Below are 144,179 nucleotides of genomic sequence, written 5' to 3'. Positions count from 1 at the left end.
ATATTGCTGTGTATATAATTAACAACATAAACAATGCGCTAGTTGGACAAATATGATTGGAGATGGAGATGGAGATGGAAATGGAATTTTACGTAAACATGGATATGCATGTCTATGTCTATGTGTGTGTGCGCGACGACTCTCGCGACCTGGAAGCGAGGGCGTGTTTTTGATCGAGTTTTCTTTCTTGGTACGTTAGAAAATCAGTTTGTCTAATTCACATCTAGATGTTATTTAAGGAAATCACATCTAAGCTCCCACAGGTATATAATGTAGCAACAAGAAACAAAAAAACTAGGAAAAGACCACAAACAGAGTGGACATCAACTTATATGTGACATAACTATGTCACATCTAGATGTGTCCTAGACAGACCCTTAAAAAATTGTCCGCCAGTTTTCGTTTCTTTTTTCCGGGAACGCGCGTATTCTATTTAAAACCACTGCTATGGAGAGATTTTTTTACTCCATTATAGCCTCTTGTTTGATAGAGTTTCTCGCGTCTCGCTCTCTCACCCTCTGCATATCAAAACAAGATGACAGTGTCCACTCTATCTCTCTCCTCACCGGTGGTCACATATCCGGCCGAATCCCGTCCGCTGCGTGAGGTGAGGAGGTGCAGCGTTGATGTTGTCGCTGTCGGCGATGGAGGAAGCCGATGCGCACTGTCCTCTCGGAGCCAGTGCTGGCGCGGACGAAGATCCTCCGCACCCTTGTTCGCTGCCGTCGTGTGGGCAGATCCCGCCCGCCCGCCTAAAAGACATCTCGCCCACCTGAGGTATAACTTCTTGTACTGGTCCAGCTCCCCAGGTCACTGCGTGCGGGTTTTCTTCTATGCGACTACTCCCCAGCTCCCCATGCATAGTAGCTAGGGTTCGTCGGCTGGTCCAACATCACCTACTAGTACTTTTATAGAGGAAATGCCACTCAAAAAGTTGTCCTGATTTATGCCTCGATGGAGGTATACATGTTGTTTCGACAAAAAGTACATGGTGGTTGTGCGGTCATTATCCATACGGTGGTAGTACTATCACTGATTAAATGAAGAAATGCTTTTTTTCTCGGGTATCCTAGTTTAGTTCCCATCAAGATAATTATGATGCTTCTGTTTGTTGGTGTACTTTTCATTAATTCTTATTGACAATTGAGATGTCGTTGCTAACCCTTTTTTATATTTTTGGAAACAGCGATGCATGTCTCCATACCCGGGCATGTCTTCCTCAATTTTAGTGGAACTGCACAAAATTGGATGGCCATTGTTGTTCCGCCTCACTGTCCTCTGCCACGTGGTTCTTCCTTCCTCGAGCTTGATTACTGAGAAGAAACAGACCATAGTGAGGATTTGTCGAACTTCTTAGGTGCCTCACCCAAACTTGATGCCAAATGGATGATGCATCACCACGATGACCTATCGATGCTCATGGTTGCGCCTCATGGTTGCGTCGGCTGGTGAAGCTGATCGATTTTCGACGAAAAACAAGCTGTCTTCCATTAGTGCTCTTTGCTTGTTAAGCACAAAGATGATATCCTTTGTCAGTTCACCTTGGTTGCGTTGGAGACACAGTCGTCTTTCACGTTGGTGCAATTTTTGCTAGGGTTTTATGACAGGTGGGCCCAAAATGTGGCTGGCTCACCTGTCATACAGCCAAAAGCAGGTGCAATGAAGGCACCGGAGCTCAGTCCGTACTACAATAGTATATATATAAGCGGGAGCCTCAGCGCTTGTTCGCTAGGGTTTGCCCTCTCCACACGCTCGCCGCACTACATATATGTTACACGCTGGAGGCTCAGCGTTCATTTGCTAGGGTTTGCTATATTCACAGTCTCTCATTCTCTATTCACCAGATCTAAACAAGACTGTGTTGGCCTCTTGTCTCTCTCTCCCTCCTCACAGCTGGTGAAGGAGGCGTCCGTATCCCATCGCATCGGGAAGGGGAGGAGGTGCAGCGTTAACTCTATCGCCTTCGGCGAAGGAGACAATCCACTGCCGGCTGCGCTGTTCTCTTTCACCCAGCGCCTGTGCGGGAGGGCCACCGACCCCTTCTTCCTCGCTTCCGTACGTAGTGTGGGCAGATCCGGCCTCCCGCCGCACGCCTTGCCACATCCCGACGAGAAAGGACTTAGTCGTGGAGCCATCGCGACGGGTTAGCTTGAAGGGGTTAAAGCGGACACAGGGACGCAAGAGAGTTTATAATAGTTCAGCCCCTTCGATGAAGGTAAAATCCTACGTCTAGTTGTGATGGAATTGATGGGGTTTCAATGACTAGGGAGCAAAAAAGCTTCGCCTATGTCTCAAGTTGTTGTCTGTTGTCCTTGAACCGCCGCCGGGTCGTCCCCTTATATACACGGGTGACGCCCGTCGGTTCAGAGAGTCCCAACACCGGTCGATATTCGTATCCGGGTTGGTCTCTCCTTATTCCTAACTTACAATACAAGTTTATATACAAATACCGGTTTACAGCTACAAATATTAAACCAACTATGGGCCTTAGGCCCTCTTATGCCTTCTTGGGCTTTTATCACTCTTGAGCTACTGATGAAGTTGACCCGGCCCAGATAGGCCGGTTTACGCCCAGCAGTAATATCCCCAACATTAGGCCCTAGATTGATTTGAACGGGTTCATGTCAATCCTTTAAAAAAAACTTCATCTTCAACATCTTCTCATAAAATGGTAAACCGCCATGATGTCATCTTCTCTGGTTGCTGTAAACCGGAATGACGTCACCTGTCATAACAAAGCTATCCATTATGCTTCCTTGTTTAATAGATCTGCGGAAATCGAGGCGACAGCTCCGTTTCGTGGCCCCTTGATTGTCGCGCCTGACACATGTCCTTTTGACTTATAAGTAGGACCGAAGGGTCATTTCTTTTCTCCCCTTCGTTCCTTTCTTCTTCGTCTTCCTCGCGTCGCCAGCCTCGGAGCTCCGCCGCCGCCGTCAACTTCTGCACCAACTTTGGCCACTGCATCAACCTGAACGCACCAGAGCGCCGCGGCAACCTTCTGCTCTTCTCAACACAGATCTGTTCTAGGGTTTCATGTTCTTGCAGTGTTCATCACCTGTTCGTGTTCATACACTAACCCTGGATGCATCTGTGAACCCCTTCTCTGTATAACGGTAGCCTTTAGTATCCGCCTTTAGTTTCATGCCCTAGACCATAGATCTCACATATATTTCTGCCCATTGATTCAATAATGTTCTGCCTTGAGCCTTTGAATATTTTTCTTATTTTCTGAACTTGCTTCAGATCCAACGCTGTAGAGAAATCTTGTGAAATCTGTTTCTGCACACTTATCCATCTACCATCTCAGCTGTCTCCATGCTTAGATCAGGCGGTTTAACCTTGTAGAAAAAATTGCCAAAACGGTATATACCATTAGTCCCCTAGTTGAACCGCCAGATGTTGTTGCTTCATAAACTCCGTTTTAGATAGATATGTCTCCGGTTTAACATTGCACATACCAATGTACCTTGATCAATGCATTTTTGAACCGGGATCTTCTACCTTGTAGATTTCCTCATGGCCAAGCAAGTATACGAGTGCAATTGGGTTCCTTCTCGCGTCACAGAGGCTCAACTAGACGATCTAGTCCTGATTGGCGCTTTAGGCAGCAAAGATACCATCCATTGGAGGGCTCCTGGCAAAGAATGCCCTCCCACACCTCAAGGAGAGGTCGTTGTCTTCGTAGATCACTTAGCCCGGGGCTTTAAGCCGTCCGGTTCTAAATTTTACCGGGATGTTTTAGCCGATTTCCAACTCCATCCGAAAGACACTGGCCCCAACTCTGTTACAAATATGTGTCACTTCCAAGTGCTCTGTGAGGTGTTCTTTCAAGAGGAGCCCACAGTGGAATTGTTCAGAGACCTTTTCCATCTAAACCGCTGTACTGAGTTTACTGATGGCTCTAATACGGAGTTGGGTGGCGTGGCGATCCAGAAAAGGAAAGAGGTCACATACCCTCACGCCAAACTGCACAGCCACCCCAAAGAGCGGAATCAGACATGGTTCTATTGCAAAGACACTTCCCCTGCTGGTGAGAATCCCTTGCCTGGCTTTCGTCCAGAGCGGCTTAGCAATACACACCCTTTTCCGCAAAGATTGACTGCCCAGGAGAGAAGAAAATATGCTCCTCAACTGTCAAAGCTCAGAGCCTTTATGGCCAACGGTTTAACAGGGGTTGATCTCGCTCGCTGTTGGATATCATGGAGCATACTGCCTCTTAGTCAGCGCTCCGGTTTGATGTGCGAGTATACTGACAGTGTTGATGACCCACTGCGACATTCCAAAATCCAGCTCTCCGATGAAGAAATCACAGAGGCTGTGAATAAGATGTTGAATGAATTGGAACACGTCTGCGCTAGAATCGGCCTGCTTCCCTTCTGTGCCACCAACAAACCGCCAGCTGTAAGACTTTGATTTTTCTTTTTGCTGAATCTGTTATTGATATATCTGGTCATTGTTTAATATCAGTGTCTGTGTAACCAGGGCAATGATCCATTTTGGAGCAAGAAACTGCCGCAGGAGAAACCAGAAAAACCAGACAAACCAGAAAGATCAACTCGGCAAAAGACTAAAGCTGTGAAGAAGACTGCCCATAGGAAAAGAACCACTGCATCCCCTAATCCGACCCCTGATGATGATGTGGATAATCCGGACCTTGAGGTAGAGCTTGACTCACTTGGTTTATTTTTCATGCGTCTTATTGATGATGATATTTGTCAGGATGATGCCGAGGCCAGCCACGCGGATGCTGCAGAGGTAATTATTCTCTCTTTCGATTTAGAACCTTTGCCTTCACAAAAAATCCGTGAGGCAAACCGGAAAGTTAAATTTTCTCATCCTCTTGCTTATTTGGATCCTAAATTTCTTATGAAGACCCAACAACACGAAGCTCGTCGCACAACCCGGCACACGGCCAGGTAGTTACCTCCACCGGTTTACCGAATAGTCCGGTTCGGAAACGCCGTTCGGAGGTCTCTAATTTGCTTGTCAGTGCTTGTCCTAAAGCAGGCTGCTTTCGTCAACCTCTTAATCCGTCTGACTCCGATTACCAGGTTACTTCCTACTCATCTTCTGGCGAGTCATTGGCTACTCAGCTGGCACCGCTTAAGATGGTGCTTGGGTAAGCTATTCTTATCATAATATTTACAGCACATCGCCTTGGAACATATGCTGTATTTGATTTTGTTATTCCTTTTCAGGGCCAAACCTAGGCCAAGCAAGAAGGCTCGCCTGGACAAAGCGGCCGAAGAAGATGCCTTCCTTGAACCGGGAAATACGCCAGATCTTGAAGCGACTATTCCTGATGATATACCCAACGATCCACCGCAGCAAGACGACGATCTTATTACTGAAGAAATACCTATTGATACCTCAAATCCTGTCAATCAGCCCACAAGCTCCATCCGGATTGAGAAATCCACCGGTCCAACAAAGCTTACTGACAAGCCAACAGCCCCAGTGCAAACCAGCGGTACCAAGGATGATGAGGTTGTCATTACTGGCACTGGCCATACTGAGCCAAGAAATCATGTCGCTTTGTCCAAACATTTTGCCAAGGAAGAATTTGCTGCCTTTGGCAAAGGCAAGTGGAACGCTGATCTGACGACTTACGCTGCTCTGAACGCCCAAGATATCCATTCCGGCTACCTGAACCGGTTGTATACCAGTCATGACTATGAAGCCGGTCTGGTTAATATGATGAAAGATAAATATGAGGTAACTTCCATATGCTCTTTCCTGCTTGTATGCTTCAATTCATGCTGACTCTCCTAGCCCCCAAGGGCCGGTTTGTAATCTTCGTTCAAACTGGGACTTACTAATATAAATCTTGATGCTTTGAAATTCGCTGATGTATCCCCCAAGGGCCGGTTCAACTTAGCATAGTTAAACCGGTACTTTAAGTAATTAAGATTGCCGCATCAGAATATATACGAGCAAATAGCCATTAGCCCCCAAGTGCCAAGTTGAATACTTGTATTGATCTTGGGACTTTGTAAGCAATTGAAAGATGAAGATCGAATATGCATTAGCCCCCAAGTACCAAGTGCATAACTTGTTATGTGGTTGGTACTTCAATCCTTGTACTGTTTTGTTGAAGCATATAACTGTCTGCATGCAGGCTGAGCTGAAGACGAAAGAAAACCAAGTCGCCGATATCCAAGAAAATCTGAAAACCCAACAAGCTGAAACCTATAAAGCAAAAGAGGAATTAGCCAGCGCTTTAAGCGCCATGGAACAGCTTAAGGAGAGCTTCAAGAAGAAGCAGGCGGATTGGGCCACTGAAAAGTCCACTTTAATCAAACGAGCAGAGGATGCCGAAGCTGCACTAAAACCGGTGACGGATGAACTGACCAGTATAAAGCGGCACGTGCATGCCATGACCACTGCTATCTTTGGTAAGCTAGTTTGACTTCTGAATTGACTCGGCCTTCTTAAAGAGCTGCAGGTTTAACCCTTTATGATATTTCAGGGACACGCATTGGTCACTTGGGGTCAGATGTGCGGAAGAAATTGAAGGCTGCCTACACGTTGGTCGAACAACTGTACACTGGTGCACAGCGAATCATCTGTACCGCATCCCACAACAAACCGGCGCCCACTTTGATTTAAGACACTCTGATGAAACTGTCGGTGCTTCCTGCCCGGGTTGAAGAGCTCAAGAAATCTGCTGCTCGAACCGGTGCGATCAATACTTTAATCCGGGCAAAAGCCTGGGTGCCGGGTTTTGATCTTGTTGAAGCGGCTCAGGGCTATCCCAGCTTGAAGGAAGACGGGTCAGAGTTTGGTGAAGCGGATCTGCGAGCCATAAACCGGGAGGTGCGTCTGCTAGCTTGTCAATTGGCTGAAGAAGTAGACTTGTCTCATTATCAAGCCCGATATGACAATGAGAACAAGCGAATAGCTGCACCAATTCATGAATTGGAAAATCTTATCCCTCCAATCCGTAAGCACACTTACGCTCCCGATATTGACCCGTCATTGCTGATCCATGATGAAGCTGTTTTTCGAGCATTAATGGGAATCGACTGGACAACTGTTGATTTCCAGCTGCTGGGTAAAGAAACTGAAGCTGAAGCGGCGCAGGATGACCCACAACCATCAGGCCAGGCTGGTGACCAAGCTTGAACCGGAAGCCGGTTTAAAACTGCTTGTCCTTTGCAAAAAATAATGATCTTATTGTGGGCACCGTGTTGCCTTGTAATAAGTTAGCTGATACTTTTGATGTTGATATGCCTTCGTGCATAATTTGCTCTTCCTTCAGGTGGTGAACTTTCCAAAGTACTTTCTGCAATAAAAAATCTTCAAGTGCCACCGCGGTTGTACCGTCAGGCGGAATATGATGTCTGCATACATGAAAGCAAAACATCCGAATTTTTTTAAGTATATGACCAAATTTTTGAGATACATAATACCTGCCATCGTTGAGCGTGAAGTTGGCTTGGCCAATCTTGAAGCGGAGTTTTATAAACCCACCCTGTTGGAGGAGATAGAAGCTCCCATATATATTATGCCGGTTTACTATGTAAACCGTGCCGGATTATAATAAACACCGTGTTACTCCATAAAAGGATGTTAACAACAAGGATCAAACCGGGAAAATAGTCTCCGGATTGACGTGAACTGTGTTCCGTCAATTGATTGGCTGAAAAACTTTGTCGGTTTAGAAAACGCAATAAAAAGCAAAAAACCCCTTCAAAGAAAAGTGTGAATCAAATGCACTGACAAAACTATTTGCAAAAAAGGTTTATTTGAGCTGATCAAATGGCGTTACCATGGCCGAACACGACCAAGCTCCCGTTAGGTGTAACTATGGTTCTAGTCATCCAGGTCCCCAAATGAAACCGTGGCATTTATGCCGACCGAGTGGCATGGCAATGGTTCGGGTTCGACCAAGCCCCCAAGTGATTCTGTGGCCTTAGGCCGACCAAGAGGCATGACTGGTTCAGACGTGACCAAGTCCCCAAGTGATCTGGTGGCTCTCGCCTATCAAGAGGTATGGTATTGGTTCGGATACGACCAATCCTCCAAGTGATATAACATGATGTTTTAAAAAAAAGTGAACTCAAGGGGTAAACCGGAGGCCGCTTTAGAGCAACTCCGTGTAACCACACATGATGTAAAAGAAAAGATACCCCGCTTTAGCTGAGGTTCCGGTTTATTATATTTAATCATAATATATACATCACCGTAATATGTACATAAATATAGCCAATGGCTCAGGTATAGTAAGGCCGAAGATGAGCTATGTTCCATGGCCTGTTGGTCTCCTCCTCTGATGTACGTGAGTCCTTATGCCCTCGAATATCGATCAGATAGTATGACCCGTTGTGCAGATTCTTGCTGACCGCGAAAGGCCCCTCCCAAGGTGGGGATAGCTTATGCATATCAGTCTGATCTTGGATGAGCCGAAGCACCAAATCTCCTTCCTGAAAGGTTCTAGTTCTGACTCGGCGACTGTGATAACGACGAAGATCCTGTTGGTAAATCGCCGATCGGGCGACTGCTATGTCACGCTCTTCATCCAACCGGTCCAAGGCATCTTGCCGTGCTGTCTCGTTGTCCGCTTCAATATAAGCCGTCACACGAGGCGAGTCATGACGGATATCACTGGGGAGAACCGCCTCCGCTCCATAAACCATGAAGAACGGTGTGTATCCTGTTGACCTGTTGGGTGTTGTATTGATGCTCCATAACACAGATGGCAATTCTTCTACCCAACAACCCGGCATTCTCTGCAAAGGAACCATGAGCCGGGGCTTGATGCCTCTCAAGATCTCTTGATTAGCTCTTTCTGCTTGACCATTGGACTGTGGGTGTGCCACTGATGAAACGTCGAGCCGGATGTGCTCCCGTTCGCAGAACTCCTTCATGGCACCTTTGGACAAATTGGTACCATTATCTGTGATGATACTATGTGGAAAGCCAAACCGGAAAATCACTTTTTTAATGAACTGAACCGCCGTGGCCGCATCACACTTGCTAACAGGTTCTGCCTCCACCCACTTTGTAAACTTGTCAACCGCCACTAGGAGGTGGGTCTTCTTATCTTTGGACCTTTTAAAAGGCCCAACCATATCCAGCCCCCAAGTCGCAAACGGCCAAGTAATTGGGATCATTCTCAATTCTTGAGCCGGTACATGAGCACGTCTTGAAAATCTCTGGCAACCATCACATCGTCTGACCAGATCCTCTGCATCAGCATGAGCAGTTAACCAATAGAAGCCATGGCGAAACGCTTTAGCCACCAGAGACTTTGAACCGGCGTGGTGACCACAATCTCCTTCATGGATCTCACGCAAAATTTCACGACCTTCTTCAGGAGACACACAGCGTTGAAATGCTCCTGACACACTGCAATGATGCAACTCGCCGTTGATAATAGCCATGGACTTGGATCTCCGGATTATCTACTGGGCCAGAGTCTCATCCTCTGGTAACTCGCCCCGGTTCTTGTATGCCAGGTAAGGAAGCGTCCAATCCGGAATAACATGAAGAGCTGCCACCAATTGAGCCTCCGGATCAGGAATAGCCAAATCCGCTTCGCTAGGGATCTTAACCGACGGGTTGTGCAGCACATCCAGAAAAACATTGGGCGGGACCGTTTTGCGCTAAGAACCTAGCCGGCTTAAGGCGTCCGCCGCTTCATTTTTCCGCTGGTCCACGTGGTCCACCTGATAGCCTTTGAAATGACCTGCAACAATATCCACCTCACAACGATATGCTGCCATGAGTGGGTCCTTGGAGTCCCAAGTGCCAGACACTTGCTGAGCCACAAGGTCCGAGTCACCGAAGCACTTAACTCGACTTAGATTCATCTCCTTAGCCATCCGGAGACCATGGAGCAAAGCTTCATACTCAGCTGCATTGTAAGTACAAGGGAACATTAAGCGGAGAACATAACAAAACTTATCACCTCATGGGGAAGTTAATACAACTCCAGCCCCCGAGCCATCCAATTGCCTGGATCCGTCAAAATGGATGGTCCAATACGTGTGATCCGGCTTTTCTTCAGGTACTTGCATTTCCGTCCAATCATTGATGAAATCAACAAGTGCTTGAGACTTAACCGCCGTCCGAGGCACATATTTCAGACCGTGCGGCCCAAGCTCTATAGCCCACTTGGCAATCCGGCCAGTTGCTTCCCGGTTCTGGATGATATCTCCCAAAGGAGCGGAACTGACAACCGTAATTGGATGCCCTTGGAAGTATTGTTTAAGCTTCCGTCTTGCCATAAAAACTCCATACACCAGCTTCTGCCAATGCGGATACCTTTGCTTGGACTCGATTAGTACCTCGCTGATATAATAGACCGGACGTGGAACCGGATACTCCTTACCTGCCTCCTTTCGCTCCACCATAATAGCCACGCTGACCGCCCGAGCATTAGCAACAACATATAGCAGTAATGACTCCTTGTCAATGGGAGCGGCGAGCACATGCGGATTTGCCAATTGCCGCTTTAAATCCTCAAATGCTTCATCAGCGGCGGAGCTCCAAACAAACTGATCCAGTTTTTTCAACATCTGATACAAAGGGATTGCCTTCTCGCCGAGACGACTGATAAACCGGCTTAACGCGGCAATCCGGCCGGCCAGTCGTTGAACATCATTGATACACTTCGGTTTAGCCAGGGAGGTGATGGCCGTGATCTTCCCCGGATTAGCCTCAATTCCACTGTTGGACACCAGAAAACCCAATAGCTTGCCCGCCGGTACACCAAAGACACACTTGTCCAGATTAAGCATCATCTTGTATGTCCTCAGGTTATCAAAGGTTTCCTTCAAATCATCAATCAAAGTCTCTTTCTCCCTGGACTTAACCACGATATCATCCACATAGGCATGTACATCATGGCCAATCTGCTTGTGAAGACAATTTTGTACACACCGTTGATAAGTTGCCTGGGCACTCTTGAGCCCGAAGGGTATAGACACATAGCAGAAGGCTCCAAAGGGAGTTATAAATGCAATCTTCTCCTGGTCCTTAACTGCCATTTTGATCTGATGATAGCCAGAATATGCATCCAAAAAACTTAAACGCTCACAACCCGCCGTAGCATCAATAATTTGATCAATACGGGGGAGGGCAAAAGGATCTGCCAGACAAGCTTTATTAAGATCTGTGTAATCCACACACATGCGCCAGGTGCCGTTTTTCTTGAGGACCAGCACCGGATTGGCAAGCCACTCAGGGTGAAAAACTTCAACAATAAAACCAGCTGCTAAGAGCCTGGCTACCTCTTCTCCAATCGCCTTGCGTCTTTCTTCGTTAAACCAGCGGAGGAACTATTTCACCGGTTTGTACTTAGGATCCACATTAAGGGTGTGCTCAGCGAGTTTCCTCGGTACACCTGGCATGTCAGAGGGCTTCCATGCAAAAATGTCCCGATTCTCATGGATGAACTCGATGAGCGCGCTTTCCTATTTTGGATCCAAATTAGCACTGATGTTGAACTGCTTGGATGAATCACCAGGTACAAAGTCAACAAGCTTAGATTCTGCTGCCGATTTGAACTTTAGGGCCGGATCATGCTCCATAGTTGGCTTCTTTAATGGAGTCATGTCCGCCGGATCAACATTGTCCTTATAATACTTCAGCTCCTCGGTGGCACAAACCGACTCTGCATAGGCTGCATCACCTTCCTCGCACTCCAAAGCGATTTTGCGGCTTCCGTGAACCGTTATTGTCCCCTTGTGACCCGGCATCTTGAGCTGCAAATACACATAACAGGGCCGTGCCATAAACTTGGCGTAGGCCGGTCGCCCAAATAGGGCGTGATATGGACTTTGGATTTTCACCACTTCAAACATCAATGTCTCCGACCTGGAATCATAATCATCCCCAAAGGCCACTTCCAGAGCTATCTTACCAACAGGATATGCTGATATGCCAGGTACTACACCGTGGAACACCGTATTAGACGGTTTAAGATTTTTATCCGTCAGTCCCATACGACGGAAGGTCTCATAGTACAAGATATTAATGCTGCTACCTCCATCCATGAGAACCTTGGTGAACTTGTAACCTCCCACCTGAGGCGCCACCACCAGAGCCAACTGACCCGGATTATCGACCTGGGGAGGGTGATCCTCTCTGCTCCATATGATTGGCTGTTCAAACCAACGTAGATAACGGGGTATGGCCGGTTCAACAGAGTTGACCACCCGCCTCTAAACCTTCCGGTCTCGCTTGTCCAAGCTAGTGGTGAAGACATGGTACTGCCCATTACTCAACTGCTTTGGGTTGCTCTAGTAACCTGACTGTTGCTGCTCTTGGTTGTAACCACCCTGGTTGTTCTGACTATTTTGACCATTATGTCCGCCCAGATTACCATTAAATCCTGAACCGGAACTTCCTCCACCGTAACCCGGCCCGGATCCTGAGCCCCCGCCAGATTCGCGATCATACCGAAAATTATTAGAATTCTTGAACTCCTGCATAATAAAGCAATCCTTCCAAAGGTGGTTTGCTGGCGCCTCCTTCGTCCCATGTCTTGGACAGGGCTGGCTCAGTAGATAATTTAGGCGGTCCGGGTTAGGGTTGGGTGCCCCATTGCGGTTTTTCGGTCTACCCTTGCGTCACTGGCCATTGTCCTGCGTGTTGGTATTAGCCACAAAGTCCATGTTACCATCCGCTTTACGCTTGCCTCCACCGCCGTTACCTGCCCAGTCATGCTGCTGACCTTTGGAGTTGCTGTTCCTCTTTCCCTTCCCTGCCTTGTCATCATCAGATTCGGGATCCTTGGTACTATCAGAATCAGCATACTTCACCAAAGCGGCCATGAGGGTCCCCATATCCGTGCAATGACGCTTCATCCGTCCCAACTTCAGCTTTAGGGGCCTAAACCGGCAGTTGCCTTCTAGGGTTAATACTGCGGTGTCAGCGTTGATACGGTCTGATGAGTGTAACACTTGTGAAACCCGGCGCACCCAATGAGTCGTTGACTCTCCTTCCTCCTGAACGCAGGCAGCTAAGTCCACTATCGACATAGGCTGTTTACATGTATCCTTGAAATTGCTGATAAACCGGGCTCGTAATTGGGCCCATGAACTAATAGAATTAGCCGGCAAACTTTTTAACCAAGTACGGGCCGTTCCCTCAAGCATCATGGTGAAGTATTTCGCACACGCCGCGTCATCCACATCAAGCATCTCCATGGCCATCTCATAGCTCTCCACCCATGACTCCGGAGGTTGATCCGCCGTGTAATTTGGTACCTTGCGCGGGCCTTTGAAATCCTTGGGCAGGCGCACGTTGCGTAAAGTGGGGATAAGGCAAGGCACCCCCAAGGAACTAGAAGTAACACCAGGTTCGATCGAGATAGTTGGACGAACCAGCGTGAGCTGCCGAGCCTGATGCTGTGCGGCCAACTCGGCCTCCCTGCGCACGCGGGCCCGGTCCACCACTCCCTGAGCGTTATCAGCACCACCCACTGGGTTGTTGCCACGGGGTGCTCCACGTCGTTCATTACTCGATACTGCTAGTTCATCCATATGTCTGCTGTAGCTCCGGCTTGGACGGGGGGTCGAGTGGATCCGGTCGCGGTTGTACGAGTACGCCTCCTATTGAACCAAAGCTGTCCTGAGAAGTTCCTTGACCCGTGCGTCTATACTGCCTGCGGCGAGTCACCTTCGATTGGAATGGCCTCCAGCCGTGCAGCAGCGGCAACAAGATTGTCCATTGGGTTGGAGTAGTGACCTGGAGGTGTTAAAGCAGCCTGAGGTATAACGGTGTTTTGACGAGGCTGAACCGGTGCACCAGTCCCCAGAGCTTCTGCCTGGTTTCCCTCCAGCGGATTGCCGGTTCCTGCCCCTGGAGTGTTGAAAAGGTCTCTGGCCTCGAAAACCGGAGGTAAACAGGATCCGTGCTTCCTCCTTATGACTTCATGCGACGCGTTCTGGTCCAACATAAGCATATAGGCTTGTGCGTCTAAAGCGGCCCGCTCTGTGGCCATCCTGGTGTCCTCAGCTGCCAGATCCGCCTTGGCCTGGGTGATCTGTTCCTTTACCTTTGCAATCTCCGCGTTGTGAACGCCCTGATCTGGTGGATTAGCTTCCGCCATAAGCACAGCCAATGCATCAAATAGCTCTGATAGAACCTGAGCCGGCGGGCGCACAGGGCCTCCTGCCCCGGCAGCCGTTGCCGCTGCTGAACCGGAGATTGTTGCCCTCTGATAGAACCTGAGCCGGCGGGCGCACAAGGCCTCCTGCCCCGGCAGCCGTTGCCGCAGCTGTCGAAGAATAAAGCGTTGCTTGTGTTCCGGCCATGAATATTCCAACTCGGTTGGGCAGATCGGAGGGGTCCGGAATACTATCGCCATCGGAACAACCCCCAATCCGGCCATCTTGTAACTGATAAAGAGACTCGGTTTCTCCGGTCGAAGACTCGTCATTGGAGCAAACAACAGTCTCGCTGCGAGATTCCGATCCGTCCTCATAACTTCCTCTATGGATGACTCCCACGAAGGCACGCTTCATGGTTGGTTTAACCCGGGCAGATCACGCACGCTGAGCCGTCTCGACGAGGTCGGTGCAGATGTCCAGCTCAGGGCCCGGTTCACCGATCTTGCCAATGAAAACGTGAATGCCACCAAAGGGGACCCGGTACCCGTACTTAACTGAGCCGGCCTCGGGGCCCTAGCCTGCGTCATTGATGTAGAGCTTGCCGCGACGACTCTTAGTCATCCGGCCTACAGCGTAGCCCTCGAGTCCTTCAAAGCGGCCCTCCAAGAACCTGAAACCATCGTGCGATAGCCCCACGGTGGGCGCCAACTGTCGTGGTTTTGTCACGACAGATGTCCTAGAGAAAGGACTTAGTCGTGGAGCCATCGCGACGGGTTAGCTTGAAGGGGTTAAAGCGGACACAGGGACGCAAGAGAGTTTATACTAGTTCGGCCCCTTCGATGAAGGTAAAAGCCTATGTCTAGTTGTGATGGAATTGATGGGGTTTCGATGACTAGGGAGCAAACAAGCTTCGCCTATGTCTTGAGTTGTTGTCTGTTGTCCTTGAACCGCCGCCAGGTCGTCCCCTTATATACACGGGTGACGCCCGTCGGTTCACAGAGTCCCAACACCGGTCGATATTTGTATCCGGGTTGGTCTCTCCTTATTCCTAACTTACAATACAAGTTTATATACAAATACCGGTTTACAACTACAAATCTTAAACCGACTACGGGCCTTAGGCCCTCTTCTGCCTTCTTGGGCTTTTATCACTCTTGAGCTACTGATGAAGTTGACCCGGCCCAGATAGGCCGGTTTATGCCCAGCAGTAATATCCCCAACATATGTCTTGGTTCAAAGAGGAAAGAAGGGTGCGGTGGGCTGGAGCAAGAATCTAGGACGTGGTTCAATGAGGAAAGGAGGGGCGGAAAGTAGTATAGACTGGCTATCCAGCCGCTTTGTAGGTCGAAAAGGGAAAAAGGGGGTAACCCAGTACACACATCTGTAAGGAACCGATCTCTTTGTTGAAAAGGGAAAGAAATTGGGGGGTCGGGTAGTTTGTGCATGACTAGATTTGTTGCCCTCACATTGGAAGAAGGTTCAAAGAGAACAAATATGGGACCAGCACATATATGTTGCTGGGCTACATACTCTGCATCACCCATTTATACGTGTGGACGCACATGGTGCTGGTATGTCCCGTGCAGCTATTTTGCTGTTGTTAATCTCAGAATTAACTACTGATCTGTTTTAAAAGAATTTCTCTGTCAATATGAATCAATGCAACCGTTTTAGAAATGCTACTGTCCTATACTTTGTTTTCCATCAAGATAATGTAGATGCTTCTTTTTGTGGCCGCATGTTTCATCCTCCTTTATTGGCCAGTAATTGTTTTCTTTTTTGCCTCTTAAAACAGGGATATCTATTCGACTTGTTGCTATAGAAAACTTAAATGTCACACCGGCAACTTTGCTTGATTTCAGTGCAACTGCACAAAACTTGATTGGATTTCCTATTCGTGTTGGTAGATTCGTATTTTATGTTGGTCGTCTCATGAAAGGTCAGTACAGGCCTTCATCCACATGATTGTGCAGTGTGCTTTGAGATGCTGTGCTACTTGTATTGGTACTGTTTTAAATAAATTATGAATTGAAGCTATTGTACTGCTGTCTTTTCCCATTAAGTAGTGAACAAAAATGGGACCAACCCAGACATGATGCTTGCTGCTTTGTTACAACAAATTCAGAATCACCCCCTTTATAAGCCAGTAATTGATGCCACTCTCAGAATTAACTACTGAATCTTATTTCAAAACCGCAACACTGGTTAGGGATTGGTGGGATTACCATTTTTGTGGCTGCATGTTTCATCCTCCTTTATTAGCCAGTAATTGATTCCTTTTTTGCCTCTGTTTATACAGGGATATCTATTCAACTTGTTGCTATTGTGACATTTTGCTTCGCTACGCGAAACACTTTGCTTGATTTTAGTGCAACTGCAAAAAACGAGATTGGATTTCCTATTCGTGTTGGCAGATTCGTACGTGATCTTGTGTGCGTCATGATAGGTTGGTACTTGCCTTCATCCACATGATCATGCAGTGTGTTTTGAGATGTTGTGCTACTTGTATTGGTAATGATTTAAATAAATGATGAATTGAAGCCATTGTATTGTTGTATTTTCCCATTAAGTAGTGAACAAAAATGGGACCAACCCAGACATGATGCTTGTTGCTTTGTTACAACAAATTCAGCATCACCCCCTTTATAAGCTTTGTCGTTCTTTATACAGGTTGAAACAAGGCATTGTTAAGATAATGTCTCAATCAATATGAATGAATCACACTGATGGAGAATTGCTACTCTCCTGCTTTGTTTCCCATTAATATAGAGTAGATCAGTAGATGCTTTTCTTCTAGGAGTACAAGTCATCAACCGTTATTTCTTAGTAATTGTTTCCCTTATACCTATTGTTTCTTACAGGGATATCAAAATTAAAGCTCGGTTTTATTCCGACTTCGATTTTAGTTAAACTGCACAAATGGAGCCAATGTGTAAGGCAAACTGCTGCATTACTGGGTCTAGTTGGTCGTTCCGCTTTGTAGAAAGAAGCAGTCACTGTTTGCGTTACATTACAGAAGGAATGACCGAGAAGCTTTACAGAGTATTATTAGACACCGGTGACATGACTAGTCTGCAGAGACCATTGGCAATTTAACAAAACATGGAGTGCCCTGGGCAAAAAGTGCCTAAACAAGTACAAAAGCTACGACAGGACTCCATGATCATAAGCATTACATATTTTGAATGGGAAAAGCTTGTCAAAGTTTAATCATTGATGTTAGCAAGAAGACGTTAGTTTAATATATTGGAATTGGAAAACCTTGTCAAAATTTGCTCATTGATGTTAACCAGAAGACATGCATTTGATATTTTTGAGTGGGACGCCCTTGCTGTGAGCAGCGTCGAGTGTTTTTCCTATTCCTGTGTTCAGTTTAGAAGTAACTAGTTACTCTGCTGAGATTCCTGTGTTAAGAGTTTGTTCTGAATATTGTCTATGTAATGCCAGGCCTTGTGTTTGATTGCAAAGTTAAGCTTGGAATGTTGTGGCATGCGGCATCACGAGCTGTTCACCGTGCCTCCTGAGAATAATGCTTTGTATTGTTTTGCATGTCGGTCTAATGCTAGTGATTTGCTTGTTAAGAAGATCATCCTCTTCTGTTGTTTCCGTGCTTAAGAAGTTTATCGTCTGATGTTTCATTCATAGCCTATACGACAAGTCGGGTAGGTTAGACGTGAAACCATATGATCTTCTGACCAACTCATGATATTAGGCCGTGATTGGATCGTCGTTTTCCAACCAAAACCGCTTGTAAAACTGACGCTTGTAAATTAAAGAAGATGGTCTCGGGCGAAGGCGCTTGGTTGGTCGATTTCGACTAGTAAAATATCGGAAGTACTTGACACACGATAAAAATGCTGAACGACACTCGAACGATTGCTAATCCAGCCGTTAGCTGCTATTTCAGCCTTGCCCATGGATGGCATGATACGCACGTCGTGCATGTATCGTCTGGTAATGTCGTCCATATAGTAGTGCTCATAAAATATACATTGGTCTCTCAAATTACACGCGTAACGCGCCGGTTTTACTTACAGACCTCGGGCCCTCGGTTTCATTACGCCTGTATTTTATGCGTTGTTTTCGATGACGAGTAAATTACACTTGTATGTTAATACATGTTTGAAATAAACCAGAGCTCCCAAGCGCGGCCTTACCGTTTCATGCCGTCTCAGTTTCTCGAAGGTGCTCACAGGTGTACGATGATCCTGGCTTCCTGAATGAGTAGCGGGCGCTGTATCAGACCATTCGTAGGGCCCACGAGGCCCTCTCCATTGTCCTTCGAGTTGTTGCGTTCACCGTGGCGCCGAGCATTGTTAACATTGTCAACGAACATGAGGATTCAGGAGATGACTTTATTTTGACTGGATGACACTAGGGACCCACTAGGGCCATAGCCGTACGTACGCAAGTGCCTCCTTATTATGTACAACTATATTTTTTGCTTTCTCCTGGTTTCCTGACATCACAGTCCCACACCATCGTCAACCTATGTAGTCAATATAAACGAGAGAATTGCACAAGGTGCGGTCGATAGCTGGGACCAAGCAGCTCGAGCAGTATTTGTGTTTTTGAGGCGTGAGCACTGTAGAGTTTTTCTTGGCGATGATTTCATGGTTGTTCAGAGGAGAGCAGGGTATTAATTGGGCGGGCTGTGGCCCATCTAGCCCAGGCCAGATATCTAGCCCAGATACTAATTTTTTCAAGATGAAAATGGCTAGCCCAGCTATACGTCTTTTTGAGGAATACCCAGGCAAGGTCAACTTGTTATTCTCCGCCCCGCTGGGCTGCACATCTTTCCTAGGAGGGATGCATTAGGCTTAACAGGAAAATGGGCTTTAAAAAATAATAAATGGGATGTAATTATAAAAACTGGGCAGTAACTATAAAAAAATGCACCAAACATGAAATTAGTTTATAAAATATTATTTATGGATTTTGAAAAATCTTAAACTTTCATTGTTGCACGCGCAATGTTTCGTTGGATTTTTACGTAATACAAATTTATATTTAATCTGACTAGAAATTTCAGGATAAAAATATTTCGGAGCCCATCAAAATGTGGGAAATTTTATTGAATTCTGTCTTCAACGGTTGGTTGAAATTATTAATCGTTATCCTAGCTAGAAAATGGGTTGTACTTTTAACAAACTGTAAATGGGCTGTTGTAAATTCCATTAGAATTCCAAAATGGGCTGTACATTCTTACAAAATGCACATGGGCTATACGTTCTCTGCCACACACTTGTGGGCCTACTAAGTGACGCGTCCCCTAAAAAAATAAGTTGACGCGTATGCAAGGCTTTGCCAACTTATTATAGTCAACACACGGTTCTAGCAGCAGTGGCCGTTGGACGTCTATCCAAGGGATGTCGTGCTTCTTCTTCAATCTCGGATATTCTTAGCTTCGGCCGCCCAAAAAATGATTACTCCCCCTGACATCTGGGGCTCACCATTTCGGAGGCTGACCTGTGCGCCTACTAAGTTGGAGCGTACCAAGGGCTTTGTCAACTTAGTCAATAATAAACGTTTCTAGCTTCAGTGACCGTACGATGTCCATCCAACGGCCGTAGTGCTTCTTCAACCTCTGGTCTTCTTGCTCCAGCCGCCCAAAGCAGCGCCGGTCGTGCCGCCCGCTCCTACCTACTGTGGCCGGCTGTGCTGCCGCGGAGGCCTCACCACCCCCATGCTACTCCCATCGCTGGCCAGGCCATCCCTCCACTCACCCACACCCCCTGCTATTCTGCTGCGACGGCAACCTCACACCGCAGCCGAACCAGTGTACCCTCGTACTCTACTCCGCGCGGGCTTCCACTGCTGCGTCTTCCCCGGCTCCGCGTCGTCCCCTTCCTAGGCCTCGCCGTCGTCTAGACCACCGCCCTGGTGCTCTTGGCACAGCGTGGTCAACGTGGTCAACGACCGACATCCATCGGGAGAGTACTATACATGGAGAGGCTGACAGCTGGGTCCAGGCGGCCGCAAGGAAGTGCCTCCTTATTACGCGCAAAATAATTATTCCTCCACCTTACAACAGGGACCCACCGGACGGGCCGCCCTATTTCACGAAAAAACGTTTCCCCCCTGACTGCTCAGACCCACCGGACGGGCCAGCGTATTTCGTGAAAAAAACATTCCCCCCGCTGTCAGCTCGGACCCACCGGAAGTGCCTCCTTATTACGCACAAAAAAATGAATACTCCCCCTGCTAGCTGGGACCCACCATGGTGGGAGGCTGACTTGTGGGCCTACTAAGTTGACTAGGACGGGGGCCTTTGTCAACTTTAGTCAATATGAACGATTCTAGCTCTAGTGACCGTACGATGTCCATCCAACGGCCGTAGTGCTTCTTCAACCTCTGGTCTTCTTGCTCCAGCCGCCCAAAGCAGCGCCGGTCGTGCCGCATGCTCCTGCCTCCCGTGGCCGGCTGTGCTGCCGCGGAGGCCTCACCGCCCCCTACTATTCCCACCGCTGGCCAGGCCTTGCGGCGACAGCAGCCTCACACCGCAGCTAAACCAGTGAACCCTCGTACTCCTCTCCGCGCGGGCTTCCACTGCTGTGTCTTCCCCGGCTCCCCGTCGTCCCCTTCCTAGGCCTCGCCGTCGTCCACCGCGCTGGTGCTCTCGGCGAGGCGTGGTCAACGTGGTCAAGGAACAACTTCCATCGGACGTGGACTGTACGTGGAGAGGCTGACAGCTGGGTCCACGGCCACAGCAAGGAAGTGCCTCCTTATTACATGCAAAATAATTATTCCTCCACTTGACAGCGGGGACCCATCGGACGGGCCACCATATTTCGCGAAAAAAACGTTTCCCCCTAACTGCTGGGACCCTCCAGATACACCTTCGCACGCAAGGAAGTGCCTCCGGGCAAAAAAAAACAAAATGATTCGCCCCCCTGACTGCTGGGACTCACCAGCTACATCTTCGCACGCAAGGAAGTGCCTGACAGTCGGGACCCACCTGGTCGAAGCGTACGTAGTGTTGTCATTCTGGTCACGAACGTGTACGTACATATATACTGGTCGATGTAGAGGCGCACACGTGTCGTAGTAGAGGCGCGCACGTAGCATGTACACGTACGTACAGCGGTCAGGGTGCAAGAAAGAAAATACGGCCACGTATGTGTTCATACGGGCGGGGTCTCAAACGCCTACTCGCGCATACGTACGGCGAGGGCTCGTGTACATGGCTGGGTCGGAATGGAGAAACAACATCATCGTCGTGTTCATGGGGAGGCAATGGAATGCGTCGTGTTCATGAGGAGGCAAAAGTATGAGTCGTGTTCATCGGGAGGGCTTGGACGGAATAGGCGATGGAAACGAGGCCTGGCGTACCGCAGAACGGAGGAAACGGCCTTGTGTTCGACCGGCCACGTTCGAAACGGGATCCTGTTCATCGGGAGGGGTGTGGCATACCGCAAAACGGAGGAAACGGACCTCCTACGGTCAAAACGGGGGTCCTGTTGATCGGGAGGGGTGTGGCGTACCGCAAAACGGAGGAAACAGACCTCCTACGGTCGAAACGGGCGTCCTGTTGATCGGGAGGGGTGTGGCGTACCGCAAAACGGAGGAAACGGACTTGTGTTGGAGTGCTACGGTCGAAACGGGGGTCCTATTCATCGGGAGGGGTGTGGCGTACTGCAAAACGAGACTCCACGGGATACTGTTCATCTCCACCGTCGACCTCCTCCAGCCTCCACGGGCTCCTGTTCATCCAGCCTCCACCACGCGCTATTCCATCGGCTACTGTTCAACCACCCCCCCACCGTCTACTGTTCATCCAGCCCTCCACACCACGGGGTCCTATTCAACCACCCCTCCACGGGCACCCCTCCACCGTCTACTATTCATCCAGCCCCCCACACCACGGGGTCCTGTTCAACCACCCCTCCACCGTCTACTGTTCATCCAACCCTCCACACCACGGGGTCTTGTTCATCCACCCCTCGACGGGCACCCCTCCACCGTCTACTGTTCATCCAGCCCTCCACCACACCACGGGGTCCTGTTCATCCAGAGGCAACGCCACCGCTCACTGTTCATCCAACCCCCCCCCCCCCCCCCCCCCCGCAACGCTCACTGTTCATCCCATCGATCGGCTTCAGTTAGCAGCAGTAGCGAAGGAATCGCTCGATCGGGTTCAGTTAACAGCCATCGATCGATCGCTCGGGTTCAGTAACGCGTAGCCTGCAGTGCAATCGCTCGGGTTCAGTTAGAGCCCAACGCCTCGCTCGGGTTCAGTTAGAGCCAACGCCTCGCACACACGCGCGTACGTGTACGAGAGAAACGCGCATCGCTCGGCCCCCGACCTCCCATCGTAACCAGGAACTCCCCGAAATTTTCCTCCCCCTCGCTTCTACCACGGTTTTTTCTGTCATGGACGGCCCAAAGAATGTCATGCAGCTGCGTCTCCGGCCCGCCTAGGACGAAAAGCCCATTTTCTGTCATGATTTTTTGTCATAGAAGTAGGAGCCCACCACATCTATGATGATGCCGGGTTTTGTCACAATTATCGTCATAGAAGTGTCATATGTATGACAGAATTTTTTTTCGTTCAGCCCAAAATGTCACGGATGTGTCTTCTTTTTGTAGTGTTTGTAGTGGGTTCGATCTTACAGTGCTTGATCCTAGTGATAGAAAGGGAAACGACACATATGTATGGTTGCTACTAAGGATAAAACGATGGGGTCTATCTATACATAGATAGATCTTGTCTACATCATGTCATCATTCTTATTGCATTACTCCGTTTCTCCATGAACTTAATACACTAAATGCATGCTGGATAGCGGTCGATGTGTGGAGTAATAGTAGTAGATGCAGGTAGCAGTCGGTCTACTAATCTTGGATGTGATGCCTATATAATGATCATTGCCTGGATGTCATTATAATTATTTGAAGTTCTGTCAATTGCCCAACAGTAATTTGTTCACCCACCGTTTGCTATTTTTCTCGAGAGAAGCCACTAGTGAAACCTACGGCCCCCGGGTCTTTCCTCTCATATATTTGCCTTTGTGATATACTTTTCTCTTATATTTATTTTCAGATCTATTAAACCAAAAATACAAAATACCTTGCTGCGTTTTATTTCTATTTATTTTATTTGTGATCTATCTTTCAATCTACTACAAATTTATCTCACGGCCGTTTGCCTATCTTGAGGTGTCATACCCTGAAAAGGATTGACAACCCCTTTAACACGTCGGGTTGCGAGGATTTGTTATCTATGTGCAGGTGCTGTTTACGTTGTGTTTCTTGGTTCTCCTACTGGTTCAATAACCTTGGTTTCATATTCGGGCAAAATACCTACTGCCGCTGTGCTGCATCACCCCTTCCTCTTTGGGGAAATACCTATGTAGCTTCAAGCGACATCAAAAGGAATTTCTGGCGCCGTTGCCGGGGAGGATCTTCAACATATACCAGGTTCCTAATCACAAATCTCATCTCATTTCAATTTACATTATTTGCCATTTGCCTCTCGTTTTCCTCTCCCCAACTTCACAATTGCCGTTTTATTCGCCCCTCTTTTTCGTTCATTGTTTTCTTGCCAGATCTGTTTTTGAGTGCAATCTTGTTGTGTGGTCATCATGACTCAAGAGAACACCAAGTTATGTGATTTCTCAAATACCAACAACAATGATTTTATTGGCACTCCACTTGCTCCTCCCGCCACTAGTGCAGAGTCTTATGATATTAATACTGCTTTGCTGAATCTTGTTATGAAAGATCAATTTTCTGGTACTCCTAATGAGGATGCTGCGTCCCATCTTAACACCTTCGTGGAATTATGAGATATGCAAAAGAAAAAATATGTGTACAATGATGTGGTCAAAATGAAATTATTTCCATTTTCCTTGTGCGATTCTGCAAAAAATTGGTTCTCTTATTTGGCTCGCAATAGTATCAATTCTTGGAATAAGTGCAAAGATGCTTTTATCACTAAGTATTTTCCTCTCGTAAAAATTATTTCCCTTAGAACCCAGATCATGAATTTCAAGAAACTTGAACATAAGAATGTTGCACAATCTTGGGAAAGGATGAAAATGATGCTAAGGAATTGCCCAACTCATGGGTTAAATCTTTGGATTATCATACAAAATTTTTATGCGGGTTTGGATTTTGCTTCTCGTAATCTTTTAGATTCCGCCGCGGGTGGTACTTTTATGGAAATTACTTTGGGTGGAGCCACCAAATTGCTTGATAATATCATGGCAAATTACTCACAATGGCATACTGAAAGAGGTCCTACTAGTAAAAAGTTTAATTCGGTGAAGAAATTTCTTCTTTGAGTGAAAAAGTTGATGCTCTTGTGAAATTGGTTGCTAGTAGAAGTGCTCCTATTGATTTTAATGATATGCATTTGTCTACTTAGATTGAGCAAAATAGTGATGCCATAGATGTGAATATTATCTCTCGAAATAATTTCAACAACAATGCTTGTAGAGGTAATTTTAATCCTAGGCCTTTTCCTAGTAATTCCTCTAATAATTATGGAAATTCCTATGGAAATCAATCTTATAATAATAATAGGAACACCTTTGATCTTGAGAATAATATTAAAGAATTCATCAATACACAAAAAGTTTTCAACACTTCTATAGAAGAAAACTTGAGTAAGATTGATGATTTGTCTAGAAGTGTTGATAGAATTGATCATGATGTGGAAAATCTCAAGATGATTTTTTCCTAAAGTAGATGAATCAATTAATGCTATTTATGTTTCTATGGATGAAAGTAAGAAAATAACCGCTATGCTTAGAGCTAAAACAGAATTTTTAGAAAAAGCATTTTCTAGTGATTTCTTTCGTAAAAGTGATGAAGATCTTAAAATGATTGGTGTCTCTTCTATGGATTCCTTGTTTAGGAAAGTTAATATTGATGAAAAAGGGACTGGAGAAAATTCAATTTTAGGTAGAAGGCGTCCCAATATTTCGGAGGGTGAAAATCTTGTTGAGAAAATTGATGAAAGTGGGTTTGGAGAGGTCAAAACTTTATCTAGTGATGTGCCCAGTCTTTTGGATTACAAAGAATTTAATTGTAATAGTTGCGCTTTGATTGATTGTATTTCTTTGTTGCAATCCATGATAAATTCACCCCATGATTATGAACAAGATAAAGCTTTTACTAAACATATTGTTGATGCTATGATGAAAGCTTTTGAAGAAAAATGGAATTAGAAGTTTCAATTCCTAGAAATTGCATGATGAATGGGAACCTACTATCGGTGTACAAAAGTAGGGGCCCTTCTGTACCCCTTTACTTGTGCACGGGTAGTCGTAGCCACGCCTGCGGCCGGTCCCGGCAGGGAAGAGGAAGCGAAGATACAAAGCTGCCGAGGCAGCGTCCAAGCGAGAAGCATAAAGAGCAAAGGGACAAGATGGGCTTCCCCGGGCAAGAGCCTTGCCGAGACAACTTGCCCAACACCAGCAAGACCACCACCCTTGAGCCTGAGAGTCATGACGCCATCGACAACGTCAAGACCGAGGCTTGGGAGCGCATGAATGGTGGCATGCAGATCTTTGTGGAAACCAAAGGCCAACAAGCCTAGATGAGAACCAGAAGACGAAAGCCCCCGGCAAGATATTTCCGGGGACGACTGAAGACCCTTGGCAAGACCCTTGCCAAGGACGCTCGCAAGCCCCCGGCAAGACCCTTGCCGGGGACGCCCATGAGATCCCGACAAGGGCCTTGCCAGGGGCATCTACGGAGCCAAAAGCCAGGCCCGCACTTACCAAAGCTTCACAGCCCCGTGACCGTTCCGACGTGACGACCAGCCTACCAACTAGGCACACGCTTGCGTGGCAGCATGCAGCTTCTAGGCCAACCAGCCAAGCACGTACGTGGTGGCATGCAAATCTTCGTGAAGACCCTACCACCACACCAGCTCAGCAGCCAGCCAGCCAGCGTGCCGCTGCATGCCTCGTCACTAGGGACACGCGTCGAAGCAAGGCGAGGCGGCGATGGATGGGACGGGCCTCTTTACCGTCCCCGATAAAGCAAGAGGACTCATAGGCGGCGCATTAAATGCGTTTGTCCTAGGATGTTAGGAGATAAACTTATACACTGTACATAACTTTCCACCTCCTGTGTGCCACTGTGGCAACCCCTTTGATATATAAGGGGCAGCAAGGCACGTATTGTATCGTTGCCATCGAGGATAACAAGATGGGTTTTTTTATCTTATTGCATGAAACTATCCCTCTACATCATCTCATCTTGCTTAAGGCGTTACTCTGTTTTTAAGTTAATACTCTAGATGCATGCTGGATAGCGGTTGATGGGTGGAGTAATAGTAGTAGATGCAGGCAGGAGTCGGTCTACTTGTCTCGGACGTGATGCCTATATACATGATCATACCTAGATATTCTCATAACTATGCTCAATTCTGTCAATTGCTCAACAGTAATTTGTTCACCCACCGTAGAATACTTATGCTCTTGAGAGAAGCCACTAGTGAAACCTATGGCCCCCGGGTCTCTTTCTCATCATATCAATCTCCATCACTTTATTATTGCTTTGTTTTTACTTTGCCTTTTACTTTTCACTTTGCATCTCTATACCAAAAATACCAAAAATATTATTTATCATCTCTATCAGATCTCACTTTCGTAAGTGACCGTGAAGGGATTGACAACCCCTAAGCGTGTTGGTTGCGTTGAGCTATTGTTTTTGTGTAGGTACGAGGGACTCTCGCGTAGCCTCCTACTGGATTGATACCTTGGTTCTCAAAAACTGAGGGAAATACTTACGCTACTTTGCTGCATCATCCTCTCCACTTCGGGGAAATCCAACGCAGTGCTCAAGAGGTACCAAGAAGAATTTCAGGCGCCATTGCCGGGGAGGTTCGCGCAAGTCAAGATTTGACTCCCGACAACGAGCCATTTCTGGCGCCGTTGCCGGGGAGTCTGCGCAAAAGTCAACATACCAAGTACCCATCACAATCCCTATCTCCCGCATTACATTATTTGCCACTTGCCTCTCGTTTTCCTCTCCCCCCAATTCACCCTTGTCTTTTTATTCGCCCTCTCTCTCTATCCTCCCTCTCTTTCTCTATTTGCCTCTTTTGCCCGTTTGCCTTTTGTTTGCTTGTGTGTTAGTTTGCTTGCTTGTTGCGATGGCTCAAGATAATACTAAATTGTGTGACTTCACCAATACCAACAACAATGATTTCCTTAGCACTCTGATTGCTCCTCTTACCGATGCTGAATCTTGTGAAATTAATAATGCTTTGCTGAATCTTGTCATGAAAGATCCATTCTCCGGCCTTCCTAGTGAAGATGCAGCTACCCATCTTAATAGCTTCGTTGATTTGTGTGACATGCAAAAGAAGAAAGATGTCGATAATGATATTGTTAAATTGAAGCTATTTCCTTTTTCTCTTAGAGATCATGCTAAAGCTTGGTTTTCATCTTTGCCTAAAAATAGTATTGATTCATGGAACAAGTGCAAAGATGCTTTTATCTCTAAGTATTTTCCTCCCGCTAAGATCATCTCTCTTAGAAGCGATATTATGAAATTTAAGCAACTTGATCATGAACATGTTGCACAAGCTTGGGAGAGAATAAAATTAATGATACGTAATTGCCCTACTCATGGTTTAAATTTGTGGATGATTATACAAAATGTTTATGGTGGATTGAATTTTGCTTCTAGAAATCTTTTAGATTCGGACACGGGAGGCACTTTTATGGAAATCACTTTAGGAGAAGCTACTAAACTCCTAGATAATATTATGGTTAATTATTCTCAATGGCACACTGAAAGATCTACTAATAAAAAGGTGCATGTGATAGAAGAAATTAATGCTTTGAGTGGAAATATGGATGAACTTATGAAATTATTTGCTAATAAGAGTGTTTCTTCTGATCCTAATGATGTGCCCTTGTCTACTTTGATTGAGAATAATAATGAATCTATGGATGTGAATTTTGTTGGTAGGAACAATTTTGGTAACAACGCGTATAGAGGAAATTTCAACCCTAGGCCTTATCCTAGTAATCCCTCTTATAATTATGGTAATTACTACAACATTTCTTATGTAAATTATAATAATATGCCCTCTGATTTTGAATCTAATTTTAAAGAATTTATTTCTTCGCAAAAGAATTTTAATGCTATGATTGAAGAAAAATTGCTTAAGATTGATGATTTGGCTAGGAACGTTGATAGAATTGCTCTTGATGTTGATTCTTTGAAACTTAGATCTATTCCACCTAAGCATGATATCAATGAGTCTCTCAAAGCCATGAGAATTTCCATTGACGAGTGCAAATAAAGAACCGCTAGGACACGTGCTATGAAAGATGCCTTTATTAAAGCGTGTTCTTCTAGTTCCTATGAAAATAATGATGAAGATCTAAAAGTTATTGATGTGTCCCCTATTAAATATTTGTTTTGCAATATTAATCTTGATAATGATGGGACTGAATATGATCGACCTTCACCTAGAAGGCGTTCTGAGAATTTGGAATTTTTTGATCTTGATGCTAAATTTGATAAAAGTGGGATTGAAGAAATTAAAACTCTAGATGTTGCTAAACCCACAATTATGGATTTCAAGGAATTTAAATATGAAAATTGCTCTTTGATTGATTGTATTTCCTTGTTGCAATCCGTGCTAAATTCTCCTCACGCTTATAGTCAAAATAAAGCATTTACTAAACATATCATTGATGCCTTGATGCAATCTTATGAAGAAAAACTTGAATTGGAAGTTTCTATCCCTAGAAAACTTTATGATGAGTGGGAACATACCATTAAAATTAAAATCAAAGATCATGAGTTTTATGCTTTGTGTGATTTGGGTGCTAGTGTCTCTACTATTCCCGAAACATTGTGTAATTTGCTAGATTTCCGTAATTTTGATGATTGCTCTCTAAACTTGCATCTTGCGGATTCCACTATTAAGAAAACTATGGGAAGAATTAATGATGTTCTTATTGTTGCAAATAGGAATTATGTGCCCGTAGATTATATCGTTCTTGATATGGATTGCAATCCTTCTTGCCCTATTATTCTCGGTAGACCTTTCCTTAGAACGGTTGGTGCAATTATTGATATGAAGGAAGGGAATATTAGATTCCAATTTCCATTAAAAAAGGGAATGGGAAACTTCCCTAGAAAGAAAATAAAATTACCATATGAATCTATCATGAGAGCCACTTATGGATTGCCTACCAAAGATGGCAATACCTAGATCTATTCTTGCTTGTTATGCCTAGCTAGGGGCGTTAAACGATAGCGCTTGTTGGGACGCAACCCAATTTTATTTTTATTCCTTGATTTTTGCTCCTGTTTAGTAATTAATAAATTATTTAACCTCTGTTTTGGATGTGTTTTTTTGTGTTTAATTAGTGTTTGTGCCAAGTAGAACCGTTGGGAAGACTTGGGGAAAGTCTTGTTGAACTTGCTGTAAAAAACAGAAACTTTAGCTCTCACAAGAACTGCTGTCATTTTTATTTGGATAGTGCTATATAGTTTATTCTTTTTGAAGATGATTAATAGATAAAGTCCTCACGTCCATCAATTTATTTTAGAATTTTTGGGGTTCCAGATCTTGCGCTAGCTACAGATTACTACAGACTGTTCTGTTTTTGACAGATTCTGTTTTTTCGTGTGTTGTTTGCTTATTTTGATGAATCTATGGCTAATAAAATAGTTTATAAACCATAGAGAATTTGGAATACAGTAGGTATAACACCCATATAAATAAATAATGAGTTCATTACAGTACCTTGAAGTGGTATTTTGTTTTCTTTTGCTAACGGAGCTCACGAAATTTTCTACTTTAAGTTTTGTGTTGTGAAGTTTTCAAGTTTTGGGTAAAGATTTGATGGATTATGGAACAAGGAGTGGAAAGAGCCTAAGCTTGGGATGCCCATGGCACCCCCAATACTATCGAAGGACACGTAAAAGCCAAAGCTTGGGGATGCCCCGGAAGGCATCCCCTCTTTCGTCTACTTCTATCGGTAACTTTACTTGGAGCTATATTTTTATTCACCACATGATATGTGTTTTGCTTGGAGCGTCTTTTATGATTTGAGTTTCTGCTTGTTAGTCTACCACAATCATCCTTTATGTACACACCTTTTGAGAGAGCCATGCGTAATTTGGAATTTGATAGAATACTCTATGTGCTTCACTTATATCTTTTGAGTTATATAAATTTGCTCTAGTACTTCACTTATATCTTTTAGAGCACGGTGGTGGATTTGTTTTATAGAAACTATTGATCTCTCATGCTTCACTTAGATTATTTTGAGAGTCTTAATAGCATGGTAATTTGCTTAATAATAATATGCTTGGTATTCAAGATTTGTAAAACTTTCTTTTGAGTGTGTTGAATACTAAGAAAAAATTGATGCTTGATAATTGTTTTGAGATATGAGGATGGTGATATTAGAGTCATGCTAGTTGAGTAGTTGTGAATTTGAGAAATGCTTGTGTTAAAGTTTGTGATTCCCGTAGCATGCACGTATGGTGAACCGTTATGTGATGGAGTCGGAGCATGATTTATTTATTGATTGTCTTCCTTATGAGTGGCGGTCGAGGACGAGCGATGGTCTTTTCCTACCAATCTATCCCCCTAGGAGCATGCGCGTAATACTTTGCTTTGATAACTTCTAGATTTTTGCAATAAGTATATGAGTTCTCTATGACTAATGTTGAGTCCATGGATTATACGCACTTTCCTTCCTTCCACCATTGCTAGCATCTCTAATACCGCACACTTTTCGCCGGTATCATACACCCACCAAATATCTTCCTCAAAACAGCCACCATACCTACCTATCATGGCATTTCCATAGCCATTCCGAGATATATTGCCATGCAACTTTCCACCATTCCGTTCATTATGACATGCTCCATCATTGTAATATTGCTAGCATGATCATGTAGTTGACATCGTATTTGTGGCAAAGCCACCGTTCATAATTCTTTCATACATGTCACTCTTGATTCATTGCATATCCCGGTACACCACCGGAGGCATTCATATAGAGTCATATTTTGTTCTAAGTTTTGAGTTGTAATTGTTGAGTTGTAAGAAAAATGAAAAGTGTGATGATCATAATTTTTAGAGAATTGTCCCAAGTGAGGAAAGGATGATGGAGACAATGATTCCCCCACAAGTCGGGATGAGACTCCGGACAAAAAAAAGAGGCCATAAAAAAAAGAAGGCCCAAAAAAAGAGAGAAAAAGAGAGAAGGGACAATGTTACTATCCTTTTACCACACTTGTGCTTCTAAGTAGCACCATGATCTTCATGATAGAGAGTCTCTCATTCTGTCACTTTCATATACTAGTGGGACATTATAGAACTTAGCTTGTATATTCCAATGATGGGCTTCCTCAAAATGCCCTAGGTCTTCGTGAGCAAGCGAGTTGGATGCACACCCACTTAGTTTCTTTTGTTGAGCTTTCATATACTTATAGCTCTAGTGCATCCGTTGCATGGCAATCCCTACTCACTCACATTGATATCTATTGATGGGCATCTCCATAGCTCATTGATACGCCTAGTTGATGTGAGACTATCTTCTCCCTTTTTGTCTTCTCCACAACCACCATTCTATTCAACCTATAGTGCTATATCCATGGCTCACGCTCATGTATTGCGTGAAGATCGAAAAAGTTTTGAAAATTTCAAAAGTATGAAAAAATTGCTTGGCTTGTCATCGGGGTTGTGCATGATTTAAATACTTTGTCTGGTGAAGATAGAGCATAGCCAGACTATATGATTTTGTAGGGATAGCTTTCTTTGGTCATGTTATTTTGAGAAGACATAATTGCTTTGTTAGTATGCTTGAAGTATTATTATTTTTATGTCAACATGAAATTTTGTCTTGAATCTTTTGAATCTGAATATTCATACCACAATTAAGAAGATTTACATTGAAATTATGCCAAGTAGCACTCCGCATCAAAAATTCTGTTTTTATCATTTACCTACTCGAGGACGAGCAGGAATTAAGCTTGGGGATGCTTGATACGTATCCAACGTATCTATAATTTTTGATTGCTCCATGCTATATTATCTACTATTTTGGACATTATTGGGCTTTATTATCCACTTTTATATTATTTTTGGGACTAACCTATTAACCGGAGGCCCAACCCAGAATTGCTGTTTTTGCCTGTTTTAGGGTTTCAAAGAAAAGGAATACCAAACGGAGTCCAAATGGAATGAAACCTTCAGGAACGTGATTTTCTCACCGAATACAACTCAGGAGACTTGGACCCTACGTCAAGCCAATTAACAGGAGGCCACGAGGTAGGGGGTGCGCCTGCCCCCCCAAGCGCGCCCTCCACCCTCGTGGCCCCCCTGTTTCTCCACCGACGTACTTATTCCTCCTATATATATCCACGTACCCCCAAACGATTAGATACGGAGCCAAAAACCTAATTCCACCGCCGCAACTTTCTGTATCCACGAGATCCTATCTTGGGGCCTGTTCCGGAGCTCTTCCGGAGGGGCATCGATCACGGAGGGCTTCTACATCATCATCCAAGCCCCTCCGATGAAGTGTGAGTAGTTTACTTCAGACCTACGGGTCCATAGTTAGTAGCTAGATGGCTTCTTCTCTCTTTTTGGATCTCAATACAATGTTCTCCCCCTCTCTCGTGGAGATCTATTCGATGTAATCTTCTTTTTGCGGTGTGTTTGTTGGGACCGATGAATTGTGGGTTTATGATCCAGTCTATCTGTGAATAATATTTGAATCTTCTCTGAATTCTTTTTTGTATGATTGGTTATCTTTGCAATTCTCTTCGAATTATCAGTTTGGTTTGGCCTACTAGATTGGTTGTTCTTGCCATGGGACAAGTGCTTAGCTTTGGGTTTGATCTTGCGGTGTCCTTTCCCTGTGACAGAAGGGGCAGCAAGGCACGTATTGTATCGTTGCCATCGAGGATAACAAGATGGGTTTTTTATCATATTGCATGAAACTATCCCTCTACATCATGTCATCTTGCTTAAGGCGTTACTCTGTTTTTAACTTAATACTCTAGATGAATGCTGGATAGCGGTCGATGGGTGGAGTAATAGTAGTAGATGTAGGCAGGACTCGGTCTACTTGTCTCGGACGTGATGCCTATATACATGATCATACCTAGATATTCTTATAACTATGCTCAATTCTGTCAATTGCTCAACAGTAATTTGTTCACCCACCGTAGAATACTTATGCTCTTGAGAGAAGCCACTAGTGAAACCTATGGCCCCCGGGTCTCTTTCTCATCATATCAATCTCCATCACTTTATTATTGCTTTGTTTTTACTTTGCCTTTTACTTTTCACTTTGCATCTCTATACCAAAAATACCAAAAATATTATTTATCATCTCTATCAGATCTCACTTTCGTAAGTGACCGTGAAGGGATTGACAACCCCTAAGCGTGTTGGTTGCGTTGAGCTATTGTTTTTGTGTAGGTACGAGGGACTCTCGCGTAGCCTCCTACTGGATTGATACCTTGGTTCTCAAAAACTGAGGGAAATACTTACGCTACTTTGCTGCATCATCCTCTCCACTTCGGGGAAATCCAACGCAGTGCTCAAGAGGTACCAAGAAGAATTTCAGGCGCCATTGCCGGGGAGGTTCGCGCAAGTCAAGATTTGACTCCCGACAACGAGCCATTTCTGGCGCCGTTGCCGGGGAGTCTGCGCAAAAGTCAACATACCAAGTACCCATCACAATCCCTATCTCCCGCATTACATTATTTGCCACTTGCCTCTCGTTTTCCTCTCCCCCCAATTCACCCTTGTCTTTTTATTCGCCCTCTCTCTCTATCCTCCCTCTCTTTCTCTATTTGCCTCTTTTGCCCGTTTGCCTTTTGTTTGCTTGTGTGTTAGTTTGCTTGCTTGTTGCGATGGCTCAAGATAATACTAAATTGTGTGACTTCACCAATACCAACAACAATGATTTCCTTAGCACTCTGATTGCTCCTCTTACCGATGCTGAATCTTGTGAAATTAATAATGCTTTGCTGAATCTTGTCATGAAAGATCCATTCTCCGGCCTTCCTAGTGAAGATGCAGCTACCCATCTTAATAGCTTCGTTGATTTGTGTGACATGCAAAAGAAGAAAGATGTCGATAATGATATTGTTAAATTGAAGCTATTTCCTTTTTCTCTTAGAGATCATGCTAAAGCTTGGTTTTCATCTTTGCCTAAAAATAGTATTGATTCATGGAACAAGTGCAAAGATGCTTTTATCTCTAAGTATTTTCCTCCCGCTAAGATCATCTCTCTTAGAAGCGATATTATGAAATTTAAGCAACTTGATCATGAACATGTTGCACAAGCTTGGGAGAGAATAAAATTAATGATACGTAATTGCCCTACTCATGGTTTAAATTTGTGGATGATTATACAAAATTTTTATGGTGGATTGAATTTTGCTTCTAGAAATCTTTTAGATTCGGACACGGGAGGCACTTTTATGGAAATCACTTTAGGAGAAGCTACTAAACTCCTAGATAATATTATGGTTAATTATTCTCAATGGCACACTGAAAGATCTACTAATAAAAAGGTGCATGTGATAGAAGAAATTAATGCTTTGTTTTTACTTTGCCTTTTACTTTTCACTTTGCATCTCTATACCAAAAATACCAAAAATATTATTTATCATCTCTATCAGATCTCACTTTTGTAAGTGACCGTGATGGGATTGACAACCCCTAAGCGCGTTGGTTGCGTTGAGCTATTGTTTTTGTGTAGGTACGAGGGACTCTCGCGTAGCCTCCTACTGGATTGATGTTGGGGAATGTAGTAATTTCAAAAAAATTCCTACGCACACGCAAGATCATGGTGATGCATAGCAACGAGAGGGGAGAGTGTGATCTACGTACCCTTGTAGACCGACAGCGGAAGCGTTAGCACAACGCGGTTGATGTAGTCGTACGTCTTCACGGCCCGACCGATCAAGCACCGAAACTACAGCACCTCTGAGTTTTAGCACACGTTCAGCTCAATGATGATCCCCGGACTCCGATCCAGCAAAGTGTCGGGGAAGAGTTCTGTCAGCACGACGGCGTGGTGACGATCTTGATGTTCTACCGTCGCAGGGCTTCGCCTAAGCACCACTACAATATTATCGAGGATTATGGTGGAAGGGGGCACCGCACACAGCTAAGAAAACGATCACGTGGATCAACTTGTGTGTCTAGGGGTGCCCCCTACCCCCGTATATAAAGGAGCAAGGGGAGGAGGCCGGCCGGCCCTATAGGTGGGCCAAGGAGGAGTCCTCCTCCTAGTAGGAGTAGGACTCCTACTAGGAGGGGGGAAAGGAAGTGGGGAGGGAGAAGGAAAAGGGGGGCACCGCCCCCCTCTCCTAGTCCAATTCGGACCAGGGGGAGGAGGCACGTGGCCCACCCTGGCTGCCCTTCTCTCTCTCCACTAAGGCCCATATGGCCCATTACTTCTCCCGGGGGGGGGGGGGGGGGGGGTTCCGGTAACCCTCCGGTACTCCAGTTTTCTCCGAAATCACCCGGAACACTTCCGGTGTCCGAATATAGCCGTCCAATATATCAATCTTTATGTCTCGACCATTTCGAGACTCCTCGTTATGTCCGTGATGACATCCGGGACTCTGAACTAACTTCGGTACATCAAAACTCAGAAACTCATAATATAACTGTCATCGAAACCTTAAGCGTGCGGACCCTACGGGTTCGAGAACAATGTAGACATGACCGAGACATGTCTCTGGTCAATAACCAATAGCGGAACCTGGATGCTCATATTGGCTCCCACATATTCTACGAAGATCTTTATCGGTCAGACCGCATAACAACATATGTTGTTCCCTTTGTCATCAGTATGTTACTTGCCTGAGATTTGATCGTCAGTATCTCAATACCTAGTTCAATCTCGTTACCGGCAAGTCTCTTTACTCGTTTCGTAATACATCATCTCGCAACTAACTCATTAGTTGCAATGCTTGCAAGGCTTATGTGATGTGCATTACCGAGAGGGCCCAGAGATACCTCTCCGACAATCGGAGTGACAAATCCTAATCTCGAAATACGCCAACCCAACATTTACCTTTGGAGACACCTGTAGAGCTCCTTTATAATCACCCAGTTACGTTGTGACGTTTGGTAGCACACAAAGTGTTCCTCTGGCAAACGGGAGTTGCTTTGTCTCATAGTCATAGGAACATGTATAAGTCATGAAGAAAGCAATAGCAACATACTAAACGATCGGGTGCTAAGCTAATGGAATGGGTCATGTCAATCACATCATTCTCCTAATAATGTGATCCCGTTAATAAAATGACAATACATGTCTATGGTTAAGAAACATAACCATCTTTGATTAACGAGCTAGTCAAGTAGAGGCATACTAGTGACGTTTAGTTTGTCTATGTATTCACACAAGTATTATGTTTCCGGATAATACAATTCTAGCATGAATAATAAACATTTATCATGATATAAGGAAATAAAATAATAACATTATTATTGCCTCTAGGGCATATTTCCTTCAGTCTCCCACTTGCACTAGAGTCAATAATCTAGATTACACGGTAATGATTCTAACACCCATGGAGCTTTGGTGCTGATCATGTTTGGCTCGTGGAAGAGGCTTAGTCAACGGGTCTGGAACATTCAGATCCGTATGTATCTTGCAAATCTCTATGTCTCCCACCTGGACTAGATCCCGGATGGAATTGAAGCGTCTCTTGATGTGCTTGGTTCTCTTGTGAAATCTGGATTCCTTTGCCAAGGCAATTGCACCAGTATTGTCACAAAAGATTTTCATTGGACCCGATGCACTAGGCATGACACCTAGATCGGATATGAACTCCTTCATCCAGACTCCTTCGTTTGCTGCTTCCGAAGCAGCTATGTACTCCGCTTCACATGTAGATCCCGCCACAATGCTTTGTTTAGAACTGCACCAACTGACAGCTCCACCGTTTAATGTAAACACGTATCCGGTTTGCGATTTAGAATCGTCCGGATCAGTGTCAAAGCTTGCATCAACGTAACCATTTACGATGAGCTCTTTGTCACCTCCATATATGAGAAACATATCCTTAGTCCTTTTTAGGTATTTCAGGATGTTCTTGACCGTTGTCCAGTGATCCACTCCTGGATTACTTTGGTACCTCCCTGCCAGACTTATAGCAAGACACACATCAGGTCTAGTACACAGCATTGCATACATGATAGATCCTATGGCTGAAGCATAGGGAACATCTTTCATTTTCTCTCTATCTTCTGCATTGGTCGGGCATTGAGTCTTACTCAATTTCACACCTTGTAACACAGGCAAGAATCCTTTCTTTGCTTGATCCATTTTGAACTTCTTCAAAATTTTGTCAAGGTATGTGCTTTGTGAAAGTCCAATTAAGCGTCTTGATCTATCTCTATAGATCTTAATGCCCAATATGTAAGCAGCTTCACCGAGATCTTTCATTGAAAAACTCTTATTCAAGTATCCCTTTATGCTATCCAGAAATTCTATATCATTTCCGATTAGTAATATGTCATCTACATATAATATCAGAAATGCTACAGAGCTCCCACTCACTTTCTTGTAAATATAGGCTTCTCCAAAATTCTGTACAAAAGCAAATGCTTTGATCACACTATCAAAGCGTTTATTCCAACTCTGAGAAGCTTGCACCAGTCCATAAATGGATCGCTGGAGCTTGCACACTTTGTTAGCTCCCTTTGGATCGACAAAACCTTCCAGTTGCATCATATACAACTCTTCTTCCAGAAATCCATTCAGGAATGCAGTTTTTACATTCATCTGCCAAATTTCATAATCATAAAATGCGGCAATTGCTAACATGATTCGGACAGACTTAAGCATCACTACGGGTGAGAAGGTCTCATCATAGTCAATCCCTTGAACTTGTCGAAAACCTTTTGCGACAAGTCAAGCTTTGTAGACAGTAACATTACCATCAGCATCAGTCTTCTTCTTGAAAATCCATTTATTCTCAATTGCTTGCCGGTCATTGGGCAAGTCAACCAAAGTCCATACTTTGTTCTCATACATGGATCCCATCTCAGATTTCATGGCTTCATGCCATTATGCGGATTCTGGGCTCACCATCGCTTCTCATAGTTCGTAGGTTCATCATGATCTAGTAGCATGACTTCCAGAACAGGATTACCGTACCACTCTAGTGCGGATCTTACTCTGGTTGATCTACGAGGTTCAGTAGTATCTTGTTCTGAAGTTTGATGATCATCATCATTAGCTTCCTCACTAATTGGTGTAGGTGTCACAAACTAATTTCTGTGATGTACTACTTTCCAATAAGGGAGCAGGTACATTTACCTCATCAAGTTCTACTTTCCTCCCACTCACTTATTTCGAGAGAAACTCCTTCTCTAGAAAGATTCCGAATTTAGCAACAAAAGTTTTGCCTTCGGATCTGTGATAGAAGGTGTATCCAATAGTTTCCTTTGGATATCCTATGAAGACACATTTCTCTGATTTAGGTTCGAGCTTATCAGGTTGAAGCTTTTTCACATAAGCATCGCAGCCCCAAACTTTCAGAAACGACAACTTTGGTTTCTTGCCAAACCACAGTTCATAAGGCATCGTCTCAACGGATTTTGATGATGCCCTATTTAACGTGAATGCGGCCATCTCTAGAGCATAACCCCAAAATGATAGCGGTAAATCAGTAAGAGACATCATAGATCACACCGTATCAAGTAAAGTACGATTACGACGTTCGGACACACCATTACGCTATGGTGTTCCGGGTGGCGTGAGTTGCGAAACTATTCCGCATTGTTTCAAATGTACACCAAACTCGTAACTCAAATATTCTCCTCCATGATCAGATCATAGGAATTTTATTTTCTTGTTACGATGATTTTCAACTTCACTATGAAATTCTTTGAACTTTTCAAACGTTTCAGACTTATGTTTCATTAAGTAGATATACCCATATCTGCTTAAGTAGACTGTGAAGGTGAGAAAATAACGATATCCGCCATGAGCCTCAACATTCATCGGACCACATACATCTGTATGTATGATTTCCAACAAATCTGTTGCTCTCTCCATAGTACCGGAGAACGGTGTTTTTGTCATCTTACCCATAAGGCACGGTTCGCAAGTACCAAGCGATTCATAATCAAGTGGTTCCAAAAGTCCATCGGTATGGAGTTTCTTCATGCACTTTACACCAATACGATCCAAACGGCAGTGCCACAAATAAGTTGCACTATCATTATCAACTCTGCATCTTTTGGCTTCAACATTATGAATATGTGTGTCACTACTATCGAGATTTAATAAGAATAGACCACTCTTTAAGGGTGCATGACCATAAAAGATATTACTCATATAAATAGAACAACCATTATTCTCTGATTTAAATGAATAACCGTCTCGCATCAAACAAGATCCAGATATAATGTTCATGCTTAACGCTGGCACCAAATAACAATTATTTAGGTCTAATACTAATCCCGAAGGTAGATGTAGAGGTAGCGCGCCGACCGCGATCACATCGACTTTGGAACCATTTCCCACGCGCATCGTCACCTCGTCCTTAGCCAATCTTCGCTTAATCCGTAGTCCCTGTTTCGAGTTGCAAATGTTAGCAACATAACCAGTATCAAATACCCAGGTGCTACTGCGAGCATTAGTAAGGTACACATCAATAACATGTATATCACATATACCTTTGTTCACCTTGCCATCCTTCTTATCCGCCAAATACTTGGGACAGTTCCGCTTCCAGTGACCAGTCTGCTTGCAGTAGAAGCACTTAGTTTCATCCTTAGGTCCAGGTTTGGGTTTCTTCTCTTGAGTAGCAACTTGCTTGCTGTTCTTTTTGAAGTTCCCCTTTTTCTTGCCTTTGCCCTTTTTCTAGAAACTAGTGGTCTTGTTGACCATCAACACTTGATGCTCCTTCTTGATTTCTACCTCCGCAGTTTTCAGCATTGCGAAGAGCTCGGGAATAGTCTTATTCATCCCTTGCATATTATAGTTCATCACGAAGCTCTTGTAGCTTGGTGGCAGTGATTGGAGAATTCTGTCAATGACGCAATCATCTGGAAGATTAACTCCCAATTGAATCAAGTGATTATTATACCCAGACATTTTGAGTATATGCTCACTGACAGAACTGTTCTCCTCCATCTTGCAGCTATAGAACTTATTGGAGACTTCATATCTCTCAATCTGGGCATTTGCTTGAAATATTAACTTCAACTCCTAGAACATCTCATATGCTCCATGACGTTCAAAACGTCGTTGAAGTCCCGATTCTAAGCCGTAAAGCATGGCACACTGAACTATCGAGTAGTCATCAGCTTTGGTCTGCTAGACGTTCATAACATCTGGTGTTGCTCCAGCAGCAGGCCTGGCACCCAACGGTGCTTTTAGGACGTAATTCTTCTGTGCAGCAATGAGGATAATCCTCAAGTTACGGACCCAGTCCGTGTAATTGCTACCATCATCTTTCAACCTTGCTTTCTCAAGGAACACATTAAAATTCAACGGAACAACAACACGGGCCATCTATCTACAATCAAACATAAACAAGCAAGATACTATCAGGTACTAAGTTCATGATAAATTTACGTTCAATTAATCATATTACTAAAGAACTCCCACTTAGATAGACATCCCTCTAATCCTCTAAGTGATTACGTGATCCAAATCAACTAAACCATGTCCGACCATCACGTGAGATGGAGTAGTTTCATTGGTGAACATCACTATGTTGATCATATCTACTATATGATTCATGCTCGACCTTTCGGTCTCCGTGTTCCGAGGCCATATCTGTATATGCTTGGCTTGTCGAGTATAACCCGAGTATTTCGCGTGTGCAACTGTTTTGCACCCGTTGTATTTGAACATAGAGCCTATCACACCCGATCATCACGTGGTGTCTCAGCACGAAGAACTTTCGCAACGGTGCATACTCAGGGAGAACACTTCTTGATAATTAGTGAGAGATCATCTTAAAATGCTACCGTCAAACAAAGCAAGATAAGATGCATAAAAGATAAACATCACATGCAATCAATATAAGTGATATGATATGGCCATCATCATCTTGTGCTTGTGATCTCCATCTTCGAAGCACCGCCATGATCACCATCGTCACCGGCGCGACACCTTGATCACCATCATAGCATCGTTGTCATCTCGCCAATCTTATGCTTCCACGACTATCACTACCGCTTAGTGATAAAGTAAAGCATCACAACGCAATTGCATTGCATACAATAAAGCGACAACCATATGGCTCCTGCCAGTTGCCGATAATTTGGTTACAAAACATGATCATCTCATACAATAAAATTTAGCATCATGTCTTGACCATATCACATCACAACATGCCCTGCAAAAACAAGTTAGACGTCCTCTACTTTGTTGTTGCTAGTTTTACGTGGCTGCTACGGGCTTAAGTAAGAACCAATCTTACCTACGCATCAAAACCACAACGATAGTTTGTCAAGTTGGTGCTGTTTTAACCTTCGCAAGGACCGGGCGTAGCCACACTCGGTTCAACTAAAGTTGGAGAAACTGACACCCGCTAGCCACCTTTGTGCAAAGCACATCGGGAGAACCGGTCTCTCGTAACCGTATGCGTAATGTCGGTCCGGGCCGCTTCGTCCAACAATACCTCCGAACCAAAGTATGACATGCTGGTAAGTAGTATGACTTATATCGCCCACAACTCACTTGTGTTCTACTCGTGCATATAACATCAACACATAAAACCTAGGCTCTGATACCACTGTTGGGGAACGTAGTAATTTCAAAAAAAATTCCTACACACACGCAAGATCATGGTGATGCATAGCAACGAGAGGGGAGAGTGTGATCTACGTACCCTTGTAGACCGACAGCGGAAGCGTTAGCACAACGCGGTTGATGTACTCGTACGTCTTCACGGCCCGACCGATCAAGCACCGAAACTACGGCACCTCCGAGTTTTAGCACACGTTCAGCTCGATGACGATCCCCGGACTCCGATCCAGCAAAGTGTCGGGGAAGAGTTCCGTCAGCACGACGGCGTGGTGATGATCTTGATGTTCTACCGTCACAGGGCTTCGCCTAAGCACCGCTACAATATTATCGAGGATTATGGTGGAAGGGGGCACCGCACACGGCTAAGAAAACGATCACGTGGATCAACTTGTGTGTCTAGGGGTGCCCCTGCCCCCGTATATAAAGGAGGAAGGGGAGGAGGCCGGCCGGCCCTATAGGCGCGCCAAGGAGGAGTCCTCCTCCTAGTAGGAGTAGGACTCCTACTAGGAGGGGGGGAAAGGAAGTGGGGAGGGAGAAGGAAAAGGGGGGCGCCGCCCCCCTCTCCTAGTCCAATTCGGACCAGGGGGGAGGAGGCGCGCGGCCCACCCTGGCTGCCCTTCTCTCTCTCCACTAAGGCCCATATGGCCCATTACTTCTCCGGGGGGGGGGTTCCGGTAACCCTCCGGTACTCCAGTTTTCTCCGAAATCACCCGGAACACTTCTGGTGTCCGAATATAGCCGTCCAATATATCAATCTTTATGTCTCGACCATTTCGAGACTCCTCGTTATGTCCATGATCACATCCGGGACTCCGAACTAACTTCGGTACATCAAAACTCATAAACTCATAATATAACTGTCATCGAAACCTTAAGTGTGCGGACCCTACGGGTTCGAGAACAATGTAGACATGACCGAGACATGTCTCTGGTCAATAACCAATAGCGGAACCTGGATGCTCATATTGGCTCCCACATATTCTACGAAGATCTTTATCGGTCAGACCGCATAACAACATATGTTGTTCCCTTTGTCATCGGTATGTTACTTGCCCGAGATTCGATCGTCAGTATCTCAATACCTAGTTTAATCTCATTACCGGCAAGTCTCTTTACTCGTTTCGTAATACATCATCTCGCAACTAACTCATTAGTTGCAATGCTTGCAAGGCTTATGTGATGTGCATTACCGAGAGGGCCCAGAGATACCTCTCCGACAATCGGAGTGACAAATCCTAATCTCGAAATACCCCAACCCAACATTTACCTTTGGAGACACCTGTGGAGCTCCTTTATAATCACCCAGTTACGTTGTGACGTTTGGTAGCACACAAAGTGTTCCTCTGGCAAACGGGAGTTGCATAATCTCATAGTCATAGGAACATGTATAAGTCATGAAGAAAGCAATAACAACATACTAAACGATCGGGTGCTAAGCTAATGGAATGGGTCATGTCAATCACATCATTCTCCTAATAATGTGATCCCGTTAATCAAATGACAACACATGTCTATGGTTAGGAAACATAACCATCTTTGATTAACGAGCTAGTCAAGTAGAGGCATACTAGTGACATTTAGTTTGTCTATGTATTCACACAAGTATTATGTTTCTGGATAATACAATTCTAGCATGAATAATAAACATTTATCATGATATAAGGAAATAAAATAATAACATTATTATTGCCTCTAGGGCATATTTCCTTCAATTGATACCTTGGTTCTCAAAAACTAAGGGAAATACTTGCGCTACTTTGCTGCATCATCCTCTCCTCTTCGGGGAATTCCAACGCACTGCTCAAGAGGTAGCAGTTCCATAACCCCGACATCTTCGGCGCACCAGGCAGGGGCGCTGAGGCTATGGAAATCCATTTTTTGAAGCCAACTCATCGACTCCCTCGTCGCGATGGCTCCCAAGAAGAAGGCGATCACGGTGATCGGCTCGTCTGGGGCCGAACCACCCATCTCGGCGCGGGTGGGCGATAGAGCGGTCGCGGATGGTGGCAGACACGTGTCCCGTGAGCATCCACGACACTCTGGCAATCGGAGCCAGGCGAGCAGTGTCGTGCGTGCCCGAGACGACGAGCCACGCGCCGCTGGGCCCGGGGGCAGGGCCGTGCGGCCCACGGGCGGCACGGCGACCTCCTGGACGCCCTAGCCGGCGCCCGCGCAGTGACCTTCCTAGGCCGCGCGTGACAAGCAACACCGCGATGTCGGTGACTCCGGACACCGCCGCGGGAAGATCCCTTTGTGTCACTCTCAAGACGCACCGGGCCAGCATGCGCGCCCAGACGCTCGCGAAAACGGCGCGCGACAGCGAGACCGTGATAGAGCTCCTTCTAACGTGGTTAGAAGTCGGAGCGCGTCATGGTCCACGCAGCTTTCGCCGCCACCCACGCCAGCAGAAGCGCTGGCACTTGTGAAACTACTCCTCGACTTCCCTCCAGCAGCGGAGAAGCTTGACGAGTGGAGGGCCACCATTCGAAGCCTCGTCAGCTTCACCAACAAAGATGAGCCGCACCCAGCAGGACCCTCGTGCCGGTGTTCTGTCGAGCCGGTGCATGCTGGCGGTGGGAGGACCGGGGATGCTGCGACCATGGTGCACTCTCCTCCCCCACGGCCGCGACAAGAGCTGCCGGCTCGCCATGCCGACGCCCGCGACAATGTTTCTACGGCGTCGTCTGACCCGCGAGCCCGCCGCGACCAACATCAAGTCCTTTAGGAGCAAGCTCAGGAATACGCTCGGACCACTATCGAGCGGCAGCGAGACACGCGCCATCAGTCAGATCGGCGCGCGGGACCCACTGTGGACCGCCCAGCACCGGGGGCTGCCGGTGACCTACCTTATGAGGTGGGTTGTCCAGCCTTCACCCGTGAGCTGTGGCAGTTCCAGTGGCCCATTGTAGGATCTAAAGTATGTCTAGAGGGGGGTGATTAGACTGCTTGACCAAATAAAAATCTAGCCTTTTCCCAATTTGAAGTCGTGGTAGATTTTAGCAACTTACCACAAGTCAAGCAATCAACTTACACATGCATGTCTAAGAGTATAGCAGCAGAATGTAAAACATTTGCATATGAAGGTAAAGGGAGGATTTTGGAGGGAGCAAACACAATGTAGGCACGGAGATTTTTGGCGTGCTTCCGATAGGTGGTGCTATCGTACATCCACGTTGATGGAGACTTCAACCCATGAAGGGTAACAGTTGTGCAAGTCCACAGAGGGCTCCACCCACGAAGGGTCCACGAAGAAGCAACCTTGTCTATCCCACCATGGCCATCACCCACGAAGGACTTGCCTCATTAGGGTATATCTTCATGAAGTAGGCAATCTCCTTGCCCGTACAAACTCCTTGGTTCAACTCCAAAATCTTGATGGAGGCTCCCAAGTGACACCTAACCAATCTAGGAGACACCACTCTCCAAAAGGTAATAGATGGTGTGTTGATGATGAACTCCTTGCTCTTATGCTTCAAATGATAGTATTCCCAACACTCAACTCTCTCTCACCGATTTGGATTTGGTGGAAAGATGATTTGAGTGGAAAGCAACTTGGGGAAGGCTAGAGATCAAGATTCATATGGTTGCAATGGAATATCTTGGTCTCAACACATGAGTAGGTGATTCTCTCTCAGAAAATGAATGCTCAAGTGTAGGAACGGTCTGATGGATCTCATTACTAATGAAGGAAGGGTGGATGGGTGTTGGTGGGAACGACACCTATGGGATCACTGGGTCCCTTCTACGGTCGGCAGGCGTGGGGTCGTGAGAAGAGCAGGTTTAAGGGCTAGCACATGGATCGTTAACCCAGGTTCGGGCCGCGAGGATGCGTAAAACCCTGGTCCTGCTTTGGTGGATGTATTGAGTGTTCTTGAGCTTTTTGAACTAGCTATGGTGGCTGTGCCGTTCCAAAAAGCCCAATCCCTCTCCTGGTCGCCTCGGGCTCCTTTTATAGGAAAAAGGGGTTGCCACAGTGGCACACAGGAGGTGGAAAGGCCTACAGTGCGCGAGCTTATCGCACGGCATTACGAGACAAAGTGCATTAAATGCACTACCTAGCTGTCCATTAGCTTTATTGGGGACAAGAACAAGGCCCTTCCCGTCCGTCGCCGCTCCGCCTCGCTTCGACACATGCCCAGGCTAGCGATGCATGCAGCGCCATGTAGGCAGACAAGCAGCTGAGGTGGCGCGGTGGTAGGGCCTTCATGAAGATCTGCATGCCACCACGTGGGTGCTTGCTGATTTGGCCTGGAAGGAGCATGTTGCCACGCAGGTGCCTGCCCAGCTGGTTGGGCTGGCAGCTAAATGCGAACAACGGCGGAGTCTTGGCTGGCGCAGGCCTGGCAGCGGCCCTGCTGATGCCCTCCGCAAGGGTCTTGCCGTGGCGTCACTGTCACCCCCGGCAAGAGTCTTGCCGGGGGTCTTGTGGATTTCCTCGGCTAGGATCCTGCCGAGGGTCGCCATCTTCTGGTCCTCATCTGAACTCATATGTTTATGATCTTGATGAAGATTTGCATGCCACCACAGAGGCGACTCCCGAGCCTTGGCACCAATGTAGTTGATTGGGTCGGAGCCTATGGGCTCAAGGGTTGCTCGCCCTGCTGGTGTTGGGCAAGTTGCCCCGGCAAGGCTCTTGCCGGGGCTGCGGGGGGCCGCCTCGGCAAGGATCTTGCCGAGGGAGTCCACCTCGCCCTCTTGCCCTCCTGCGCTTCTGGTCTTGACGTTGCCTTGGTTGCCTCGTGTTTTGGCTTCCCTCCGGATTCCCTCCTCTGCGTTGCTAAGTGTGGCCATGGCGCATGGCTCTGAATGCCCGTACACAAGTAAAGGGGTCAAAAGGAGAGCCCCTACTTTTGTACACTGACAGGAGCCCCCGAGACTGGGCCACACATAAGCGCACCGCGTAGTTGGGCTAGGCCCAGAACGGTGCGCGGGCAGGTGGTGCGGATTTTACCACAGTAACTCCTCGCCCGCTGCGCTTCCGCATGACCCGTGTGGAACGCGCGACGTGGAGGGTCGTGCGTGACGTGGGGGTCATGCGTGGGGCGGTTCCCGCACACATGCGTCACATCGTGGTAAAGAGGCGGCTCGCGCCTTCCCCGTAAAAAGGAAACGGCCGCGGGCATGCTGCTCATTTACCCCTTGTGTCTTCTCCAATCTTAGAGCCGTCATTCCTTCCATCTTCCTCCTCAAGCCCCTGCTCGCCGCTGCTGCACTTTCGCTTCCCTTTCCCTCCCACCGTTCGCAGCCGCCATGGCACCCAAGACTGGCGAGGGCAAGGGAGCGGCCAAGAGCGCCGGAGGGGTGGAGCCGCCGGAGAACGAGTTGGCGGCGCGGCGGATGGAGCTCGCCTACTTTCCCTCGACGGTCGACGCGGCCCACCTTCGGGACAACTTCAGGCCGCTGTGGGGGGTCAAGACGGGGGGAGAGACGACGGGGCATCCTGCCACATGCGTCATCCCCGCCAACTGCGGCAAAGCCGCCCCGAATCGGTATCCGTTCTTCGTCAATTACTTCTCATGCGGCCTCTACCCCCCTTCTCTGATTTCTTCAATGACATCATGCATACCTTTAGCTTCCACCTCCTGGATTTCATCCCAAATGTCGTGACGTGCATGGCTCTTTTCGCCCATCTCTACGAGGGCTTCGCCGGAGTGCACCCCAACACGGCGCTCTTCCACCACTACTTCTTCCCTTGGATCCAGCGGGGAGGCGCCATCTCCGGTTGTGTCACCTGGATCCCAAGGTCCAAGGGGACATATCCGGAGGGCGCTGATAACCCACAAGTATAGGGGATCGCAACAGTTTTTGAGGGTAAAGTATTCAACCCAAATTTATTGATTCGACAAAAGGGGAGCCAAAGAATATTCTCAAGTATTAGCAGCTGAGTTGTCAATTCAACCACACCTGGAAACTTAGTATCTGCAGCAAAGTATTTAGTAGCAAAGTAATATGATAGTAGTGGTAACGGTAGCAAAAGGTAACAATAGTAAAAGTAATGTTTTTGGTATTTTGTAGTGATGATAGAAATAGCAACGGGAAATTAAATAAGCGAAGAACAATATATGGAAAGCTCGTAGGCAATGGATCGGTGATGGAGAATTATGCCGGATAGGATTCATCGTGTAACAGTCATAACCTAGGGTGACACAAAACTAGCTCCAGTTCATCAATGTAATGTAGGCATGCATTCCGAATATAGTCATACATGCTTATGGAAAAGAACTTGCATGACATCTTTTGTCCTACCCTCCCGTGGCAGCTGGGTCCTTATGGAAACTAAGGGATATTAAGGCCTCCTTTTAATAGAGTACCGGAACAAAGCATTAACACATAGTGAATACATGAACTCCTCAAACTATGGTCATCACCGGTAAGTATCCCGATTATTGTCACTTCGGGGTTAACAGATCATAACACATAATAGGTGACTATAGACTTGCAAGATAGGATCAAGAACTCTCATATATTGATGAAAACATAATAGGTTCAGATCTGAAATCATGGCACTCGGGCCCTAGTGACAAGCATTAAGCATAGCAAAGTTATAGCAACATCAATCTCAGAACATAGTGGATACTAGGGATCAAACCCTAACAAAACTAACTCGATTACATGATAGATCTCATCCAACCCATCACCGTCCAGCAAGCCTACAATGGAATTACTCACGCACGGCGGTGAGCATCATGAAATTGGTGATGGAGGATGGTTGATGATGACGATGGCGATGGATTCCCCTCGCCGGAGCCACGAACGGACTCCAGATCAGCCCTCCCGAGAGGTTTTAGGGCTTGGCGGCGGCTCCGTATCGTAAAACGCAATGAATTCTTCTCTCTGATTTTTTCTCCCCAAAACACAATATATAGAGTTGGAGTTGGAGTCGGAGGAGCTCCAGGGAGCCCACGAGGTAGGGGGCGCGCCCTAGGGGGCAGGCGCGCCCCCACCCTCGTGGACAGGTGGTGCGCCCCCTGGCCTTCATCTTTTGCAGGTATTTTATATATTTTCCAAAAAGTTGCTCCGTGAAGTTTAAGGTCATTCCGAGAACGTTTGTTTCTGCACATAAATAACACCATGGTAATTCTGTTGAAAACAGCGTCAGTCCGGGTTAGTTCCATTCAAATCATGCAAGTTAGAGTCCAAAACAAGGGCAAAAGTGTTTGGAAAAGTAGATATGACGGAGACGTATCAGGCACTCAGAAGGAGAGGTTGGAGGAGTGGCGGGGTCGGTGGTGCTGGATTGAAGAGGAGGATCCACAAGAGTTCTGCCGGGTGCGCCAGGCGCCGCTGGTTCGCGGAAATGACTGGAGCAGTGTCGATGCCGACGACGCGAAGCTCACGGTCGCCACCACTAGAATTCTTTGCCTCACCGAGGCCGGGCTCACCCTTGAGATGATCGGGGCGGATTTCATCAGTCGTCGAATCACTCCGCTGCATAACAAGGGGAGGCCGCCCTGGCTCTTCATGAACGCGGCGGACATCATGCGACTCCGCCCTGGCCTCGACCACAACTTCACCGTGCTGGCGCATGCTCAATTCTGCCAGCGGTTCTTACAACTCGACGTGGACCGCGACGGCAAGGCCGAGAGGTCCGGCAAGGCTGCGAAGGCCGGCAAGGTCGCCAAGGGGGCCTTGTTTGGGTTAGCGGCGGGGGTGGTCCCACTGAGCAATAACTCGGGCCGAAGCGACATCATCGCCATGATGCCAGAGTTCAACGCGCACGGCCTCGTCCTGAATTGGGCCGACCTACCGGAGGATCCAGTGCAGGAGTTTTTTGACACCCTGGACGAGAAGTACATCTGCGAGGAGCCGCGGCTCGTCCAGGACACCACCCAGGGCGGCGGAGGCGGAGCTTGCCAGGGAGGCCGGCAGCACCGGCGGCGTGGAGGACAAAGCCGCGGCGGCCGCAGAGGAGAAGGAGCTCGCCAAGTGGGCGGAGTCCGCTGGGGAGGCCAGCAGCGCCGACACCAGGGCTCCTCTTATTGGAGACGATGATGATGAGCCATCCGAGGAGGAGGCTGAAGCTATTGAACCCCCAGCTGCGGCGAAAGGGCGAGTCCTGCGACGGGCCAGCTCCGGCGAGCCGGTTCGGCCCGGCAGGTCCATGCCACCCCGGCAAGCCCAGGAGACATCTGTGCGCCAAACGAGGGCCACGGCGGAGAATAAGTTGGTGAAGGCCGCGGTGGCGAAGAATAAAGCATCTGCTTCTTCTTCATCTAAGCGTTCTCCAACTCCACCTGCTTCCCCTCCTCCAGCAGGTGACGACAGAGAGGTCTTCTTCGACCTCGGGTCTCTTAGCCCGAGGAGGAAGAGGAAGGCAGCGGAAGAAGAAACGGAGGACGAGTAAGTGATTCAACTCTTGTCATCTCTGTCCCTCTGGGCCGTATCTCTTTTCTTGACTTGGCTTCATCTTGGCAGGGATACGGAGACACTAGCCCAAAGCGTGAAGAGGGCCAGGTCTTTGGTGGGCGGCCAGCCCCCGGCGGGCACCTCTAAGGTGCCACTGGTGGTGGTGAGCAGCCCGGTCAGCAGCCCCCGGCACAGCCCCCAGCGTAAGCTCATCACCCGCCCCTCGTCAACGTGTGTCGTGGGTACGATTCTTGGTACTGACCTTGCCGTGATTGCAGGAGGGGGACATCAGTAGGAGGAGCCACTGAGGGCTACCCCCAACACGCCGCTTCCGTCAACCACGCCGCCCTAAGGGGTGTCCCCGGCAAGAGCGCCAAGCACAGAGCCCATGCACACGAAGGAGGAGGAGGAGAAGAACTTGGGCGCCGGCGGCTCCACCTTGGCGCCAAATGTTGGCGAGGAAGGGGCTACTTCTTCCCATCCTAGAATGGGTACATCATTTGCCTCTCATCCCTGCCCTTTCTTCTTTTTTCTGAATCTTTATCTTGGCTTTGCTTCATCCCCTTATCGATGTCTAGATCCTCCGTCGACGGACCAGGAGGACATAGACACAGTCATCGAGGACATCGCCAAGGCTGCCGAGGCGGAGGCCGAGAAGATCACCGCCGGGGAGGCCGCCAAGGGCGCGACTGAGGACGCCACCAAGGGGCCTGCCGGGAAGCCCGACAAGGCTACTGCCGAGGAGGCCGGCAAGGGGCCTGCCAGGGAGGCCGGGAAGCCCGCTGCCGAGGAGGAGGTGGCTGATGACCAGCCTTCCTCCTCCGCTGCCTCTGGCTCCGGCAGGTACCTGAGGGTGAGCGACGACATTTTCGTCCACCTTCCAGGGGTGTCGAGCTCCAGGGTGCCCATCAAGGGAGAGGTGCTCGCCGCAGCCGGGCTCAAGGTCGTCGACGAGCCAAGCACCGGTGGTGATGGTTCTCAGGAGGAGCGGCTTCTCCAGGCCATGGGTGCAAGCTTTCGGAAGCTCCAGGCGCTCCACCGCGCCCGCCTGGACAAGGCCAAGTCTAGGATGGCAGTGGTGGACAAGGCAGAGGCGGACCTCAAGGGACGCGTCGCCGAGGCACAGACTTGGTACCGCCAAGCCTGTGAGGAGCTGAAGGCCGCCCAGGGCGAGCTGACCAGACATGAGGTGGAGCTCACCATGGAGCGGGCCGACATCGAGAAGGCCCAGGAGACGGCGAAGAACCTGGCCGCCACAGCCGAGGCCGATCAAGCCTAGCATCGGGCCGCGTTGAACTCCCAGGAGGAGGACCTTGCCGCGCGTGAGGAGAAGATGGACGCAACACTCCACAGCAAGGACGAGGAGGTGGAAAAGGTTTTCGTGCGGCGGACCCAAGAGTTGGAGCAGAGGCATAAGGAGGCACTCGATGCCCAGGCTCTGGTTCACGCCGACATGGTGAAGGAGCTGGAGGTGGAGCGGTACAGGCTCAAGGATTAGGTTCTGAAGTTGTCCGAGGAGAAGGACATGCTCAATGGTGCCCTGGTTGAGGCACATGGCGCAGTCCTCGACAAGGCCGGGCAGCTCTCCGAAGCCAACAACTCCCTCAAAGACCTCAATCTGAAGCTGGAGGATCTCGAGGGGATGCTGTCAGAGGGCAAGGCCCGGGAGGAGGCCCTGGCCAAGGACCTAGAGACCAAGAAGCAGCTGCGGAAGAATGAAGCCGCTAAGCACAAGGATTTTGTGGAAGGTGAGAACTACTGGATCGGGCGCCTCGAAGGCGTCGCCGGCAGGATCACCACACAACTGGCTACCATGGGGATGCCAAATGTGAGGTATACCCCAGAGCGCAACGCGAGTCCCAACGCCAAGCTGACCATCCTCTTCGAGGGCGTCCTCGGGGCCCTGGAGTAGTTCCACTCCAATCGGGCGGCCTCCCTGGCCAATGAGTCCCGGAGGCTTTGCTTGGGTGCCATGACCAAGGTTCTCACCAAGATGGCATACTGGAACCCCAACCTCGACTTCGACGCCATGCTGGATAGCTTGCCGGCGGGTGTGGACCTCACGGCGCTCAAGGATCGTATCAAGCCCATCATCAGCCGCATCGATAAAATCGAGAGGATAGAGGGCCAGCGCCGAGATTAGGCACCCCGTCTCCCACTGCCGCTGCAGGTTCATGACCAAGATAGTGTTTATCTTTAGTTAGAACCGCAGCAACAATTGATGTAATATAACTCTGCAACACTTTTAGTACAATGCATGTTATCTTCCTGTTCGATCTTCCCTTTGTATGTTTACCCTACGTTAAATGGGTAGGCTTGCCGGCGCGTAAAACCAGGGCGGCACCTTGAGGACAGATCCCCAATGGCCTGCTGGGTGTGCTTGCTACCGAGCAAACCACCTTAGCGCTCTCAACGCGGCCGCTCGAATTGTCGAGCTTGACTCGAGTCAGAATCGAGAGCGTTGCCAATTGCGGAAGGCTACACTACCACTCTCGATGCGGCCGCTTGAGCTATTGAGCGGACTTGAAACAGAACAAGGGCGTTGCCAATTGTAGAAGGGCCCCTTTGCGTGCATGCTTTCATACATAGGGCAGGACCTTCGAGGATAATAACCTCATATATAAAAAGGAAATTGCCTAAGGTTTCGTATGACTTAGCTTTCCTGTCGCCGCACCAGCGTCCTTCGCGCTTGCAGACAGTGTCGTTCTCTTGGCTGTCTTCTTCTCTGGAAGCTGTGGCCACGAGAAACTGCTGAGCCGGCCGCTAAACCAGATTCTCACAACTGCGCACCCCCTACCTGGCGCGCCAAAGATGTCGGTGGAAACGACACCTATGGGATCACTGGGGTCCCTTCTATGGTCAGCACGCGCGGGGTCGTGAGAAGAGCAGGTTTAGGAGCTAGCACACGGATCATTTACCCAAGTTCGGGCCGCGAGGATGCGTAAAACCCTAGTCTTGTTTTGGTGGATGTACTGAGTGTTCTTGAGCTTTTTGAACTAGCTACGGTGGTTGTGTCATTCCAAAAAACCCAATCCCTCTCCTGCTCACCTTGGGCCTCCTTTTATATGAAAAAAGGGGTTGCCACAGTGGCACACGGGAGGTGGAAAGGCCTACAGTGCGCAAGCTTACCGCACGGCATTACGGGACAAAGTGCATTAAATGCGCTACGTAGGTGTCCATTAGCTTTATCGGGGACGGGAACGAGGTCCGTCCCGTCTGTCGCCGCTCCACCTCGCTTCGACACGTACCCAGGCTAGCGATGCATGAGCGCCATGTAGGCAGGCAAGCAGCTTAGGTGGCGCGGTGGTAGGGCCTTCATGAAGATCTGCATGCCGCCACACGGGTGCTTGCTGATTTGGCCTAGAAGCTGCATGTTGCCTTGCAGGTGCCTGCCAAGCTGGTTGGGCTGGCAGCTGCATGCAAACGACGACGGAGTCTTGGCTGGCGCAGACCTGGCAGCGGCCCTGCTGATGCCCTCGGCAAGGGTCTTGCCGTGGCGACGCTATCATCCCCGGCAAAAGTCTTGCCGGGGGTCTTGTGGATTTCCTCGGCTAGGATCCTGCCGAGGGTCGCCGTCTTCTGGTCCTCAGCTGAACTCATATGTTTATGATCTTGACGAAGATTTGCATGCCACCACATAGGAGCCTCCCAAGCCTTGGCTCCAATGTAGTTGATTGGGTCGAAGCCTGTGGGCTCAAGGGTGGCTCGCCCTGCTGGTGTTGGGCAAGTTGCCTCGGCAAGGCTCTTGCCGGGGCTGCAAGGGCCGCCTTGGCAAGGATCTTGCCGAGGGAGTCCACCTCGCCCTCTTTCCCTCCTGTGCTTCTGGTCTTGACATTGCATTGGTTGCCTCGTGTTGTGGCTTCCCTTCGGCTTCCCCCCTCTGCCTTGCTAAGTGTAGCCGTGGCGTGCGGCTTTGACTACCCGTGCACAAGTAAAGGGGTCAAAAATAGAGCCCCTACTTTTGTACACCGACAAGGGGTATATATAGCCTCCACACAAAATCTAACCGTTACACACAATTTACTAAACTCGGTGGGACCGAATCAAAAAACTCAGTTATACCGATTCAGTTCAAAATGTGAACATTAGGCTTTTCGGTGGGACCGACATGTCAACTCGGTGGGACCGATTCCATTAGGGTTAGGGCATAACGCAATCTCGGCGAGGCTGATTACACAAACTCGGTGGGACCGATTTTGGTAATAGGCTAACCAGAGAGTTGGTCAGGCAAACCCGGTGGGACCGAATCTCTCATTTCGGTGAGACCAAAACGTTACGAAAGGGAAACAGAGAATTTGCATTGTGAACTCGGTGGGACCGATCGCTCATCTCGGTTGAACCGAAATGTTACAAAGGGAAACAGAGAGTTTGCAATCCCATCTCGGTGAGACCAAATTGGTTAGGGTTTCTAGCAGTGGCTATGTCAAGTGAACTTGGTGGTGCCGGATAGAACATTTTGGTGGGGCCGAGTTTGAGTTTTGGTTTGGGACATATGTGGATATGAGAAAGTGGTTGAGGGTTTTTTGGAGCATATCACTAAGCATTTTGAGCAAGTAAGCCATTAAGCAACACATCATCCCCTTTTAATAGTATTGGCTTTTCCTATGGACTCAATGTGATCTTGGATCACTAAGATGAAAATGTAGAGTCTTGAGCTTGAGCCAATGTGTGTCCTTAGCATTTTGAGGGGTCCACATTCCTCATCCATGCCATGCTAATCATTGAACTTTCTGAAATGATCATCTTGGAATAGTATTAGTTCAATGAGATATATGTTATTAATAATTACCAAAACCACCCAGGGATAGTTGCACTTTCAATCTCCCCCTTTTTGGTAATTGATGACAACATATAGATCAAAGCTTAGACAAATGATAATAAGATTTAAATACATCGTCGCTTTGAGAAGTATGTGATAAGCAAGAGCTCCCCCTAAATTTGTGAACTATTTAAGATTTGCTTTTGAATGCAAATGCACAATCGATTAGGATCATGGGTCACCCTTCCATGTCACATACATCTTGGTGGAGGGCTCAAAATGATATGAATTACAGCATGCACTCATCACCAAGCAAAGTGAATGATCGTATAAGGATATAAAAGATAATGTCATCCAAGCAAACGTTAAAGTACGATATGCTCAAACACGTGATCATACAAGTATCTCACACAGACATAAAGTATCAAATGAGCACACACACAAGTTCAACTAAAAGACAAGAAAGCAAGAGAGACAAAGCAGCAAAGCAACACTCTCTCTCGAAGCCTATGATCTATACATTTCTCCCCCTTTGGCAACAAGTTACCAAAAAGTTCGAAAATGCATAGTGCTATGCATCTCTCAGGCTTGGTCTTCGGGAGGTGGTGTAGACAGAACTCCAAGGATGAAGGCATTAGTGGATGATGTGGGAGCTAGTGGAGCAGATGCTGGAGGTGGTACCGAAGCCGTTGCTGGTGCAGATGAAGTAGCTCTTGTATCTGATACGGGAACATCAACTGACCTCTGACTCCTTGGCACTTGCTGAAAAGCATCCGTAGTTGCCTTCCCTCTCTTCTCTTCAGCTTCCTCCTGGAGCTGCTCGACTACAGTCTGTATCTGAGTCACCTTGAGGTCAAGATCATAGAATTTTGTCTCAACAATCCTTTCCAAGCTCTCTTGATTCTGAGTCAGGGTGGCCAAGCCCTTCTCAATCCTCAATGTTGCTTGTATCAAATAACCCAATTGATCTTGTTTGCTCTTTAAGAACACATGAGATGCTTGCTCGGCACTTGGCATCCTTGCAGCCTTTTCTGCCTTTGCCTTAGCTCTCTTCTCTTGTGCTTGTGCTGATGAAGGTTCATTCTCATTCATCACAACTACGTTATCCTCAAATTCTGGTTGCAGAGGTAAGTGCTCCTTGTCCAACAGGTAAGTGCATGTGCCCATCTTAGAGTTGATGAGCACCTAAATATGTGGAGCATACCCGCAAGATCTTTTCTGATCTGCTGCAGTCCTCTTGATTGTCTCAACAATCAGACTCATGACCTTGAATTTTTGAGGGACATCAAAGATTTGTAGCAGGTTGATTGAATTCTTCTTATCATCTTGTGATCTCCAGATTTGGGTAATAGAGTATGCCTCAGGATAGTGTTGATTCTAGGCAGACCAGATAGTAGGTAATGCACAGATCCAAGCTTGTGTGTCTCCAAAGCCTTATCGGGGATCTCCTTGTACATATTTGCCATTGACTTGTGGTCCTTCTTCTTCTTGGCATACACATCCAAATCATCCTCATGTTCCTCTGGGGCATTGATCAACTTCGCCCATTCATCAACAGTTGATTAGTACCTCGTACCTTCAGACATCCACACGATTCTGCCATCTAGATAGAAATGAGCAGTGGAGTAGAACTGCATAACGAGCTCATCATTCCATTTGGTCAACTTTTGGCCCACAAAATCATCAACTCCACAAGCTTTGAAGCTTTCATGTACACCTGGGAAGAAGTCTTAATTCTCATCAATGAATTCCCAATCAACCCATCTCATGTCATAGACAATTGGTTGCTTGTCAAGCAGAATGGTCTCATAGAAATCCTGTTGTTCCTTGGTGTGGAACTTATAGTCCACTGCAGTCCTCCTCCTCACAACATAGGGGTTAGACTGTCTCCAAAGTCTCAATCCTGCATCCTTCTTGATGTTCATGTCCTCAACCACTGCATGAGTGTCATTGTTGTCTGGAATCTTAGCCTTCAGTTTTCTCAGCACTTGCGCTTCTGCATCTTCTTCTTCAACCTTAGGCACTGGGGCCTTGTTCTTTTCTTCAGCAGGGATATTCCTAGTGCTTCTCTTGGGCTTAGAGGGCTTTTGAGAAGCTATCGGCGTTCTGGGAACAGGGGTCCCCAAACTTGCCTACCTGCGGCCCATGGCGTGGCTCTGCGAGCGGGCCCAAATGGCCCATCTTCATCAACAAGCACCCAAGACACTCGCGAGGGGCCAAGCCTCGCGAGGCGGAGGACACAAGACCTCCTCGGGAGAGCCCTCACTAGGCTGGCTCGCGAGGGGCGGAGAGTTCAAGGCAAGGCAAACCTCGCGAGGTTTCAATGACGTGAGCCATGACGATCAAGATCAGGCAGGCGCCAGGCGGGTGCCAGTGCGCATAGTGTCCTTGTTTCCTCTTTGGTTCTAAGGAAGCAAGCGCATGCGCAGAGTACCGAGGCGTCAAGCAAAGGTTTCCATATCGGTGCAACGAGAGCAAGACCAGCAGGACGGCAAGATGGAGGTCACCATGGAGCCCAAGGCGGCGTCCCCACCAGAGCCTTTTGCAGGCGAAGACTACTTTTGTCAGGATAAGCTGTACTAGCTCTCCCCTTTCAAATTGGTCATTGTTGGCTCCCTTCCCACTCAATATTTGGGGAGAGGACCAAGGCCTCTATAAATAGGATTAGCCACCATAGTGGGGGGAAACGGATTCAGTTCATCCTCACACCCACCAAGCAGAAGAACACCTCGCCTCAGGAGGCTGTTCTTCCCCTTGTACTGCTCATCCTTAGCCTAAGAGGCAATCCACCACCACCACACTGGAGTAGGGTATTACACCACAAAGGTGGACCGAACCAGTATAAATCTTGTGTCCTTTGTGTTGCGAGTTTGTCGAGTTAGCCCTTGAGATCTTAGCGAAACTAGGACGTGGATCGGTAGGGGGAGATCTTCGTGTGCACCCCAGTGTTCGAACCTTGAGGGTTTTGCCAGAACCCGAGATCCGACATTTGGCGCGCCAGGTAGGGGTGCGCAGAAGCTTCCCTTCCGTCGCTCCGCATCCTGTTGCTTCATCGTCTCCATGGCAGATGCTCGCCGTGCTCGCACTGAGCGCCAGGCTGCCCTCGCCGCCCACATTGCTCAGACAGCTCCCGTCGGTGGGCCACCCCGTCATTCTTCGTCGCCTGCCGCCACCAGCCCAGCGGGGAACGAGCAGCAAATATCCTCGCTGCACCCCTCGGTGCGGTGGGACGGCTGCACCACCACTCCATCGCCGACCCCGGCCGGTTCGTCATCCCACGCTCGTCGCGCTCCCGTGGATGCGCAGGCCGCTCTGTGCATGTCGTGCAAGCTCCTGCGCTACCGCCCCATCGACGACCTCTACGAGGACTGGCTCGACCGCATCGCTGAGCTTGTCAGCGCCGCAGGGAGCTCCCCTGCACCGTCCCTTTCGCTGCCTCGCCCTCCGCCGGCCGCGGGCGGCGTGGCCCATGAAGTGCCTCCACCACCTCTGCCCCAAGACGGAGTCTTGGCGCCCAGGCGCGCGGCCCCATGACATGACCTGCTGCGTTCGGCGCCCACGCAAGAAGAAAGAAGCTGCCAAGAAGTCCCTCGGCCGCGAGAAAACGCCCCCGCGCTCCCTGCGCCACCATGGCAAGACCGTGTGCCGCCTGCGGCGGCGGTGCGCGGCCCCATCAAGGACAAGTTCTCTACCAGCGCAGAGTCCCGGTGAGCACGGCAGGCTGCCGCGCCTTCACCCCTGAGCTGCGTAGCGTCGCTTGGCCGGGCATGTTCAAGCCGGATCCGCCTCCTCACTATGATGGCACCCCTGACCCTGCGGAGTTCCTGCGACTCTACGAGCTGAGCATCGAGGCAGCCAACGGCGACAAGAAAGTCATGGCGAACTGGTTCCCCATGGCTCTCAAGGATGGTGCCCACTCCTTGCTCATGAACCTGCCTCCAGGCTCGATCTCCTCCTGGAATGAGATGTGCGACCATTTCGTTGCCAACTTCCAGGGCACTCGTGACCGCCCACCGGCTGCGGGTGACCTACGCCGCGTCAAGTGCAACCTCTTGAGCATGCGTTGGTTTTCCCTTGAAGAGGAAAGGGTGATGCAGCAAAGCAGCCTAAGTATTTCCCTCAGTTTTTGAGAACCAAGGTATCAATCCAGTAGGAGACCACGTGCGAGTCACCTCGTACCAACACAAACAAATAAGAACCTCGCAACCAATGCGATAAAGGGGTTGTCAATCCCTTCACGGCCACTTGCAAGAGTGAGATCTGATAGAGATAATAATAATAAGATAGATATTTTTGGTATTTTTATGATATAAATTGAAAGTAAAGATTGCAAAATAAAATAGATTGGAAACTTGTATGATGGAAAATAGACCCGGGGGCCATAGGTTTCACTAGTGGCTTCTCTCAAGATAGCATAAGTATTACGGTGGGTGAACAAATTACTGTCAAGCAATTGATAGAATTGAGCATAGTTATGAGAATATCTAGGTATGATCATGTATATAGGCATCACGTCCGTGACAAGTAGACCAACTCCTGCCTACATCTACTACTATTACTCCACACATCGACCGCTATCCACCATGCATCTAGAGTATTAAGTTCCTAAGAATGGAGTAACGCTTTAAGCAAGATGACATGATGTAGAGGGATAAACTCATGCAATATGATATAAACCCCATCTTTTTATCCTCGATGGCAACAATACAGTACATGTCGTTTCCCCTACTGTCACTGGGATCGAGCACCGCAAGATTGAACCGAAAGCTAAGCACTTCTCCCATTGCAAGAAAGATCAATCTAGTAGGCCAAACCAAACTGATAATTCGAAGAGAGTTGAAAAGATAACCAATCCTACATAGCAGAATTCAGAGAAGATTCAAATATTGTTCATAGATAATCTTGATCATAAACCCACAATTCATCGGATCTCGACAAACACACCGCAAAAGAAGATTACATCAAATAGATCTCTAAGAGAATCAAGGAGAACTTTGTAGTGAGATCCAAAAAGACATAGAAGAAGCCATCTAGCTAATAACTATGGACCCGAAGGTCTGAAGTAAACTACTCACACATCACCGGAGGGGCCATGGAGTTGATGTAGAGGCCCTCTGTATCAATGCCCTCTCCGGCGGAGCTCTGGAAAAGGCCCCAAGATGGGATCTCTTGGGTACAGAAGGTTGCGGTGGTGGAAATAGGGTTTTGTGGTGCTCCTGGATGTTTTCGGGGTATGTGAACATATATATAAGGAAGAAGTAGGTCGGTTGAGCCATGAGGGGCCCACGAGGGGGAGGGCGCGCCCAGGGGGGTAGGCGCTCCCCCTGCCTCGTGGCCACCTTGTTGGTTACGTGACGTCCATTCCAAGTCCTCTGGGTCACGTTTGTTCCAAAAATCACGCCCCCGAAGGTTTCATTCCGTTTGGACTCCGTTTGATATTCCTTTTCTGCGAAACACTGAAATAGGCAAAAAACAGCAATTTGCACTAGGCCTTGGGTTAATAGGTTAGTCCCAAAAATAATATAAAAGTGTAAAATAAATCCCATTAACATCCAAAACAGATAATATAATAGCATGGAACAATCAAAAATTATAGATACATTGGAGACGTATCAGCATCCCCAAGCTTAATTCTTGCTCGTCCTCGAGTAGGTAAATGATAAAAACAGAATTTTTGATGTGGAATGCTTTATAGGATATTCTTCAATATATTTTTCTCTATTGTGGCATGAATGTTCAGATCCGAAAGATTCAAGATAAAATTTTATTGTTTACATAAAAATAGTAATAGTCCAAGTATGCTAATCAAGCAATTATGTCTTATCAAAATGCCATAGCCAAAGAAAACTTATCCCTACAAAGTCATATAGTTTGGCCATGTTTCATTTTCGTCACACAAAATGCTCTCATCATGCACAACCCCGATGACAAGCCAAGAAATTGTTTCATACTTAGCCTTTTCAAGCTCTTTCAACTTTTACGCAATATATGAGCGTGAGCCATGGACATAGCACTATGGGTGGAATAGAATATAATGAAAGGGGTTATGTGGAGAAGACAAAAAAGGAGAAAGTCTCAAATCAACGAGGCTAATCAATGGTCTATGAAGATGCCCACTGATTGATGTTAATGCAAGGAGTAGGGATTGTCATGCAACGGATGCACTAGAGCTATAAATGTATGAAAGCTCAACAAAAGAAACTAGTGGGTGTGCATCCAACTTGCTTGCTCACGAAGACCTAGGGAAATTTGAGGAAGCCCATCATTGGAATATACAAGCCAAGTTCTATAATGTAAAAATCCCACTAGTTTATGAAAGTGACAACATAGGAGACTCTCTATCATGAAGATCATGGTGCTACTTTGAAGCACAAGTGTGGAAAAAGGATAGTAACATTGTCACTTCTCTCTTTTTCTCTCATTATTTTTTTTATTTTGGGCCTTTTTTGGGGCCTCTTTTCTCTTTTTTAATTTATTTTTCGTCCGGAGACTCATCCCGACTTGTGGTGGAATCATAGTCTCCATCATCCTTTCCTCACTGGGACAATGCTCTAATAATGATGATCATCACACTTCTTTTTACTTACAACTCAAGAATTACAACTCAATACTTAGAACAAAATATGACTCTATGTGAATGCCTCCGGTGGTGTACCGGGATTGCGATGAATCAAGAGTGACATGTATGAAAAATTAAGCATGGTGTCCTTGCCACAAATACGATGTCAACTACATGATCATGCAAAGCAATATGACAATGATGATGCGTGTCATAATAAATGGAACGGTGGAAAGTTGCATGGCAATATATCTCGGAATGGCTATGGAAATGCCATAATAGGTAGGTATGGTGGCTGTTTTGAGGAACATATAAGGAGGCTTATGTGTGATAGAGAATATCATATCACGGGGTTTGTATGCACCGACGAAGTTTGCACCAACTCTCAAGGTGAGAAAGGGCAATGCATGGTACCAAAGAGGCTAGCAATGATGGAAGGGTGAGAGTGCGTATAATCCATGGACTCAACTTTAGTCATAAAGAACTCACATACTTATTGCAAAAATCTACAAGTCATCAAAACCAAGCACTATGCGCATGCTCCTAGGGGGATAGATTGGTAGGAAAAGACCATCGCTCGTCCCCAACCGCCACTCATAAGGAAAGCAATCAAAGAACACCCCATGCTTCAAATTTTTCACATGATGTTTACCATCCGTGCATGCTACGGGACTTGCCAACTTCAACACAAATATTCATCAATTTCACAATTACTCGACTAGCACACCTCTAATATTACCACCTTTATATCTCAAAACAATCTATCAAGCATCCAACTTCTCTTAGCATTTAAAATTTATAACCAAAGTGAATTACCATGCTGTTCTAAGGGACTCTCAAAATGATATAAGTGAAGCATGAGATATCAATTGTTTCTATAAAATAGAACCACCGCCGTGCTCTAAAAGATATAAGCGAATCACTAGAGCAAAAATTATCCAACTCAAAAGATATAAGTGAAGCACATAGAGTATTCTAATAAATTCCAATTAATGTGTGTCTCTACCAAAAGGTGTGTACAGCAAGGATGATTGTGGTAAACTAAAAAGCAAAGACTCAAATCATACAAGACGCTCCAAACAAAACACATATCATGTGGCGAATAAAAATATAGCTCCAAGTAAAGTTAACCGATGGATGAAGACGAAAGAGGGGATGCCTTCCGGGGGATCCCCAAGCTCAGGATTTTGGTTGTCCTTGGATTTTACCTTGGGGTGCCTTTGTCATCCCCAAGAATAGGCTCTTGCCACTCCTTGTTCCATAATCCATCAAATCTTTACCCAAAACTTGAAAACTTCACAACACAAAACTTAAAAGAAAATCTTGGTGAGCTCCGTTAGTAAAAGAAAACAAACCACCACTTCAATGTACTGTAATGAACTCATTCTTTATTTATATTGGTGTTAAACCTACTGTATTCCAACTTTTATATGGTTCATAAACTCGATTACTAGCCATAGATTCATCAAAATAAGCAAACAACACACGAAAAACAGAATCTATCAAAAACAGAACAATCTGTAGTAATCTGTAGGTTTTGAATACTTCTGGAACACCAAAAATTATATAATAAACTGCTGGATGTGAGTAATTTATCTATTAATCATCTGCGAAAATAATTAACTAAATATCACTCTCCAGTAAAAAATGGCAGCAAATCTCATGAGCGCTAAAGTTTCTGTTTTTTGCAGCACGATCAAAAAGACTTTCCCCAAGTCTTCCCAACGGTTCTACTTGGCACAAACACTAATTAAAAGCATAAAAACACATCTAAACAGAGGCTAGATAAATTATTTATTACTAAATATAATCAAAAAGCAAGAAACAAAAATAAAATTGGGTTGCCTCCCAACAAGCGCTATCGTTTAACACCCCTAGCTAGGCATAAAAGCGAGTATAGATCTAGGTATTGCCATGATAATGATAAGGTAAATCGCGAAAACTCATCTCATACTCCCTACATTCAGTAGCAAGTTTCCTTTGTGGCAAGCAAAAGTAATAAAAAGGGCTAAATTTAATGGGACAAAACTCCCCAAGATCAAGCTCGGGAGGTATTGGTTCCTCCTTTGGCCCCTCATATTGCACAACCAAATCATCATTATAAGCATTCTTTTGGCAAAAAGTCATGAGTCTTTGTTCAAGGGAAAAACCCAACCCATTATTCTGGATAGCAAAATTATCATTAAATTCAAAGATCCTATCAACAAGAACATTGGTAGGAACCTTTTTTCTAAGGTTTTCATTAAAAGCAATATGATCTAAGGATCGTAAACGCATAATGTCTTCTTGATAAAAAAAGATTGCTTCTATGAGAGGACGGACGGCATCCACCCTATAATGCGCAAAAATTTCATTGGCCTCTTTTATTATAAATCTGAACTCATGAGCTAAAAAGATGGCCGCCGCTCGCTTAACAGAACAATGCTCAATATTAGAAAATTCTAGGAAAATCCTTTGTATGGAAGGATGCACATGTAATAATTGTCTTTCAAGTTCAACTATGAGCAAAGATATCGCATCTACGAGACTACTAGTTTTATGAAGAATAGACCTGCTCATGGTGGGAAAAGCACCGGCACAAGTAAAGAAATCTTGAATAACTCCTTTCCCAATAATATTACCGCTACCAATCTGAAACCTTTTAGTGTGTAAAATAGTAGGATTTTCAAGAGGATCATCAATAGCATCAAAGTTTTCCATATTATTATCCTTATCAATGATAACCTCCCGAGTTTCAGACATGAAGGCAACAAATTGCAAAAATAATGAGCACACAGGAGGCAGGAAGGAAAAAGAGGGCAAATAAAATGGCAACGGTGAAGTGGGGGAGAGGAAAACGAGAGGCAAATGGCAAATAATGTAATGCGAAGGATAAGAGTTGTGATAGGAACTTGGTATGTCTTGACTTGGCGTAGACTTCCCCGGCAACGGCGCCAGAAATCCTTCTTGCTACCTCTTGAGCATGCATTGGTTTTCTCTTGAAGAGGAAAGGTGATGCAGCAAAGCAGCATAAGTATTTCCCTCGGTTTTTGAGAACCAAGGTATCAATCCGGTAGGAGACCACGCGTGAGTCACCTCGTACCTACACAAACAAATAAGAACCTCTCAACCAACACGATAAAGGGGTTGTCAATCCCTTCATGGCCACTTGCAAGAATGAGATTTGATAGAGATAATAATAATAAGATAAATATTTTTGGCATTTTTATGATATAAATTGAAAGTAAAGATTGCAAAATAAAATAGTTTGGAAACTTGTATGATGGAAAATAGACCCGGGGGCCATAGGTTTCACTAGTGGCTTCTCTCAAGATAGCATAAGTATTACGGTGAGTGAACAAATTATTGTCGAGCAATTGATAGAATTGAACATAGTTATGAGAATATCTAGGTATGATCATGTATATAGGCAACACATCCGTGACAAGTAGACCGACTCTTGCCTGCATCTACTACTATTGCTCCACACATCGATCGCTATCCAGCATGCATCTAGAGAATTAAGTTCATAAGAACAGAGTAATGCTTTAAGCAAGATGACATGATGTAGAGGGATAAACTCATGCAATATGATATAAACCCCATCTTTTTATCCTCGATGGAAACAATACAATACGTGTCGTTTCCCCTACTGTCACTAGGATCGAGCACCGCAAGATTGAACCCAAAGCATAGCACCTCTCCCATTGCAAGAAAGATCAATCTAGTAGGCCAAACCAAACTGATAATTCGAAGAGACTTGCAAAGATAACCAATCATACATAAAAGAATTCAGAGAAGATTCAAATATTGTTCATAGATAATCTTGATCATAAACCCACAATTCATTGGATCTTGACAAACACACCGCAAAAGAAGATTACATCGAATAGATCTCCAAGAGAATCGAGGAGAACTTTGTATTGAGATCCAAAAAGAGAGAAGAAGCCATCTAGCTAATAACTATGGACCCGAAGGTATGAAGTAAACTACTCACACATCATCAGAGGGGCGATGGAGTTGATGTAGAGGCCCTCCGTGATCAATGCCCTCTCCGGTGGAGCTCCGGAAAAGGCCCCAAGATGGGATCTCTTGGGTACAGAAGGTTGCGGCGGTGGAAATAGGGTTTTGTGGTGCTCCTGGATGTTTTCGGGGTATGTGAACATATATAGGAGGAAGAAGCAGGTCGGTTGAGCCACGAGGGGCCCACGAGGGGGGAGGGCATGCCCAGGGGGGTAGGCGCGCCCCCTGCCTCGTGGCCACCTCGTTGGTTTCTTGACATACACTCCAAGTCCTCTGGATCATGTTTGTTCCAAAAATCCCGCTCCCGAAGGTTTCATTCCATTTGGACTCTGTTTGATATTCCTTTTGTGCGAAATACTGAACTAGGCAAAAAAACAGCAATTTGCACTGGGCCTTGGGTTAATAGGTTAGTCCCAAAAATAATATAAAAGTGTAAAATAAATCCCATTAACATCCAAAACAGATAATATAATAGCATGGAACAATCAAAAATTATAGATACGTTGGAGACGTATCATCAAGCAACAACCAGGAGAGACCATCCAGAAGTTCATCTAGCGCTTCAACAACGTTCGCCTCAAGATCCCCATGGTGACGGATGAGGCCATCATCTCCGCGTTCTTCGATGGCGTCCGCGACGTCAAGATGAAGGAGGAGCTCGCCATCCACGAGGACTTGTGCACGTCTCTGGAGCTGTTCAACCTGGCGTCCAAGTGCGCAAGAGCTGAGAGGGGCGCCTCTCCCTCCTGGAGCTCCCGGCTGCAGACCCGGAGGAGAAGAAAACCAAGGCCAAAGACGTGAAGCACAAGGGAGCAGCCGTGCTCGCGGCGGAGCCAAACACAAAGCGCAACAGGGACCAGCCTGAGTCATCCAAGAGCAGCCGACCGTTCTGCGCCTTCCTAACCTGCATAGCCACAACACCAGCGACTGTCAAGAGCTCAGAGCCATTCGAGAATGACGCTTCGGTTGACGCCCCAAGCGCAACGACCGGGGCTACGGCCGAGGAGGAGGACGTGGTGGAGGACGCTGGGATGACCGTGACCCGCGCCAGGAGTGGCGCGACCGACCTCATGAGGACCGCTGGCAAGATCAGTCTTGCGAGGGCACCTACAGGGATCAGCCTCGTGAGGATCATCCTCAGGGCAACGCCGGTCTCCCTCCACTACCGCCACCACCGAGAAGGAATGACGACCACCATTAGGACGAGGGGCTGGGGGGCTTCCAGGAGCCGCGTGATATCGCCTGCATCTTGGGCGGAGCTCAAGCCCCGGCCTCACAGTGTATCTTCAAACAGTTCGCTCGTGAAGTGAATGCATTCCTCCCCAAGCTCGAGGCCACGCGCCCGCTCAGATGGTCCCAGTGCGCCATCACGTTCAGCTCGGCAGATCAGCTCAAGTGCACGGCTACCGTCGGCGCCCTCCCGATGCTCTGTTCACCAGTCATTAGCAATGTGCAAGTTACCAAGACTCTCATCGATGGCGGCGCAGGGCTCAACGTCCTGTTCGTCGACACGTTTAACAACCTCCAAGTGCCGTATGATCAGCTTCAGCCCACCAAGCCTTTCTCGGGAGTGACCGACGGCTCCACCACCCCGATCGGGCAGGTCCGCCTCCCCGTCACCTTCGGACAGCGGGACAACTACTGCACCGAGCTCATCGACTTCGATGTCGCCCACATCTGTCTGCCATACAATGCCATCCTCGAGTATCCGGCCCTGGCCAAGTTCATGGCCCTGACGCACCATGGCTACAGTGTCCTCAAGATGCCAGGAAGCGGCGGGATCATCACAGTCCCCTGCAAAGAAAGAGATGCGGTGTGCTCCCTCGAGCGCGCCTTCCAAGCAGCGTCAATTGAAGACCCCGACAACAATGCAGCTCGGTACCCTCCTGAGGTCGTCCCCAAGAAGAAGAAGCAGCTACTCCGTGCCGGACCTCGGGAGGGCAGCGCCGCAAGTGGCACCTCGTCAGGATCAGCGCCCGCACCTGAGGCGCCTCCCTCTGACGCATAGGATGGCACCCTCCTCGGGCAGGGCTCAGGGGCTCTCTTCTGGAGGGCCTCAGACCTTGCCAACGTCACGAGGGAGGCGCTCGGGAACCACTTGGAGGCGTGTTTCGCGGCATGTCTCCCTCAGGAGGACACTGGGCAAGGAGCGCCCGGCGCTCAGGATTTCATCACCAAGGTATCTCAGGAGCTTCAGGAAGCAAGAGCAATACGCGGCGACCACCGCCCACCTGGCGTTGCTCCCCACCTAGGCGAGGGTGGTGAGCTGCGCGTCTGCATCGACATACCAGGGCTCAACCGAGCCGCATCTCAGGAGCGCTTCTGGCCTTCACGTGTTGGGCGCTGCGAAGGTCCACCTCACAGCTACGTTCATATGCCGTTCGGCCTGCCGAGCGTGGCTGCTGCCTTTCAGCACAACCTGCAGAGCGTCATGGCGGGTCAGGAGGCCAGGCACCACGCAGTCCTGGTGGAGATGGCGACGGTCCTCAAGGAATCGCCTGGACCCCCAGAGCCTCCCGAGGCTCAGGGCCCCGGTGGCTCGTGAGGAGCAACCCCTTCGCCACGTACCTGCAGCTGCCTCAACACCCCTTCATCAACAGAACCAGGTGATATTTTCCAAGTTCATTTAGCTGGGAGCGCCCAGTGAGCTGCATTATTCCCAGGCCGCATGGGTCCGTCCCTGTGGCATGTATCCCTTTTTTTATGTCTTTAGCTTACCTTGCTGGGGGCGCCCCTCGGGCTGCATCATCCCCAAGCCGCTCGAGCCGGACCCAGTGGCACGTATCGTTCATGCATTTACCTGAGCTAGTTTGTTTTCCATGCTTAATCTACCTATGACCACCACCTGCTTGATTCTCACCCGCCACGGGGGCTACTCACGCTGGCAGGATGCTTATGCTCGGGTCCGTCCCGCGCACGTCACCACACCAGGCCCTCAGTGCCTTCATCTCCTCGCAGAGCGACCAACGGCGGACCGGCAACCACAATGGCAAACTGTGTCTTTCCTTGTGCTGGCTTGCAGGAATCTCCTGAAGGCGACGGCAGGCGGGACCACGAGCTCCCTCTTCTCCCATGCAATCCGCTTGCGCGTTAAAAGGGGGGATCTTGAGCATCGCGACTTAGGAGATCTTACTGGCTCTCCAGCCCTCACCCCCTGGCGTTGACCATGGCAAGCGACCTGGCATACCAGCGGCGGCTGAGCTCGCTCGAGGGCCAAGACCTGACGACGCAGAGCACGAAGGAGGAAGGCTCGCATGGGCCTGGCTTAGCTATGCTTCGAGCGCCTATGCACGAATCTGGCGCATAATGAGGAATCAACTCCGGACCGTCAAGATAAGTCCCGAGCCCGGGTTGGCTAAACCGCTAAGGACTAAGAACCATACTAACCGCAGCCCTGCTGCAGCAATGTCACCCCCTTTCTTACCTCTCGACGGCTGCTTGAGCGCTAAAGGGGACCTCCTGAGCATCGCGTCTCAGGAACTCTTACTGGACCTCGGGCCGCTCACCTCCTCGCCTTGACCACGGCACGTGACCTGGCATACCAGCGACGGCTGCAGCCTGCCTGGGGACCGGGACCTGTCAGCGTAGAGCGCCAAGTCATCGCTAGGTCGGAAAGGGATACCGAGCTGAAGTAGGACTCGTGCTGGCGCAAGTTCATAATAAGGACAATATTGATAAGAGGAATTACAAAACCTTGACACACACCCACGGGGCATTTCTTGATTCCTCACAGGGAACAAAAGGCAAGAACTTAGGGAATCCTAATTACACGTGCCCCTGTGGATGATGCCATCATCAATAGTGGGCCACCAGAGGCCGGCGCCAACCTCATGTAGATCAGCGGCGGCGGCGGCCTGACGCTGCAGCCCTACTCCGGGCTCGGTGGGAGCTTGGGGGCACATAGCTATCGTCGCTCGTCTCTGGGGTCTCGTAGAGCTCGGGAGAATCACTGGACTCCCAAGTGTCGCCGCTGCTACCAGAGGAGCCGCTGGCGATGCGGGCAGCAGACCCTGCCCCAACTGTGGCGCCAGCGTGATGACCCCACCTGGGGAAACATTCCAGACGGTGCCCTTCTGCGTCGAAGACATTGAAGAACAGCGTAAAGGCACCGTCGTACGCGAAGTGGAACACGAGGGCGCCCTCCGCATGACACACTCGGGCGACCTCACCCCAGCCTCGGGTTATGAAGATCTTCCCCGAGGAGACGGCCTCAACCTCTGCTCTAGTCGCCGGCGTGTCGCAGTTGGCATGCTGTAGCCAAAGCTCTAGGCCCCCCCCTCGGCGGCATCTCGGCTCAGAAGAAGGAAGCGAAGCGGATCCAAGTGCTCGGGGGCATCGCTGTAACGACCGGATAATCATGCTACAGTAATCCCACGTTAACGATGCCACGTCACCTCTGTCACTGTAGTTAATCTCGGGTTAGTTCAAAACCGATTCAAATTCAAATTTATAATAAAGTTAAATAATAAAAGTTTTCAAAAATTAAAACAAAAATGTTCGGGAGGTGCCCTAATTTGCATATGTAATTATGGTGTAATAAACACATTTTTATAAAATGCCTAAGTATTTTAAAATGAATTAAAACAAGAAAAGAAAATGAATAAAAAGAAAAACTAAACAAAAAAGAAAGGAAAAGACCCCCCCCCCGCTGGGCCAAGTGGCCCAGCTGGCCCCAGCCGCCCAAATGGGTCGGCCCACCCCATCCCCCATATGGCCGCTCGATGCCGCCTGGACCGCCATCGCCCCGCCGCTCGACGCCGGACCTCCCCGCCGGCCTGCCTCCTCCACGCCGCCGTCGTCCATGTCCTCCACGAGCACCACTGCCCTGGACCCTGCTAACCCGCCGTGAGCCGCGCCCCTCCTCTCACTCCCTCGCCCCGTGCGATGATGCTGCTGCACTGCGGCCACCCCCGCCCGAGCACAACGCCGCTCGCCCCCGCAGCCGCTGCTGCCCTGCTGCTCGTCGGCTTCGCCTCGCCTTGCTCGCGGCAACGCCCGCCACCGGCCGCTGGTGTCGCGCCCGCCGGAGCCCAACTTTCGCCCGCTGTTGCTTCGGCGACTGCCGCAGCCCGCCTAGTTCCTCCCACGCCCGTCGTTTCCCCCTCTCCCTCGCGCGACCCGCGCTCGTCGCCGTGGCCACCGCACGCGTGCGCACCATCGCCGCGTCGTCCTGCTGCTCCGCTCGTCCCACATGCGTAACCGCACCGTCCCACGCTCGGTGCATCATCGTGCGCACACGCACACGTGTGCCCGAGCCCCGCTTCATCGCGCATCGCCCTTATCGCTGCCATGCGCAGCCGCCGTCGCCGAGGCCCCCTGGTCACCGGCCCATGAGCTCGCCGTCTCGCCCTCCCCAGCTACAGCTGCGCACCGCGACCGCGCCCTCCCCGCGGCTGCAGCTGCTTCTGCTGCTGACCTGCCAAGCTTCGCCCCTAGCCACGCCGCCGTCCAGCCACCGTGCTGCGCCCCTGCCCTTCGCGACCACCGGCCCCGCCTGCTGCCGCCCCGCGCCACTCCCAGCCAAGGCCGCCGCGTGCCCTTCCCGCATTGGCCCCTCCACCGCGCCTCCTCTACTTGCCGCCCGCACCGTCCTCGCCATGCACCGACCGCCGCCCCCACTCCACCGCCCTGTGCCGGCCACGCGCGCCCCCTCGCCTCACTGCTCCGGCGCCCCACCTATCTCACCCCGCAATCGGGCAGGCTCGGCCTCCGCTCGGGCAGCGCCCGTTTGCACGCCCCGCCCCGTGCCTGCTGGCCCGCGCCCGATAGGCCCCTATGCCTATGGCACATGGGGCCCGCCCCAGAACGAATTAAAAAGAAAAAAAATTGAATCAAATAAATAAATAATAATTAAAATAATTAATTAATTGATTAATTTAATTAATCCTATTTAATTAATCTAATTAACTAGTTTGTTTAATTAAATAGTAATTAGATTAGTTAAACCCTAATTAGACTAAACAGTCAATGACAAACGGGACCCACCTGTCAGGTTAACCAGGTCAACTGCTGACGTCATGATGACGTCAGCAAACACTATTCTAGATAATGTTGATTTAAATAATTAAATAAATCCTAAAAATGATTTAAATCTTTTAAAATTAATATAAAATAAACCGTAGCTCGGATGGAAAAACTTTGTACGTGAAAGTTGCTGAAAACAACGAGACGAATCCGGATACGCAACCCATTCATCCGCCACGCATCCCTAGCATAGTGAAAACGCAACTTTCCCCCTCTGATTCATCTGTCCGAAAACACGAAACACCAAGGATCTTTCCCCGAATGTTTCCCCCCTTCACCGGTACCACCTCATACCACGTTAGGGCACCCCTAGCACCGATACTTGTCATGTCATGCATTGCTATGCATTTGTTTGCATTATATTTATTGTTTCTTCCCCCTCTTCTCTCGCTAGACACCGAGACCGACGCCGCTGCTACCCAGTACGACTACGGTGTTGATGACCCCTCTTTCTTGCTAGAGCAACCAGGCAAGCCCCCCCCCTTGATCACCAGATATCGCCTACTCTTCTCTATACTGCTTGCACTAGAGTAGTGTAGCATGTTACTGCTTTCCATTAATCCTATTCTGATGCATAGCATGTCATTGTTGCTACAGCTGTTGATACCTTACCTGCAATCCTAAATGCTTAGTATAGGATGCTAGTTTACCATCAGTGGCCCTACATTTTTGTCCGTCTACCATGCTATGCTATCGGGCCGTGATCACTCGGGAGGTGGTCACGGGTAAATACTTATATACATAATATATGACTTGTGGTGACTAAAGACGGGTCGGCTCGTAGGAGTACCCGCGAGTGATTCACGGACTGGGCCCGAAAGGACGTTTGTCCCGACGGCCCTCTAAGTGGATCTTTGTGGTGGAGCGATAGGGTAGTTTGAGACCACCTAGGAGAGAGGTGGGCCTGGCCCTGGTCGGCGTTTGCGGTTACTTTAAGATAACACACTTAACGAGATCTTGGTATTTGATCTGAGTCTAGCTACTGGCCTATACGCACTAACCAACTATGTGGGAACAATTATGGGCACTCGACGTCGTGGTATCAGCCGAAGCCTTCGTGACATCAGCGACTGAGCGGGGCACGCTGGATTGGACTGGAACGCCTGCTAGGCTAGGTCTGCTTCCGGCCGCCCTCGCAACGTGTAGGTGTGCAATGGGCGATGGGCCCAGACCCCTGCGCCATAGGATTTAGACCGGCGTGCTGACCTCTCTGTTGTGCCTAGGTAGGGCTGCAACGTGTTGATCTTCCGAGGCCGGGCATGACCCAGAAAAGTGTGTCCGGACAAAGGGGATTGAGCGTGTTGGGAAATGTGGTGCACCCCTGCAGGGAAGTTAATCTATTCGAATAGTCGTGATCTTCGGTAACATGATGACTTGGAGTTATATCTTGACCTTATGACAACTAGAACCGGATACTTAATAAAACACATCCTTCCAAGTGCCAGATACAACCTGGCGTTCGCTCTCCAACAGGGTGACGAGGAGAGGATTGCCGGGTAGGATTATGCTACACGATGCTACTTGTTGAACTTACCATCTACTCTCTTCTACATGCTGCAAGATGGAGGTGGCCAGAAGCGTAGTCTTCGACAGGACTAGCTATCCCCCTCTTATTCCGGCATTCTGCAGTTCAATCCACATATGATACCCCTTTTCCATTTGATACCAATGCATACATATGTAGTGTAGCTCCTTGCTTGCGAGTACTTTGGATGAGTACTCATGGTTGCTTTGCTCCCTCTTTTCCCCTTTCTATACTCGATTGCTGCGACCAGACGATGGAGCCCAGGAGCCACTCGATGACGACTACTACTACTCGGGAGGTGCCTACTACTACGTGCGGCCCGCTGATGATGACCAGGAGTAGTTTAGGAGGATCCCAGGCAGGAGGCCTGCGCCTCTTTCGATCTGTATCCCAGTTTGTGCTAGCCTTCTTAAGGCAAACTTGTTTAACTTATGTCTGTACTCAGATATCGTTGCTTCCGCTGACTCGTCTATGATCGAGCTCTTGTATTCGAGCCCTCAAGGCCCCTGGCTTGTAATATGATTCTTGTATGACTTATTTTATTTGTAGAGTTGTATTGTGATATCTTCCCGTGAGTTCCTGATCTTGATCATACACGTTTGCATGTATGATTAGTGTATGATTGAATCGGGGGCGTCACAAGTTGGTATCAGAGCCGACTGTCTGTAGGAATCCCCCTTCCACACTCCTTGGCCGAAGTTGAGTCTAGACATTACAAAAACTTTACTAACATGGTTGTGTGCCTTACGGGACCACGTCGCCATCTGGGTGGTATTAGGATCTTTTAGTCCCCGATCCTTACTCTAGGACTCTGAACTCTCTTCTACTCAGGTTAAACGATTTTACTAACTCTAACATTAGGATCCCGTGACCATGTTCACCCCAAAGTTGGATAAGCCCTAGTTATTCTTTAGAGTAGTATTTGAACATTATTCGCATTGTCATTTGACTCCTTTGAAAACATCTTTGTTTTCAGATGGAACCCACGAGATAGGTCGTGCACCACACGACGGCCATTGGTGCCTCAGGATCACCTGCTGTGTTGGTTGAGATGATGACCTATCTGGGTTATCGCTGGCACCCTGAGTACACCGTCTACGAGGAGTACCAGGACTTCAACCAGGAGCAGTACCATGCCATCGTCCACCTCTACTCTCGGGAGTATGACTCCACTACCGTGTTGCACACTGCTCATGGTGTTGGAGTGACTATCGACATGGCGGTCCACGATGCTGCTTATGCTGCTCTGACACGTCTTCGTGGAGAGTATCGGGAGTTGGACACCTCCCCTTTCAGGCACATTGCTATCGCATCCGATGTTGGTGCGGAGGGATACTACACTGCTGCCTACTCCACTGTCACCCGAGAGCCCTTCTACCATTAGAACCCGGTTCTGCATGCTGATGGGCTTGATAGAGCTAACCGAGCTCTTCACCACGAGTTGTACACCACCCTCAGCACCTGTACCGTGCTCTCACACTGTTGCACCCCTCTATTCGATCTGGTGATCTGTCGCGTTCTGTGATCTACCCTGCCAGGACCGTGTTGCCCCAGGGCGTAGGCTGGCCAGATGTGGGAGGCTACTCTCCCGCACATGATCCTCTCCTGCCACCTGCGCATCGGGTTCCGCACCAGAGTATATGCAGACCCCAGGCTACTCACGTGGAGGACTTCCCTTCTCGTCACTACCAGCTGTCAGGCTACACCTACCTCCACAGTTCCTCCTGGGACTGATGTAGGCTTGCTTGTTAGTGTTAGATGCATTAACCGCGAGCCTACGTGCCGCCTATGATGTTCTTAGTTTGTGTACTGAACTCTATGTACCGAACTCTATGCATGATCTCTTTTGTAAGATATGCCAACTACTATGTAGTATCTATCGTGTTCCTTTCATTATGGATGTTTCATCATGAATGATTTTTGCCCTTGCGAATTCTCAATGCTGAACTACCCCTGTTATATATTGGCGGGATGGTTAGACCAGGTGGTTGTGGTTGCGGTGGCCATGCCCCACCACCGCCTGAGTACATGGCTGGTATGATCCAACAGTTAGAGCTGAATCGCCAATTCATGGAAAATATGATGGCTCAATTTCCTTGCCGCAATATGAACCAGCAGCCAGCCCAAGTGACTCTGCAGGATTTCATGCGCCTCAACCTAACTGTGTATCACAGCTCAACTCAGCCTCTGGATGCTGATGACTGGCTCTGTGACATCACCTACGAGATGGAGTCTGCTGATGTAGCCCCTGCCAACTACGTCACATTTGCTTCCTTCTTCTTGAAGGGACCCGTTGCTCAATGGTGGGACAGTCACAGGCGTACTCTGCCAGTTGGAACAATCATCACCTGGCCAGACTTCCAAGCTACTTTCTGTGCTTGCTTCATTCCTCAGGGAGTCATGGACCGTAAGAAGCGTGAGTTCCGCAACCTCACCCAAGGCAACAAAATTGTTGAAGCTCATCAGTGGGAGTTTCTGGACTTGTCTCGCTATGCTGAAGAGGACATTGCAACTGATGCACGCAGACAAGAGAAGTTCCGTGACGGCCTTCAAGCTCACATCAAGCTCGCACTTCTAGTGCATGACTTTACTGACTTCGCCACCTTGGTGAACAAGGCCATCAATGTCGAAACTGGTCTGCAGGAATACCAAAGCACTCACAGGCGCAACCGTGACATGGGCTCATCTTCGGGCCCGCCCTCGCAGAAGCGTAAGATATGGATTCCCAACAGCATGTACCAGCCAACTGCACCTACCCCAAGGAAGACCTATGCTGCACCTCGTCTACCTACTCCTCCAACTAGGCAGCCAAGGCTTCCAGCTCCACCACCCCAAGCTCCTGCTCCCACTCCCAATAATGGTTTGTGCTTCAGGTTGGTCAACCAGGGCACCGTGCTAGGGAATGTAACCAGAACTAGAATCAACTGGCCCTCCCAGTAACTGGCCGTGGAAGCAACCAGCCCCGCAACAATAGTGCCAAGTCTTATGGTCGTGTTCATGCCAACCACGTTGATCTCAATGAAGTTCTAGACCAGCTGCTACTGTGATGGGTACACTCCTCGTATATTCAGTACTAGCATCAGTTTTATTTGATACAGGTGCATCACATTCATTCATGTCAAAGGATTTTGCGTTCATGCATGGCATTAAAAGCGAGGACATGAGCACTTCGCTATTAGTACACACTCCCGCGGACCAATGTCGGACCTCCATGATTTGCAACGACGTCCCCGTTGAAATCGAAGGACTGGAATTCCTTGTCTCTCCCATCGTACTGAAGTCCTGTAGCATCGACCTCATTCTGGGAATGGATTGGTTGAAAGCGCATGCTGCTTCTATAGTTTGCACCACTAAGATCGTCCATCTGCTACACCCTTTTGATGAAATAATTGCTTACCAAGCTCATCTATTTCAGAACGCCGAGGCACGACTTTATGCCTTGAATGCATTGAACGCTGCACCACTCGAGGGTATTGAAAACATTACCATTGTTCATGGATTCCAAGACGTCTTTCCGGAAGAACTTCCAGGGATTCCCCCTGCTAGAGCTGTAGTATTCATCATCGACTTGAAACCAAGAACCACACTCCTATAGCGAAATGACCCTACAAGATGCCGCCACATGAACTCATTGAGCTTAAGGAGGAAATCAAAAAATCTCTTAGCAAAGGTTTCATTCCCCCTAGTTTCTCTCCTTGGGGAGCACCTTCTCTCTTTGTTAAGAAGAAGGATGGGACGAACCGATTAGTCGAAGACTACCGTCCTATAAACCAAGCTACCATTCAGAATAAATACCCTCTTGCTCGGATCAATGATCCTTATGATCAACTGGCTGGTTCATCAGTGTTCTCCAAACTCGACTTGAGGTTGGGTTACCACCAGATCCGTGTTCGTGAAGAGGATATCCCAAAAACCGCCTTCGTGACTCGGTATGGGTCATACGAGTACACCGTCATGTCATTCGGCTTAATGAATGCTCCTGCCACCTTCTCTCGTCTGATGAACTATATATTCATGGATTACCTCGACAAGTTCATCGTGGTTTATCTGGACGATATCCTGGTATTTTCCAAGAACAAAGAATAACATGCTGAACATCTTCGTCTTGTGCTAGAAAAGCTTCGAGAGCATCAACTCTATGCTAAGTATTCCAAGTGTGAATTCTGGCTCCCCGAAGTAACTTATCTTGCGCATGTAACCTCCAAGGATGGTATTGCCGTCAACCCTGAACGAGTTCAGGCTATTCTTGATTGGACTCCTTCGAAGAATGTCAAGCAAGTACGAAGTTTTCTCGGTCTCGCCAGCTATTGCCATCGATTCGTTGAGAACTTCTCCAAGATTGCCAGGCCTCTGACTAATCTGTTCCATAAGGGTGTCAAGTTCGAATGGACAGACAAGTGTCAGGAAAGTTTCCAGGCACACAAAGACAAGTTGACTTCTCCCCAGTGCTTGCTCCACCTGATACTAAGAAGGACTTCGTCATTTACTGCGACGCTTCCCGTCAAGGATTAGGCTGTGTCCTAATGCAAGAGTGCAGAGTGATTGCTTATGCCTCTCGTCAACTGCGCCCTCATGAAGAAAACTGCCCATTTCACGACCTCGAGCTTGCTGCTGTCATTCATGCTTTGAAACAGTGGCGACATTATCTTCTCGATAATCGTTCCGAGATCTTCACCGACCATCAAAGTCTGAAGTATCTGTTTACTCAGCCAGACCTGAACCTCCATCAGTAGAGATGGATGGAGATTGTTGCAGACTTTGACGTGGGTATATCCTATACCCCAGGCAAGGCTAATGTAATGGTTGATGCCTTGAGCCGCAAGTCCTACTGCAACCACCTCCAGGTTCACAAAGTTCAGCCCTCGCTTGTTGAAGAATTCAAAAGGCTGGACCTTCATATTGTTCCCCCTGGTGCACTCGCTCCCCCTCCCCAGAGTTTCAAAAGATGAATCTTCGTGTTGTTGCTAAGGGTTCTCTAAATACCCTAGCTGTCGTACCGGATCTCGTAGATGGTATAAAGACTATTCAAGGTTATGACTCTGAATTCCATAAGATTAAACGCCATCTAGCAGAAGGAAAGCCCTCATTCTTCACTATCACCGATGATGGCGCCTTATACTTTAAAGGCCGCCTAGTGGTACCACGTTCGAGGAAAAACCTGGATCATACTAAAAAGGTTATGAAAGAAGCTCATGATACGCCTTTGTCTATTCATCCCGGTAGTACAAAGATGTACCAGGACATCCGTCAGAAATTCTGGTGGTCCAATATGAAGCAGGACATTGCTCGTTATGTTGCTGAGTGTGACGTTTGCCGTCGTATCAAAGCTGAACATCAAAGGCCTGCTGGAACTCTGCAACCTATCTCTATTCCTGAATGGAAATGGGACCATGTTGAAATGGACTTTGTCACTGGATTTCCCAAATCGCAGAAAGGTAATGATGCTATTCTTGTCGTCATTGACCGGCTTTCTAAAGTTGCACATTTTCTGGCGGTCAAAGAAGCAATCACTGCTAGTCAGCTTGCAACCCTCTACATGTCCAGAATTGTTTCACTTCACGGTATTCCACTGGTTATCAGTTCAGACCGTGGCAGCTTATTCACTTCAAGATTCTGGGCAAGTTTCCAAGAAGCTATGGGAACTCATCTGTCGTTCAGTACTGCTTTTCATCCTCAGTCGCAAGGGCAGGTTGAACGTCTCAACCAAGTTCTCGAAGACATGCTTTGAGCTTGTGTAATTTCCTTCGGCACGAAATGGGAGGAATCTCTTCCGTATGCCGAGTTCTCTTATAATAATAGCTATCAAGCTAGTCTGAAGATGTCCCCCTTTGAAGTATTATATGGACGAAAGTGTCAGACCCCTCTGAACTGGTCAAAAACTGGGGAACGTCCACTCTTTAGTCCAGATATTATGCAACAGGCCGAAGAACAAGTTCGCAATATTCACGGGAATCTCAAGACTGCTCAGTCACGTCAGAAAAGTCAGTATGACCGTCATCACCAAGACATGGTCTATCAACCTGGCGAAAAGGCTTATCTCCGAGTTACACCAATGAAGGGTGCTCACCGCTTCGGGATCAAGGGCAAGCTAGCCCCTCGCTATATCGGTCCCTTCACTATTCTCGAAAGGCGTGGAAAAGTGGCATATCAACTAGAGCTTCCGCCGAACCTTTCTCTGGTTTATGATGTGTTCCACATGTCACAGCTCCGCCATTGCTTCAAGGATCCAATCCGAGCAGTGGATCATGAAGTGCTCGAATTGCAACAGGACCTCTCCTATAAAGAGCATCCGATCCGCATTCTTGACCAAACTGAATGCCGCACACGTCAGAAAGCGATCAAATTCCTCAAGGTCCAGTGGTCGCATCACTCTGAAGATGAAGCCACTTGGGAACGCGAGGACCGCCTGTGTGATGAATACCGCGCACTGTTTCCTTCTACCTCCTAAATCTCGGGACGAGATTTCTTGTAGTGGAGGAGTTTTGTAACGATCGGATAATCATGCTACAGTAATCCCACGTTAACGATGCCATGTCACCTCTGTCACAGTAGTTAATCTCCAGTTAGTTCAAAACCAATTCAAATTCAAATTTAAAATAAAGATAAATAATAAAAGTTTTCAAAAATTAAAACAAAAATGTTCGGGAGGTGCCCTCATTTGCATATGTAATTATGGTGTAATAAACACATTTTTATAAAATGCCTAATATTTTAAAATGGATTAAAACAAGAAAAGAAAATAAATAAAAAGAAAAACTAAAACAAAAAAAGAAAGGAAAAGAACCCCTCCCCCCAGCAGGGACAAGTAGCCTAGCTGGCCCCAGCCGCCCGAATGGGCCGGCCCACCCCATCCACCATATCTCTCCCCACTCCTCCCTGTACCCACCGACACTCCCCCCCTCTTTCCAAAAATATCTCCCCCCTCTCCCTCGACTGGATCGGGATCGAGGGAGGAGACGGCCGCTCGACGCCGCCTAGACCGCCATCGCCCCGCCGCTCGACGCCGGCTTCCCCGCCGGCCTGCCTCCTCCACGCTGTCGTCGTCCACGTTCTCCACCACGAGCACCACTGCCCTGGACCCTACTAACCCGCCGTGAGCCGCGCCCCTCCTCTCTCTCCCTCGCCCCGTGCGATGATGCTGTTGCACTGCGGCCGCCCCCGCCCGAGCGCAACGCCACTCGCCCCGCTCGCCCCCGCAGCCGCTGCTGCCCTGCTGCTCGTCGGCTCCGCCTCGCCTTGCTCGCGGTAGCGCCCGCCACCGGCGGCTGCTGCCATGCCCGCCGGAGCCCCGCCTTCGCCCGATCTTGCTTCGGCGACTGCCGCAGCCCGCCCAGTTCCTGCCACGCCCGTCGTTTCCCCCTCTCCCTCGCACGACCCGCGCTCGTCGCCACGGCCACCGCACACGTGCGCACTGTCGTCGCGCCATCCTGCTGCTCCGCTCGTCCCACACGCGCAACCGCACCGTCCCCCGCGCCGCCCGCACCTACCCTGCTCGCCACGCTCGGTGCGTCATCGCGCGCACACGCACACGTGTGCCCGAGCCCCGCCTCGCCGCGCCTCACCCTTGTCGGTGCCATGCGCGGCCGCCGTCGTCTCGGCGCCCTGCTCACCGGCACGCGAGCTCGCCGTCTCGCCCTCCCCAGCTACAGCTGCGCACCGCGACCGCGCCCTCCCCGCGGCTGCTGCTGCTTCTGCTGCTAACCTGCCAAGCTTCGCCCCCTAGCCGCGCCGCCGTCCAGCCAATCGTGTTGCGCCCCTGCCCTTCGCGACCACTGGCCCCGCCTGCTCTCGCCCCGCGCCACTCCCAGCCAAGGCTGCCACACGCCCTTCCCGCATTGGCCCCTACACCTCGCCTCCTCTGCTCGCCGCACGCACAGTCCTTGCCCTGCACCAGCCGCCGCCCCCACTCCACCGCCCTGTGCCGGCCACGCGCGCCCCCTCGCTGCACTGCTCCGACGCCCCGCCTGCCTCGCCCCGCAACCGAGCGGGCTCGGCCTCCGCTCGGGCAGCGCCCGTTCGCACGCCCCGCCCCGTGCCTGTTGGCCCGCGCCCGATAGGCCCATGTGCCTATGGCATGTGGGGCCCGCCCCAGAACGAATTAAAAAGAAAAAAATGAATCAAAAAATAAATAATTAATTAATAAGTAAATTAATTAACTAAATTAATTAATCATATTTAATTAATCTAATTAACTAGTTAGTTTAATTAAACAGTAATTAGATTAGTTAAACCCTAATTAGACTAAATAGTCAATGACAAACGAGACCCACCTATCAAGTTGACCAGGTCAACTACTGACATCATGATGACGTCAGCAAACACTATTCTGGATAATGTTGATTTAAATAATTAAATAAATCCTAAAAATAATTTAAATCTTTTAAAATTAATATAAAATAAAACGTAGCTCGGATGGAAAAACTTTGTACATGAAAGTTGCTCAGAACGACGAGACGAATACGGATTCGCAGCCCGTTAGTCCACCACGCATCCCTAGCATAGCGAACACGCAACTTTCCCCCTCCGATTCATCTGTCCGAAAACGCGAAACACCGAGGATCTTTCCCCCTCCGATTCATCCCCCTTCACCGTACCACCTCATACCACGTTAGGGCACCCCTAGCACCGATACTTGTCATGTCATGCATCGCTATGCATTTGTTTGCATTATATTTATTGTTTCTTCCCCCTCTTCTCTCTCTAGACATCGAGACCGACGCCGCTGCTACCCAGTACGACTACGGTGTTGAGGACCCCTCTCTCTTGCCAGAGCAACCAGGCAAGCCCCCCTCTTGATCACCAGATATCGCCTACTCTTGTCAATATTGCTTGCACTAGAGTAGTGTAGCATGTTACTGCTTTCCGTTAATCCTATTCTGATGCATAGCCTGTCATTGTTGCTACAGCTATTGATACCTTACCTACAATCCTAAATGCTTAGTATAGGATGCTAGTTTACCATCAGTGGCCCTACATTCTTGTCCGTCTGCCATGCTATACAATCGAGCCGTGATCACTCGGGAGGTGGTCATGGTAAATACTTATATACATAATATATGATACTTGTGGTGACTAAAGATGGGTCAGCTCATAGGAGTACCCGCGAGTGATTCACGGATTGGGTCCGAAAGGACGTTTGTCCCGACGGCCCTCTGAGTGGATCTTTGTGGCGGAGCGACAGGGTAGGTTGAGACCACCTAGGAGAGAGGTGGGCCTGGCCCTGGTCGGCATTTGCGGTTACTTTAAGATAACACGCTTAACAAGATCTTGGTATTTGATCCGAGTCTGGCTACTGGCCTATACGCACTGACCAACTACGCGGGAACAGTTATGGGCACTCGACGTCGTGGTAGCAGCCGATGCCTTCGTGACGTCAGCGACTGAGCGGCGCGCGCCGGAGTGGACTAGAACGCCTGCTAGGCTAGGTCTGCTTTCGGCCGCCCTTGCAACGTGCAGGTGTGAAATGGGCGATGGGCCCAGACCCCTGCGGCATAGTATTTAGACCGGCGTGCTGACCTCTCTGTTGTGCCTAGGTAGGGCTGCGACGTGTTGATCTTCCGAGCCCGAGCATGACCCAGAAAAGTGTGTCCGGACAAAGGGTCGAGCGTGTTGAGAAATGTGGTGCACCCCTGCAGGGAAGTTAACCTATTCGAATAACCGTGATCTTCGATAACAGAATGACTTGGAGTTGTATCTTGACCTTATGACAACTAGAACCGGATACTTAATAAAACACATCCTTCCAAGTGCCAGATACAACCTGGCGTTCGCTCTCTAATAGGGCGACGAGGAGAGGATTGCCGGGTAGGATTATGCTACACGATGCTACTTGGTGAACTTACCATCTACTCTCTTCTACATGTTGCAAGATGGAGGTGGCCAGAAGCGTAGTGTTCGACATGACTAGCTATCCCCCTCTTATTCCGGCATTCTGCAGTTCAGTCCACATATGATACCCCTTTTCCATTTGATACCAATGCATACATATGTAGTGTAGCTCCTTGCTTGCGAGTACTTTGGATGAGTACTCACGGTTGCTTTGCTCCCTCTTTTCCCCTTTCTATACTCGATTGCTGCGACCAGACGATGGAGCCCAGGAGCCAGTCGCCACTGTCGATGACGACTACTACTTCTCGGGAGGTGCCTACTACTACGTGCGGCCCACTGATGACGACCAGGAGTAGTTTAGGAGGATCCCAGGCAGGAGGCCTGCGCCTCTTTCGATCTGTATCCCAGTTTGTGCTAGCCTTCTTAAGGCAAACTTGTTTAACTTATGTCTATACTCAGATATAGTTGCTTCCGCTGACTCTTCTATGATCGAGCTCTTGTATTCGAGCCCTCGAGGCCCCCGGCTTGTAATATGACGCTTGTATGACTTATTTTATTTGTAGAGTTGTATTGTGATATCTTCCCGTGAGTCCCTAATCTTGATCGTACACGTTTGCGTGTATGATTAGTGTATGATTGAATCGGGGGCGTCACAATCGCCGCCCACAGCACGAGCTCGTGCGAGCAGTCTGTAGCATGGACTCTAGGGGCGGTGACGCGCACCACCACGGCACGACGACCATGGCCATGGCGCGTGCGCCGACGCTCGTCGCCTCTCCCTCCTGAGCCCCCGGCATGGTTGTATAGGGGTAATGGATACCCGGGAGGAGGCCGCTCACACCAAGGCCTCGTCACCACCTGCATGGTCACCTCATCGCAGCGGTGGGCCGGCCTCTTCTTCGGCGGGAGCGGTACCAGCCCGTCGAGGGGAGTCTTTCCTTTCTTCGCCATGGAAAACCTTCGGATGGGTCCCATTGTTGTCGACAATGGTGCGAGGGGGGAGAAGCAAGCGGAATGGGACACGAACTGTGCGTCTAGGTTGGATGGTAACAGGAGGCAGGGGACACGATGTTTTACCCAGGTTCGGGCCCTCTTGACGGAGGTAAAACCCTACGTCCTGCTTGATTAATATTGATGATATGGGTAGTACAAGAGTAGATCTACCACGAGATCAGAGAGGCTAAACCCTAGAAGCTAGCCTATGGTATGATTGTTGTTCGTCCTACGGACTAAAACTGTCCAGTTTATATAGACACCGGAGAGGGCTAGGGTTACACAGAGTCGGTTACAATGCTAGGAGATCTACATATCCGTACCGCCAAGCTTGCCTTCCACGCCAAGGAATGTCCCTTCCGGACACGGGACGAAGTCTTCAATCTTGTATCTTCATAGTCCGAGAGTCCGGTCGAAGGTATAGTCCGGCCATCTGGACACCCCCTAATCCAGGACTCCCTTAGTAGCCCCTGAACCAGGCTTCAATGACGACGAGTCCGGCGCGCAGATTGTCTTCGGCATTGCAAGGCGGGTTCCTCCTCCAAGTACTTCATAGAAGATTTTGAACACAAAGGTAGTGTCCGGCTCTGCAAAATAAGTTTCCACATATTGCCATAGAGAGAATAATATTTACACAAATCTAATCTGCTGACGTATTCCATGGCGTGACATCACACCACGGCCAAGTCTTTATTCAAATCGTTTTATTGTTCGACCTCAGCGCGTTCAGCGAGGCAGTTTCCTTGGCACGTCTTGTTAAAGCAGAGATCGTGTCCCCTTATTCCGGGATTCTCATCAATGCGGGCGTGGGTAACCCAACCGCGCCATTGACTATGGCGCTTGGGAGATAAGAGAGTTTTACCAAGCTGGTGGGGGCGCATGGTTGCGTCCGCCCATATAAGGGGATAAGGATCCACCTTTTCATCCACGCCATCTTCCTCCTTTGCCTATCCATTTCCGCGCACTCGAGCTCCAGCGCCCAAGTCCGCACACCCCACCTCAACCTTCTCTAGCCATGTCCGGAGCGGGAGACAAGTGGATGGTCTCCTCCGTCACGGAGGGACACATCAAAAGACTGAGAAGGCCGGATACTTGTCTAACGACATTGCACACCGGCTTCCCGAAGAGGGGCAGCTCATCCCCACCCCTAGGCCCCATGAGAGGGTGGTGTTCCTCCCCCATTTCCTCCATGGACTGGGCTTCCCTCTCCACCCATTTTTCTGGGGGCTCATGTTCTACTATGGCCTGGATTTCCGTGATCTGGCCCCGAATTTTGTCCTCAACATCTCGGCGTTTATCGTCGTGTGCGAGGCTTTCTTCTGCATCCGCCCCCATTTCGGCCTATGGCTCAAGACTTTCAATTTCAAGCCGAAGGTGGTGCACGGCACCCAAGCGGAGTGCGGAGGCGCCATGGTGGGCAAGATGCCCAACATCCTATGGTTCAAGGGCTCCTTCGTGGAGTCCCTAAAGGGGTGGCAGTCGGGGTGGTTTTACATCACCGAGCCGCGCGACCCTAAATGGGTCGCAGCCCCCGAGTTCCGATCCGGACCCCCTACGCGGCTCGCCTCCTGGAAAGAGACGGGCCTATCGTGGGGTAAAAAAGGAGAGCTGACCGGACTCCAAACATGCGTCCAAACCCTGGTGGATAGGAATCTCAAACTTGTCAATGTAGTCCAGGTTATGCTCATCCGTCGGATCCTCCCGTATCAACAACGGGCTTTCAACCTGTGGGAGTTCGACCCGGCGCGGCACCGAACTCTGAGCAGGCTCTTCGACACGATGTATGAAGATGCCTGGAAGGTGCTTTTCAAGGGCGCCGAGGCCCCCGCATCCTCTACCGAGGATCGCGGATTCAGCATGCAGCGTCACGCTCGTGCGGTAAGCTGTTTTCACCTTTTACAGGATCAACTGTCCGGCTCCTTTGCCCGAAGGCCCAGCGGACGCTCGCTTGGCGAAGCTGCTGGTTCCGGCACCTTACGTGGTGCCGGAGAAGAAGGCCAAGAACAAGGCCACGGGGACTCGAAAGAGTGCCCGGCGCCAGGAGGTGTCGGATTCACCATCCGACGACTCCAAGGCGCGCTCCTCCCATGAAGACGAGGAGGAGGAAGAAGAGACCTCTCCCCCCCCAGCGGGCAGAGGGGAGAAAAGGAAGGCCGCCCCAACCGGGGAGGCCAAAGGGTCCAAGAGGGGGAAGACCCCTCCTCCGGACTACTCCACCAACGCCGACGACGGCGAAGAGGAGTGGCTGCATAGGGCCAAGCCCCTGGCGAAATCGTAAGTATCCGGATACCAGAGTGATTCATAGTATTCCCCCATTGCACAGCTTTTCCTTACGTCGAACATGATTGTGCAGTCCGCCCAAGGCCGGGCTCGACGAGTCGTGGACTGGCTCCCTAGACTCGTCGGATGTGAATTCGCTTCCGACGGCTTCCTCCTCCAACCCTACGGACGGTGCCGAGGTGGCGTCCCAACAGGTTCCAAGCCAAGAGGCGGTGGTCCTGGAGGCGTCGCAAGGCAACCTCCCGGACTCCAGGCGTAAAGGGGATAGAACCCCCAAGGGCTCCAAGTCCGGCCTTGAGCCGGACACCGCGCCGGTACCTTCAACGGTTCCGGACTCCGGTAGGCGGCCTCCTTCCAAGAGGAGCAAGCCTACCGAGCCGGTGACGTCCGTCCAACCGGAGGCACCGGACAATTTGCTGGAGACGCTTAACGGCGCCTCCATCAATGAGGAGCACCGCACTGTTATGAGTGTGGTGATCCAAAAGGTTCGGTCCTCCAAGAGTGGACTGACTGAAGCCTGTGCCAGCCTTCTAATAGGCTTCGAGGTAAGTAAAGAATATGTAAAAATATTACCGCATAGACAGCAGCCCCTGATGCTCTGTTCGGCGTTCGAAAAGAAAAGCCGAATAGAGGATCTAATAATCGGAGGAGTCTAACATAATCAAGTCAATATGCGTATGCAGGCTTCGCTGCTGGCCTCCGCTGCACTGACTGCGGAGGTGGATACGCTGAAGCAGAACCTCGAGCGGTCCGATCCAGAGCTCGGCCTAGCCAAGCAGCGGCTTGAGGAGAAGGAAGGTAAGAAATACCTTATTGAAATATGTGAAAGGTGCAATTGCGAAAAGTGACAGGATTAACGCGGCTATTGTAGGGGCCACAACTGAGGTGGCGACCCTTAAGCAAGCACTGTCCGAGACCGAAAAGAGGGCGGCCACGGAGCGCACTGAGCGGGAGAAGCATGAGACGCAGGTTGGCGAGGTGCGGCAAGAGCTCCAGGCTCTCATGAAAAAACATGAGACTTTGGAGCTTGACTCGAAGTCGCGAGAGTCTGAGCTCGCGGCGACCATTGAAGATGCCAAGTCTGCCAGGGACGAAGCCCAGAAGGCCCTCCAGGAGGTTGAGACAATAAAAAAGATAGCGATGGGTAAGGCATTCTTTATGCAAAAGCAAGCACGTAAAAGTGAATTACTTGTCACTTACCCGAATCCGGAGCTCTCCAGGAGCATTCGCAGACTTGCCCCGTAGCGTGTCGGATGCCGCCGCCTTCTACCGCACCGAGGAGGGAAGCTCGACGGAGAAGGTGTTCTGGTCTCAGTATGCTGAGGCCGAACACCCGGTGCCCTTAAGCGACCGGTTGAAACAGCTAGTCGAGATCCATAAGGTAGCCGAACAGGCAATGAAGGGCCTCATAGTCTGGCTGTGGCCTGGAGAGGCCATGCCTGGGAGCTACTTCGGGCTGGTGAGGCGGCTGGTGGAGGCCTGTCCAAGGCTTGAAGTCATCAAGCGCTCCGTATGCATCGAGGGTGCCCGTAGGGCGCTTGCCCGTGCGAAGGTGCACTGGGGCAAGCTGGATGCTGAGAAGCTTGTGAAGGACGGGCCACCGCCGGGCAAGGAGCATCGCAAGCCTGAGATGTATTATGAGGGCGTTCTGAAGGGTGCCCGCCTTGTGGCGGATGAATGTTCCATGAATGTAATTTTTCAGTGAACTCACTAGTTTTGTCCTGTGCGCTGAAAACTTGTTCATGTGCGCTAAGCAATGCTTTTTGAATTTAAAATATTACCTTCTGTGCGGCCTTTTATCAAATTTGAGAGATGGCGAGTCGTCGGCTTATGCCCCCATGGCACGAGTGCTGGGGTGTTCGGGATAAACATGAGCGCTCTTTTTCCCATTCTTGGGTCCTTCGAGGGAGGCGCTCAACACAATGAACAAGGCAATTGGACTATAGTGCTTGAACACTCTCACTTAGCCATAGAATTCTATAATTTTAAATTTCGGCGAAGCCCCTAGTGTTCGGAAGACCGAGTTCGGGGCGCTATCCACGCCTAGGCCGGACAAAGCCGACTCCTCGCTCTAAGCGGCATAAGTCTTTAGGGACTCGAAAACCTCTCGAACAGCGACCAGCTCTCGCCTCATCATGACGGTCAATTTTAGCTTTCTCTACTGAGGTGCTTAGCCCAGCTCAACTGGGCACAATCGCAGTGGTTCTCCTAGTGCTACCTTAGCCGATATGACGGAACGTAAGGTACCAAAACATAGGAGCCGGGCAAACCCAACTATTGACCCAAGACATGATTCGGAGCCCATGCATATAATGCTATAAGTTCGGGGTGTCGCACTTGTGAAAGTGTTCGGACTTCTCACACCATGTTATGGGGTACTTCAGCCCCTGGCGTATTGGCCGTACCAAAGTGTACGGGTGCAACATGTCATTAATGAACATATATTCGTAAAAAAGAGGTAATGCAATAATAGACGGAAGCTATGCATTGTTTATTTAAAAACACTGCAATCAAAGCAGAACGATACAAATAGTGCGATAAGCAAAAGATGGGACAATCAAATATGTCCTTTCCAGGCGTGAGCTGCGGAATGCTATGCGAAACAGGTATACTGCTCGTTATAGAGACCACCTTAGAGTTCCGTAGTGCAGCGTAGCTTTCTGCTTCCCTGGTTGTATCGTTTGTGCAGCAATTGTACTGTCGGGCAAGCCTTCCGAAGAATGGAGTCCTGAAAATAAGAGAAAATTAAGAAATCGGCAGCCCCTAGTGCGGTTTAAGCCGCGTTTCGGGCGTGCCGTGATGGTGCCCCTCCCCCTGTGCCCATGGTATTTCTAGAGCGTAGTTATGTATGCGCAACGCTGGTTTCGCAAGTTCGCGAGGGCTGGGGTTGGGGCCGCGTTGCTACGCTTGCTCGGAACGTGCCAGGCGGTCTTATTGTAGGTTACTCCAGGCGCGCTTGACGGTGTCCGGACGTTTAATGGCCGGACTGGACAATTGCCTTGAGAGGCTTCTTTGTACTTCCGCTACGATAGCCGCCGTATGCTCCTCCGTTCGGAGTGTTTCCATTGACTGTGATGACGCCTCGAGGGCCTGGCATCTTGAGCTTGAGGTATGCGTAGTGCGGCACCGCATTGAACTTGGCAAATGCGGTTCGCCCGAGCAGTGCGTGATAGCCACTACGGAACGAGACTATGTCGAAGATTAACTCCTCGCTTCGGAAATTATCCGGAGATCCGAAGACCACTTCAAGTGTAACTGAGCCTGTACAATTGGCTTCTACACCTGGTATGACGCCTTTAAAGGTCGTTCTGGTGGGTTTAATCCTCAAGGGATCGATGCCCATTTTCCGCACTATATCCTGATAAAGAAGGTTCAGGCTGCTGCCGCCATCCATAAGGACTCTAGTGAGGTGAAATCCGTCAATAATTGGGTCTAGAACCAATGCGGCGAATCCGCCATGACGGATGCTAGTGGGGTGGTCCCTTCGATCAAAAGTGATCGGGCAGGAAGACCATGGGTTGAACTTTGGGGCGACTGGCTCCATCGCATATACGTCCCTTAGCACACGCTTCCGCTCCCTCTTGGAGACATGGGTTGCGTATATCATGTTCACCGTCCGCACTTGTGGGGGAAAAACTTTCTGTCCACTGTTGTTCGGCGGCCGGGGCTCCTCCTCGTCATCGCTATGCAGCCCCTTGTCTCTGCTTTCGGCATTTAACTTGCCTGCCTGCTTGAACACCCAACAATCCCTGTTGGTGTGATTGGCTGGTTTTTCAGGGGTGTCATGTATCTGGCATGAGCGGTCGAGTATTCGGTCCAAACTGGACGGGCCCGGAGTGTTTCTTTTGAATGGCTTTTTCCGCTGGCCGGGTTTAGAGCCTTTGAATCCGGCATTAACTATCGTATCCTTAGTATTGTCGCCGTTAATGCGGCGCTTTTGCTTGTTGCGATGCGACCTGCCACTGCTGTCCTTGGTATCCGAATTACCAGGGCTCTTGGTCATGTTATTGCTGCGAGCTAGCCAGCTATCTTCTCCCGCGCAAAAGCGGGTCATAAGTGTCGTGAGGGCTGCCATAGATTTCGGCTTTTCCTGTCCTAGGTGCCGTGCAAGCCACTCGTCGCGGATGTTATGCTTGAAGGCTGCTAGGGCCTCTGCATCCGGACAGTGGACGATTTGATTTTTCTTGGTTAGGAACCATGTCCAGAATTGTCTGGCCGATTCATCTGGCTGCTGATTTATGTGGCTTAGGTCATCGGCGTCTGGTGGTCGCACATAAGTGCCCTGGAAATTGTCGAGGAATGCGGCTTCCAGGTCCTCCCAACAACCAACTGATTCTGCTGGCAAGCTGTTGAGCCAATGTCGAGCTGGTCCTTTAAGCTTAAGTGGGAGGTATTTGATGGCGTGTAAGTCATCACCGCGGGCCATGTGGATATGAAGGAGATAGTCCTCGATCCATACCGCAGGATCTGTTGTGCCATCGTATGATTCGATGTTCACGGGTTTGAAACCCTCGAGGATTTGATGATCCATTACTTCATCTGTGAAGCATAGTGGGTGTGCGGCGCCTCTATATTGGGCTACATCATGACGCAGCTCAAATGAGCTTTGTCTACTGTGTTCGGCCCGGCCGGATTTACAGTATCCGGCGTGACGAGTACCGTCTCGTGCCGTGGGGCGACCATGTGATCCGTAGATCGATCTTGTTTGCCTTGCCTTATCCTCCAATATATCTCGTAGGTCTGGCGCATTTTCCCATGCCTTGGAAGTTTTTGAGCGGCGCTGGGGTGCGGCTTGAATGGAGGGCCGAGAGGCCTCTCTGTTGTGGCCACGGGGTGGCCGGTCGGCCGCATCATGCGATGGTGATGTAGGTTTAGGTGCTTCCTCCTCTAATTGGGGTAGAAACCTGCACTTTGGGTAGCTCTTGGAGGGGCGTTCGAGTTCATACTCTTTGGCCGCAAGGACTTCAGTCCATCTGTCGGCTAGCAAATCTTGATCAGCTCTAAGTTGTTGTTGTTTTTTCTTGAGGCTGCTCGCCGTGGCCATAAGCCTGCATTTGAAACGCTCTTGTTCGACGGGATCCTCCGGCATGACAAATTCGTCGTCATCGAGGCTTGCCTCGTCTTCGGAGGGAGGCATATAATTATCATCCTCGACCTCTCTGTCTGCCGCTCTTTCATGAGGGCTGGCTTCTGTATCCTCCTGTGCTGAATCTTCCTGGAGGTGGTTGTCTTCAGCACTGTCCAGGGTGTTATTATCCCCTATGCCGGAGTCACCGTTTTTGTTTTGGTGGGATTTAGAGCGGCGCCGCTGACGCCGTCGCTTAGGCTGCTTCTTGGAGGGGTCATCCTCTGCTGTTCCATCGCCATTGCTTTCTTTTGGGGTGTCCACCATGTATATATCATACGATGAGGTGGCTTTCCAGTGCCCTATAGGCGCTGGTTCTTGATCGTCTCCTACATCGGTGTCCATACTATCGATGTCTTCGGAGTCGAAGTCGAGCATGTCAGTTAAATCATCGACAGTGGCTACGAAGTGGGTGGTGGGTGGGCTTTGAATTTCTTCATCATCCGCCTCCCAACCTTGCCAACCATAGTCTGGCCAGGGCTCTCCTGACAAAGAGAGAGACTTTAGTGAATTCAGAATATCGCCGAAGGGCGAGTGCTGAAAGATGTCCGCGGCGGTGAACTCCATGATCGGCGCCCAATCGGGTTCGATCGGTCGGGGCGCAGAGGGCTCGCAGTCCGGATCCTTGGAGTCACGGGCTTCGCAGAGAATAGGGCTGGTGTTCGGCTCGACCGCCGTAGAGATTGCAGCCCCCGAGGCGGTGTCTAACCACCCATCCTTGGTTGGTGTGATCGGCTCCGAGCTAGGGATCGGAGCGGACACGGGTGCGGCCTCCAGGGCACTGTTCGGCGGCAGAGCTAAATCATGCCCATCGTGACAGTGCAGCGCGCTCGGCTATGGCTCGAATCCGTCGAAGATCAAGTCTCCGCGGATGTCGGCCGTGTAGTTCAAACTTCCAAATCTGACCTGATGGCCAGGGGCGTAGCTTTCGATCTGCTCCAGATGACCAAGTGAATTGGCCCGCAGTGCAAAGCCGCCAAATACGAAGATCTGTCCGGGGAGAAAAGTCTCACCCTGGATCGCATCGCTGTTGATGATCAGAGAAGCCATCGTGCCTAAAAGTGACGACACAGAGGAACTCTCAATGAAAGCACCAATGTCGGTGTCGAAACCGGCGGATCTCAGGTAGGGGGTCCCGAACTGTGCGTCTAGGTCGGATGGTAACAGGAGGCAGGGGACACGATGTTTTACCCAGGTTCGGGCCCTCTTGATGGAGGTAAAACCCTATGTCCTGCTTGATTAATATTGATGATATGGGTAGTACAAGAGTAGATCTACCACGAGATCATAGGCTAAACCCTAGAAGCTAGCCTATGGTATGATTGTTGTTCGTCCTACGGACTAAAACTCTCCGGTTTATATAGAAACCGGAGAGGGCTAGGGTTACACAGAGTCGGTTACAATGGTAGGAGATCTACATATCCGTATCGCCAAGCTTGCCTTCCATGCAAGGAAAGTCCCTTCCGGACACGGTACGAAGTCTTCAATCTTGTATCTTCATAGTCCAGGAGTCCGGTCGAAGGTATAGTCCGGCCATCCGGACACCCCGTAATTTAGGACTCCCTCAGCTCCCTTCCCGCTCAATATTTGGCGAGAGGACCAGGGCCTCTATAAATAGGATTAGCCACCACAATGGGGGGAAACGTATTCAGTTCATCCTCACACCCACCAAGCACAAGAACACCTCGCCTCAGGAGGTTGTTCTTCCCCTTGTACTGTTCATCCTTAGCCCAAGAGGCAATCCACCACCACCACACTAGAGTAGGCTATTACACCACAACGGTGGCCCGAACCAGTGTAAATCTTGTGTCCTTTGTGTTGCAAGTTCGTCGAGTTAGCCCTTGAGATCTTAGCGAAACTAGGACGTGGATCGGTAGGGGGAGATCTTCGCGCGCACCCCAGTGTTCGAACCTTGAGGGTTTTGCCGGAACCCGAGATCTGACAGCAGCAGCCTTGAGAGTAGCTTTGGGCTTTGATGGATCAGCCCCTGACCTGATTGCATCTCCCATGAGCTTCTAGGACTTGGATGCTGGTGCAGCATCCTCTTCATCTTCTTCTGGCTCTCTCATTATGGAGGAACTACCAAGGACTCTGGCAGTGGTCTTCTTGACCCTCTCCTTCCTCTTCTTTCCCTCTCCAGCAGCCTCTCCAGTTGTCTTAGAGGTTTCAGCAGATGAGGTCCTGGCCTTAGACATTGGAACTCTTTTTGTAGGTGCCTTCTTATGCAACCCTGGCTTAGTTGTTGTAGCAGTACCATACTCTTTCTTTAGCACCTTCTTTTTGGAGCTAACTTCCTCCACAACAGCCACATAGTCCTCATCTTCTGAATCTGAGGTTTTCTTCTTCCTTATTCTTGTGGCTGCCTTTGGCAAGTTACTAGGAGTGCTCCTGCTACCATCATCTGAGGTGCTTGAGGGACTAGTGCCCTCACTCATTTGCACTGGCTCTTCAGATCTGTTTTGGCTATCACTCTGGTCAGACATCTTGGCAAACACATTGATAGCGAACCCTGTGAATAGATGTTGATGAGGTAGAATGGATGAGCATCACAAAGTGCAGAGTTTTTGCAAAAAAATGAGTCAAAACTTAGTTTTAGTTCTCCACGGAAAGCATTTCGGAGCTACCAATTTGTTAAACTCGGTGATATCGAAGCAACTGTTGGAGTCTAAACTAGTGAACTCGGTCAGACCGAGTCACAGTTCGGTGGCTTCGAGATTGCTAGGGCTTCACAGAGAATCAAACTCGGTCGCACCGATTTGTGATTCTCGGTCAGACCGAAAAGCACATGTGTAATGGCCTAAGCCAAATCGGTGAGACCGTTTTCTACAACTCAGTCGGTCCAAGATGAGTTCGGCGGATACCTAACCCTAAATTTTCAAATCAAACCAAACTTAAAGGGAGTTTTCTCTGAATGGATTGATTTCATACTTGGTGCGAATCATGGAAAAGCAATGTGCTAAGAATCGGAATGAGGAATTAGCACATAAGGTTGAACCCATACCCTAGTTCGGCGGGAGTTCGCTACGGCGATAACGGCAGGGGGAAATCCTGTTTACGGCGACGGAGAACAGCGACAGGAGGTCACTGGCGACAAGGAGACAATCCGGAGACCCGAGACGGCAGAGCAAGACACGCGCGGGATGAAGAGTTTTGGAGAAATTGCCAAAATTCAACTCGTCGGTATATATATCCAGACCATGTCGGTGTGACCAAAAAGTTCAAATCGTTTGCACTGGGATTGAAAACCTAGATCAACTCAGTGAACTCGGTGTGACTAAGGGAGTCCTGGACTAAGGGGTCCTCGGGCGTCCGGCCTGTTATCCATGGGCCGGGCTGATGGGCTGTGAAGACATTAAGGCCAAAGACTGTAGCTATGTCCGGATTGGACTCTCCTTTGCGTGGAAAGCAAGCTTGGCGACCAACTATGAAGATTCTTTCTTATGTAACTGAATCTATGTAAACCCTAGATCCCCCCGGTGTCTATATAAACCGGAGGGGTTAGTCCGGAAAGGATATATTCATTACCATAGTCATACAGGCTAGGCTTCTAGGGTTTAGCCATTACAATCTCGTGGTAGATCAACACTTGTAACACTCATATTCATCAAGATCAATCAAGCAGGACGTAGGGTATTACCTCCATGGAGAGGGCCAGAACCTGGGTAAACATCGTGTCCCCCGTCTCCTGTTACCATTGATCCTAGACGCACAGTTCGGGACCCCCTACCCAAGATCCGCTGGTTTTGACACCGACATTGGTGCTTTCATTGAGAGTTCCACTGTGTCGTCAACGAAAGGTTCGATTGCCCCTTCAATCGTCCATAGTGACGCTATCCAGGGAGAAACCTTCCTCCCCGGACAGATTTTCGTGTTCGGCGGCTTCGTACTGCGGGCCAACTCGCTTGGCCATCTGGAGCAGATCGATAGCTATGCCCCTAGCCACCAGGTCAGATTTGGAAGCTTGAACTACGTCGCGGATATCCGTGGAGACTTGATCTTCAATGGATTTGAGACTGCAGCAATCGCTCCCCCTCACCTTGATGGACATGACTTAAATCTGTCATTGGATCACATCCAGGAGATGGTCCCTGTTGCTGCAACGGCCTTAGAACCGGAGCAGATCGTGCCATCCGAGGCCACAGAGTCCGCGTCATTGGAGCCGCACACGGGCTCGGCACCCCGCAATATTTGCGTCAATAGAACTCCGGACTAGTCTCCGACTATAAGTTCCGGACCGGGTACGCCTGCGGACACCGAGATGGATCGGTTATCGATTTTCGAATTTAGCGCCACAGACATCTTCCAGCAGTCACCTTTGGGTGATGTGCTAAACTCTTTAAAGAACTTTTCCTTGGAGAAGGACTCACAGCTGAACTATGTTCGGTTCGAGCCAGAGGCTGATGATGGGAAATTTCGCTTCCCACCCACCACCCACTTCATAGCCACTGTCGATGACTTAACCGACGTGCTTGATTACGGCTCTGAAGACATCGACCGAATGGACGATGATGCCGACGAGGAACAAGGCCAAGACCCGCCATTTACTGGACATTGGACAGCCACCTCTTCGTACGATGTGTGCATGGTCGACACACCTAAAAAAGCTAGCGACAATGACAAAGGAGATCCAGTTGTGAATAATCCTTCTGAGACATAGTCCAAGCACCGGCACCCTAAACGCCGCTCTAAGCCCCGTCGCTCAAAAGATGGCAACACTGGCACTGGAGAAAATAGTACTCCGAGCGACGCCGAAAACAATGAAGACCCTGTCGGGGCTGCATCCGAATAGGAGGAACAAAACAATGGGCAAGATAACCCTGATAAACAGGCCATGCCCAATGACCCAGATGATGATAGTTATCGTCCAGTCTCCGAGGATGATGAGAACCTCGGCAATGAGGACTTCATCGTGCCTGAGGCACCCCTCGAGCAGGAACGCTTCAAGTGCCAGCTAATAGCCAGTGCAAGAAGCCTGAAGAAGAAGCAGCAGCAGCTTCAAGCTGATCAAGACCTGCTCATTGACAGGTGGACTGATGTCCTGGCAGCTGAAGAATACGGCCTCGAGCGCCCAGCCAAGAGTTACCCAAAGCGCAGACTGCTACCTCAGTTCGATGAGGAGGCACCAGATCCCATACCTCCCTCACGCAATGCAGACCGACCACCACGTGGTCGAGATAGTGCGGTGGACCGACCACCCCGCAGTCGGGATAAAACGACAACTCAGGCCGAACAACAGCCCGCCCCACCACCTCGCAAAAATAGGGACAGATCAGCTCGGGACCATACATACGACCTTCGGCAGGATCTGGACAGTAGAGCAGGACATACCAGATCAATCCACGGATTGCGAGGACGCTTCCCGACTCGGAACGACGGCTACCTATTCGGACATGACAAACCTAGTCACACCCGGGCTGAAAACCGCAGATGGACTTCATCGGAGGTGCGCCGTGACGCGGCCCGATATAGAGGCGCCGCACACCCTCTCCGCTTCACAGATGAGGTGCTGGATCATGAATTCCCCGAGGGGTTCAAGCCCGTCAATATTGAATCATACGATGGAACAACCGATCCCGCAGTATGGATTGAGGACTTTATTCTCCACATCCACATGGCCCGTGGAGATGACCTCCACGCCATCAAGTACCTCCCACTAAAGCTCAAAGGGCCAGCTCGATATTGGTTAAATAGCCTGCCCGAAAATTCCATCGGCAGCTGGGAGGACTTGGAAGAATCCTTCCTTGAAAACTTCCAAGGTACAGATGTCCGGCCACCCGATGCTGATGACTTAAGCCACATAGTTCAACAACCTGGAGAATCAGCCAGAAAATTCTGGACTAGGTTCCTAACCAAAAAGAACCAGATCATTGAATTTTCGGATGCCGAAGCCCTAGCGGCCTTTAAACACAGCATCCATGATGAATGGCTAGCACGCCACCTTGGCCAAGAAAAGCTGAAGTCCATGGCGGCCCTTACGGCACTCATGACCCGCTTTTGCACGGGTGATGACAGCTGGCTGGCTTGTAGCAAAAACACAGCCAGCGAGATAGGCCTTTCCGAGGCCAAAAACAGCATCGGCAATCTCCGGCGCAATAGACGCAAACGCCGAAGCAATGGCGACAACACCGAGGACACCACCGTTAATGCCGGATTCAGCGGCTCCAAGTCCGGCCGGCGAAAGAAGCCCTACAAAAGGAATAGTGAGGGACCATCCAGCCTGGATCGCATACTCGATTGTCCGTGCCAGATACATGGTACCCCAGATAAACAAGCCAATCACACCAACAGAGACTGTTGGGTTTTTAAACAGGCTGGCAAGTTAAATGCTGAAAACAAATAAAAGGGATCACAAAGCGAGGACGAGGACGAAGAGCCCCAGCAGCCGAACACTGGGGGCAGAAGAAATTTCCCCCTCAAGTCAAAACGGTGAACATGATATACGCTACACACATCCCCAAAAGGGAGCGCAAGAAAGCACATAGGGACGTCTACGTGGTAGAGTCGGTCGCCCCAAAATTCAATCTGTGGTCGTCGTTCCCAATCAGCTTCGATCGTCGAGATCACCCAACTAGTATCCGCCATGGCAGTTCAGCCGCACTAGTACTCGACCCAATTATCGACGGGTTTCACCTAACACGAGTCCTGATGGACGATGGTAGCAGCCTCAACCTGCTTTATCAGGACACAATGCGGAAGATGGGCATTAACCCCTCATGAATCAAACCAACAAAGACTACCTTTAAAGGAGTCATACCAGGCGTAGAGGCCCGCTGTACGGGCTCAATCACGCTGGAGGTGGTTTTCGGTTCTCCAGACAACTTCTGAAGTGAAGAGTTAATCTTCGATATCGTCCCCTTCCGCAATGGCTACCACGCACTACTCGGACGAACTGCGTTTGCTCGATTCAACGCAATGCCACACTATGCTTATCTCAAGCTCAAGATGCCGAGTCCACGCAGCGTCATAACAGTCAATGGCAATACGGAACGCTCCCTCCGAATAGAGGAGCACACCACCGCCCTAGCAGCAGAGGTACAGAGCGGCCTTCTCAAGCAGCACCATAGTACGGCTGCTTGAGGTTCTGGAACATGTCTCGTCAAGACCTCGATTAGCAATTTGGACTCTGTCCCAGTCCTGATGAAGTAGCAGCATTCGTACCACGCGTACACAATTACGCACTAAAAATTCCATGGACATCAACGGAGGCACAAGCTAGCCCGGGATCTACAGTTCGGCTAGACCGATCCCGGATACACATATAACTTTACTATTTCCTTTTCCCCTTTTTTCATAGGTTTCTCTTATGTGGGCCTCCTTTGACGGCCTGATTAATGGTCCTGTCAAAGGATAAACACACCGGATTGACACGGAGTACAGGCGTACATGGGAAGCCCTAGAGGCTAACTCAAATATTACTCTATCTGTTTTTAGGACCCACACGCAGCTCGCCTCCTGTTGTGGCAAGTCAAATGGCCGGTTGCTTATAGCATTATTTTTTACCAATGTGCTTGGACGCATTAACCCAACTATAATGGAAACAGTTCATGATCCATGTTCAAGGGCCCCAGATCCTACCTCTGTTCTCCCTTTGTTTTCCTTTCAATTACTTATTTCCGAGCAACCGCACACTCTGGTACGTTTCATATTTGCCAGGGCCTCCCCATCGCCCCATGATACGGTAACAAGTCCGAACACTCCATAAAGATAAGTTCGGCACCCCGAATTTAGCATTATATGCATTGGCTCTGAATCATGTCATTGGTCAATAGTTGGGTTGCCCGGCTCCTGTGCTTCCTACCCTACGTTCCGCTAAATCGGCTAGGGTAGTAAAGGGAGAACTACTGCGATTGTGCCCTGGCCTTGACCAGATGAGCGCCTCAGTAGAGAAAGCCAAAAACTGACTGTCATGATACGGCGAGAGCCGGTCAGCTGTTCGAGGGTTACAAATCATTGGAGATTTTTTCCGCATTATGCAAAAGATTGTCACTTCCCGATCAGATGCTGATAGCACTCTGGTTTGAACCAGGGGCTGCGTCCATGCCTTATTATAAAACTCCTATGGCTAAGTGAGGGCGTTTAAGCCGCATAGTCTGATTGCCTTGTTCGTTGTGCTAAACAACTCCTTCAAGGACCATATAATTCGATCAAGATTGTTTAGATCCCATCCCGAACACCTCCATACTACCTACGTGAGGGCAGAAGCCGACGACTGGCCAACCCTCAGATTACATACAACACGGCCGCATGGGAGGAAACAATTATAGCATAACAAAATTATATTGCAAACAGGCTTTGTTTTCATAATACAAGGAAAGGGCAACACGAATACATTTATTCAAATACAACGTCCTGCGAGCATTGTGCTGCTGCTAGGCGAGACCCCTCCAGGACATCCGCAAAATATTGTTCGGGTGTGTAGTGCTCCTTGCCCTCTGGTGGCCCTGTGGTCACCTCGACGGCGTCCATCTTTGCCCACCACATCTTGCAACGGGCGAAGGCCATGCGCGCACCTTCAATGCAGGTCGAGCACTTGATGACGTCCAGCCGAGGACATGCGTTCACCATCCGCCTCATGAGTCTGAAGTAGCTACCTGGCATAGCTTCGGCTAGCCATAGCCGGATTATCAAATCCTTAATGGCTAGTTCGGCCACCCTATGCAGCTCCACTAGCTGTTTTAGCTGGTCGGTGAAGGACACGAGATGCTCTAGCACCGCATACTGCGACTAGAATAGCCTCTCCGTAGAACCCCCTCCTTTGGCTCGATATAACTCCGTGGCATCTGATACACTGCCTGGTAAATCCACAAAAGCTCCTGGGGAACTCCAAATCCAGGTTAGTAAAAGGTACTGCTTCTCCGCATACTTGCTTTGCATCTTAAATGCCTTACCTGCCGTGATCTTCTTGGCCTCCTGAATCTCCTGGAGGGCAGCCTGGGCCTCATTCCGTGTGGTCTCCGCGCTCTGACGAGCCTTGGCGAGTTCGGCCCCTTGAACCGACGCATCATGCTCCAAGGCCTCGCATTTTTTCACCGCATCCTGGAGCTCCTGCTGGACTTCTTTGACCCGGGCCCTGAGCTTCTTATGGGCGGCTTGCTACTGGACAACCTTCTCCTCGGCCTCGCCCAGGGCCTTCCTGAGGGCCTCGACCTCGGTCGCGGCTCCTGCACATATTACGACACCGCGGTCAAAATACATCACCTACTCCTTCCGAACATACAGCAAGTCGTCACTCACCTTGCTTCCCCTGGAGCCGAACCCTAACCTCGCCGAGCTTGTTCTCGGTCCACTCCAGCCTCTGCCTTAGTTTAGAGACTTCGGCAACATGCAGGTTGCGGCCAATAGCGAAGCCTGGTTATCCATCCATATTACGTTAGTCTCCTATGACAAAAGATTGATCCTCTGTCCGGTTCTTCTTGCCGAACACCGGACAGTGTCGCAAGGGCTACTGTCTACACGGGGTTTTTCTCTTTCTTACCTAGAAACCTGTCAACAGGGTAGTGCAGGCTTCATTCAGTCTCTTGGTGGACTGAATCTTCTCGATCACCGCACCCATAAGCACACGGTGCTCGTCCATGACGAAGGCGCATCGAAGCGCCTCCATCATGTTATCCGGCGCCCCTGGATGGACAGGGGCCACCAGTGGAAGTGGCGCACCCCCTCCTTCAAAGGGGCTCCTCGCCCGATTCCAAAGCCATATGGGTCTCCTGAATCATATTCGTCTGAGGGCCGAACTGGACGCGGCCCTCTTTGCCAGTCTCCATGGGGATCGGCTCCCCCATGTGTCCGGCAGTGGAGATCTCACCTTGTGGCGTCTCCCAGACGGTGTCCTAGGCTCCTCCCCGGTTCAGAGAGGTCCTCCGGGATAACACTTCGGTGTTGTCCCTAGCCCCGAGGGAATAAGCACGCGGTGGCGACATGCTTTCCATCTCCGACGGAGCTAACGAGCCTCCACATGAGGATCGCTAGATAAGGTCGCGGGCCGGACTGCAATAGTACAGTTAACTATGTCATGATAATGAAGAGAAAGGGTCGGATGCGCGCATGAGAGAGCCATGTCACTTACGATGCGGCCTGGGGCTTAGTGCGGGGGCGTCGTTCTGGACTGCTGTCAACGTCCCACGTGGTGTTGACCGCTGGGACGCCCTTCCCCTTCTTGGGCGTTTCCGCCTCCAAATGTGCCAAAGCCGCCCTCTTCTTCCTCCTCTCCTTAGGGGGAGGGTTGTTTTCCTCCTCCTCCTCTTCCTCACCATTGCCCTCAGGGACAGAGGAATGAGCTTCATCATCTTCTGATGTCACGTCCCAAGTGCCCTTGCCACGGGGGCCACTCTTGGCCCCCTTGGCCTTCTTCTCCGGCGCCTTATAGGGCGCCGGCGCCAGCATCTTCGCTAGACACGGGATGACCGGTTCTTCGGGCAGCGGGGCCGGACACTGGATCCGCTTCGCCCTCTCCATCCAATCCTGAAAAAGCAACAATAAAAGCTCAGGCATCATCCTTGAAACAAACAAGTAGAGAATGCATCAAAAATGACATACCTCGCTAGCGAGGCGTTTAGCGTCGTGCCCACGATCTGAATCTGCGGCCGGCGGTTTCTCGTTGCCCTTAAAGAGCAACTTCTATGCACCTTCGTGGGTAGTCTCGAAGAGCCTCACCAGGGTCTGGTGCTTCTTCGGGTTGAACTCGCACAGAGGGCGGCTTAGGCGCTTGCACGGAAGGATCCGGCGAACTAGCATCACCTGGATCACATCAACGAGCTTGACGTTCTTGGTTACCATGCTTTGAATGCGCGCCTGTAACACTATCAGCTCGTTAGGTGAACACTAGTCCGGACTCTTCTCGACCCAGGAGGTGAGTTGCATGGGAGCGCCGGAGCGGAATTCGGCAGCTGCGGACCAGGTGGTGCCATGAGGTTCTATGATGTAGAACCACTGCTTCTACCACTCCTTACCTTGTCCACAGAGTTACCTTTGGGCTAGGAGACGTTGGACAGCTTGCTCACCATGGCTCCTCTGCACTCCGCGTGCTGGCCATCCACCACCTTCGGCTTCATGTTAAAGACTTTGAGCCACAGCCCGAAGTGGGGTTGGATGCGGAGGAAGGCCTCACACACGACGATAAACACCAAAATGTTGAGGAAGGAATTCGGGGACAGACCATGGAAATCTATCCCGTAATAATACATCAGCCCGCGGACGAAAGGGTGGAGTGGAAACCCAAGCCCGCGGAAGAAATGGGGGATGAACACTACCCTCTCGGTGGGCTTCCGCGTGGGTACGACCTGTCCCTCGGTTGGCAGGCGGTGAGAAATCTCCTTCACCAAATATCCGGCCGCCCAAAGCTCAGTAATATCCTCCTCCTTGACGGAGGAAACCATCCACTTGCCCTGGCCTCCGGATCCGGACATGGTTGCTTGAGTGAAAGGTGATGAGAACTTGGGCGCTGGAGCTCGATATTGGAAAGGCGGAGACAGAGAGAGGGCGTGAGAGAGGAAGAGGGAATCCTTATCCCCTTGTAAAGGCAGCGAATATTAAATGCCTCCTCACTCGCCTTAAGATTCGCCTATTCCCAAGGGCTGTATAAACGACACGGTTGGGTTACCCATGCCCGCATTGATGAGAATCCCGCGATAAGGGGACACGACCTCTGCTTTGACAAGACGTGCCAATGGCAACCACGTCTCAGGACATGGGGCGTCGAATATGCAAGCGGTTTGGAATTATGGCAGGTTAGACGTAATATCGTGCTGCGAAAAAGTTGTTAGCGGATGGAACTCGTGTAAAAATATATTCTCTCTGTGGTTATGTATGGTGTGTGTGACAGGTCCGAATACTATTATCGCACCCGAAGACTATCTCGAAGTTCGGATAGAAGGGAACCTGCCTTGCAATGCCGAAGACAATCTGCGTGCCAGACTCCTCGTCATTGAAGCCAAGTTCAGGGGCTATAGAGGGAGTCCTGGACTAAGGGGTGCTCGGGCGTCCGGCCTGTTATCCATGGGCCGGACTGATGGGCTATGAAGACATTAAGGCCAAAGATTGTACTTGTATCCGGATTGGACTCTCCTTGGAGTGGAAAGCAAGCTTGGCAAATGACTATGAAGATTCCTTCTTATGTAACCGACTCTATGTTAACCCTAGATCCCACCAGTGTCTATATAAACCAGAGGGGTGTCACATCCCTAGCTTTACCCTGGCCTTGGACTAGCTTGGTTGCTGCATCATGTTTAAATTCAATTGAAATTTGAATTGAGGAATTTTCCAAGCCTTAGAAAACCTCTAAAAATAACCAACATTTAAATCTCATCAAATGAGTCCAAGAAAATCTTCCCGTTATTCTGTGAAAATATTGGCATGAGTTGAAATCCCAACTAATATTTTCGGAGTCACAGGAATAATTTATTTTGGGCCTATGAATTAATTCAATAACTATTTGCATTGGATATATATATATATTATAATTAATATATGTCCAATAATTCTGGAACATTTTATGTGGTTGGGTATATTTTAGTTCTAGCCACATAATTATTTTCAGGATTTTATAAAATGGTTTGGTGTTAAAACTAAAACCAAAACAAATTGCAGAATAGAAAATAGAAAACAGAGAAGAGAGAGATTTACCTGGGCTTACCTGGCCAGCCCAGTGGACAGCCTAGCCCACTGGCCTGGTGCCAGTCATCCCTAACCTCTGCCAGTAGGCAGAGGCGGGACAGCGCACGAGCGTGCGAGGCGCCACGCCTCCTCCTGCTTGCCGCCGAGCCCATGGACGCGTGGGTGAATGCCCTGGCGTCGTCCCGAACCGCTCTACCCCTCTCACTCTCCCCATGCTCTCTCCCTTGCTGATCCCCATCTCACCGAGCACAGCCGATGCTGCCGTTCGCCGTAGCGGCAGCCACCGCCACCCCCTCGCTTCTCTGACTGGCCCAGAGGCTCCACCTCGACCCCCTCTTCCTCTCCACCGAGTCGCACCCCGCCGGAAGTCCTGCAGCGTCGTCCCGGACATCGTCTTCAACCTCTGGCCACCGGCGAACTCTTTGGGGATTCACAAGCTTCAGTCTCTCCCCGGCCTCGCCGTTGCCTCTGCTGGATTCGCCGTGAGCCCCTGCCTCTTTCCCCTCTCTCCCCGTGCTCGTCCGCGCCTTCTAGCCACCATGGCCATCGGAGCCGACAGCTCCTCGCCGCCGGTCATGTCGCCACCGCGGCTATGACCGTGCAAGCATGCTTCTGAGTTCACCACCAAACTGACCGCACTCCCCTGAGCATAACGCACACACCCATCCATCTCCCCGTGCTCTGTAGCCCCATCTCGCTCAACACCCGAACGCCGGCCGCCGCTACGAGCTCGACTCCGGCGAGCTCGCTCCACCCCAGCCCTTTCCGTTTGCCCTACCAAATGCGCGCGAGTCCCAGCTACGCGTAGGACCAAACCACAGTCGATTTGGTTGACCGTGGGTAAAACCCGAGCCAACCCAGTGTGTCTCCCCCGTGTTTTGGTCGCCGCCGGGGTAACTCCGGTGATGTGACATGGCAGATTAGTTTAGGCTAATGACGCAGTTAGTTACCACCTAGTGAGACTGACATGTGGGTCCTCGAGCATAATTAGGTTAGTCTAATTTTCTGTTAAGATTAGTACTAATACGTGTGGACCCCACGTGTCAGCTTTGACTTTGGTCAAGTCAATGTTGACTGGTCCCACCTGTCATCCACCCAAACCAGCCTGAGCCACTGACGTATGGGTCCCACAGGTCAGGTTTGACCTGGCCGACCCAGTTGACCTGCTGACATCACATCTATGTCATGCTGACGCAGTAAAGCATTTTCTGGATTTAAGTTTATTCAGGAAATTCCAGAAAATGCCCAAAACTTCTAAAAATCATAGAAATTAAATCGTAACTCCAAATGAAATAAATTATATATGAAAAATTATCAGAACAATCCAATCTATCCATCTATACCATTTCCATGCATGTTAGAACAACTTAAGGCCACTGTTTAGGACAAATCAAATGAATGGTATTTAAAAAACCACATGTGGAGTTTGAATTTGAACTTTGGGTTCAAACCAACTTCATTTAATTGTGTTGCTAGTTGCATTAGCTCAATCAACAACATATTGCCATGTCATTATCATGCATCATGTTGTGCATTGCATTGATTCTGTTCCTTCTCTGTTGCTGGTGGTTGTCCCCTCTCGATAGACGTTGTACCGACATTGTGATCGTTGACACTGATGAAGACCCAATGATATCTTCAGAAGTGCCAGGCAAGCAAACCCCCTTGTTCATTCCGATACAATCCCACTCTCTCGCTCCTACTCTCTTTTACTGCATTAGGACAACAACGATTCAATTGTTACATGCTGCGGTAGTTGAACCCCTTTCCTTTGCATGACCTATCATTGCCACAGTAAATAGATGAAACCAACTAGCATGAGTAGGAGTTGTTTGAGCCCTGATGTGCCTACTCATTCATGTTTGCTTGTCATGCCTGCTATTGCTTAGAGTTGTGTCAGGTCTGATTCATCGGGGATGAATTGGAAAGTTGTGAACATGTCCTACTGTGTGTGAGCTAAGTGTGTGAACACGATTTGGTAAACGTAGCGGTGAGAAGCCAGGTAGGAGTACATGGTGGGTTGTCTCATTGAAACCGTTCTCAGGAACTGAGTTCTGTGTTTGTGATCCATGAAACAGCTACTACCACACATTGGGCCCTGAAATATGACCCCGCTCGACTTACTGACCCCTCTCGTCCTCCAGGAGTTGCAACTAGTTTCTGGTGTTTGTAGGTTATGTGTTGGCGGCCGTGCATAGCGCTGACCCTAGGGGTGGGCTATGATGCGGTAGATACACTGTGGCCGGGTATGCCGGGCGCCCATTTGGCGTCTCGGGACCCTGTACACATCGTTTGGGGCCGTTGAGGACACCCCAGCCGGATTTCCTTGCGGATGAAACCCGAATAGGCGATAAACCTGGACTAGAGACTTGTGCGGTTAGTCAGGTCGTGGTCTACACCCACGTCGGCTTTCGCCTGAAGTCTGCCGAGCACATGTCGTGTGCAGACGCTAAGTGGTGGAAACATGTGTGACGAAGTACACCCCTGCAGGGTTATACATGATCTATTCGAATAGCCGTGTCCGCGGTAAAGGACTTCTGGGTTGCCTATAACAGTTCATAGATAACTTGAAGTGGATACTCTAAAACTCGCAAGATAAGCGTGAGTGCTATGGATGGCCTTCTCATAGGAAGACGGGAGCGGATCCATAGTGGTGTATTTGATATGGTGAATTTGTGGACTTGTGTGCGCCACCTCAAAAGAGTTACTTGCAGTCGTAGTTTAGGATAGCCACCGAGTCAAAGCTGGCTTGCTGCAGTTAAACTCCACTACCCCCTTTGTTGATACCGATGCATATGTACCTAGTTCTGATTTAAGTCTTGCTGGGTACATTTGTACTCACGTTTGCCTATTTTATATTTTGCAGATAGAGACGCCTGTCTCGCTAGTAGTTCCTATGGACTTCGACGTTTAGCTTGTTACCTCAGCTACGATCTTGTGCCCTCGGCAGGATCTAGTGGATAGTCAGGCTTCTCAGCCCTTTTCATTTGTAGATGTTTGTACTCAGACAAGTTAAGCTTCCGCATGTGCTTGTTTCTTGTATGCTCTATATGTTGGGTCACGAGACCCATGTTTGTAATATCTCGCTCCTCGGAGCCTAATGAATAAATACTGGAGTCGTAGAGTTATGTTGTGATGCCATGTTGTATTTACACATAGCGAGCATATTGTGTGCATGATTGAAATGCTTGCTATGTGTGGGATCCGACAATCTAGTTGTTTATCCTTGGCAGCCTCTCTTATGGGGAAATGTAGTCTAGTGCCTCCTTGAGCCATAGTAGTCCGCTACAGCCCGGTTCACCGGAGTCCTGCTAGCCCAGCACTACTACTCAGGACACTTGACTGGCCGGCATGTGTTTCACTTCGTTCTTGTGTCTGTCCCTTCGGGGAAATGTCACACGGTGACATCCTGAATCCTGCCTAGCCTGCTACAGCCCGAGTTCCCGGAGTCCTGTTAGCCCAGTGCTATAGCCCGTATTCACACGCTGATGACCGACATGCTCGATGTGATTCATGTATGCCTGTCCCCATAGGTTAGTGCCGCTTTCGGTTCACGACTAGCCATGTCAGCCCGGATTCTCTGTCATATGGATGCTACCGACACTATCATATACGTGAGCCAAAAGGCGCAAACGGTCCCGGGCCATGGTAAGGCGACAACCGTGGGAATACCATGCGTGAGGCCGCAAAGTGATATGAGGTGTTTACCGGCTAGATCGATGTGACTTGGAATTGGGGTCCTGACAGCGGGTTAGTTCGGAAAGGATATATTCATTACCATAGTCATACAGGCTAGGCTTCTAGGGTTTAGCCATTACGATCTCGTGGTAGATCAACTCTTGTAACACTCATATTCATCAAGATCAATCAAGCAGGACGTAGGGTATTACCTCCATAGAGAGGGCCCGAACCTGGGTAAACATCGTGTCCCCCGTCTCTTGTTACCATAGATCCTAGACGCATAGTTCGGGACCCCCTACCCGAGATCCTCCAGTTTTGACACCGACAGTGACCGAAGAGGATGGATCGGTCAAACTGAAATGCAGATAGAGGTTTTGGAAGTTTAAGTCTATGACGAATCAGGGACTCCGAGTGCTCCTCACATAGAGTGGTTCAAATCTAACTTGGTCAAACTTAATGATCTAGCATGAATTGAGTTTAAGACGAGAAAAGCATAGATAGCTAGAGGAAGTTCTTAGGCATTCTTGTCCATCCACTTGGCAAAAGCAAAAACGCCAAACAATCAAAACAACAAGTGGGATGTCCTCAAATGAGTAAAATATGCATCAACATGCTCACACAATAAAATGGCAAATGAAATATGTGGCAAAGCATGCACAAACACTCTAGCATCTATCAAGCAATTGGAGATGACTAGGTCATCTATATAGGAGTATATTGACTTAGGAGTCAAATGAGAACATTTGATCGTAGGTCATACTCATCGTTTAAGCACAAGTGGGGTTACCACTTTTACATAAAGCATTGTTGTGTTCACACCATTAGAGTTGCTTTAGCTCAATTGTTAGAGTAAAGCTCCCCCTAGATGTGATATCCCCCCTAAAAGGGATGAACTAACCTTGGGTTTTGTCGATGATGACTTCAAGTAGATGCTGAAAATGTGTATGCACATTGTTGATGTAGATCATTTGGAGCAATCCATTGGAGTGAGTTGCACTTTCAATACCTACACGGGTTAGTCCCACAAGGAACAAACAAGGATATCCATAGACATAGAGTGATGTTCACACAATATGATGTCCATGAAGGCAATAAGTTACCTTGTCCCTTGTCTTACCAACAAGAGGGTTTGTGATTCCTTGAACTAGTGCAAGATGTGGAAGTTGTTTGCACTTGTCCTCGCCAAAATGATATGAGTGAAGTATGTTGGCGGAGCCACCCTCAAGAACTCTCTAGTTCTTCTTCTTCGAGATCCACATCATCTTGATGGGAATCCTTGGAGTTGTAGTCGTACTTGATGAAGTAGAGCTTGATATAGTGTTGGGAACCCACTTGACCAAGGCCTTATGAGCTTCTTCAAATGCGCCAATCTCCTCTTGAAGCGTGTCCTTGACTTTTTGCTTGTGGTCTTGTGGTGGAAGATCATCTTGAGCATGTGTCCCTTGGAAGGAAGTAGGATCATACCTCTCTTGTTGAGGAACAAACTTTTTCTTGGGGTATTGATCTTCTTCCCACTCAACTCCATTGGCATTGAACTTTCGTTCAAAACTAATACCTTGATTCTTCCGGTGCCTTCCTTGCTTGCTTACAATTTCCTCAAATTGCTTACTCCCAGCAAGGCTCTTGTAAAAACCTTTCTCTATAATTCCCTTCAATAAGCTATTTTCTTGCTCAAGTGTAACTTGGCTAAGAGAATCATTAGTGGAATCAAGAGAACTACTAGAAGCAACAACATTGGTTTTAACATGATTATTGTTACTACTAGAAGAAGAATCTTTCTTACTCTTGTTGCTAGATTTAACTTGTGGCATGTAAGTAGACAAGAGTAAACGCTTGGCAATGTAAGAAGAACTTTTCTTGCGAAGATCATCATTGATTGCTTTTAAGAACCCATGCTCTTGCTCAAGGTTGATCTTTTCAAAGCGTAACTTCTCATGAGTCTTTAAAAGCTCTCGATGATTTTACAAGGTAGTTTCGTGAGCTAACTAAAGAGTGTTTAGTTCTTTAGTTAGATGCTCAATCTCCTTCTTATCATCATCATTCGTTTTATCTTGATTAGCATGATTAATAGCAAAGTTCATCATAGTTTTCATCACTAGAGTTGTCAACAAGTAAATCATCAGCACCTAACAAATCATCTTCATCACTGTTGAAATCAACATACTCAGGGTGTGATACCTTTGGGCCTTTAGCCATGAAGCATTTTCCAATTCCTTCATTTGGTGAGTCAAATATGTCGTAGGAGTTGGTTGACACAAGTGCTAGACCGACAACACCTTCATCTTGAGTATATTCGGAGTCGGAGTGATAACTTCTCTTGGAGTGATTGTCGGAGTCGGAGCCGGATACCCATTCACCAACATGAGCTTGATGTCTTCGTTTTGTGTACCTCCTTGATGATTTGTCCTTCCTTGCCGAATCCTTGCTTCTCCGTGATGTTCTTCGTTCATAACGGTCATCTCTACTCCTTCTCTCTCTTGGTGGTGATTCTTCTCTTCTACTTCTCCTTTTGGGTGAATCTTCTCTTCTTCTGTAGGGAGCCATACACTCATTGGATTAGTGTCTAGGTCTTCTACAATTGTAGCAATTATGTTCACGACTCGAAGATCTTTTGTCATTGTAGAACCTTGACTTGGAACTTGTTTCCTTGCTTCTACTCTTGTAGAACTTGTTGAAGTTCTTCGCCATTAGGCTCAATTCTTCGTTGAAGGCTTGTTTCTCACTTGATGATGTAGGAGCATCGCATGAGGCTTTGTAAGCACCGCTTGACTTGTTGTGAAGCTCTTCCTTATCCCTGAGTGACATCTCATGAGAAACAATTCTTCCAATGACTTTTGTTGGTTTGAGATCTTTGTATTTGGGCATCATTTGGATCAATGTGCACACGGTATCATATTTTCCATCCAAGGCTCTTAGGATCTTCTTGATGATGAATCGGTCGGTCATCTCTTCACTTCCTAAGCCGGCAATCTCATTTGTGATGAGAGCAAGCCTAGAGTACATTTCAGTGACACCTTCACCATCCCTCATTTTGAACTTGCCAAGTTGACTTTGAAGCACATCCAATTTGGATTCCTTGACGGAGTCGGTACCTTCGTGCATATCAATCAAAGTATTCCAAATTTCCTTTGCATTCTCAAGACGGCTGATTTTGTTAAATTCTTCGAGGCACAATTTGTTGAAGAGGATATCGCAAGCTTGAGCATTGTATTGCAGCATCTTCAACTCTTCTGCGGTGGCTTCACGGTTCCGTTCTCTCCCATCAAAGAATTCACCTTGCAAGCCAATACACACAATAGCCCAAACGGCGGGGTTATGTCCAAGAATATGCATTTTCATCTTATGCTTCCAACTAGCAAAATTAGTACCATCAAAGTAAGGACCTCTACGGTGGTAATTTCCGTCGCTAGACGTCATACTCTCCTTGGTTGTGAAACCAAGGCTATGATCACCAAAAGCTATGGAAATTAAGGCAAATGAAGACCAAAGCTCTGATACCACTTGTAGGATCGAAAGTATGACTAGAGGGGGGTGATTAGACTACTTGAACAAATAAAAGATCTAGCCTTTTCCCAATTTTAAGTCTTGGCAGATTTTAGCAACTTAGCACAAGTCAAGCAATCAACCTACACATGCAAGTCTAAGAGTATAGCAGCGGAATGTAAAACATTTGCATATGAAGGTAAAGGGAGGAGTTTGGAGGGAGCAAACTCAATGTAGACACGGAGATTTTTGGCATGGTTCCGATAGGTGGTGCTATCATACATCCACGTTGATGGAGACTTCAACCCACGAAGGTTAATGGTTGCCCGAGTCCATGGAGGGTTCTACCCACGAAGGGTCCACGAAGAAGCAACCTTGTCTATCCCACCATGGCCATCGCACAGGAAGGACTTGCCTCACTAGGGTAGATCTTCACGAAGTAGGCGATCTCCTTGCCCATACAAACTCCTTGGTTCAACTCCACAATCTTGATGGAGGCTCCCAAGTGACGCCTAACCAATCTAGGAGACACCAATCTCCAAAAGGTAATAGATGGTGTGTTGATGATGAACTCCTTGCTCTAGCACTTCAAATGATAGTATACCCAACACTCAACTCTCTCTCTCTCACTGATTTGGATTTGGTGGAAAGATGATTTGAGTGGAAAGCAACTTGGGGAAGGCTAGAGATCAAGATTCATATGGTTGGAATGGAATATCTTGATCTCAACACATGAGTAGGTGATTCTCTCTCAGAAAATGAATGTTAAAGTGTAGGCACGTTCTGATGGCTCTCCTTACTAATGAAGGAAGGGTGGAGGGGTATATATAGACTCCACAAAAAATCTAACTTTTACAAAATTTACTAAACTCGGTGGGACCGAATCAGAAAACTCGGTCATACCGATTCAATTCAAAATGTGAACGTTAGGCTTTTCGGTGGACCGACATGTCAACTCGGTGGGACTGATTCCATTAGGGTTAGGGCATAACGTAATCTCGGTGAGACCGATTACACAAACTCGGTGGGACCAATTTTGGTAATAGGCTAACCAAAGAGTTGGTCAGGCGAACTCGATGGGACCGAATCACTCATTTCAGTGAGACTGAAATGTTACGAAAGGGAAACAGAGAGTTTGCATTGCGGACTCGGTGGGACCGATCGCTCATCTCGGTTGAACCGAAACTTTACAAAGGGAAACAGAGAATTTGCAATCCCATCTCGGTGAGACCGAGATCCCTATGGTTGAGACCGAATTGGTTAGGGTTTCTGGTAGTGGCTATGTCAAGTGAACTCGATGTCGCCGGATAGAACATTTTGGTGGGGCCGAGTTTGACTTTTGGTTTGGGACATATGTGGATATGAGAAAGTGGTTCGGTTTTTTTTGGAGCATATCACTAAGAATTTTGAGCAAGTAAGCCATTAAGCAACACCTCATCCCCTTTTAATAGTATTGGCTTTTCCTATGGACTCAATGTGATCTTGGATCACTAAGATGAAAATGTAGAGTCTTGAGCTTGAGCCAATGTGTGTCCTTAGCATTTTGAGGGGTCCACATTCCTAATCCATGCCATGCCAATCATTGAACTTTCTGAAATGATCATCTTGAAATAGTATTAGTTCAATGAGCTATATGTTGTTAATAATTACCAAAACCACCCAAGGATAGTTGCACTTTCACCCACCCACCGCACGTTCAAGCTTGAGGTCGGAGAAAATACAATTGCAAGACTCACCCGTCGGAGTTCCTCAGCATCTACACCATCGCGATGCAGGCTGCCGGGGCTCACGACGATAAGCTGCTTGCCAATTATTTCCCATTGGCACTTAAGCCCAATGTCATGTCATGGTTGATGCACCTTCCAGTGGACTCCATCTCTTCTTGGTCGGATCTATGCCACGAGTTTGTTGGCGCCTTTATCAGAGGCCACCAAGCTCCTGGCCAGGCGAGTGATTTGCATGTCATCCCCAAAAAGGACGACGAGTCCATGCGCAAGTACATACAAAGGTTCAGCCGTGTGCAGTACAACATCCCAGATGTTCATCCCGCCGCTGTCATCAGTGCATTCCATCAGAATGTGCGCAACCGCAAGATGCGCGAGGAGCTGGCGATGAACAAGGTTAAGGATGTAGCCGAGCTATATGTTCTGGCCGATAGGTGTGTTCGGGTTGGTACCCCGGTGAAGATGCCGGTGTGGGAACTGACTCCATAGAAGAATACGTCGTCGCCCCGTCAAGGAAGGTCTGACACCGCAACAGGAAGCATAAGGGCAAGACCGTTCTTGCCGTCGAGGAATCCGGCGACCCCGGTGCCGCCAAGAAGACCAAGGTTGATGACCGGCAAGGAAGTTGCCGGGTGTGCCGCCTGCCGGGCTTTGGCGGCCACCGACAAGCCTGGAGGCTCCGACAAGCAGTATTCCAAGATCCACCGCACCAAAGGCCACGACCTCCAGAATTGCTGGCAGGTTCAGCTGCTTGCAGAAAAGCAGAAAGCTGGATATAAGAGGCGCGACAAGGAGAAGGGCCATGATCATGCTGAAGGGTCCGGCAAGAAGCGTGGCGGTCGGGGAGGCCACCGCGACAAGGATAATCAATAAGAGAGGCCTGCTTGGGGCCGCGACAAGAAGGAGGAGGATGATGATCATGATGAGGACAACGAGTCCGGCGAGCACGAGTTCCAAAAAGCTACGAAGGCCATGTGCGTCGATGGTGGCGCCTCCCTGCACACCTCTCACCGCCAACTAAAGTAGTGGGCGCGTGAAGTCACTACGGCGGAGCCATCGTTCGACGCCCAGAGGCCACTGAAGTGGTCCAACACGCCTATTATTTTTGACACCGAGGATCACCCTGACCGCACAACTACGGTCGGGTGTTTGCCATTGTTGGTTTCCCCAACAATACGCAACCTCAAGGTGACGGAAATACTAGTTGACGGCGGGGCCGGTCTGAACTTGATCTCGCCCGCTGTGATTGAAAGGGTATAGATCCCCGATGGAGATCTCAAGGAGATGGGCGCGTTTCAAGGGGTCAATCTAGGGAGGAGTCAGCCGAAGGGCAAAGTCACGTTGCCTGTTATGTTTGGGGGCGAGCTGAACTATCGGACAGAGAAGATCGTTTTTTATGTTGCCAAGATCCCCTTGCCTTATAATGGGATCCTCGGCCGCCCAGCACTGGCCAAGTTTATGGCGGCATCACATTACGCTTACAACACGTTGAAGATGCCCGGGCCGATGAGCATCATCACTGTCCCCTCCGAGAAGCAGGACGCGCTTATCTGCGCCAACCAACTCTACCGGGAGGTAGTTGAAGTGGCTGCCGCCAAGATGCCTGTCGCTGCGGCCCGGGGAGGGAAGAAAACCAGAAGACCTCTGCCTCTTCCGGCAAGGCCCCTTCCGGCAAGACTTCCGACCTCGGCAAGGACTCCTACACCTCCTCCGGAAAAAGCGCCTCTTCGGAGCACACCATTGAGGACCTGCCAGAGAGAGTTCTGCCAGCGGGAGCAAGAGGCCCAAGGCGGCCCCGCCAGAAACTAAGAAGGTGCCCGTCAAGGAGGATGGCATGGGTGGAGCTTTTACCATAAGCTCCACCCTCGATAGCAAATAGGAAAGCATGCTCGTCGCCTTCCTACAGGCGAATGTTGACTTGTTTGCATGGCAAGCATCCGACATCCCCGGCGTTCCCAGGGAGGTGATTGAGCACCACCTTGCTGTATGTCCCCATTCATGACACGTCAAGCAGAAGGTCAGAAAGCAAGTTTTGGAGCGACAAGAGTTCATCATCAAAGAGATCAGGAAGTTGGAGGCGGCAGGCTAGGTCAGAGGAGTGCTCCACCCCACGTGGTTGGCCAATCCAGTGGTAGTGCGTAAAGCAAATGGAAAGTGGAGGCTGTGTATTGACTACACAGACATCAATAAGGCATGTCCAAAGGATCCTTTCCCTTTGCCACGCATTGACCAGATCATGGACTCCACTGCCGGGTGTGACCTACTGTCATTCCTCGATGCCTACTCAGGATACCACCATATCTTCATGATGAAGGAATACGAAGAGAAAATTGCGTTCATCATCCCTGGTACGTACTGTTTCGTATGGATGCCTTTCGAGATGAAGAGTGCGGGTTCGACATTTGCCCAAGCGGTCCAAATTGGTTTTGAGCCCCGGCTGCATAGAAATATGGAAGCCTATATGAATGATATAGTGATCAAAACCAAAGACAAGGCCACACTCGTGCAAGATCTGGACGAGACATTTGCCAACCTACGCAAGATCAACCTCAAGCTCAACCCAGAGAAGTGTGTGTTTGGTGTTCCATCCAGCAAACTTCTCGGGTTCTTTGTGTCTCAACGTGGAATCAAAGCAAATCCCGACAAGATCAAAGCAATTGAGCAGATTGAGGTGCCAAGACGAGTCAAAGATGTTCGAAGGCTTGCCGGTTGTGTCGCTACTCTAAGTAGGTTCATCTCCAAATCTGTTGAGCACGCCCTCCCCTTCTTCAAAGTTTTGAAGAAGGCAGGTCCAATGAAATGGACTTCGGAGGCAGAGACGGCGTAGCAAGATTTTAAGAGGTACCTCTCCTCCACGCCAATACTAGTCACACCTAAACCGCAAGAGCCGTTGCTGCTATACCTAGCAGCAACGAATCAAGTGGTTAGTGCTGCACTAGTGGCACGGAGGGAATTTGAAAAAGAAGCTGCGGTAGCAGTAGAGCCTTCAGATGATGGGCCGGAGCTCTCCCCGGAAGAGCCTGGTCCCGGCAATACGGAGCCTGCGCAAGCGGGCGAAGTCGAATAGAAGAAGAAGGTGGTGGTGCAGCACCCGGTTTATTTTGTCAGTTCCCTCTTGCAGGGGGCTAGATCAAGATATTCTGGCATACATAAGCTACTTTTCGACCTTCTTATGGCCTCGAGAAAGCTGTGTCACTACTTCCAAGCACATGAGATCACCGTCGTCCCCTGCCTCCCTTCGCAACGAATCTTGCACAATCCGGATGCCGCTGGGAGGATTGTGGAGTGGGTGCTGGAACTGTCAAGCTTCGGCCTCAAATTGGAAAGCACTTCAACAATCATGAGTGGAGCCTTGGCAGAGTTCGTAGCGGAATGGACCTCAACCCCAGATGAAGAAGTTAGAGAGACCACCCTTCCCGGCAAGGAGACGAGCCGTGATTGGATCATGGACTTTGATGGAGCCTTCTCGCTGCAAGGTGCTGGTGCCGGCGTGCTACTCATCGCACCCATCGGAGAGCGCCTCAAGTACGTAGTCCATATGCACATTCCCCGGGAAAAGTCAACGAAGAACATGGTGGAGTACGAGGGATTGCTTGCCAGTCTCAGGATCGCGGCAGACCTCGGAATCAGGAAGCTCATCATCGGAGGTGATTCGTAGCTCGTCGTCAAGCAAGTCAACAAGGATTACCAGAGCCCGCTGATGGAAGCTTATGTGGATGAGGTGAGGAAGTTGGAAGAGCGTTTTGACGGTCTGCAAGTAGAGCATGTTCCCCGAGCGGAGAACAGCATTGCCGACGACTTCTCGAAACGCGCTACCCTCAAGTTGCCTGTGGAACCAGGTACCTTTGTGCTTCAATTCACCCAGCCATCCGTTGAGCCATCGGCGGGACAGAACAAGGGAAGGAAGGCAGGCCCCGGCAAGTACTTTCCCGCTGAGCTCCCAGGAGGCACTGACAAAGACGTTGCCGGATGCCCCAAGCTTGCTGAGGGGCAGCAACCTCCGGTGGGGCCCCAGGCCCCGACCATAGGCAGCTGCCCCTACGGCCGAAGATGAGCCATTAGTCCTTGTCGTCGAGCCCCAGGCTCCGGCATGGGTGCATCACACCGTCTGTTTCCTCAAAACAGGGGAACTCCCTAGGGAACAAGAAGAGGCAGAGAAAGTAGCCCGTCGGTCCGGCATGTACCAGTTTGTGGATGATGCCCTATACGGAAGGAGAATGAATGGTGTGAAACTAAAGTGTATCCCTCGGGAGGACGGACTGGAGCTGTTGGCAGAGATACATGGGAGCATGTGTGGCTCCCAGATAGGGTCGAGAGCCCTTGCCGGCAAAGTGTTCCAGCAAGGTTTCTTTTGGCCCACTCCTCTCCAGGATGCAACTGCACTAGTAACCAAGTGTGAAGCGTGCCAGTTCCATTCAAAGAAGCTTCATCAGCCAGCCCTAGCCCTTCAAACAATCCCTCTTTCCTGGTGATTTTCGGTCTGGGGGCTTGATATACTGGGCCCTGATACGTCTCCAACGTATCTATAATTTTTGATTGTTCCATGCTATTATATTATCTATTTTGGATGTTTAATGGGCTTTAATATGCTCTTTTATATTATTTTTGGGACTAACCTATTAACCGGAGGCCTAGTGCCAGTTTCTGTTTTTTTGCCTATTTCAGTGTTTCGCAGAAAAGGAATACCAAACGGAATCAAAACGGAATGAGCAAGCAAGTTGGATGCACACCCACTTAGTTTCTTTTGTTGAGCTTTCATACATTTATAGCTCTAGTGCATCCGTTGCATGGCAATCCCTACTCACTCACATTGACATCTATTGATGGGCATCTCCATAGCCCATTGATACGCCTAGTTGAAGTGAGACCATCTTCCTCCTTTTTGTCCTCTCCACAACCACCACTCTATTCCACCTATAGTGTTATGTCCATGGCTCGCGCTCATGTATTGCGTGAAAGTTGAAAATGTTTGAGATTACTAAAGTATGAAATAATTCCTTGGCTTGTCATCGGGGTTGTGCATGATTTGAGTATTTTGTGTGACGAAGGTGGAGCATGGCCAAACTATATGATTTTGTAGGGATGAGCTTTCTTTGGCCATGTTATTTTGAGAGGACATAATTACTTTGTTAGTATGCATGAAGTATTATTATCTTTATGCCAATAAACATTTGTCTTGAATCTTTCGGATCTGAACATTCATGCCACCATAAAGAAAATTACATTGATGAATATGTTAGGTAGCATTCCACATCAAACATTCTATTCATATCATTTACCTACTCCTGGACGAGCAAGAATTAAGCTTGGGGATGCTTGATATGTCTCCAACGTATCAATAATTTTTTATTGTTCCATGCTATTATATTATCTATTTTGGATGTTTAATGGGCTTTAATATGCTCTTTTATATTATTTTTGGGACTAACCTATTAACCGGAGCCCAGTGCCAGTTTCTATTTTTTGCCTATTTCAGTGTTTCGTAGAACAGGAATACCAAATGGAATCCAAACGGAATGAAACCTTCGTGATGATCTTTCTTGGACCGAAAGAAAACCAGGAGACTTGAAGTGGAAGTCTGGAACTCCGTGAGGCGTCCACGAAATAGGAGGGCACGCTCCCCACCCTCGTGGGTCCCGTGGAGCTCCACCGACATACTTCTTTCGCCTATATATACTCTTATACCCTAAAAACATTAGGGGGAGCCACGAAACCACTTTTCCACCGCCGCAACCTTATGTACCTGTGAGATCCCATCTGGGGACCTTTTTCGGTGATCTGCCGGAGGGGGAATCGATCACGGAGGGCTTCTACATCAACACCATAGCCTCTCCGATGAAGCGTGAGTAGTTTACCACAGACCTTCGGGTCCATATTTATTAGCTAGATGGCTTCTTCTCTCTCTATGATCTTCAATACAAAGTTCTCCTCGATGTTCTTGGAGATCTATTCGATGTAATACTCTTTTGCGGTGTGTTTGCCGAGATCCGATAAATTGTGGGTTTATGAACTTGATTATCTATGGATATTATTTGGTTCTTATCTGAATTCTTATATGCATGATTGGATATCTTTGCAAGTCTCTTCAAATTATCGGTTTAGGTTGGCCAACTAGATTGATCTTTCTTGCAATGGGAGAAGTACTTAGCTTTGGGTTTAATCTTGCGGTGTCCTTCCCCAGTGATAGTAGGGGAAGCAAGGCACGTATTGTATTGTTGCCATCGAGGATAAAAAGATGGGGTTTATATCATATATATTGCTTGAGTTTATCCCTCTACATCATGTCATCTTGCTTAATGCGTTACTCTGTTCTTATGAACTTAATCCTCTAGATGCATGCTGGATAGCGGTCGATGTGTGGAGTAATAGTAGTAGATGCACAATCGTTTCGATCTACTTGACACAGAAATGATGCCTATGTTCATGATCATTGCCTTGGATATCTTCATAACTATGCACTTTTCTATCAATTGCTCGACAATAATTTGTTCACCCACCGTAATACATCCTATCATGAGAGAAGCCACTAGTGAAACCTATGGCCCCCGGGTCTCTTTATTATTATATTGCATATATTGTATATTCGCATCTCATTTACTATTTTGCAATCTTTACTTTCCAATCTATACAAAAAAATACCAAAAATATTTATCTTATTATCTCTATCAGATCTCACTTTCGCAAGTGACCGTGAAGGGATTGACAACCCCTTTATCGCGGTGGTCGGGAGGTTCTTGATTGTTTGTGAAGGTACTAGGTGACTTGTGCGTTGTCTCCTACTGGATTGTTACCTTGGTTCTCAAAAACTAAGGTAAATTCTTACACTACTTTGTTGCATCACCATTGCCTCTTCAAGGGAAAACCAACACATGCTCAAGAGGTAGCAAGAAAGATTTCTGGCGCCGTTGTCGGGGAGATCTATGCCAAGTTAAGACATACCAAGTACCCATCATAAACTCTTCTCCCTCACATTACATTATTTTCCATTCGCCTCTCGTTTTCCTATCCCCACTTCACCTTTGCCTTTTCTTCGCCCTTCTTCTGTTCGACCTTGTGTTACCATGTGCCTTTTTTTTGCTTGCATCTTTGCTTGCTAAGAGTTTATGGATCCTCATACACTTGCTAATCTTTTTAACAGATCCAATTATGATGAACCAATTGCTAGTGAGTTGAGTGCACTAGATTATCTTTATGAGATTTTGTTTGAAATTCGTGAATCTGAAAACTTTCATGAAGTGTTGAAAGAAGAAAATGATAAAGTGATTCACGATAGCCCATTGAATGAAAAGCATGATTGCAATGATGTTATTATAAATTATATTAATGTCAATTGTGTTAATGATATGCAAAACCCTAAGCTTGGGGATGCTAGTTTTGTTATGTCCACTACTTGTTGTAATGATCATGATTGGGGTGATTCTTCTTATGATCTGGAAAATTTATTTAAATCCCATGATGAATATGAGATTGATAATAATGTTTGCAATATTACTGAAAGTGGGTTTGGAAGAGTGTCAACTTTAGATCCCACATATTTGGATAATGTTCAATCTTATGAAGTTTTTGATAAAAGTAGTTTTGGAGATGTCATGACTTTAGTTAATGATATTCCCACTATTTTGGAAGAGTGTCAACTTTGCATACATGCGGATCATGTAGAGAAAATTTCATGTGATATCTATATTGTTGAATTGACTATGATCCTACATGTAATTATTATGAGAGAGGAAAATATGGTTGTAGAAATTTTCATGTTACTAAATTACCTCTCGTCATGTTGAGATTGCTACTGTTTCTTTTTTCTTTCATACATATGCTAGTTTTTGCTTCTCTTGATAATTTGTTTGCTTATAAAATTCCTATGCATAAGAAGTATGTTAGACTTAGATGTGTTTGTCATGTGTTTTGTGATGCTCTCTTTGTGCTTCAATTCTTGTCTTTCTTGTGAGCATCATTGAAATCTCAATGCCTAGTTAAAAGGCTTTAAAGAAAAGCGCTTGTTGGGAGGCAACCCAATTTTATTTTTGCTCTTTGCTTTTTGTTCCTGTTTAGTAATAAAAAATTTATCTAGCCTGTGTTATGATTGTGTTTTTTATGTTTTAATTAGTGTTTGTGCCAAGTAAAGCCTTTAGGATCTTCTTGGGTGATTGTTGTTTGATCTTGCTGATAAAAACAGAAAATATGCGCTCACAAAAATAATTTTCATTTTTCACCAGAGAGCGATAAAATACCAATTCCAACTGCAGTAGATCAATATATAAATTGTCCTGGTCGTCATAATTTTTCAGAACTTTTGGACTTACAGAAGTATTCGAAACCTACAGATTGCTACAGACTGTTCTGTTTTTGACAGATTCTGTTTTTCACGTGTTGTTTGCTTATTTTGATGCATCTATGGCTAGTATCAGGGGGGTATAAACCATAGAGAAGTTGTAATACAGTAGGTTTAACACCAATATAAATAAATAATGAGTTAATTACAGTACCTTAAAGTGGTGGTTTATTTTCTTATACTAACGGAGCTCATGAGATTTTCTGTTGAATTTTGTGTTGTGAAGTTTTCAAGTTTTTGGGTAAAGATTTGATGGATTTTGGAACAAGGAGTGGCTGGAGCATAAGCTTGGGGACGCCCAAGGCACCCCAAGGTAAAATTCAGGGGTAACCAAAAGCCTAAGCTTGGGGATGCCCCGGAAGGCATCCCCTCTTTCGTCTTCGTCTATCAGTAACTTTACTTGAGGCTATATTTTTATTCACCAAATGATATGTGTTTTGCTTGAAGCGGCTGGTATGATTCGAGCTTTGCTTTTTAGTTTACCACAATCATCCTTTTTGTACACACCTTTTGGGAGAGACACGCATGAATCGGGATTTATTAGAATACTCTATGTGCTTCACTTATATCTTTTGAGCTATACAATTTTGCTCTAGTGCTTCACTTATATCTTTTTAGAGCACGATGATGGTTTTATTTTATAGAAATTATTGATCTATCATGCTTCACTTATATTATTTTGAGAGTATTTTAGAACAGCATGGTAATTTTCTTTGGTTATAAAACTAGTCCTAATATGACGGGCATCCAAGTTGGGTATAATAAAAACTTGCATAGAAAGTGCGTTGAATAGTAGAAGTTTGATACTTGATGATTGTTTTGAGACATGAAGATGGTGATATTAGAGTCATGCTAGTGGGTTAATTGTGAATTTGGGAAATACTTGTGTTGAGTATTGCAAGTCCCGTAGCATGTACGTATGGTAACCGTTGTGTAACAAATTTGAAGCATGAGGTGTTTTTTGATTGTCTTCCTTATGAGTGGCGGTCGGGGACGAGCGATGGTCTTTTCCTACCAATCTATCCCCCTAGGAGCATGCACATAGTGCTTGGTATTTGATGACTTTTATATTTTTGCAATAAGTGTGTGAGTTCTTTATGACTAATGTTGAGTTCATGGATTATACACACTCTCACCCTTCCACCATTGCTAGCCTCTCTAGTACCGCGCAACTTTCGCCGGTACCATAAACCCACCATTTACCTTCCTCAAAACAGCCACCATACCTACCTATTATGGCATTTCCATAGCCATTCCGATATATATTGCCATGCAACTTTCCACCGTTCCGTTTATTATGACATGATCCATCATTGTCATATTGCCTTGCATGATCATGTAGTTGACATCGTATTTGTGGCAAAGCCACCGTTCATAATTTTTCATACATGTCACTCTTGATTCATTGCACATCCCGATACACTGCCGGAGGAACGCATATAGAGTCCTATTTTTTGTCCTAAGTATCGAGTTGTAAATAAATAGAAGTGTGATGATTGTCATTATTAGAGCATTGTCCCATGTGAGGAAATAAATAAGAGAGAAAGGCCAAATAAAAAAATAGAAGGCCCAAAAAAAGAGAAAAGAAAAAAATGAGAGAAAAAGAGAGAAGGGACAATGCTACTATCATTTACCACACTTGTGCTTCAAAGTAGCACCATGATCTTCATGATAGAGAGTCTCTTATTTTGTCACTATCATATACTAGTGGGAAATTTTCATTATAGAACTTGGCTTGCATATTCCAACGATGGGCTTCCTCAAATGCCCTATGTCTTCATGAGCAAGCAAGTTGGATGCACACCCACTTAGTTTCCTTTGTTGAGCTTTCATACATTTATAGCTCTAGTGCATCCGTTGCATGGCAATCCCTACTCACTCACATTGACATATATTAATGGGCATCTCCATAGCCCATTGATACGCCTAGTTGATGTGATACCATCTTCCTCCTTTTTGTCCTCTCCACAACCACCACTCTAATCCACCTATAGTGCTATGTACATGGCTCGCGCTCATGTATTGTGTGAAAGTTGAAAAGGTTTGAGATTACTAAAGTATGAAACAATTGATTGGCTTGTCATCGGGGTTGTGCGTGATTTGAGTATTTTGTGTGACGAAGATGGAGCATGACCAAACTATATGATTTTGTTGGGATGAGCTTTGTTTGGCCATGTTATTTTGAGAGGACATAATTACTTTGTTAGTATGCTTGAAGTATTATTATCTTTATGCCAATAAACTTTTGTCTTGTATCTTTCAGATCTGAACATTCATGCCACAATAAAGAAAAATACATTGATAAATATGTTAGGTAGCATTCCACATAAAAAATTATATTTCTATCATTTACCTACTCGAGGACGAGAAGGAATTAAGCTTGGGGATGCTTGATACGTCTCTGACGTATCTATAATTTTTGATTGTTCCATGCTATTATATTATCTATTTTGGATGTTTAATGGGCTTTAATATGCTCTTTTATATTATTTTTGGGACTAACCTATTAACAGGAGGCCCAGTGCCAGTTTCTGTTTTTTGCCTATTTCAGTGTTTCGCAGAAAAGGAATACCAAACGGAATGAAACCTCCGCGATGATCTTTCTTGGACCGAAAGCAAACCAGGAGACTTGGAGTGGAAGTCTGGAACTCCGTGAGGCGTCCACGAGATAGGAGGGCGCGCCTTGGGGAGTAGGCGCGCCCCCCACCCTCATGGGCCCCATGAAGCTCCACCGACGTACTTCTTTCGCCTATATATACTCTTATACCCTAAAAACATTAGGGGGAGCCACAAAACCACTTTTCCACCGCCGCAACCTTCTGTACCCATGAGATCCCATCTAAGGACCTTTCTCGTGATCTGCTGGAGGAGGAATCGATCACGGAGGGTTTCTACATCAACACCATAGCCTCCCCGATGAAGCATGAGTAGTTTACCACAGACCTTTGGGTCCATAGTTATTAGCTAGATGGCTTCTTCTCTCTCTTTGATCTTCAATACAAAGTTCTCCTCGATGTTCTTGGAGATCTATTCGATGTAATTCTCTTTTGCAGTGTATTTGCCGAGATCCAATGAATTGTGGGTTTATGAACTTGATTATCTATGAATATTATTTGGTTCTTCTCTGTATTCTTATATGAATGATTTGATATCTTTTCAAGTCTCTTCGAATTATCAGTTTAGTTTGGCCTACTACATTCACCTTTCTTGCGATGGGAGAAGTGCTTAGCTTTGGGTTCAATCTTGCGATGTCCTTTCCCAGTGACAGTAGGGGCAGCAAGGCACATATTGTATTGTTGCCATCGAGGATAAAAATATAGGGTTTATATCATATTTCTTGAGTTTATCCCTCTACATCATGTCATCTTGCTTAATGCGTTACTCTTCTCTTATGAACTTAATACTCTAGATGCATGCTGGATAGCAGTCGATGTGTGGAGTAATAATAGTAGATGCAGAATCATTTCGATCTACTTGACATGGACGCAATGCCTATGTTCATGATCATTGCCTTGGATATCTTCGTAACTATGCACTTTTCTATCAATTGCTCGGCAGTAATTTGTTCACCCATCGTAATACATGCTATCATGAGAGAAGCCACTAGTGAAACCTATGGCACCCGAGTCTCTTTCTTATTATATTGCATCTCTTTTGTATTCCCATCTCGTTTACTATTTTGCAATCTTTACTTTCCAACCTATACAACAAAATACCAAAAATATTTATCTTATTATCTCTATCAGATCTCACTTCGCAAGTGACCGTGAAGGGATTGACAACCCCTTTATCGCATTGGTTGCGAGTTTCTTGATTGTTTGTGCAGGTACTAGGTGACTTGTGCGTTGTCTCCTACTGGATTGATACCTTGGTTCTCAAAAACTGAGGGAAATACTTACGCTACTTTGCTACATCACCCTTTCATCTTCAAGGGAAAACAAACGCATGCTCAAGAGGTAGCAAGAAGGATTTCTGGCGCTGTTGCATGGGAGATCTACGCCAAGTCAAGACATACCAAGTACCCATCATAAACTCTTCTCCCTCGCGTTACATTATTTGCCATTCGCCTCTCGTTTTCCTCTCCCCCACTTCACCTTTGCCTTTTCTTCGCCCTTCTTCCGTTCGATCTTGTGTTACCATGTGCCTTCTTTTTTCTTTCATCTTTTCTTGCTAAGAGTTTATGGATCCTCATCCACTTTATAATCATTTTAAGATTTCCAATTATGATGAACCAATTACTAGTGAGTTGAGTGCACTAGATTATCTTTATGAGGTTTGCTTGAAATCTGTGAATCTGAAAACTTTGATGAATTTTTGAAAGAAGAAAATTATGAAGTGATTCATGATAGCCCCTTGAATGAAAACCATGATTACAATGATGTTATTATAAATTCTATTAATGTCAATTGTATTATTGATATGCAAAACGCTAAGGTTGGGGATGCTAGTTTTGCTATGTCCGCTACTTGTTGCAATGATCATGATTGGGGTGATTCTTCTTATGATCTCAAAAAAATTTTAAACCCCATGATGAATATGAGATTGATAATAATGTTTGCAATAATACTGAAAGTGGGTTTGGAAGAGTGTCAACTTTAGATCCCACATATTTGGATAATGTTCGATCTTATGATGTTTTTGATAAAAGTGGGTTTGGAGAGGTCATGACTTTAGTTAATGATATTCCCACTATTTTGGAATAGTGTCAACTTTGCATACATGTAGATCATGTAGAGAAAATTTCATGTGATAGCTATATAATTGAATTTGACTATGATCCTACATGTAATTATTATGAGAGAGGAAAATATGGTTGTAGAAATTTTCATGTTACTAAATTACCTCTTGTCGGTGTCAAAACCGGTGGATCTCGGGTAGGGGGTCCCGAACTGTGCGTCTAAGGCGGATGGTAATAGGAGGCAGGGGACACGATGTTTACCCAGGTTCGGGCCCTCTTGATGGAGGTAATACCCTACGTCCTGCTTGATTGTTCTTAATGATATGAGTATTACAAGAGTTGATCTACCACGAGATCAAAGAGGCTAAACCCTAGAAGCTAGCCTATGGTATGATTGTATGTTGTCCTACGGACTAAAACCCTCCGGTTTATATTGACACCGGAGGGGGCTAGGGTTACACAAGGTCGGTTACAATGATGATGAGTCCGGCGCGCAGTGCTGTCTTCGGCATTGCAAGGCGAGTTCCTCCTCCGAATACAATTTTGAATCCAAGGATAGTGTCCGACCCTACAAAATAAGTTCCACATACCATCATAGAGAGAATAATATTTCCACAAATCTAATCTGTTGACACGTTTTGACAGCATGACATCATGCAATGGCCCGGTTTTTATTCAAACTGCTTTTCTTAACCAGCTCCGCACATATCGTGAGGCGGTTTTCTTGACATGTCTTGTCAAAGCAGAGATCGTGTTCCCCTTATCACGGGATTCTCATCAATACGGACGTGGGTAACCCAACCGCGCCATCAATTACAGCGCCTGGGGAATAAGCGGTTTTGCTAGGCAAGTGGGGAGGCACATCGCCTCTTCCACCCTTATAAAAGGGACAAAGATTTACTTTTTTTTCACCCACGCCTTCTTCCTCCTCGCTTACCCATTCCCGCACACTTGAGCTCTAGCTCCCAAGCTCGCGTTCTTCTTCTCGAACCACTCCAAGCATGTCTGGAGCAGGAGGCAGGTGGATGGCTTCGTCACGGAGGAGAACATCAAAGAGTTACAGGAAGCCAGATACCTGGCTGCGGATATCGTGCACCGGCTGCCGAATGTAGGGTAGATCGTCCCAACGCCCGAACCCCATGAGAGGGTAGTTTTTATTACCCATTTCGTCTGCGGACTGGGATTCCCTCTCCACCCGTTTGTCCGTGGGCTCAGGTTCTACTACGGGCTGGATTTTCATGATCTGGCCCCCAATTTCATCCTCAACATCTCGGCGTTTATCGTCGTGTGCGAGGCCTTCCTCCGCATCAGCCCCACTTCGGCCTATGGCTAAAAACCTTCAATGTCAAACCGAAGGTGGTGGGAGGCCAGCAAGCAAAGTGCGGATGCGCCATGGTGGGCAAGATGCCTAATGTCACCTGGCTCGAGGGCACCTATGTGGATACCATAAAGGGGTGGCAATCGAGGTGGTTCTACATCACCGAGCCGCGCGACTCCAACTAGGTGGCAGCCACCAAATTTCGATCCGGAATCCCCACGCGGCTCACCTCCTGGAAAAGAAGGGCATGTCCTGGGGTTCCTCGGTAGAGCTGACCGGACTCCAGACCTGCATCCAGAACATGACAAGCAGAAAAATCAAGCTTGTCAATGTGGTCCAGGTTATGCTCTTCCGCCGGATCCTTCCGTGCCAAAGACGGGCATTCAATTTGTGGGAGTTCGACTCGGCCAAGCACCAGACGTTGCGAGAGCTCTATGACACGACGCACGAGGACGTCTGGAGGACGAGAGGGTCACCGCGGACTCAGCGCAAAGCGCCGCACCAATCCGGTAGGTTTTTATATCTCCCAGGGTATTTATTTGCCCCGGTTTAGTTGTGTGCAGGATCTGAACTTCCATGTCATTAACAGGACTGTATAGAAATGGCGGAGCAGCTTGATAGCCCAGCCCCGCTGCCCGAAGATCCCGCAGATGCTCTTCTGACGAAGATGCTGACTCCGGCACCCTACGAGGTGCCGGAGAAGAAGACCAAGAAGAAGACCGCGGGGACCCGAAAGGGTCTCCGGCACAAGGTTGTATCGAAGTCATCGGACGATGACTCCGATGCGCACTCCTCCCATGGAAACGAGGAGGAGGAGAAAAGTTCTCCCCCCCCCCCAACCGAGGGAGACAAGAAAAGGAAGGCCGACCCATCCGGGGAGGCCGAAGGGTCCAAGAAGGGAAGGGCCATCCCTCCGGACTGCGCCACGACGGCCGGCGACTGCGGCGATGAGTGGCTACCCAGGGTCAAACCCCTGGCGAAACTATAAGTGTCCAGACACTGTAGTACTTCATGGTATGTCTTATTGTACTGCCTGCCCTCATGCCGAACATGATTATGCAGTCTGGCCCAAGCTCATCTCGACGTACCTTCGTCGAGCGGCTCTTTGGGCTCGTCGGATTTGAACAGTGGTTCTCCTCCGACTGCTTCCCCCCTCGCCCTGCGGACAACGCTGAGGTGTTGTCTCAAAAGGCACCGAGCCAAGGGGAGGTGATCCTGGGGGCGCCTCATGGCGACCTCCCGGAACCTGCGTACCAAGGGAGCGAGGCTCCTACGGGCTTCGAGTTCGGGCCCCAGCCGGACACTGCGCCAGAACCTTCGATGGTTCCGAACTCCGGTAGGCGGTCCCCCATTAAGGGGGGGCCAACCATCCGTGCCGGTGTCCTCTGTCCAACCAGAGGCACCAGACAACTTGCTGGAAGCCCTTCACATCGCTTCCATCAATGAAGAGCACCGCACCATTATGAGTGCGATGGTCGAGAAGGTTCAGTCTGCCAAAAACGGACTGACCAAAGCTTGCGCCAGCCTCCTAACAGGCTTTGAGGTAAGCAATCAAAATATAAGAAAATATTACCGCATAGATAGTAGCCCCTGATGCTCTGTTCGGCGTTCGCGAAGAAAGGCCGAATAGAGGATCAAATGATAACTCAGTAGTCTAATTAGAGTATGTCTATGTGTATGTGCAGGCTTCACTGCTGGCCGTAGCCGCACGTACTGTCGAGGTCTCTGCGCTGAAGCAGGCCCTGAAGCGGTCCGAGGATGAGCTCGGCCTTACCAAGAGGCAGCTCGAAGAGAGCAAAGGTAAGATATACCCCTGTCTATATAGTTAAAAAGAAGTTCGGGTGTAAAGTAATAGGATCGTCATGAATTTGTCAGGGGCCACGACCGAGGTGGAGACCCTGAGGAAGGCGTTGTCCGAGGCCGAAGACAAAGCGGCCAAAGAACGCATTGAACGGGAGAAACAAGAGGCCCGAGTGGGCAAGGTGCAGCAAGAGCTCGAGGCTCTCGCCAAAAAGCACGAGTCCTTGGAGCTTGACTCGGCCAAGCACTAGACGCCGCGAGAGCTCTATGACACGACGCACGAGGACGTCTGGAGGGTGTTGTTCAAGAGCGCCGAGATGCCTCCCTCCCTCACCGAGGACCGCAGACTCAGCGCAAAGCGCCGCGCCAATCCAGTAGGTTTTTATATCTCCCAGGGTATTTATTTGCCCCGTTTTAGTTGTGTGCACGATCTGAACTTCCATGTCATTAACAGGACTGTATAGAGACGGCGGAGCAGCTTGATAGCCCAACCCCGCTACCCGAAGATCCTGCAGATGCTCTTCTGACGAAGATGCTGACTCCGGCACCCTACGAGGTGCTGGAGAAGAAGACCAAGAAGATGACCACGGGGACCCGAAAGGGTCTCCGGCGCAAGGTTGTATCGGAGTCATCGGACGATGACTCCGACGCGCACTCCTCCCATGGAAACGAGAAGGAGGAGAAAAGTTCTCCCCCCCATCCGGGGGAGACAAGAAAAGGGAGGCCGACCCATCCGGGGAGGCCGAAGGGTCCAAGAAGGGAAGGGTCGTCCCTCCGGACTGCGCCACGACGGCCGCCGACTCCGGCGACGAGTGGCTACCCAGGGTCAAGCCCCTGGCAAAATCGTAAGTGTCCGGACACCGTAGTACTTCATGGTATATCTTATTGTACTGCCTGCCCTCATGCCGAACATGATTATGCAGTCTGGCCCGAGCTCATCTCGACGTACCTTCGTCGAGCGGCTCTTTGGGCTCGTCGGATATGAACAGCGGTTCTCCTCCGACCGCTTCCCCCCTCGCCCTGCGGACAACGCTGGATGTTGTCTCAACAGGCACCGAGACAAGGGGAGGTGATCCTGGGGGCGCCTCATGGCGACCTCCCGGAACCTGGGTACCAAGGGAGCGAGGCTCCTACGGGCTTCGAGTTTGGGCCCCAGCCGGACACTGCGCCGGAACCTTCGATGGTTTCGGACTCCGGCAGGCGGTTCCCCATTAAGGGGGGCCAACCATCCGTGCCGGTGTCCTCTGTCCAACCAGAGGCACCGAACAACTTGCTGGAAGCGCTTCACATCGCTTCCATCAATGAAGAGCACCGCACCATTATGAGTGCGATGGTCGAGAAGGTTCAGTCTGCCAAAAACGGACTGATCAAAGCTTGCGCCAGCCCCCTAACAAGCTTTGAGGTAAGCAATCAAAATATAAGAAAATATTACCGCATAGATAGTAGCCCCTGATGCTCTGTTCGGCGTTCGCGAAGAAAAGCCGAATAGAGGATCAAATGATAACTCAGGAGTCTAATTAGAGTATGTCTATGTGTATGTGCAGGCTTCACTGCTGGCCGCTGCTGCACGTACTATGGAGGTCTCTACGCTGGAGCAGGCCCTGAAGCGGTCCGAGGGCGAGCTCGGCCTTACCAAGAGGCAGCTCGAAGAGAGCAAGGGTAAGATATACCCCTATCTATATAGTTAAAAAGAAGTTCGGGTGTAAAGTAATAGGATCATCATGAATTTGTCAGGGGCCACGACCGAGGTGGAGACCCTGAGGAAGGCGTTGTCCGAGGCCGAAGACAAAGCGGCCAAAGAACGCATTGAACGGGAGAAACAAGAGGCCCGAGTGGGCGAGGTGCAGAAAGAGCTCGAGGCTCTTGCCAAAAAGCACGAGTCCTTGGAGCTTCACTCCAAGACGCGAGAGTCCAAGCTCGCGCAGGCGCTTGAAAGAGTCCGGAGCGCCAAGGCCGAAGCCCACAAGGCCCTCTATGAGATTGACGCGGCGAAGAAGATAGCAGAGGGTAAGGCATTCAATATGAAAAGCAAGCATGTGAAGGAGACTTTCCTTTTTCTTCCCGAGTTCGGAGCTCTCCAGGAGCGTTTGCAGATCTTCCACGCAGTGTGTTGGATGCTGCGGAGTTTTACCGGGCTGAGGAGGGAAGCTCAACGGAGAAGTTGTTCTGGTCTCAATATACTGGGACCGAACACCCTGTGCCCTTGAGCGACCAACTGAAGCAGTTGGTCGAGCTTCACAAGGCGGCCGAACAAGCCATGAGGGGCCTTATAGTCCGGATGTGGCCTGGCGAGCCCCTGTCCGGCAGCTACTTCGGTCTGGTGAGGCGGCTTGTGGAAGCCTGCCCACAACTTGAAGTCACCAAGAGGTCTGTCTACATTGAGGGTGCACGCATGGCTTTTGCCCGGGCGAAGGTGCACTGGGCGAAGCTGGATGCCATGAAGCTGGTGAAGGAGGGGCCACCGGAGGGCAAGGAGCATCGCTGCCCCAGAATTATTATGAAAGTGTCCTGAAGGGTTCCCGCTTAGTGGCAGATGAGTGTGCCAAGGATGTAATTTTTGAATGAACATGCCCATGTGATCCTGTAATATTAAACGAGTTCGTTTGCGCCATGCGATTCTTTCTTAATTTAAAATATTACCTTCTGTGCGGCCGTTTACAAAACCTGAGAGTTGGCCAGTCGTCGGCTTCTACCCCCATGTAACTAGTACTGGGGTGTTCGGGATAAATCTTAACACTCTTTACTCCAATTTTGGGTCCTTCAAGGGAGGTGTTCAGCGCAACGAACCAGGCAATCGGACTATAATGCTTTATCACTCTCACTTAGCCATAGAAGTCTATGCTTTTAAATTTTTAGCGAAGCCCCTGGTATTCGGAGGACTGAATTTGGGGCGCTATACACGCCTAAGCCGGACAAGGCCGACTCCTCGCCTGAAGCGGAAAAAGTCTTTAAGGACTTGAGACCTCTCGAACAGCGACCAGTCTCTCGCCTTATCATGATAGTCAGTTTTTGGCTTTCTCTACTGAGGTGCTTGTCCGGAAGAACCGGGACACAATCGCAGTAGTTCTCCCACCGCTACCTTAGCCAATTTAGAGGAACGTAAGGTACCAAAGCGTGGGAGCCGGGTAACCCAATATTTGACCAAAGACATGATTCCGAGCTGATGCATATAATGCTATAAGTTCGGGGTGCCACACTGTCGAAAGTGTTGGGACTTCTTGCGCCGTATTATGGGGTAAACGAGGACCCTTGGCGAACTGACCGTACCCGCACATGCGGGTGCGGATTGTCGTAAATGGACATATAAGAGAAAGAGAAAGACTTAAATAATGCAATGATAGATTAATGATATGCATTGTTATTTGAATAATACGTCGAAGCGTACTGGTACAAGTAGTGCAATAAGCATAAAGTAGGACAATTCAAAATGTCCTATCCCAGGGCAAGCTACGCATAAATAGTGAAAAGCGGGTATGTCAAGTATTACTAGAGACCACCTGGCGGTTCTCGTGTTCATCTTAGCTTCTTGCCGCCTTGGTTGTTGGTTCCGGAATGTGTCCGGCAATCGTACTGCTGGGAAAGGATTCCAAAGAGTTAGGCCCTGAAAGAGAAAAGGAATGTCAAAGGTATACAGCCCCTAGTGTGGTTAAGCCACAATGCGAGGCGTGTCCTAATCGTGCCCCCGCCTATGTCCATGGTATTTTTAATGCATAGTTATGTATGCACGACACATATTTCGTCGCTTCACTAGGACTGGGACGGGGGCCGGATTTCTAGGCGAGCTCTAATCGTGCCAGGCGATCCTGTTGGAGCTTGTTCCGGACTCGCTTGAAGGTGTCCGGGGGCCGTGATGCCGAATGAGTGGTCTGCCTGAACAGGCTGCTTTGTGCCTCTGCTACAAGGGCCGCAGTGTGCTCTTCCATACGGAACGAGCGTTCTGTGTTTCCATTTACTGTTATGACCCCGCAAGGTCCTGGCATCTTGAGCTTGAGGTATGCGTAATGCGGCACTGCATTGAATTGTGCAAATGATGTCCGTCCGAGCAGTGCATGATAGCCACTGCGAAAAGGGACAATGTCAAAGATTAACTCTTCGCTTTGGAAGTTATCCAGTGATCCGAAGACCACTTCCAGTGTGATTGAGCCTGTGCAATGGGCCTCTACACCTGGGATGACGCCTTTGAAGGTGGTTTTGCTGGGTTTGATCCTCGAGGGATCGATGCCCATTTTTCGCATTGTATCCTAATAAAGCAGGTTCAGGCTGCTGCCGCCGTCCATAAGGACTCGAGTGAGGTGAAATCCGTCAATGATGGGGTCTAGAACCAGTGCGGCGGATCCGCCATGACGGATGCTAGTGGGGTGATCCCTGCGATTGAAGGTGATCGAGCAAGCAGACCATGGGTTGAACTTTGGGGCGACGGGCTCCATCGCATAGATGTCCCTTAGTGCATGTTTCCGCTCCCTCTTGGGGATGTGGGTTATGTATATCATGTTCACCGTCTTCACTTGTGGGGGAAACCCCTTTTGTCCTCCTGTGTTCGGCGGCCGGGGCTCCTCCTCATCATCGCTATGAAGCCCCTTGTCCTTGTTTTCGGCATTTAACTTGCCGGCCTGCTTGAACACCAAGCATTCTCTGTTGGTGTAATTGGCTGGCTTGTCGGGGGTGCCGTGGATTTGACATGAGTGATCCAGTATGCGATCCAGACTGGACAGAGCCGGAGTATTTCTTTTGAATGGCTTTTTCTGCTAACCGGATCTAGAGCCTCTGAATCTGGCATTGACTATCGTATCTTCGTTGTTATCGCCATTATTGCGGTGCTTTGGTCTATTACGACGCTGCCTACCATTAACATCTTTGGTATCCGAGGTATCCGGATTCTTTGATGTGTTGTTGCTGCTTGCCAGCCAGCTGTCCTCGCCCGCGCAAAAGCGGGTCATGAGTGTTGTGAGGGCTTCCATAGATTTCGGCTTCTCCTGGCAGAGGTGGCGGGCGAGCCATTCGTCGCGGATGTTATGCTTGAATGCCGCTAGGGCCTCTGCATCCGGACAGTCTACAATTTGATTTTTCTTAGTAAGGAACCATGTCCAGAATTGTCTGACTGATTCCCCTGGCTGCTGGGTTATGTGGCTCAAGTCATCAGCGTCCGCTGGCCGCACATAAGTGGCCTGGAAGTTGTCAAGAAATGCATCTTCCAGATCCTCCCATCTGCCGATGGAATCTGCTGGCAAGCTATTCAGCCAATGCCAAGCTGGTCCTTTGAGTTTTAGTGGGAGGTACTTGATGGCATGTAGATCATCACCACGAGCCATGTGGATGTGAAGGAGGAAATCCTCAATCCATACGGCGGGATCTGTTGTGCCATCATATGATTCGATATTTACGGGTTTGAAACCCTCCGGGAATTCGTGATTCATAACTTCATCAGTGAAGCATAGGGGGTGTGCGGTGCCTATGTGTCGGGCTATATCCTGACGTAGTTCGTATGAGTCTTGTCTGCTATATTCAGCCCGGCCGGATTTACTCTTGGTGTATCTGGCGCGACGATCATCGTCCCGTGTGGGCGCACGTGCCCGTTTCCCATATATTGACCTTGCGATTTTTGTCTTGCTGTCCAATATGTCTCGCAGGTCCTCTATGTTGCCTCGGGCCATAGTATTTTTGATTGAGTGGCGACGGGGTGCGGGCTGAACTTTAGGCTGAAACGCCTCTCTGGCTCGGCCGCATAGTGGTCGGTCAGCCGCATCGTACACTGGTGAATGAGGTTTCAATGCTTCCTCCTCGAGGTGAGGTAGCAACCTGCGTTTTGGGTAACTCTTGGACGGGCGCTCGAGTTCATGCTCCTCGGCCGCAAGGACTTCGGTCCACCTGTCTGCTAGCAGGCCTTGATCAGTTTGAAGCTGTTGCTGTTTTTTCTTAGGGCTATTTGTCGTGGCCATAAGCCGGCGCTTGAAGTGCTCTTGCTCGACGGGGTCCTCAGGCACGATAAACTCGTCGTCGCTGAGGCTCGCCTCATCTTCGGAGGGAGGCATGTAATTGTCCTCCTCCGGTTATCCATTTGCTATCTGCTCTGGAGGGCTAGCTTGTTCGTCCTCTAGCTCTACACCGTGCTGGAGGGGATTGTTGTTGTCTTCGGCGCTATCCGGTGTGTTATTATCTCTTGTGCCGGTATCACTGCTCTTGCTATGGCGGGACTTAGAGCGGCGCCGCTGTCCTTGGCGCTTGGGTTGCTTCTTGGCGGGGTCATCCTCCGATGTCTCATCGCCATTGCCTTCTTTGGGGGTGTCCACCATGTATATATCATATGATGAGGTGGCGGTCCAGCGCCCTGAGGGCGACGGTTCCTGTTCGTCTCCGGCTTCGTCGTCCATACCGTCGAAGTCTTCGGAGTCTGTAGGATCGAAGTATGTCTAGAGGGGGGTGATTAGACTACTTGACCAAATAAAAACTTAACCTTTTCCCAATTTTAGTTCTTGGCAGATTTTAGCTAATTTAGGACAAGTCAAGCAATCATCACATAATTCAAGCAAGCATGCAAAGAGTATATAGGCAGCGGAAAGTAAAGCATGCAACTTGCAAGAATGTAAAGGGAAGGGTTTGGAGAATTCAAACGCAATTGGAGACACGGATGTTTTTCCCGTGGTTCGGATAGGTGGTGCTATCCTACATCCACGTTGATGGAGACTTCAACCCACGAAGGGTAACGGTTGCGCGAGTCCACACAGGGCTCCACCCAAGGGTAACGGTTGCGCGAGTCCACACAGGGCTCCACCCACGAAGGGTCCACGAAGAAGCAACGACCCACAAAGGGTCCACGAAGAAGCACCCTTGTCTATCCCACCATGGCCACCGCCCACACAGGACTTGCCTCACTAGCGGTAGATCTTCACGAAGTAGGCGATCTCCTTGCCCTTACAAACTCCTTGGTTCAACTCCACAATCTTGTCGGAGGCTCCCAAGTGACACCTAGCCAATCTAGGAGACACCACTCTCCAAGAAGTAACAAATGGTGTGTAGGTAATGAACTCCTTGCTCTTGTGCTTCAAATGATAGTCTCCCCAACACTCAACTCTCTCTCATAGGATTTGGATTTGGTGGAAAGAAGATTTGAGTGGAAAGCAACTTGGGAAGGCTAGAGATCAAGATTCATATGGTAGGAATGGAATGTCTTGGTCTCAACACATGAGTAGGTGGTTCTCTCTCAGAACATATGAGTTGGAATGGTGTATGTGTTCTGATGGCTCTCTCCATGAATGAAGAGGAGGTGGAGGGGTATATATAGCCTCCACACAAAATCCAACCGTTACACACAGTTTTCCAATCTCGGTGGGACCGAATCAACAAACTCGGTCGGACCGAAAATGTAAACCTAGTGACCGTTAGAGATTTTCGGTGGGACTGACATGCAACTCGGTAGGACCGATATGGTTAGGGTTTGGGCATAACGTAATCTCGGTGAGACCGATTACACAAACTCGGTGAGACCGAATTTGGTAATTAGCTAACCAGAGAGTTGGTCAGGCAAACTCGGTGGGACCGATTTGCTCTTTCGGTGAGACCGAAAAGTTACAAAGGGGAAACACTGAATTTACATTGCAATCTCGATGGGACCGATTCGCTCTTTCGGTGAGACCGAAAAGTTACTAAAGGGAAACAGAGAGTTTGCAACCCCATCTCGGTGAGACCGAGATCCCTATCGGTAGGACCGAATTGCTAGGGTTTGGCAGTGGCTTATGACAAATGAAAACTCGGTGGCGCCGGATAGGAAGAATCGGTAGGACCGAGTTTGGCTTAGGGTTTAGGTCATATGTGGATATGGGAAAGTAGTTGAGGGTTTTGGAGCATATCACTAAGCACATGAAGCAAGAGGCTCATTAAGCAACACCTCATCCCTCCTTGATAGTATAGGCTTTTCCTAAAGACTCAATGTGATCTTGGATCACTAAAATATAAAATGAAGAGTCTTGAGCTTTTGAGCTTGAGCCAATCCTTTGTCCTTAGCATTTTGAGGGTTCCACTTTCACATCCATGCCATGCCAATCATTGAGCTTTCCTGAAATAATTATCTTGGAATAGCATTAGCTCAATGAGCTATATGTTGTTATGAATTACCAAAACCACCTAGGGATAGTTGCACTTTCAATCTCCCCCTTTTTGGTAATTGATGACAACATATAGATCAAAGCTTCGACAAATGATAATAAGCATGAAATATATCGTTGCTTTGAGAAGTATGTGATAAGTAAGAGCTCCCCCTAAATTTGTGCATATTTAAAATTTGCTTTGGACTGCAAATGCACAAGGAGTTAGAGTCATGGGTTACTCTTCCATGTCACACACATGTTGGTGGAGCGCTTAAAATGATAAGAATGAAATACATGCACTCATCACCAAGAATAGTGAATGATCACATAAGATAGATAAGATAATAGCATTAAGAAAACATTAAGTGTAGCTTATGATCAAACACATGATCATCAATGTCTCACAAATAATGACGTAGTATCTCAAGCACTCAAAAGCAAACAAGTTGGAAAAACCACCAAATAAAGCAAGAGAGAAAAGCAACACTCTCTCTCTCGAAGCCTATGATCTATACATCTTCTCCCTCTTTGGCAACAAGTTACCAAAAAGTTCCTAGAAAATGCATAGTGCTAGATCGACGCTCAGGCTTGATCTTCTGGTGGTGGTGGAGTCCGGATCACTCCAAGGACGAAGGCTTCGGTAGACGCTGGAGTTGGAGCTGAAGTAGATGCTGGAGCTGGTGGAACTGAGGCTGTAGCTGGTGCTGAAGTGGTGGCTCTGGTGTCAGCAACTGGCACGGCAGATGACCTCGGGCCTCATGGCACTCTGGCAAAGGCATGAGTGGTAGTCCTGCCTCTCCTCTCCTGCATGTCCTCCTGGAGCTGCTCCACTGCAGACTGAACTTCCGTTACTTTGACATCCAAGTCATAGAACTTCTGTTCCATGATTCTCTCTAGGCTCTGCTGATTCTGAGTGAGGGTGGCCAGACTTTGCTCAATCCTCAGCGTGGATGCAATCAAGTAACCAAGCTGCTCTTGTTTAGTCTTTAAGAAATACTCAGATGCCTCCTCTTGAGTTGGCATCTTGGCAGGTTTCTCCTTTCTTGCCTTCTCCTTCTTTGCTGGTGCTTGAACTGATGATGGCTCATTCTCAGTCATGACCACTTGGTTATCCTCAAAATCTGGACAAATGGGCAGGTGTTCCTTGTCCAATAAGTATATGCCTATGCCCATCTTAGAGTTGATGAGCTCCTGGATCTGAGGGGCATATCCGCAACTCCTCTTCTGATCTGCTGCAGTCCTTTTGATAGTTTCCACTATGAGGCTCATCACCTTGAACTTCTGAGGCACATCAAATACATGTAGCAAGTTGATCGCATGGCCTCTGATCATCTTGTGATCACCTGACTTGGGCAACAAGGTGTGCCTCAAGATCCAATTGATGGTTGGCAGTCCTGGCAGAAGATAGTGCACTGAGCCAAATTTGAAAGTGTCAAGTGCCTCATTTGGAATTTCCTTATACATATTGGACATGGAATTGTGGTCCATTTTCTTCTTGGCATATATGTCCAAGTCATCATCATGCTCCTCTGGGGCATTAATGAGCTGTGCCCACTCAGCCAATGTAGATTGGTACCTTGTACCCTCAGACATCCATGTGATCTTTCCATCTGGGTAAAAGTGTGCCATGGAGTAGAATTGCATGATCAGTTCCTCGTTCCACTTTGTGAGCTTCTGCCCAACAAAGTCAGCAACTCCACAAGCACTAAAGATGTCATATACTCCCGGGTAGTGTTCCTCCTTCTCCCTCATGTAGGTCCAGTCGACCCATCTCATGTCACAGACAATGGGCTTCTTATCTAGCAGCACTGTCTCATAGAAGTCCTGCTGTTCCTTGGTGTGAAATCTGTAATCCACGGCAGTCCTTCTCCTTGAAGCATACGGATCTGCTTCTCTCCACTTCCTCAGCCCTGAATCTCTCTTGAGCTTCATGTCCTCAGCCACAGGATGAGCATCGTTGTGGTCTGGGATCTTGGGCTTGAGCTTTCTCAGAACATTCTCTTCCTCTTCTTCAGCAACAGTCTCAGGCACTGGGGCCTTGTTCTTCTCAGCTGTAGGAATGCTCCTTGTATTCCTCTTGGGTGCAGACTTGGGCTTGGAGGCAGCTTTGGGCTTAGATGCAGTAGCCCCTGATCTTATGGCATCACCCATCAGCTTGGGTGCCTTGGGTGCTGGTGCAGCTACCTCTTCTTCCTCTTCCTCTTCCATGATGGAAGCCTTTCCTAGCACTCTGGCTACGGTCTTCTTGACCCTTTCCTTCCTCTTCATGCCTTCTGCAGCAACTGGCTCTTGGGGAGTGGGCTTCTTAGTTGAGGCTCTTGCCTTTGACATGGGCTGCCTGCCTGCTAGCCTTTTCATCTTTAGGCCTGGCTTTGTGCCTTGAGCTGGCTCAACTCTCTTGGAAGTGGCCTCTTCCTCTGCCACATAGTCTTCATCTTCGGAGTCTGAAGTTCTCTTCTTCCTCTGTCTCGTGGCAGCCTTTGGCAAGTTGCTAGGGGTGCTCCTGCTGCCCTCATCTGAAGAACTTGAGGGACTAGTGCCCTCACTCATGTGCACCTGCTGCTCTGACATGTTCTGGCTATCACTTTGATCAGACATGCTGCAAACTCTGACTGCTGACCCTGTGAATAGGTTATAGATGAGATAGAGTGGATGAGCATCACAAAATGCAGAGATTCTTTTTGCAAAAGAATAATCCAAAAAACTTAGTTTTAGTTTCCCATTGAAATCATCTCAGATCTACCGATTTCTAAACTCGGTGATACCGAAGCAGTTTTGGCACCTGAACTGGTGAACTCGGTTGGACCGAGTCACAGTTCGGTGGCACCGAGACTGCTAGGGTTTCACAGAGTTCCAAAATCGGTCACACCGATAAGTAATTCTCGGTCAGACCGAGTCTCACTTGTGCAATGGCATAAGCCAAATTGGTGGGACCGAGTTTTCCAACTCGGTGGGTCCGAGATGGTTTCGGCGGAAACCTAAACCTAGAATTTTCGAATCAAACCTAATCTATGAGTTCATTGACTGGATAGAAGTTTATCAAACGTGGCTAGAATCAATATGATCACAATGTTCTAGGAATCAGATTGGGGAATAGCACAAAGATCGAGTCCATACCCTAGTTCGGCGGAGACTCGCTACGGCGGCAATGGCGGGGCAGAATTCCCGTTGACGGCGACGGAGACCAGCGACTGGAGGCGGCTGGCGGCGAGAAGAAGATCCGGAGACCACGAGGGCAGAGCAGGCTATCACGCGGGCAAAGGGGTTCAGAGAAATTTCCAAAAAATTTCCCGCGAATATATATAGCCTGACCCTGTCGGTGTGACCGAGTGGAACAACTCGGTGGCACCGAGATTCATAACTGCAGGCAGTTACTGAAACTCGGTGTGACCGAAAGGTTCAAATCGGTTGCACCGAGATCGAAAACCTAGATCAACTTAATGATCTCGGTAGGACCGAAGCGGGGTATCGGTCAGACCGAGAATCATAAAGAGGTTTTGGAAGTTTAAGTCTATGACGAATCGGGGACTCCGAGCGCTCCTCACACAGAGTGGTTCGAATCTGACTTGATCAAATTTTGTGATGTAGCATGAATAGAGTTTGAGACGAGAAAAGCATAGATAGCTAGAGGAGGTTCTTAGGCATTCTTGTACATCCACTTGGCAGAAGAAGATAAAACCAAACAATCAAAACAACAAGTGGATGTCCTCGAATGAGTAAAAGATGCAACCAGCATGCTCACACAATAAGATGGCAAATGAAATATGTGACAAGGCATGCACAACCAATTCTAGCATCTATCAAGCAATTTGCGATGACTAGGTCATCTATATATGAGTATATTGACTTAGGAGTCAAGTGAGAACACTTGATCATAGGTCATACTCATCATTTAAGCTCAAGTGGGGTTTCCACTTTTACATAAAGCATTGTTGTGTTCACATCTTTAGAGTTGCTTTAGCTCAAGTCTTAGAGTAAAGCTCCCCCTAGATGTGATATCCCCCCTAAGAGGGATGAACTAACCTTGGGTTTTGTCGATGATGACTTCATGTAGATGTTGAAGATGTGGATGCTCAATGTTGATGTAGATCACTTGGAGCTATCCATTTGAGTGAATTGCACTTTCAATACCTACATGGGTTAGTCCCACAAGGAACAAACAAGGATATCCATAGACATAGAGTGATGCACACACAAGATGATGTCCATGAAAACTTTTAGGTTACCTTGTCCCTTGTCTTACCAACAAGAGGGTTTGTGACTCCTTGAACTAGTGCAAGATGTGGAAGTTGATTGCACTTGTTCTTGCCAAGATGATAAGAGTGAAGTATGTTGGCGGAGTCACCCTCAAGAACTCTCTAGTTCTTCTTCTTTTGGATCCACATCATCTTGATGGGAATCCTTGGAGTTGTAGTCGTACTTGATGAAGTGGAACTTGAAGTAGTCTTGGGAATCAACTTGACTAAGGTCTTTGGAGCTTCTTCAAATGCGTCAATTTCCTCTTGAAGCTTGTCCTTGCCTTTTTGCTTGTAGTCTTGTGGTGGAAGATCATCTTGAGCTTGTGTCCCCTTGAAAGAAGTATCATACTTCTCTTGTTGAGGAATAAACTTTGTCTTGGGGTATTGATCTTCTTCCCACTCAACTCCATTGGCATTGAACTCTCGTTCAAAACCAACACCTTGATTCTTCTGGTGCATTCCTTGCTTGCACACAATTTCCTCGAATTGCTTACTCCCGGAAAGGCTTTTGTACACTCCTTTCTCTATCATTCCCTTCAATAAGCTATTTTCTTGCTCAAGTGTAACTTGGCTAAGAGAATCATTAGTAGAATCAAGATAACTACTAGAAGCAACAATATTGGATTTAACATGATCATTGTTACTGCTAGAGGAAGAATCTTTCTTGTTCTTGTTACTAGACTTGACTTGAGGCATGTAAGTGGATAAGAGTAAACGCTTGGCAATGTAAGAAGAACTTTTCTTGCGGAGATCATCATTGATTGCTTTTAAGAACTCATGCTCTTGCTCAAGATTGAGCTTTTCAAAGCGTAATTTCTCATGAGCTCTTAAAAGTTCTTGATGATCTTCGAAGATAGTTTCATGAGCTAACTTAAGAGTGTTTAGTTCTTTAGTTAGAGCCTCAATCTTCTCCTTATCATTGTCATTCGTTTTATCTTGATTAGCATGATTAATTGACATTTCATCGTAGTATTCATCACTAGAGTTGTCAACAATCAAATCATCACCTAACAAGTCATCTTCATCACTATTGAAATCAACATACTCGGGGTGTGTTACCTTAGGACCTTTGGCCATGAAGCATCTTCCAATTCCTTCATTTGGTGAGTCAAATATGTCGTAGGAGTTGGTTGACACAAGTGCTAGACCGGCAACACCTTCATCTTGAGTATCTTCGGAGTCGGAGTGATAACTTCTCTCGGAGTGGCTGTCGGAGTCGGAGCCGGATTCCCATTCACCAACATGAGCTTGATGTCTTCGTCTTGTGTAGCTCCTTGATGATTTTTCCTTCCTTTCCGAATCCTTGCTTCTCCGTGAGTATCTTCGTTCATAACGATCATCTCTACTCCTTCTCTCTCTTGGTGGTGATTCTTTGCTTCTTCTTCTTGGAGAATCTTCTCTTCTCTTGTAGGGAGCCGTACACTCATTGGAATAGTGTCCGGGTCTTCCACAATTGTAGCAGTTTCGCTCTCGACTAGAAGATCTTTTGTCATTGTAGGACCTTGACTTGAAGCTTCTATCTTTGCTTCTACTCTTGTAGAACTTGTTGAAGTTCTTCATCATTACGCTCAATTCTTCATTCAAGTCTTGTTTCTCACTTGATGATGTAGGGGCTTCACATGAGGCTTTATAGGCACCACTTGATTTGTTTAGAAGTTCCTCTTTATCCTTAAGTGACATCTCATGAGCAATAATTCTTCCAATCACCTCCGTTGGCTTGAGATCTTTGTAATTTGGCATCATTTGGATCAATGTGCACACGGTATCATATTTTCCATCCAAGGCTCTTAGAATCTTCTTGATGATGAATCTATCGGTCATCTCTTCACTTCCTAAGCCGGCAATCTCATTTGTGATGAGAGCAAGCCTAGAGTACATTTCAGCGACACCTTCACCATCCTTCATCTTGAACTTGTCAAGTTGGCTTTCAAGCACATCCAACTTGGATTCCTTGACGGAGTCGGTACCTTCGTGCATATCAATCAAAGTGTCCCAAATTTCCTTTGCATTCTCAAGACGGCTGATTTTGTTGAATTCTTCGGGGCACAATCCGTTGAAGAGAATATCACAAGCTTGAGCATTGTATTGCAACATCTTCAACTCATCCGCGGTAGCTTCACGGTTTGGTTCTCTCCCATCAAAGAAGTCACCTTGCAAGCCAACACACACAATAGCCCAAACGGCGGGGTTATGTCCAAGAATATGCATTTTCATTTTATGCTTCCAACTAGCAAAATTAGTACCATCAAAGTAAGGACCTCTACGGTGATAATTTCCCTTGCTAGACGCCATACTCTCCTAGGTTGTGAAACCAAGGCTATGACCACCAAAGCTATTGAGATCAAAGCAAATGGAGACCAAAGCTCTGATACCACTTGTAGGATCGAAGTATGTCTAGAGGGGGGTGATTAGACTACTTGACCAAATAAAAACTTAACCTTTTCCCAATTTTAGTTCTTGGCAGATTTTAGCTAATTTAGGACAAGTCAAGCAATCATCACATAATTCAAGCAAGCATGCAAAGAGTATATAGGCAGCGAAAAGTAAAGCATGCAACTTGCAAGAATGTAAAGGGAAGGGTTTGGAGAATTCAAACGCAATTGGAGACACGGATGTTTTTCCCGTGGTTCGGATAGGTGGTGCTATCCTACATCCACGTTGATGGAGACTTCAACCCACGAAGGGTAACGGTTGCACGAGTCCACACAGGGCTCCACCCAAGGGTAACGGTTGCGCGAGTCCACACAGGGCTCCACCCACGAAGGGTCCATGAAGAAGCAACCACCCACAAAGGGTCCACGAAGAAGCAACCTTGTCTATCCCACCATGGCCATCTCCCACACAGGACTTACCTCACTAGCGGTAGATCTTCACGAAGTAGGCGATCTCCTTTCCCTTACAAACTCCTTGGTTCAACTCCACAATCTTGTCAGAGGCTCCCAAGTGACACCTAGCCAATCTAGGAGACACCACTCT

Source organism: Triticum urartu, chromosome 7A (assembly GCF_056163025.1).
Source record: "Triticum urartu cultivar PI428250 chromosome 7A, HENAU_Tu73, whole genome shotgun sequence".
NCBI classification, from domain to species: Eukaryota; Viridiplantae; Streptophyta; class Magnoliopsida; order Poales; family Poaceae; genus Triticum; species Triticum urartu.
Note: the sequence above shows the minus strand (reverse complement) of the source record.